Consider the following 144,179-nt stretch of genomic DNA (forward strand, 5'->3'; position numbering starts at 1 on the left):
TCCCCCAACCTTCTCCTGAAGACGAAGTAAGAGAGGAAGGTGAAGATGAAGAAACAATAGCTCGGGAAGAAGATAGTGAGCTGCCAGAGGAGCATGATCGGGGCGAGGGAGAGATCCAAGGTTCCCCTGCCAATACTGTAGGCATGCTGGAGTCCCTAGAGGGTGCGACTGAACCAGCTGCTGGAGAAGACCTTCCCGGGAGTCCTTCAGTGAAAATTGATTAAGTCTTGATGCTGAATACTGTAATCTTTTTTGAATGAATCAAGTTTTTTCTCCATTTTTGTTGTTCATAAGCTACCAAACAATTTCCTCCTGGGGATTATCGAGATAAGCCCGAGTGATTTGTATAAACATACATACGGGAGTGACCTGAGCGAATGGTATCTTTAAGGAAAGATGCAATTTTCCTCAAAAAAGGAATAATTAATCAAACGGGAATTAACCCGAGTGAATAGTATCTTTAAGAAAAGATGTAGTTTCCCTCAAAAAAGGAATTATTAATCAAACGAGAATGAACCCGAGTGAATGGTATCTTTCAGAAAAGATGCAGTTTCCCTCAAAAAAGGAGTAATTAATCAAACGGGAATTAACCCGAGTGAATGGTATCTTTCAGAAAAGATGCAATTTTCCTCAAAAAAGGAGTAATTAATCAAACGGGAATTAACCCGAGTGAATAGTATCTTTAAGAAAAGATGTAGTTTCCCTCAAAAAAGGAATTAATAATCAAACGAGAATGAACCCGAGTGAATGGTATCTTTAAGAAAAGATGCAGTTTCCCTCAAAGAAGGATTTATTAATCAAACGGGAATGAACCCGAGTGAATGGTATCTTTCAGAAAAGATGCAATTTTCCTCAAAAAAGGAGTAATTAATCAAACGGGAATTAACCCGAGTGAATGGTATCTTTAAGAAAAGATGCATGTTCCTTCAACCAGAGTTGATCAAGCGGGAATGAACCCGAATTTATTGTATCTTCCTTAGAAAGATTTGATCTGGTAAAAGGCGAAGTCACAAACGGAATTGACCCGATGTCTATAGTGGTTATTGGTAGAACTTCTTCAAATTTGTGGAATGCCATGAACGATCAATCGGGCTTCCGTCTTCTATTCTCTTCAGTCGATATGATCCCGGCCTTGTTTCTTTTTCTACCAGGTAAGGTCCTTCCCATGTTGGAGCTAGCTTTCCTTGATTTCTTGGGTCTGAAGCCCCTGTTCGTCTTAAAACCAGATCTCCCGATCTATATCTTCGGTTGTTAACCCGAGAGTTGTAGTGTTGTGCCGCTCTCCTTTGATACAATAGATTCTTCTGTTGTGCCTTTGTCCGGGATTCTTGCAAAAGATCTAAATTCTCCCTGAGCCCTTGATCATTTTGTTGTTCGTTAAACGTATCATAACGTAATGATCCAGCCAATACTTCCACGGGAGCTAGGGCTTCAGTCCCATAAGCTAAACAAAAAGGGGTTTCGCCAGTTGGGGTTCGCACCGTAGTTCTGTATGACCAGAGGACACTTGGGAGTTCCTCGACCCACATTGCCCGATTATCTTCCAACCTTTTTTTGATCCCATCGAGAAGTGTCCTGTTGGTAACCTCCACTTGTCCATTGCTCTAGGGGTAGGCAACCGAAGCAAATCGATGTTCTATATGGTACCTTGTACAAAAGGATTTGAACCCGGCGCCTTCAAATTGTTTGCCATTATCCGTCACTAAGATCCGGGGTATCCCGAACCTATATATTATCTTCTCTTCGAAAAATTTTTCCATCTGTTTCACCGTGATGGAAGATAATGGTTCAGCCTCGACCCACTTTGTGAAGTAATCTATTGCAACCACCATATATTCCCGATTCTTAGGAGCTTTTGGTAATTTCCCGACTAGATCCATTCCCCACATCGCAAATGGCGTCGGGTTGGAGACGGATATCATGGGGACCGCTGGTAACTTTGGAACATTAGCGTGTTTCTGGCATCGCTCGCACTTACGGACATAGTCAATCGCGTCCTTACTGTAGGCCAGAATATTCCCGACCTTAATACCTTTTGTGCCAATGCCTTCCCGCCCATGTGTGCCCCACATATGCCTTCGTGGATTTCAGCTAAGGCATAACTTGCTCGGGATGGCCCAACACATCTCAAGAGAGGATTTGTGAAGGACCTCCTATACAGCTGATCCCCAACCATGGTGAACCGGGCGGCTTGATTCCGGATCTCTTTTGCTTCCTTTGGATCGGTCGGGAGAATGTCATCCCGAATATACGCAATCAGAGGCGTGGTCCAGTCTGGTTCGTTACTGATCTCAAAGGTTTCTATTTCCTGGATACTCGGGCTACTTAATTCTTCAATATAAACAGCCGAGTCTAAGTTTTTGTAACTTGCCATTGACAGTCGGGAGAGCTCATCTGCATTTTCATTCTCCTTTCTTGGTATCTGTCGGTATGTTACCCGTTCAAAGAATGTCTGAAACTGTCCAACCTTGACTAAATACTTAGCCATTCTTTCATCCTTTGCTTCATACTCCCCCTTGATTTGGTTGACAACCGGTTGGGAATCGCTTCTTACCTCCGGCTCCCGAACCACGAGGGCTCGGGCCACTCGCAAGCTTTGCTATGACAGCCTCATACTCTGCTTCATTGTTTGAGGCTGGGAATTTAAACCTTATAGCATAGCTAATAGTGAAGTTTTCGGGACTACAGAGGGTCAAGCCTGCCCCCGATCCGGAAACATTGCTCGATCCATCAACATGTAGAATCCACAACTCAGGTATTCCATCCGTTGGCATTTGGTCATTCCTCTCGTGGTATAGTGCTTTCGACAACAAAGTCGGCCAATCACAGGCTTTTATGGCTGTCCTTGGTCTAAACTCAATTTGGTATTCGCTAAGTTCCACGGACCACCCGACCATCCTCCCTGCTACATCAGGTCTTTGTAGTATTTTCTTTAATGGAAAATTAGTCGGGACTATAATCGGGTGTGATTGAAAGTAAGGCCTTAGTTTTCGTGATGCCACGAGAAGCGCCAACGCCTGTTTATCGATGTCCGGGTACCGCTTTTCAGCATCTATAAGCACATGGCTCACATAGTAGATTGGGTTCCGAGCGGTATCACCCCGAACCAAAACCGCACCGACCGCCGAGGCGAAATTGCTAGATAGATCGTAAGGGCCTCCCCAGAGGCAGGTCGGGCCCAAAGCAGTGTTGTCCCGAGATACGTTACAAGTTGATCGAAGGCCTGTTGGCATTCCGGAGTCCAAGTGACTGTTCCCGGGCTTGATGTAGTCTTCAAGGCTTTGAAGAATGTGTTACACTTTTCCCCAGCTCGGGATATGAACCGGTTCAAAGCGGCCACCCTCCCGGTTAAACACTGGATTTCTTTTATTGTAACTGGTGGTGTCATCCCGATCAGTGCTTGAATCTTTTCTGGATTGGCCTCAATTCCTCTTTGGGAAACCATGAACCCAAGAAACTTTCCCGAGGAAACCCCGAAGGCGCATTTTTCCGGGTTCAGGCGCATTCGGTATGTCCTGAGAACATCAAATGTTTCTTCCAAGTCAGCCAAATGTCCTGCCCGAACCAAGCTTTTTACAAGCATGTCGTCTACATATACCTCCATGTTCCGCCCGATTTGCCTTTGAAAAATTCTATTGTGACTCTCTCGATAAGTTGCCCCTGCATTTTTCAACCCGAACGGCATTACCCGGTAGTAATAACTCTCCCGATCAGTCATAAAGGAAGTGTGTTTCTCATCCTCCCGACTCATCAAGATCTGGTTATATCCCGAGTATGCGTCCATGAAACTAAGGACTTCGTGACCAGCAGTGGCATCGATCAGAAGATCAATCCTCGGGAGAGGGTAGCAATCTTTGGGGTAGGCTTTGTTTAAGTCAGTGTAGTCGGTACACATTCTCCATTTCCCATTTGCTTTCTTAACCATAACTACATTAGCAAGCCAGGTCGGGCATTCGATTGGTTCTATGAAACCCGACCTCTCCAATTTTTCAACCTCGACCCTGATTGCCTCATGCTTTTCAATCGCAAAATTTCTTCGTCTTTGGATGATCGGAGTTGCATTCTTTTGTATCCAGAGTTTGTGCTCTGCAACCCGTCTGTCTATCCCGGGCATATCATTTGCTGACCACGCGAAGATATCCGCATTATCACACAAGAACCGGGTAAGTTCCTCCTTGAAATCGTCTGGCTGTTCTGAGCCAATAAACGTTCCTCGGTCAGGAAAGGATTGACTAAGTTGGATCCTTTCCAGCTTCTCCACGGGTTCCGCCCTTTGCATGCTTTCCTCATCACGATCATCCCGAACCTCGACGTTCATGGCCGTTCCCGAACTTTCTGGCTTACGCTTTTCCTTCAAGTAGTTTGTATAACATTGTCGGGAGGCCGATTGATCTGAGCAACACTCCCCGACTCCTGATTCGGTCGGGAACTTTAACTTCATATGTCTGGGGGACACCGCTGCTTCAAGTGCGTTCAATGTTGGTCGTCCCGGAATGACGTTATATGCCGACAGCGACTCCCGGACCACCATGAAGTTCACCCGAACCAAAGTATCTCGGGGTGACATTCCAACTTTGAGATCCAGATGGATCGTTCCTTCTGCTACTGTGGATGATCCTGCGAAACCATACAGTGGCGTTGATGATGGTGTTAACAAATCATCAGCCAACTTTAATCTTCCCGAAGGCATCATACGAGATGAGATCGACGAGAGGATCCTGTGTCCACCAGAACTCGGTGAACCTCCCGGTTTGCTATTTTGACTTTGATGATAATCGCGTCATCATGTGGTGACGTGACACCATCCAAGTCAGCGTCCGTAAAGGTTATAGGCTCGGGACATACTGGATTTTGCCTTTTCTTAGGCAAATGAACAGCCCCCACGAACCGAGCCTTTTGTTTTGCCTTTTTGATTGACTCCACAGTTGGTCCCCCCATAATGACGTACACAGGTGTTTCTTCCCGATCAACCTTCTCTTTTCCTTTGTCCGCTTTTTTGTCAAGCTCTTTTGGACTTGGGGATCGACCTCTTTTCTTTGGCGCCGGTGAATATGCTTGGCTCTTCCCCGACTGCCTTACATATTGACCCAACTTTCCTTGTTGAATCAATTTCTCTATTTCAAACTTCAGATTCCGGCAAGCATCCGTATGGTGGCCGTAATCTTGGTGGAATCGGCAATATTTTGTCATATCCCGATCCTCCTGGAGGTGCACGTATCTTCCGGGCCATTTCAACTCCTTTTTATCCCGAATATTCATCGAGAATCTCGACGGCTTCGAGTTTAAAGGAGTATAGTTTACTTGTTCACGCTTCCAGTTACTTTTTGGCCTCTGATGCTTTTCACTTGGGGATGGTTTTTCCTCACGATATGATCTTCTGTCCCGATTTGATCTTCTGTCCCGATCTGCTTTAACCCGAGCGTCTATCACTTCATAGACACTGGCTTGCTTTTGACACCTGCGTAACAGCATGCCGTACGTTTTTGGCTTGTCTGTCGGCCAAGACTTCCGGAAGCCTTTGGTGAGTAATGCCACTCCAAAGCGCCTTTGTATGCTACTTGATCATCAAGCTCCTCGATCTCGATGGCAACTTCATCAAACCTTTTCAGATAATCCCGAATGGACTCATTTCGGCCTTGTCGTATGCCAAAGAGACTGTCGGACGTCTTTTTACTCCCGATCGCGCTTCGGAACCGAGCTATGAATTTCTGGGCCAACTCCCGGAAATTATTTATTGATGCCGGTCGTAGACTACTAAACCATTTAATAGCCGGGCCCTTAAGTGACGCTGGAAAAGTTCTGCAGAGCAATTCATCCTCCCGACCTAGCACCGTCATTACCGATTTAAAGTAGCTGATATGCTCCTTTGGATTTGTTTTCCCTTCAAAAGGGGTGAAGGTCGGCATGATAAAGTTCCTTGGGAGAGGCATGTTCATGATTTCGTCTGAGAACGGCTCCCGATCTACTACGTCAAGATCCTCGTCATGATCCCGATCTTCCGGTTTTCGCTCGACCTCGGCCACTCGCCTTCGCCGGCCGGTTACGGCCTTGTACCATCCTCATCGGATTCGACACGTTCCTTTTTTGAACGAGGGTTTGTAGTCTCCTTCCTTTGGGATGGTGCCCGAGAGGTCGAAATTCTCGACCTTGAAGGTTGGGGTTGGCTTTCCCCTTCTTCCTCCTTATCTACGATCTCATCGACCTGTTCCCGACTATACCAGGGGGCAAGGACCCTGTTTTAGGCGGCAACGAAATGCGTTCTAAAGCACTGATCCTTGTCCCATTAGGCGTGGTTTGGCGCTTGCTACGATCAGGTTGTATTTCCCTTTGTTCTCGAGTAATTTTTGTTCTCGGGATGCGCCTTGGATGTCGGGCTCCTCGCACCGTCCTGAAGGCTTTCATTAGCCTTCCAGACTGGGTATTACGCCTTGGTCCTTGTTCGACCCCAATTTGATGCACTAAACCACGTAATACCCCTTGCATTTCGAGCATGCCTTTACGTATTTCGTCCATATCTGCCATAATGGCCTGGTCCCGGGGTCCTCGCGATGTCCCTTCTTCATTTGGATCGTCCAGAACCATGTTGTCTGGAAGTACCTCTTGTTCTTCGTGAACCGACGGATTAATCGTTTCTTCGGGAATTACTCGATCATCCCCCGTACTTTCTTGTCGGGAACGTCCATTAGTTTGTCGCACCATGACTTGAAGATTTTGTCGTTCCCACAGACGACGCCAAACTGATGCGGATCAATTATGCTTCTGGATCCGAGTGAGCCTCCTCTCGTATCCGGGACGATGAGTCCTGCAAGAAAGGTTAGATGCGGGCCGGCTTGTGTGCCGGGCAGCCGCCTCCGATGGCAAAGTTAGATGATGAACCGAATGAGGTCTCGTGCAAAAGCTACACAAGATTATGCTCAAAGTGTATTGGTTGCTTACCGGAAGGGTAGATCTATGCATTTATAGTGTGGGTGTTACCTTTTATGTATTTGGTAAGTTAGCCAGACAAGGGCTGATGTTTCTCCTCGGATCATGCTCCCTTGTCGTTGGTCCCATTCAATCAGCTGCTGAGTTGACCTTCTATAACAAGGATGATTGCTATATATGTGGCGTGTGTTACGCTTTTGGTCACGGATGATCGGAATCCTTCCCGATCAACTGTTATGTGGAGCCCCATTCGGTCTGGACCCGATCACATTTCGTCCTGTTAGAACCGGGTGTAACCCGACTAATATGACAATGTGTAATATTCGGGTTATACCCGTTTGGTTCTTATCTTTCCGTATCACCTAGCTCCCAATCCTAGCCCTTGAATGCGTCTACGTTTATCTTTCTTTAATACCTGAGAAAAGATGTCGGTGTCCCAATTATTACTCTCGCCATTACCTTGAGAGGCATCAATTTCTGCTTTCTTTTCCTTGATTTTTTCTTGCAATTAACATATAAAATATACATATCATACATATTTATTATGCTTATTAATTTTATTTGGAAACAAAAAAGTAGCTGACTGGTATTTTAATTCAAAAATAAATAAAAAATAAAGGAAAACATACAGTTGTTTTTTGTGCAATCTCATCAATTGAACGTCCATCTGCATGTTCATGAGTGATTATGTACAAAACAGCACGGTCTAGTTGTACTCCAGTTTCTTTCAACTGTTTTAACATTATAAATATCATAGTTAAATATTTGATACTATAACATTTATAAATATATAAAATGTAAGAGTTCTATAGTTAGCGTTTTCAAATATTACCTTTTCATGGCGAATTCGTGCAAAACTCTTCGACTGCAATATGTGGTGCAATCAGACACATACAAAAACAAGCACGGTACTACTTACCATGACAAATGAAAGAAATGAAAATGAAAAGTGGGTGGAATCAGACACATATACCAATGATTAGAAACAGAAAACATTGAGGATATGTATGGTTGAGACTCCATGAAATGAAACACGAACAAAAAGCAAAACTAAAAAGTGACAATTTTACCTTAAATATCACCGTATTTAAGAAAGTGTGTAAATGCAAATAAATGGTCTTGGAAAGTGAGCAATGTAGTGAATTTTGTCGAGATTCAATGGGATTAAGAACATATTATACATACATCTCCATGTTCTCTCAAAAAAGAATATAATAAAGGCAAAGTAAAGACAGGAAAACAATATTATATTTATACATATTAAAAAAAACCTGTTCCTTTTGTGGGTTTTACCCAAACCTCAGATTAAACCCCCTTTTTGGAACAAGCATGAAGATAAGATTTAAGCAAGAGACACAGACAGAGAGACAGAGACAGAGACAAAGAGAGAGAGAGAGAGAGAGAGGGACTGGAGAGGGCGAGTGTGCAAATTGTGAGACAGAGGAGGGGGAATGAGAGGTTATTCTCTTTCTCTTCTTCGTCTCACTCTCTCACCTTTGGAAGTCACAATCACGACCTCCCCCATTTCCAACCTTGGTAGCTAGAATAATCAGAAAAAAAATCTAGAACACATTGTTTCATTTTAATACATGTAGAGAGGGATCAATTTACCGAAAAAACAATTCAGAAAGAGATCAAAAGAAAGCACCTCAGACTGATCTTGCTGCTCTGTCCACATCAAACCTATGTTTCCCGAACTATTGTTTACTTGTCTCATTGCGCCATTCTATTCACAAAGAGGGAACGGGTTTGCTAGGAAACGTGGGGGTTTTTTTCTTTTTTGTAGGAGGGAAACGTGGGTTTTTGGGTGTGAAAATGTTGATCTTTTTCAAAGAAAACGATTTCTCCCCAAAAATATCGGTTAGAAACTGAATCCAAATATAACTGCTTCCATTTTTATTGGGTAAAAGAATCCAAATATACCTCTTTAAATTCAAAATATTACATAAAATCCAAGTTTTTCTTCTTTCCTTAATGTTTCAATAATTTTTCCTTATAAATACATTTTGTTTCTTTATTATAATTTCTTTCGTACTAGCAAGATTTACGTTTAAATATTTTGGGGGTTTTTGTTAAATAAATTAAATCATCAAATATTTTCATTTTAGGGGAAACATTGTTTCTAGAAAACTATTGTTTATTTTTTTGTTTAATTCGTTTGATGTTTCATGGTTTTCCTCCTTTCATAGGTCATTATAAAAAATTTAATTTAATACAATTCCATAATTCAAAAAAAATAAAAGTTGATGTAGAAAGAAAGGAGACTCTGAATACTTATAAACTCTAATTTTTGAATTTGATTATCATCCATTTTCAGAGAAAAAAAATGTTGTATACTTTACTCTATCCGGATATTATCCAATCGGATAAGCAATTATCCGAATCCGAATCCGGTTGCTTAGCAAACGGACACCGATATTTTTCGGATACAGATACCCTTAAACAAATATGAATGCGATTTCGGCTATCACCCAATGTTTTGAATATTCCTCCATTTCCTTATAAAAATTTTAAAATTTTCCCTTTGACCCTCTTTCCATGTATGAAATATAGGGGTGTCAATAAAGCCCGCTTTACCTGGCCCAGCCCTAACCCCCCCGAGCTCTGGCAGAGTCAACCCGAAGGGCGAGTTAGGGTTAGAAAATAGATTTGTAAATGGATTGGATACACAAGTATCCGAATCCGGTTAGCAAAACCGCTATCCAATCCGAATAATCTGACAGAAATTTAGAGAAGGCATCAGAATTCAAATCCAGAACTTTATCGAATATTCGATAATAATCTGATCCGATAAACTATCCGATTATTGATTGGTGATTGTCTTCTTTTTTATTTTTTTTATTTACAGTTTCCTGTTATCGATTACCAATTTCTGAATCTGATTATCAACCCTTTTTCAGAGAAAATTGCTAAATACTTTACTCTGACAAGATAATTTCGATTTCCGATTATCTGATTACTAATTATCGGTTTCCAAATCCGATTATCATCCATTTTTCGAGAAAAAAGATGTTGAATACTTTATTCTATTTTTTATCCAGATATTATCCGATCCGATAAGCAATTATTCGAATCCGAATCTAGTTGCTTAACGGACGGATATGGATATTTTCCGGTAAGAAAATTTTCAAATACGGACACCCTTAAACGAATATGAATGTGAATTCGATGGAAAAATTTAGCTATCCATTTACAGGTCTATTACAAAATACTTGACCTTGGTAGGGTCTGGTTGGGCTTGGGTTCCACCCTCGAGCCTGCAGTTTTATTCTAGTATAAAGTTAAAAAACTCAATGTTGCTACATTATTAATTACCACAGCAATATGTTTCTCATATTACTAGAATTCCTAATTTTAGTGTTGTTTCTGTAGTTATTATTATTTTTTTATTTAATTGTTGTGGTTTAAATACTATAATCTAAAATATCTTAAATTACAACAATACATAACTTTAATAATATTTCTAAAGTTAGAGGGAATATGTTTACTACCATTTTTAACCGCAGTTGTTTCCGCAACTAAAAAGAAATTGTTACTACATTTTTAAATATTACAGCTATTATATAAATTGTATTACTACAATTCCAAATTGCAGTTCTATTTTAGTAGCCAAAAAAGTTGACATTGTTACACTTTTAATTCCATAGTAATAAGTTCCATATGTTACTACACTTTTTAGTTGTAGTTTTGTTTCTGTCGTTACAGTGTCTTTTTATTACTATGGTTTTGAATATCGTAGTTAAAAATATTTTAAATTATTACAATACATAATTGTAGTTGTATTTTAGTAGCCAAAAAAGTTGACATTGTTACACTTTTAATTCCATAGTAATAAGTTTCATATATTACTACACTTTTTAGTTTTAGTTTTGTTTCAATAGTTATAGTGTCTTTTTATTACTATCGTTTTGAATATCGTAGTTAAAAATATTTTAAATTACTACAATAGATAACTGTAGTTATATTTTTGCAATTAAAGGTAATATATTAATGCGGTTTTGAATACTGTAGTAAAAGGTTGTTCATATTACTACACTTTTTAGTTATAATTTTACAAGCACATCTATAAATATATTTGTTAGTGCAAGTGCTACATGTTGTAGCAATAACTATTTAATATTACTACACATGGAAAAACTGTAGTTAGAAGAGACTAGTAGCTTCGGTTAAAAAAAGTGTAGTTAATTATCTGTAGCTATAAGGGGTTTTTGTTGTAGTGAGCGTGTTGAGACTAACCCTTAACATCAAGTGCACATCTCGTCCCCAATAGGTTTTTTGGTTGCCACCACATGCAGGTTGGGTGAAACTTAATATTGATGGCCATTCTTTGGGTAATCCTAGCAAAGTAGGAGCCAGTGGTTAGGTGCTCCACTAGAGTGATATTTAATTTCAGAATTTTCTTGGGGGTGAGATCCAATTTTGTTGCTGAAATGGAAGCTTTTATTCATGCTCTAGAATGGGCAAAAAGGTTGGAGCTGCAAAAGCTTTGGATCGAGTGTAATTCAATGGTTGTGGTTGTGCTATTACAACAAGGAAAATTAGGTGGATCATACTTCAGCCTTGGAGAGGCCTTCAGACTTTCCTTTCAACCATTGAATGGAATATTACTCATTGCTATAGGGAAATCAATAGGGCTACTGATTTTTTGGCAAATTGTCCAACCAGACAGGGGAATTCTGAGATTAGTTTTCCTTGGACAGCAACTATAAGGGGTGAACTGGATCTAGACGCTTTTGGATGTCATAGGTTTAGATTTTGATGTATTTCTTTGCCTATATGTGAGTAGAAACTAGTGAGGTTGGGTGTATTGGGGGCAACTATTGTTGCAGGTGTGGGCGTTGGTTTTTTATATGATTGATACTGCATAATTCTTTTGCTTTTCAATACACATGAGTCTTTAGCGGAAAAAGAAAAGAAAATGGACTGTTATTTGCTTTTTCTAATTTTGAGATGATTAAATTCTGCTGCAAATCAGTTATTGTTTTGTTGGGAGATACAACAAATCTACGTAACCTACAGATAAACATATTAATGGTTTTGGATTCACTAGCTAAACATAGTAATGTGATCATTCATAAATAATGATGTGTTACTCAAAACTTGAATTAAATGGGAAACTCAAACAAAGTTTGTTAAGGTGCTGAAAATTGACTCAGTCTCACATATTTCTACCCTTCGGAGGACAGTTCAAGTCTCAAGTTATATTGCATTTCTTTCTTTTAGTGTCCTACATGGGTCCCACTATTTGAAAAGATTAGATTTGCTTCCAGCATTGTATAGAAACCTAATGGACTTTCTTCTAAAACGATAAGGAGTGGTCGCACTTGATGTGCAGCAAGTAATTGAGGATATTGGAGCTTTAAAGAATTCTTTATCTTATTGCGTGTTTGTTTGTGCGTCAAAGGAGTAAAACAGTTCCGCTGACCCTTGTTCGTAGGGATCACGTGTTAAACATTTGGGGGTTCAAACCAAGGACCGAAATGTCGCCTGGTGTAGCCGTATCGGTGCCTGGCAACACAGGCAACACGAACGACATTTCGGTCGAATTAATGTGCTGTAAAACACAAGGAGACATGTAATTAATGTGTGATAGGGACAGGTCTTTTACCTTTAATTCATGTAATATAAAGACAAAAAAAGGAGAGAGACTTTAACTTTCACGGGTCTCCAAAATCCAATTTTCCATAAAACATTAAAACCCATGCCCACGCATACCCTAGTCAGCTATTTCAAAAGCACTTCTGCACCTCTGCACTTCATCTTCTTCACTTCTGCTTCATCTCCAAATCATGGAAGTCGTCGAAAGATTTGAAGAAAGGTTTGAATAACTCCAAAGAGCAAGCAAGGTGAAGCGGAATCAGGTCAATGAAGCACCTGCTCGCATGAAAAGGAACTAAGAGGGAGAACCGGAATCTTCTCATTCTAGCGATCAGACAGTTCACGCAGTTCAAATCTTTGTTTCTGCAACTCCTTTTAATTGATTTCTACCTCTAATAATTTGTTTTTGAACCAAACAAAGAGATATCGTGAAGTTTCGGGTGACTTTTGCTGGTTTGTCGGAGAATCAACGACTTTCCGGCAATCTTTCGCCGATGAAATGAATTTATTGTGTCGCTGGGGGGTTTCGTGTCACCCCCCAGCGACACCTCGAAATATTGCCGTGTGTCGGCGATATATCGCCGACACACATTTTACCATGGTTCAAACTCATTTTGCGTTTTTTTGTTTTCTTCGGTTACAGGCACGGTAAAACATATCGGCGAATTTTGCCGAAATTTCGGTGAAATTTGCCAAGTTCGATAGTGGGTGAAATAAAAAAGTGACAAAAAATGATAGTAAAAAATTTCACTAAAAAATCAGCAATTTTTCGGCGAAATACTCCAGATTTTGGCGAAATATTCTATTTTCCAGCGTCAGAGTCGCATGAACACATGTGATATGTTTTACCTTGACTGGACTTGAGGAAGAAAGAAGACAACCAATGAGACTAAAACCAACACAAACGCTGTGAGAGATTGCTTCTTCTGTACCGCCATGGCCTTCACACAAGACATGAATAAAGAAGATCGGGTTTTAGAGAGGTTTTAAGATAGATTTTGGATCCATCGGAGATTGCGGTTACTAAGAACACTAATCTGAGATTCTGAATAAAGTCTTCTTCAGTTTCATGGTTGAAATCTTGCCGGCGAAATCCACGTTAACGGAAGAGGAACTGAAGAAGATGATGATATTTTGTTTTTTCCTTTTATAAAATATGAATTAAAGAGTTAAAGGCATTTAATGCCACTGACACACCACTCAGTAAGTAGTGCAAAATTTGTTTTTTCATAAATTATGTGTTACATGCTTTCACTCACAATTACACATTTAAAGCCACAAACGTAAGCCCTAACACACCCATAAATGAAATTTACATCTTCTCAGCGAAATCTCACCTCCATTTCGCTGGTTGCCGCTGGTTTCGGCAACCAGCGAACCGGCGATTGTCGCCCAAACTTCGCACCTTGGTTACAAGTACAATAGTGGAAAAAAAAAAACCCATAGGAAATGAATGGTCGAGACTTCCATGGCTTGTTTCATCCTCACATCACATCTTAGTACTACACATTAATTATCCAAACTTTGTACGTCAAAAACAATTATAATTTCTCTTTTCCGTTTCCGTGGCAGAACTGAATTCTCTTTGAGATACTTCTAAGAAAAAGTTGAAAAACCAGTATAGTTAGAGACCCGACATGTTTTCAAATTATTCAAACCCAAGACGTCGTGGTTCACATTCCTGTGCAACCTAGAAACAATCCATCTCTGCCTCATCTGATAAGATACAGCGCAAGGCCCACATCAAAGACCTCAAGCCAAACCATCCTCCCGTCACATACTCCATTACAAAGTAGATCTTGGCTCTGGTAGCCATAACGTCTTAGTGTAGGGGTCAATTTTGCCGAACGAAAACGAAGAAGGAGAGAAAACTTGATAAGGAGACGGGTCGTTTGGTTTTGACGATTTGGTTTGATCTCGATTATAATGAACCAACAATGATTAAACCGTAATTAGGCCTGCTAACAATCTAAGGGTTGAAAAAAGAAAAAATGTATGTGAGGCTCATATACTGAGCGCCGCTAGATGAGATGTGAACCCAGACGTCGTACGTTTAAGGGTGGATTTCGTGTATTTCATTTTGTTTTCTTCCTTCAGAGTTCTATGCGTCTTGTTGATGTGTAAAACATGGTTTTGTTCGTAAGAACTAAGAAGGTCCATAAATAATAAATTTAGGCCAACTCATTACAGCATAACAGTAGGCTATTAGAGAAATGGCCCTTCAAGTTCACGCTTGGAACCCTCCCTTCTATTTTGCAAAGTTTCCTACCAGATCGGCTGCCATACTACGAGTTCCACGCAATCTACGATTGAAATCACAAATCAGATGCTTTTCTAATGTTAGCATTCAATCCCAAGCGGAAGACAATATGCCATCAGTTGCCTATCAACCTACCATTTGGGACTATGATTTCATCCAGTCCTTATATAGTGACTATGCTGTAATTAATTATCTTAAGTTGCAGAGGTCAATATCCAGTTTTCGTGTTTTTCTCATGTTGCTTCTTTTGATTTTATGCGTGTAGGATGACACATTCAGATCAAGAGCTGAGGAACTTACAGAAGATGTCAGGGTTACGCTAAATAAGGAGGAAGAACCATTAGCTCAGCTCAAGTTGATTGATGTCTTGCAAAGGCTGGGCTTGGGACACCTCTTCAATGAAGAGATGGACCGAATCTTGCAAGCCATAAACAGTAACAGTAATTCAGAAGAATTTCTCGAGGATGATTTACATTCAACTGCTCTTCATTTCAGGCTTCTTAGGCAACATGGATATCAGGTCTCCCAAGGTACGCATATATATAGTGGTGTTTGGTGAAGTGGTTGGTTTGTGTGCGCTCTTATTCAAATCATAACAGGACTTCCATGCATGATCACAGATGTGTTTAGTAGATTTATGGATGGAAAAGGAAAGTTCCGTGAATACCTCTGTGAAGACAGTATGGGAATGGTGAGCTTGTATGAAGCTTCATACCTGGGTACTGAAGCTGAAAGCATCTTGGATGAAGCAAGAGACTTCACTAAAAGAAATCTTGAAGAGATGATGGAGGATTACAAAGACTCAAATCTCAAGGCCCAACTGAAGCATTCTTTGGAAGTTCCTCTGCACTGGAGGATGCTTAGGGCAGAGACAAGGTGGTTTATTGATGTATACCAGCGACAAGAGGATATGAACCCTATAATTCTTGAATTGGCCAAGCTGGACTTCAACAGGGTGCAAGCAATACATCAGAGAGATCTTCACAATGCATCAAGGTAAGACTAAGACATGGCAATATAATGCTGTCAGTGAATTTCTCTATCCACTATAACTTGCACTAATTAAATAACTTGCTATGCTAGGTGGTGGCAAAATCTTGGTTTGATGACAAAACTAAACTTTGCGAGGGACCGGCTTGTAGAGAGTTTCTTGTCAAGTATGGGCGTTGCCTATGAGCCCCAACATGAGCGTTGTAGAATGTGGCTTACAAAAGTGATGAATTTTATTCTAATAATAGATGACATTTATGATATCTATGGCTCGATTGAAGAACTTGACATTTTCACTAATGCAGTTGAGAGGTCACTAATTTTTTTTATTTTTTGTTTGTATGATTAAAAAATTTAGACGTTGGCATCAACTGAAATTGAAACTTCTATTACATATCTGTTTTTGTTTCAGATGGGAAGTGACAGCAGTGAAAGAACTTCCAGACTACATGAAGATTGCTTTCCTAGCCCTCTTCAACACCACTAACGAAATGGCATATGACATTCTCAAAGAACAGGACTGGGATATCTTACCATACTTGAGGAAAACGGTAGAATGTCTTTAACCGAAAAGTATCATCTTCTGCACATAAAACTTGAAGTCAATTTACTAAAATTTCAGGTTTTGTATGTGTTCTCCACCCATTTGGGTTCAGTGGGTATGTTTCACGAAGGCAATGTTGGTGGAGGCCAAGTGGTACCAAACTAGAACAACCCCATCAACTGAGGAGTACTTGAAGAATGGATGGATTTCATCTTCTGGAGTGGTATCACTTTTCCATGCATTTTTTGCTACAAGACAACATTTTGATCACGAAGTTCTCGAGTACCTTGAGAGCAACCCAGATATAATATTTGGTTCTTCCATGATTTGTAGGCTTTCCAATGATCTTGCCACTTCATGGGTATGTAAATAACTCTTCGCTCTATTTCTCCTCATTTGTTAATAAATCACAGAGCCTAAAAGTATTCTTTCTTGGGGTTTGATGTAGGCTGAGCTAGAGAGAGGAGATGTTTCATCATCAATCCATTGTTACATGCAAGAACATAAAGTTTCTGAGGAGGCTGCCCGTGAACACATTAGAGACAAGATCATAGAGACATGGAAGTTGATGAACAAATCCATAACCAAGTCTCCTTTCTCTAGTCAATTTATCCAATTCTGTCTAAATCTTGCCCGAACGTCACTTTTTGGTTATCAATATGGAGATGGGCTCGGTACCGAGAGTAGGAAAAGCAAGGACCACGTGATGTCCTTAATAGTAAAACCTGTTACGGTTGGAGCTCTGTAACTCATTGAAAGCATGTTGATGATGGTTTAGTTTTTTAGTTTTGTAGGTCTAGATTATGCAACATCAGGTATTATCTTCAGCTACCTAAACTATATTGATGCACAAATTTCCAAAGTAATGTAGATTGCCGACACAGTATAATAAAAAAAACCTATATGCTGGTATTATAAATGCTATGTGTGATCGCAATAACACATGCCCTAACTAGTATTGACCGAATCATGCAAGGGTATATCAAATGGAGAGAGAGATGATGACGGAGTTCGGCAATGACTGCCTACATCTCCGGGATTCAAGTTCGAATCCAATCCACTATATTCAGGAGATTACAGAGAAGGAGAAGAAAGAGAGAGTTTATGATAACACCTGATTCAGGTGTCTATAGGAGCCAATACTTCCATCGAGTGATCTTCTAACATCATTGATCAAAAGCCCCAACCGAGCTCATCAAAGAACCTCAAAGAATCTATCATTGCAGGAGCCTGAAGAAGGCAGCCATGGAAGCTTCACCGAGAACCCCAAATCGCAGAACATAAAACCCAAAAGTGATAAATCGATTTGCATACACATATGACTTGAACCAACCCCAAGCCCCACATATACATAGCACTGAACCGATTGAACCAAACGGTTCAATAGAAACATCACTTAAAAGGAATAGTCCAGATTACCCTCCTAACAATCTCCCCCTTAATCTGTACATCCAAAAATGACTATAGTGAACTGGATTACGACCATCATCATCCAAGTGTACTTGCACACAAAAACAAAGAGACCACAATACAAAGCAAATAACAAATATGCAAAATACCTAGACATGCACTAACTATGCAACACTAAGGACTCCATGCAGATATACCATGCAACAAACTGCACCAGGTAGAGAAACCCTAATCAATAACTCATGATTCACAACTCACTCATATAACTATGAAGAGCACACATGCACACACCAGGCATATATCTCAGAAAAGAGACAAACAGAACAAGAGTCATAAAAAATTTGGGCAGCATCTCCCTTAAAACTGCAACATATGCGAACCTGATAAACAGACAAGACTACAACAAGACACACACCATAATCTAAAAACAAATAATATACAACTCAAAACTACAGAAACATATATACTAAGAGACAACATCACCAATTCCCAACAAATCCCAACAAATCAAGACAATGTAGAAATTTAGAAAGAGGCAATGACTTAGTACCACAGTCTGCAGGATTATGCTCAGTACTTACCTTTTCAATTAAAAGTGAACCATCGGTTATCTTATCCCTGAGAAAGAAGTATTTAATGTCTATATGCTTGGTCATATCATGAAAAACAGGGTTTTTACAAAAGAAGATAGCACTTTGATTATCAATAAAGACAACAGGCTTAATCTTTAAAATATCGAGTTCACACAATAAACCATTCAACCATATACTTTCTTTAACATATTCAGATGCAGCAACAAGCTCACCCTCTGTAGTAGACAAAGCAACTATAGGCTATTGTTGCACCTTCCAACTGATGCAATTACCAGATAACATAAAGAAATAAGAAGATAATGATTTCCTGTTATCTATATTACTAGCATAATCAGAGTCAGTATATCCTTCAAAAATAAGATCATCAGGTGTGGACTTGAACACTAAACCTTTATGAACAGTACCTCTCAAATACCTTAAGAGCCACTTGAGAGCAAGCCAATGTTCTTTACCAGGATTAGACATAAACCTACTCAGTACACTAACAGCATGAGCAATATCAGGTCTGGTACATATCATAAGATACATAAGAGAACCTAAAAGATTAGAATAAGGGATCTTTGACATTTTATTCTTTTCAAAGTTATTCTTAAGACAATGATCATTAGAAAGTTTAAAATGTGCAAAGGAACATTCACATGTTTACAATTTAACATATTAAACTTCTCAAGAACCTTCAACAAGTATAAACTTTGACTAATGAACATAACATCCTCCCCCTATTCCTATAAATCTCAATCCCTAGAATTTTCTTGGCTGTCCCAAGTTCTTTCATCTCAAATTCAGATTTCAGCTTGTCTTTAACATCTTGAATAAGATTAGAATCAACACAAGCAATCAATATATCATCAACATAAAGTATTAGATAAAACACAATAGAACCTGAAATGAGAAAATATAGGCAACTGTCATAAACACTTTTCTTAAAACCTACACTCAACCCAAATGAGTCAAAACGTTTGTTCCATTGCCTAGGAGCTTGTTTTAGTCCATAGAGAGATTTCTTCAACAAGCAAGCTTGTGATCCCTCTCCAGCTGCCGAGATGCCTAAAGGAAGTTGCATATATATCATTTCTTCTAAATTACCATGAAGAAAGGCAGTTTTGACGTCCAATTGCTCTATTGTCATTTTTGTCTGAGCAAACTAGGGACAACAACAATCTTATAGTCTTATACTTGGCAACTGGAGAAAAAATTTCATCATAATCCACCCCTTCTCTTTGAACAAAACCTTTTGCAACAAGTCTAGCCTTATATCTTTTGGAATTATCAACTCCATTATCCTTGATTTTAAATATCCACTTACAAGGTAATAACCTTTGATCCTTGGGCTTCTTAACTAGTTCCCAAACCTGGTTGTTATTTAATGAATCTAATTCATCATTAATGGCTTGAACCCATAAATCTTTATCTTTGGAATCCAAAGCTTCCTCGTAGGAACTAGGTTCATCAGACCCAATCTCAGAAACTGAAATATCAGTCTCAAGAGCAAAGTTGGCTAAATACCTTTTAGGTGGCCTAACCACTCTCTTAACTCTATCTCTTGCCAATTGGTAACCACTCAGATCAGGAACCTCTTCCACCTCTCCAGTGGAAGTCTCAGAAGAGGGCAATGGCCCACTTCCAACATCAGAAACTACAACCTCAGACATTTTATCACTAGAGCTAGGTTGCGGGGAAGTCAAGGGTTCTTCAGGTATACTAGAATCAAGAGTCTAAGTAGGACTTAAGGAAACATCAACCTGCCCTAAATTAAATTGAGTAAAGTCAGTCATTCTTTGATCAAGTGGATTCAAATTAGTATTGTCAATGGAAAGACAAGGGAACACACTCTCCCTAAAGAGAACATCCCTACTAACAAAGGTCTTGACACCAGGCACAGTCCTATCCCACAGCTTATAGCCTTTCACCCCCTCAGGATACCCTAGAAAGATGCTCTTTTTACTCCTGGGTTCTAATTTACCAATGCTCTGGTGAGCAAAGGATTCACAACCAAATACCCTAAGGTAGCCAAGACTGGGGGGTTTCCTCCACCACATTTCCTCAGGGGTTTTAAACCCTAAGGTAACAGAGGGACTCCTATTGATTAGGTGAACAGCTGTTGTAACAGTTTCACCCCAGAAACCTTTGGGAACCCCTAAACTGATGAGCATACATCTAATTTTGTTCAATATTTTTCTATTCATCTTTTCAGCAATACCATTTTGCTGAGGGGTATACTTAACAGTTCTATGCCTTTGAATCCCTTTGTCATTACAAAATCCATTAAACATTTTATTAACAAATTCTAATCCATTGTCAGTTCTTAATGTTTTAACTTTCTTTTCACTCAAGTTTTCTACCAAAGCAACCCAATACTTGAATTTTTCAAAAGTTTCATCCTTGGTCTTCAATAAGAAGATCCACATTTTCCTAGAGTAGTCATCAACAAGAGATAAGAAATAAGAGTTTTTACCATAAGACAAGACTGAAGCAGGTCCCCACAAATCAGCATGTACATATTCTAATATAGCTCCAGATAAGTGAGACCCAGCTCCAAAGCTTAACCTGTGCTGCTCACCTAAGACACAGGACTCACAAAACTCTAAGTTTTCAATTACATCATTGCCAAATAGGCTATGTTTATTTAGAGCTTGCATCCCTTTATTGCTAATGTGTCCTAGCCTAGCATGCCACACACTAGTGATGGTTGACTCACTTGACAAACAACAAATATTGGAGATATCATTTAGGAATGTACTACCCTCAAACACATACAAACCAGACTAAGAAATGCCCTTTAAACATACATGAGATCCCTTAGACACAGAAATACTACCCCCAGAGATACTAGTTTCAAACCCAACACTATCAAGGCTACTAATTGAAATCAAGTTTCTCTTCAAGTCAGGTATGTATCTAACATCATGTAAAGTGAAAATAGATTTATTATGATTAATCAATTTAACAGAACCAATACCAACTACATCACATAAATCATTATTTCCCATCATAACTTTGGCATTCTTTATCTCAGACAAATGTGTAAACCAGTGCATGTGAGGACATATGTGATATGTACATCCTGAATCTAAAATCCATCCTTCTTGCCAATTGCCCTCAGAGATGGTAAGCACCTCACTGATGTCTTCATAGACATTGGCTTGACCATTCTTGGAACCAGGCATATCATAATGGGAAGTCTCCAATTCATTCATTTTTTTTTCATATGCAAAGCAATTTTTCTTAAAATGTCTTACTTTCTTACAATAAAAGCATCTCTTGGGGCTTGCATCAGACTTGTTGTTCCCATTATTATTCTTGTTGTTATTTTCATGATTTTCATATACTTTACCCTTCCCCTTGGGTCTCCCTTGTTTGTAAGAGCCTTTGCCCTTTACAAACAGAAACTGACCTTAGTCTTACCAGAAGCCAATAGTTCTGACTCCTTATTCTTTAAGGCATCAATCAGTTATTCTAGGGAAATGTTTTGACAAGCATATTTAATTGAATTCTTAACAACAAGATAATCATTATGAAGTTAATTCAACAGGATAATTGACAAGTCTTGATTTTCCAATTTGGTCTTCTCCCCTGTGTTGGCTAAGTCTTGAATCAAATTCTTAAACATATCTAGGTTCTTATCAAGGCTGATTGTAGGGTCCATCTTAAACCCATACAATCTCTCCTTTAGATAAATCTTATTTCCTAAATTCTTTTTCTGATAGATTTGTTCAAGCTTATTCCAAACTTTAATAGGGGTATTGTCTTCATCATCAAGACACCTGATAACCCTATCAGTGATGTTTCAGAGCATGCAACCAATTGCATTCTCCATCACTTCAGTCCTCAAGACTGGGTCAATGCTTTCAAAGAAAGCAACTGGGTCATCTATGGATCTTAGGAGCTTCTGCTGAGCCATTAAAGCTCTAACCTTCCTCTTCCAAATCCCAAAGTCCCTTGTCCCATCAAACTTCTCTATATCTACCCTGGAACCCCCCATAGGAGTATCCAAACTTAGGTAACTGGGATTTCCCCCTAGACCTATTGCTCTACTCGAGCCTGTGGTAACCACACTGACCACACTGGGAGGAGTACCCTCCCTTGGTAGACCAAATCCCTTGCTTAGCTCCACTTTGAAGCCAGTACCATACACCAATCAGTATATACAAGAATAAAAATTCACAATACTGATATACAATTCTGAAAAAAGAAGATTATTATAACTAAGGATTAAATAATCAGATATTAATTAACCACAAATTCATAAGCTAACTTTATACAATTTCAGCAGCCTTTATTAAAAAATTGTTAACACAGCAGATCAATACAGACCAAATATTGTATCAAATATTAACAAAAGAATAGGGCAGCAGCTAGTATAATCAGAAATCAAGAAAGTAATGTGATTAATTAATCATTAACCATTTCAAAATCAGCCTTATTCATACTAGATTATCACCCATCAATTTAAAAAACAAATTTATCCAAAAAAGCCAAGAACATATGAATCATATAAACATGGTTTTATCATTAAACCGAATCTTTTAATTGACATATATAATCAAATCATATTATATAAGAGAGCATATATGACATATAACTAACAGACTATGAGAACCGAACCATGATGCATATATTAGAGGCAGCAACGAAAGAAATACAAGAAATCAGAATTTGTAAATTGAAATAATCGTTAACCATATGAGTAATCAATCAAATTAGGATGCAATTAATCAACAAAACCTAATTTGAATTCATAGAAGCATGAACCAAAAGGCTCTGATACCAATATGTGATCGTAATAACACATGCCCTAACTAGTATGGACCGAATCATGCAAGGGTATATCAAATGAGAGAGAGAGATGATGACGGAGTTCGGCAATGACTGCCTACATCTCCGGGATTCAAGTTCGAATCCAATCCACTATATTCAGGAGATTACAGAGAAGGAGAAGAAAGAGAGAGTTTATGATAACACCTGATTCAGGTGTCTATAGGAGCCAATACTTCCATCGAGTGATCTTCTAACATCACTGATCAAAAGCCCCAACCGAGCTCATCAAAGAACCTCCAAGAATCTATCGTTGCAGGAGCTTGAAGAAGGCAGCCATGGAAGCTTCACCGAGAACCCCAAATCGCAGAACATAAAACCCAAAAGTGAAAAATCGATTTGCATACACATATGACTTGAACCAATCCCAAGCCCCACATATACATAGCACTGAACCGATTGAACCAAATGGTTCAATAGAAACATCACTTAAAAGGAATAGTCCTGATAACCCTCCTAACACTATGCAATTATACATGTTGCAATCAAGTAATAAAAAGTGAGTAAGAATATCGTTCCCATGGAGAAAATAATCTTTTTCATTCTCAACATAAAATGGGATAAAAATTGAAGCAAAATTAATGAAGTTGATTGAATTAATAAGCAAATTTAAGGAAAGACAAGTGAAATAAACAAGAGAACATTTTGTTAATTAAAAGGATCAGTTTTATTGAAAGGGAAAAGAAAATTACAAGAAATATAAAGCACTCAAAGCTGCAACAATAGTTGCCCCAAACACCCTTTGCTCACCATTTCCTTATCAAGTGGTAAACTTAGTTGAGAAAGTTTTTCCAATCAAGGCTATCTTTAAGAAAACTGATCTCACACTCATATGTATGAAAAAAAAATATCATTACAAAACAGCAGGACCAAGCTAACTGAATTGAAACCTTGGCTGTTTCATTGCATCCCAACCCATTTCATGTTGCATTTGGACAAGCCATTCGAAGATCTTATCTGACCTCCTATCTTTTGCTTCTAACTTCGCCAAGAGGTCCATTACAGGATTTGTCCCACGATAGCAGCGGGTTATCTTGCACTGTACGGCTTCAAGAAATCCTTGCAACCTCTGCCATTTCTCTAGAACAATCCATGAAATTTTCCGTCCATTCACTGCCAAGACCACCACAACAGAATATGCTTCAATCCAGAGCCTTGAAATACCAAATGCTCTAGCCAGCGCTAACCCCTTTACCAATGGTTCAAATTCAACAACCACATTGGAACACACCTAAATAACAACGAAAATGATCAAGAACGATACCTTCACTTTCTTATCACACCTCCAGCCCTTGCACATCCAAGGTTATCAAGAGAGGAGCCATCTATGTTCAAATTGAACCACAAATCTGGGGTTAACAACCACCGAACCTCAAGAAGTTCTTTCCTATGCTTTATCTAAACATGGATGCCCAAGCGACAAATAATGATGATTGATGAGAACTTGCTGCCTCAAAGTATCTTCAAATTTGACTTAGCCAAACTGCAAATCCGCCATAATCTCTTGAAATACCCAAGCACTTTACCTTCGCTGCCCCTCATGTTTTCTGCTATTCCTCTCCATCCAAACATAGTAGGTAATAAAAGAGAAGCCCTTTAACCAAGGAGAACAAAAATGCTACAAAAGGCATAGGCATAACTAAATTCAAATCAATTATATTGGAAGAAGATGAAAGAAAAGAGAGTTTTATATTATCATTCCAAAGTATAGCAATTCAACCTAACTGGCCAACCGGATCAAAAGAAAAACCATTATGAAATCCAGTTTAGCCTTTTAAATCTCACTAGATTGCTGTTTAGTTTTCAAGAGAACAACAACAGCTAGCCATCAAACTGGATATATCTAAATCTAAGCTTCAGAACTAGAGCTTCTTGGTCAAACAATTGATGGTTTTCTTCCTTATCAGCATTGCATTTATTGAATATGAATCGAATTGATTTTATAGAATTGGGAAAATACAATATATATATATATATATATATATATATATATATATATATATATATATACATATACATATGTTAGGGATAATGGATGCACAACCACGAACAGAGAAGAACACAAGCAAAGCACACAAGAAGGATTTAATGTGGTTTGGCAAAACCCTGCTTACATCCACCAGAGAGAAAAGAAGTTCCACTATTTTAGAAAACTTCACACTACTTTCACACCCACAAAGTGTTACTCTTTGCTTCATTGCCTTCTAGGTTATCCCACAGAGACTATTTATAAGGAAACCTAAAACCCTAATCCTAATATAATTACAAGTTTAACCCAGAACTAGTAATTGAGCCAAACCTTGTTTCAATTACAAATACAACCAAAACTATAATTACATGGACACACATAATACAAGACACCCAAACCAAACAATCTCCACCTTGAAGAAAATCGTTGATGATGTCTCTCTGCAATCACCCATCTTTGTGTATCCACCACACCTTACCGCATGGCCTACATCTCCTCCAAGGATGCTTTTGTTACCTCCATCACTAAACCACCATGGTGCACCCCCCCCCCACCTGGGGTGTCCCGTATAGCTCATCGCCGCTATACGACGTGACGTGGCTCCATCTCTCCTTTTGTCACAGCTAGCTTCGAGAGATCACTGCCACTCACCAAATCCAAAGCGAAAGTCACTCGCTTCTTTCTAGATTTGACCTTGTTTTGTGCCTGAACAACCTGCAAATTTTGTCTACCTGTACCCTTCCCAAAGTGTCAACTGGAGCTCCACTTGTCTCAACACTCCCTGCAAGCCTGTACAACTTACCAATCATCTTTCCCCGCATCACAACCATTGATCCCCTTGAAACCTTGAGAACTCCACCTTCAGATAACCATCTAAAACCTTTAGAATCTAGAGTACTCAATGAAATCAGATTCTTCCTTAGATCTGGCACATGTCTAACCCCAGTCAAAGTTCGCACAATCCCATCAAACATGCGAATCCGCACAGTCCCAACTTCGACAACCCTGCTTTCCACATTATTTGCCATCTTGACTGTACCACCTTCACATGCATGATGTGTAGCAAGCAGATTCCTGATTGAACATATGTGAAAAGAACACCCAGAGTCTAAAATCCAATATGAAGTATTCAAACCTGATGATGAAGTCAGAAGGACATCATCTCCTCCATTATCGCTCAATAAGACAGCAATAGATGATTCATCACTCTCCCCATCCTTCCTTTTCCTATCCTCCTTACGCCTTGGACAATCTTTCTTTATATGATCTTCCTCTTTGCAATAGTAACAAGTTACTTTGCGACCAACAGACTTTAAGTGACCCCTTGACTTGCTAGACCCCTTTATTCTCCTATTTGATCTTCCTCTACTATGACCACCCCTTACAACCAAGTCACTACTTTCATTTGACTCCCTATCACGGCTATTTTTTCGTCGTGTTTCATTCATTAGCAGACCAGTAATAACATCGTCAAGTTTCAAAGTATCATTACCAAAAGGTAATGTGGTCACAATGTGATCAAATGACTGAGACAATGATGCCAACAAGAGTAACGCCTTGTCTTCCTCCTTGATCTCCTCATCAAGAGCCAACAATTCCGTCAAAATCCTGTTGAACTCATCCAAGTGCTTGTCAAAATTTGCTCCCTCTAACAACTGAAGGCCATATAACTATTTCTTTAAAAACAACCGATTTGTCAACGACTTGGACTTGTACCTCCTCTCTAGCTTTGCCCATACTTCCTCTGGATCTGCCACTCCGATGACTTCACGAAAAACATTATTAGCTAGATACAACTGAATCGTACTATTTGCAAGATCCCTCAACTCTTGCCACTCGTCTTCATTCATCGCCTTTGGCTTTTCTGATTTTTTTTAGATCCTTAACAGTCCCTTTCCACATAATGATGTTTTCACCCGTTGTTGCCATAAGGTGAAATTGTTATGACTATTAAAAAGTTCTATGGAGAAATTAGAACTCTTCATCGCCGTCTGATTTGTGCCCTTCATACCCGTCAACAACTTGAAAAACCTGTTCGTTGATCTCCATACAAACTCACAAAATCAATACCATCAGAGCGAAATCTCCTTTATCTGTCACTTCCACAGAGTCTGGAATGCCCAACAACCTTAGGAACACTTAATTCCGTACAAAAAACCTTCACACAAAATCATGTGGAAACAATCTGTACAATACGATCCGATAATACAATAGTGTTTGCCCTCTAAGTTAGAGGCTGGAGGGATCTTATGCCCCTTGCTCAACTTAAATCACCCCTACTTTAACAGGTGATCAAAGATTAATTCTGTCTTGGAGGTATCAAAGGAATAGCATAGGTCTACAGCCTTGGTCGCCTTAGTGTCCTTTCCTTTGTCTATATGGGGAGTCAAGTATATGCAAGTGAAGGAAGCTTCACTTACAAAATTGACTAAGCTAACTTCACGGTCCTGACAATCAACGTAGTAGAAAGGGTTCTAGGTTTGAGACCCTAACATGTCATTGGGTCTCTAGCTTTGATAGTAAGTACCTATGGACAAGGCCTTCTTTTGTTCCTCCTCTCCTAATAGGTATTGGTAACTCATAGCTTGGGACAACAACTATCTCAAGTTCGCAACCCCTAGCCAACAAACCTGTTTCTTATATCTAGGGTCAAACCATCCAAGGCGATTGTTACAAACTTATTTTGGCAATGCCAGAGTGCACCTAGACCTTAGCTCCTTGAAGTGCGAGATGATTCTCTCAACAGTTTCATTAGATGCATGTTGAAGATGGGTTAAGTCACTTATATGAACTGGTGGGGTTCTGCCATGTAGAATTGGGCATGGAACTTATCCTCCATGTCCTACAAACTGAAGACTGAATTGACAGGAAGGTTATAGTACCAAGTGAAGGCCGTGGACATGTTGTCCTCTCTAGAAAACTTGGTAAACTCAAAGACTTTGAAATTTCACCTAGATCTATCTAGCTATAGTATTCTCTAGGTGTGGTTTTTTGTAGACTGCCCTCATCATATGTAGGTCGGATTGATTTGATCTTGTCTTAACCAAGTAACTCCTTCTCGGTCAATAGGACCAGCCTACTACCCCTGTGGAGGCCTAAACTCAGGACAATCTCCTGGGCCCTCAACTGGGACTCCTCTTTGGTCCCCATTTGGTGAAAAAGTGTGAAATCTCCCGGATTTCTACCCCTTTAACCCATGGTTTCAAGACCGAGAACCCGGGCCTTTAGTCGGCAACAACTATGGGCCACTCAAGTAAAGCCCGAAGGATTGGAAATAGAACCAATGTTGGTGGATGACCCTTGTGATGACTCAACAACTCTCCTAAAGTTTAAGTGAAGAGAGAAGATTAATTACGATGGTGTAAAAGGGTGATTTTGGAACGTCGTAGACTGATGATGGAGAATCCGACTGACACTAATAAGGTATCAAATCTAAGATCATCGAAAGACCTTTCCAACAAGTCAAAAATCATTGAATTCGGAGTCCGTTTGGGAGTCCAAAATGGACCGGTCGGTTGGGCCGGTTGGGTGAACTAACCCCCCATTGCATTTTCTGTTTAGGGGCAAAAACGGAATTCTAGGTTTTTAAGCCTTATTTTATGTTTAACTCACCCGTAACCGCATTTCTTTATGCTAGAACGAGGTTGAGGCTGCGGGAAGAGGAGAAAACAAGGAGAAGAGTGGTTCCCATCCTTTCGAAAGTGTTTTGTGATTCGAAACTTCGCAAAAACATTAGGAAATGTTAGTTTTCTTTAATACTTCTTTTAGACACAATTTTGTGAGTATATTCTCTTCTATTCTTTTGTGAGATCTTGAAGAGGAAGAGTGTTTGGTATCTTGGATGCTCATCTTTTCTTGTATTAATGTTTCCCTTGAGTATGAGAGTAATGGTTTGTCCCCTTGCAAAGGATTTTGCATTTTGACTCTCCAGATCACCCACGAGTGATTTAGGAGAGCCAATTTGGGGCTTTTTGATCTAGATTAAATTGGATCAAATTGAATTTACACATAGGATACTTTTACTGCCAATTAGACTTTCCCAAAGTTTCGTTTCAATTAGACTTCGAATTGGTGGCGAATTAGAGACCAATCACTAATGAGGTTGAGAACTACCTTTTTAAACTAGTAGTCAGGATTCTGTTTTCATGTGAGATTTTGGGATATCCTTTGAAACCCAAATAGACTTTAATTTGTGATTATTATTTCTCTTGCATGAATAGGTTTATATATCTTTAGTCACTAACTTGTGGGAGTGGATTTTGGGACTTTGGAGAAAGGATCAAAATGAAAGGTGAGGAATATAGTTAACCTTATATTACATGTATAATGATGTTAGTTAAATTTTATTATTGATATGTTGATTTGCTTTTGTATTATCTTGTGACTATATCTTCTAGTTTTCAATATCTTTTGAATGGTAATATGAGAATGTATGAGATGGATGAGATTGAATGGATTGAGTTTTTCTTTTATTTTTAAATCTTAAATTATTAATATGAAAATATATGGTGATGTTGAATTAAATTACTGCTTTTATTTTATGTTGCTTACTAGGGTTGTGGGTTCACCCATTGCCCTTGTGACCTTATGTGATTTGGGAATGGGGAAAGCCCTTTTGGCATTTCCGTCATTGGACACTAGTAGATGTGGTATGGGACACATTCCTATGGTGCCCTTGGCACTTTTCCTGATTACCGATTGACATACCTAGAGCATGTCTAGAAATGTTTGATTAGGTGACCTCATGAGTACTACTACCCTTTCGGCAGGGGTATTGAAACCGGTTAATCCGTAATGTTAGTGGCTAGGTCCTGTGTGCCAAATAGACCCACTATCATCATAGAGAGGTAGGGTTGCATATAATAGATAAGGGTTCTTGGGCACTCAAGACTGGTAACCAACCCGTGAGAGGACATGGAGAGCATCATGTCCATTATATGTGGATGATTGCTGGGTTAAGGAATGGGATTCAACAGATGCCTGCCGTTGAAGATTCCATTCATAGGTAGAAAAAGATACTGAACCGAGTTGGTTGGTGCCATAGGGGAAGTATCCGGACCAACGAGACCATATGACTTTGTATTGGGCCTAGGATTATCCTTGACATGCGCCAGATCATATACCAATGGTGATAAAAGAGAGTGGTGACCTAATCCCCATCCATGGCTTGGTAGTACTTTACCCAACAACCGTGGAGAACCCAACAAACTTGCTTGAGTGCCGTGAGGGAAGAGTGACTAAGACCGCCCAAAGAAGACTAGTGTATGACTTAATGCGTTTCTATCATAGAGACTTCATGATAGAGTTAGGAGCATAATATCATAATCATTCATATATCATATTATTGTCATTAATTACATTATCGATATTCATGTTATATGTGTGGTGTGAAAATCTTGTTAATGAATGCATGATATGATGTTGAGTTGACCTCACTGAGTTTTGTTGAACTCATTCCTTTTCATATGTCTTTTTTTATTAGATTATACTACAGGTTATCATGACTTCTTCCAAATGGAGGATTCGTTGCAGACATGCCTTCTTGAAAGAGTGACCAAAGAAGAAGTGGATGTGCATGGAGCTTCATGTCTGTGTTAAGACTGTCCTTATGGGATTGGATTCCATTAGAGAATTAATTTAGTTTATTTTTCTCGCTGCAATAAAACTATCCTATTTTCTTTTCAAAACTCTGATACCTTTTGATTTGAAGTAATGAATGATTGTAATCATTATTTCAGATTTGATAACTTTATATGAGAAACTTGATTTATTTTTGTCAGTTTGATTTTATTATATCACATGTTGTATGGAATTATCATTGAACTTAGGTCTTGTGGTATATCACCCCCATGGCTATTCGGGTATGACCGGATCCAGCTGGGTGGGGTGTGACACAAAGGGTCTCTTTCAGGGACGTTTAGGGGGTCTGCCACCTATTTTGAAATGGGTTAAAAGAAGGATAACAATTATAACGGCCTCCAGCACTTTGCAAGTAAGGAACCTAACCTGCCTCTAGAGGAATAGCATTTTCCAGCTTTTATATAATAGTATGATAGTATGAATGTATGATATATATTTAACTATATAATTAATGCTTAAATGACCAATTATCTTTTTTTTTTAAATCCTATATTAACGCAATGATTAAATAACCTGAGGAGCATTTTGGTCCCTTCACGTTTGAAAATTGAATAAACTTAACAGCAGCTAACGGTGTTAATCTGCTTGGGACTAGGGGTGCATGTTTGGCCCTGACGGCCCTGACCCGTTGTAAGCCCGCCCTGAACCCGAACAGGGCTTGGGCTCAAGATTTTGGCCTTGATGACTGGTTAGGGCCAAAATATTCTGGCCTTGACTAGGGCCAAGGGCGGGTCTGGGGTTACTCTTTGGTTCGTCAGGCCTGTTCCTACCTGTTCTTAATTTCTCGCATGACCCTAGCCCTAATCCTTGCCCTAATTTTGTCCATGATGTTTGATCTCAATAAATTAAGAACATAGAAAAGGATAGGGCCAATTAAGGCCAGGGGACAAAGACAGGGCCAATCAAGGCCAAAGATAGGGCCAATTAGGGCGAATGAGCTTGGCTTGGCCCTGTAGGGCTTAGGGTTAGGGACAGTAATCCTTGGACCTGAATTAGGTTCAGGGTGGGAATGAACTTAAATTAGAATGTATAGGGCTGAGCTTGGGATTGCAAAAGCCGGCCCAACCTGACCCTGTTGTAACCCTACTTGAGACTCATATGTAAATATTGCATTAAGGGACTCAACATTAGTTCATGGTACACTAAAACAACCCACACACACAAAACTCTAATTATTATCTGTGGAGAGAGAGAGAGAGAGAGAGAGAGAGAGAGAGAGAGTTTAAACATGGTTCAGCTGAGAAAGAGCTTAACATGCATCCACACAGATCCAATGGAGAAATCAACCTCCATCACAGATTGAATGGCTCCTTTTCATTCAGCCATTCCGAATGGAGTTATTTATAAATAAATGGTAGAGGCTCGCGAGTCCAATATTATTCCAAGGTTACTAGGACTCTTAGCATAAGAACCCTATCAGAATAGGTGGTGGAGTTGATTCTTGTCATAAGGGTTGGTGCAGCTCAAGTGATGAAGTTGTGTCTCAATTGGACATTTATCAGTTTGCCTCTTCTTAGAGTCCTTAGCAAAGCAAGTGACGGCTAGGGTTGGTCTTATAGAATCCTTGCTTGTGTTAGCTTTGTGATTGGTGGCTAAGGGTTGATGTATAGAGTCCTTGCTAATGATGTAAAATAGTTTAGTAATCAGAAATTCTAAGTTTCATAACAATCATTAATACCTTCATAGTTATAGCGTGTCGTATATATATATATATATAATTTCGCAATTACAATTTAGACTTGTATATGTTCAGAATAAAATGTTTATGGCCATAGATTTTTCTCAATGAATTAATAATTTGCTGCTATGAAATTGGTATTACGATTTTATCATAAACTCTACACCTAAAATCCGTAAACCCATATGCAAATTGGATTTTTTTATTGTATGACACAAAATTACATAAATACCCCTAGTAAAATACTTTCATATTAAACCTACCTCCCATTTTAGTTCCAATTTTATATAATATAAATTTCATATTAAATAGATGCTATTTATCCCATTCACACATAAAACTTTTGTGAGTAATGATCTAGGAAAGAATGAGATATTCTTGTCAATGTAGGGTTGGTAGAGTGGTAAGATCCATACTTCTCAGTGGAGAGGTCATGGTTCGACCCTTGCGAATGACAAAGCTCCCCCCTGAGGATGTAATCGAGGTACATGCAAGCTGGCTTGGATGAACCTCAGATACCAAAGAAGGATATATTCTTCAAAAGAATATCCAAATTAAACTAAGATCCTACCATAGATTTACTCTGAATAATTTATACCTAAAATTTGGCAACAATAAATTTGTTATATAAAAAAATTACGATGCAATAGTTTAAGGGTGTCAAAACCTAACTCAAACCGTTAAAATCGGACCAAATCGGCCCATTATAGCCCAAACCGCCCCAAACCAAAGCTTAACGGGCTGTGTTTAGGCTAAACAACCTTAGTCTGCAGTGGTTCAGGTTTGGCCGGGCCTACTCGTGTGTGGCCCGCTAGCCCAAACTATTTGGCTCGAAACTAGCCCGAACTTGAACCAACCCATTAAACCCGTTATAAATTTTCATCTGGACCCCCTGAGGTTTGATCTTTGTCATTTTTAGTCCAAAGAAATGGATACTTTGCATCTGCCTCCCCTGAGGTATCCAATAAAGTTAATTAAAGACAAATTGTGATTTTTATGACCAAAATACCCTTGTATCTATTATACCGTAAGATTGCATCATATCTTCACAATTAAATCCAACAGTGAGAATTAAAAAAAGTATTTATATCTTATAAATTTATCAATTATTAAATCTTTGAATATAAAAATATTTTAAATTTTACATTTTAACGATTTAAACTTTCTTAAATTTTCTTCCCAATCGTTACGTCTTCTTCATCTTCTTCATCTTCTTCATCTCTGTTTCTGCCATGGCCAACAGATCTTTAAACCCTAAATGGGGGAAAGAAAAAAACTCTACGAAAACCAATACACCAACAGAAACCCTATGTCTAATCGGATTTGCACATCGGCTCACCTCTTTCTCAATGAACTTCGTGAAGAATCGTTCCACCCGAACTGTGGAGACATTTAGGCGCAGAGTAAGCATTGATCGCAAATTAACCATACCTACAACTATTTCTTCTACTTTGAATCCCATTGATATCAAGATTCACAAATAGATGAAAGTGTTTTATAAACAAAGTAAAGAAGGAAACGACCTAACATCATTAACTGTCAATCTGGGCAATCCCATTTTCCTTTTATGATATTTCTCCACAGAAAGATAAAGCATTCCAAAGGAGACGAGTGGGTTCTCCAGTGACTCGTTCGTGGGCCAATTGCAATTCCCTTCATCCACCTTCGAATTGGTGAGCCGATGTGAGCCAATGTGCAAATCCGATTAGACCTAGGGTTTCTGTTGGTGTATTGGTTTTCGTAGAGTTTTTTTCTTTCCCCCCATTTAGGGTTTAAAGATCTGTTGGCCATGGCAGAAACAGAGATGAAGAAGATGAAGAAGATGAAGAAGACGTAACGATTGGGAAGAAAATTTAAGAAAGTTTAAATCGTTAAAATGTAAATTTTAAAATATTTTTATATTCAAAGATTTAATAATTGATAAATTTATAAGATATAAATACTTTTTTTAATTCTCACCGTTTTGGATTTAATTGTGAAGATATGATGCAATCTTACGGTATAATAGATACAAGGGTATTTTGGTCATAAAAATCACAATTTGTCTTTAATTAACTTTATTGGCTACCTCAGGGGAGGCAGATGCAAAGTATCAATTTCTTTGGACTAAAAATGACAGAGATCAAACCTCAGGGGGTCCAAATGAAAATTACCCTAAATTTAATTTAAATGTAAAAAACAGAAAAAACCCCCAAGTATCCATTTGTTTTCCTTTATTGTTTTGCTTTAGAATATGCAAACAACAAGCCTGTCAAAGCCTTCGCCATTTGGAAGATGGACTTAGTAAATATTTAGCAAGTGTATTATCATTTGAAAATCTTTTAATGCTTTATTTTGATCCATTTTTACAAGTGTCAAGAAGAGGGAGGAGAATAAGTAGGGACAACCCATAAAAATTCATTAAGATGCCAACTTTCTTTTGTATATTAGTTCTATAATTTGTACTTCTTTGTAGAATTTTGTTTTTTTTTTAACACTCAACACAAGAGACTTGGAGAGAACTTAATGCTTATATGTGTTCACATGCTCTTGATAAATTCCACACATCAACAAGGTACTCAAAACATATCGTTAATAAACCTGAACCCAAACCATTAGTAAACCCAATTCTAAACCGTTAGTCCAAACAGTAACTCAGCCCGAACCCAAATTGCACCGGCCTGAAACCGTTATTTTCTTAATGGGCTGTGTTTGAGCTGAGTGTTTTTCAACCTGTAACCATTAGGCCTAGCTCAAACCATTGACACCCCTACAATAGTTCAACATAGACTATTTACAGTTATAAACATCCGGTAAGTGGTAACTAAAAATCTGTAGTGACTCACATACTATGAAAATTTATACATTTAAATACTTGTGGCAAAAAATTATCCTTTATCTTCAATTTTCTGTTTGCAACTACAGATGGAATTTACAGTTGTGAGCAGATATAAGTAAGAAATCTACAATTATGGGCTATTGCCATGAATTGTTTGATTTACTATTGAAGAAAACAACAATTATTAGCACTTTAATTATGTTTTAGTGTTGCTAGAAATCTTTTCTTTGATTTATACTTGTTTAATTGAAAGTTTTCTTTCGGCCAAAAATTACTTAATTGTTCGGTGGCGTGCATGCTGGAGTCACTACATGGATATCACCTTCATTCGGGCATGCCTCGTTTCGCTGCAAAGGTGGATTTCCGAAAGGCTTATGACTCTGTGCAATGGAGTTTTCTTTTCACATTGCTTCTTCGTATGCAATTTCCTCCTATTTTCATAAATTGGGTGGTTCAGTTGGTAACAAATCCTCAATATGTGGTGTTTTTAAATGGTGCTCAATCCCCCTGCTTTATAGTGAACAGGGGTCTTCGGCAAGGATGCCCTCTTTCCCCAACTTTGTTTAATTTGGTGCTTCAAGTGTTTACTGACTCTCTATCTGTAGCTGCCTGCTCGGGTGAATTCAAGTATCATCAGTTTTGTGAGAAGCCGAAAATTACTACTATATGCTTTGCTGATGATTTATTTATATTTGGTAGATCCTCAGTTGCAAATATGGCATGTCTTGCCAGGGTCTTGAGCGACTTCTCAGCAAAATCGAGTCTTTCAGTGAATAGGGATAAATCAACAATCTATTTCTCCAATACTCCCCAACTGATTCAGGAAGTCTTTCAACAATCACTCAGGTTCCCAATTGGTGTCTTGCCTGTTCGTTATCTTGGTATTCCTCTTACTTTGAAGCATCCTACTCCAGCGGACTTTGCATCTCTTATTGCCAAGGTGGAGGGTAGGCTAAATGCATGGAGGGCAAAATCTTTATCTTATGCGGGGCGGTTGACGTTGATTAAATATGTCCTTTACGGCATTATTGGGTATTGGGTGCAGTGTTTTAAGTTACCTCAGACGGTGGTGCAATCCTTGGAACGATCCATGGCTCGCTTCTTATGGTGGGGTGCTAGAGAAAGTGGGTCAATTAATGTTTCTTGGCAAAAGATCTGCAAACCTTTTAAGGAAGGTGGCTTGGGCATCAAGGATATTTCCAATTGGAATTTGGTAGCCTTGGCGAAGCAAATTTGGCTCATATGCATGAATTCGTCATCTCTGTGGCAAACCTTTGTTCGACATAGATGGTTGAAGAAGAACACTATTTGGTCCCTTCCTCTGCCGAGTCGATGTTCTTTCTCTCTTCGGGCCATATTGAAGGTTAGATCACTGATTATTCATAAGATTCAATACTTAGTGCATGACGGATCCACCATATCAACTTGGTTTGATCCATGGTTGGAATCGGGTCCACTTAATAGCCCTGGGTTGTTGGTGTCTACTGCGGTTGGCAGGGAGCCTCATTCTCGCGTTTCAGACTTGATAGGTGATCATGAAATGTGGAATGGAGAGGTAAATGATCCTGTGATTTGTGAAAAGTGGCCTGAAAGTTCTAAGACTCCCATATTTCGTCGTTTGGAGGGGGACAAGCCAGTGTGGACAGCCAGTTCTTCAGGTGATTTCACTATTAGTTCGGCTTATAGTATGCTTCGTCAAGCAAGTGAAGAAGTGGGTTGATATAATGTGATTTGGTCATCTAAAAACCCAAAACGGTTTGCTTTTGTTGCTTGGCTAGCCTGCCTTGAGCGCCTTCCTACCAAGGACCGATTAATCTCATGGGGTAAGAATATTGATCCAACTTGCTCATTATGCCAATCGATAGAAGAATCGCATGCTCATATCTTTTTCTCCTGTCCTTTCTCGTTTGGTGTTTGGAGCCGTCTCATGATCCTTCATGGGCTTAAGGATCCTGGTCCTCTCCAATGAGCAGACGCCTTACAATGGTGCATTGAGCATTTCAGGGGATCCGATAGCTTGAATGATGTGAGACGATTGAGCTTTGTTACCATGATTTACTTTTTATGGCAGGAAAGGAATAATCGTAACTTTCAGAAGGGCCCTCGGAGTGACCTTGACATCTTTTACTTAGTGGCTAAGATGACTCGATTACGGTTTCAATTTGCAAAGCTAGTGGTGGAGGATTGCCAGAGACAGAGACAATTCTTCTCTAGTTGGGGTATTTCGGTTTCTTTTGCCCAAGTTAAGAGTTCTGTTCATTATTGGTTACCACCGCCATGGGGTTGGATCCTGATCAACTGTGATGGTTCTCTCCGGGGACATATTGGAGGGTATGGTGCTATGGCTCGAAATTGTAGAGGTGATGTTATTTTTGCTTGTTCTGGTGGCTGTGCTAATGTGGGTGTTTTTCATGCTGAGATGCTTGCACTTCGGTGTAGCTTGCAATTTGTGCAGCAATACGGCTGCAATAAGGTTTTGGTGCATTCAGAGACCAAGTGGCAATTAGGACTTTACTGGGTACTTACCGCCCACATTAGGGAATACTAACACATTATTGAGGATATTCATCACTTGAGATATTTGTTTCAGGAGTATATTTTGGTGCATGGTGTTAGGGAGACTAATAGTTGCGCAGATTTTTTAGCCGGATTGGCAACGTCGGACCAAGAAATTTTGTTGGATCCTCTCTCTTTGCCTGCTCAGCTCTCTCAATATGTTGTAGAAGAGTGACAGGGTCGTAGGTTCTTTAGAACCTAATCTTGTATTATTGTTTGTGTTCTATTTATTTATATTAATATAAAGTTTCCTTTTCTCCAAAAAAAAAAAAAAAAAAAAGAAACATGTGGAATCCTTATGTAGTAGGGTGATGAAATAGGAAAAGGAAAAAAAAATGATTTTGTAGAAAATTTTTTGATGGTGGGTCTTACTTTTGTTATATCCCAAACTTTTCCACAAAATATCACCTATTTAATAGGACTTTCAAACTGAATGAGGTGGGAAAAGTAATATAGCACATAGCAAATAAATTTTTCTTAATTTAAGGAAGTTTGTTTGATCACTTTTCCACCCAATTGAACCAAACAAACCACACTTTGAGATTTCATATAAAATTCTACTTTTTCCCTCCCCTTTATTACCCACTCCACTTCAAATTCAGCTAACAAATGGTGCCTTGACACAAATTTTGAAACTGCTAAGGTGGTATTCTGGATTCTCTCCTTGCCCTGAGTTATGAGGGGCTTATACTTAATTTTGTTAAAAAAAAGACTCAAACAAACTTGTGTAATCTTTTTAGAGAAGATTGAAACTAACATGTCTCTTGAAATAACTTTGAAACTCGTAAGATCTTGTGACAGAAGATTGAAACTCCTTTTATTGAATCTAAACTAGAAAAGCTCCAATTTGACCGTGGCTGAAGGGTAACCTACATTTGCAGTGAAGAAGATAGTGTTGTGTTGTTAACATGTGTGTTCCAAATAATACAAGGGACTGGATTTATACTACTTACACTTCCTCCAATTTTGCACTCCCTAATTACCTTACCCAATCTGCAAGAATAACTCCTCAAACTGCAAATTTGATTAGGATCTATATCCCTTGCAGCAATAGGCCTAAGTACTGGGTAAAAACTGACAAGCGCTTTGGTCAACTTAGCCAAGGTGCATCACGCACGATCCTCTAACCAGCTTTGAACAAACGGAGATCAGGGGCCCAAACAATATTTCGACAATAAGTTGCTTTCATCGGGGGAAGAAAAAAAAAAAAAAAAAAAAACAAAGGACCAGTTGGTGTTTTGACACTACGTGAACCATGAAAACAAAAGGTTAAGGGATGCAAGAGATTTCTTCGTCATTGTCAGTAATCACATATTTCAAGCCTTTGGAAGATAACTCAAATCTTAGGCTATTGGCATGTCTTCTTCGTATGTGGTTTCTATCGTTTGACAAGATTAGGTTTATTATGGTGTTAGTTTATTATGGGTTCCATTGTCTGAGCAGATTAGGTTTACTTAATGTTTTCCAGCTTTATATCGATGTGAAATGAAGAAATCTGTCATCCTTAACTTTTTTTTTTGGTAAGAGCTGTCATCCTTAACTTTGCATGCCTAAAAGGCTAAAACGATGTAATTTCTATTCTCCATTTGTGTGGTTAGAAATGAATTCCCCATCCGATATTTTGCTTTAAGAAAATGAAAGTTCACAAGGTAGGTGCACTATGCCAACATAGAGGCTCAACTAGGACCTCAGCAAAATTGTTTACCAAGACATCGTAGGTTAAGATGTACGTGTGTGAACCTCCTCTTCTTAATTGAATTTGTCTTTTTCATTCATTCATGGTTTAGGATTCTCTCCCCTATAATGGAGAGTACAGAGTACTCTTCTATGACTTTCGACCACAGTTGAAGGTGCCTTTCATCGATGAGTTGGGGTTCTCCCCCTAAAAAGGGGGGGGGGGGGGCTCCCTAATAAAAAAAAAAAAAAGAGGGGCAAAAAGGTTCAGGTGATGGGTCATACTTATTAATGACTAAAATGGTCATTCTATATCTCCCGGTCTGAACCAGCAGTTGCACGATCCGACCAGGTTTGATACTTAGTAAAGTTCGACCAGGCGGATCATGGTAGGACCGACCAGAGTGATAAACAGCATCCACCTAACAAGATGAGAAACCTCACAAGGGTAGAGTCCTACCAACCAACAACCACAGAGGAGTTCCAGTTAGGTAAAAGAACTCTTCCAAAGAGTTACTCTCCTATGGCAACTCTCATTAGAGTCATATTCCGAATATAACTCCATCACCATACTCTATATAAACACCTCAGGTAAACACTATGAGGTAGGTATTCATACTTTGTGTGATCAATTACTTGAGTTCTCCATTGAGTAGTTGAGATCATGTTATTGGTACTCACTTGTTCGTCGGAGACGTACCTCGACCCCCCAAGGTCGAGCTTGTATCTTGCAGGTTCATGACAGGGAAGGACGAGCGAGATTGTATCAACAATACTTATTAAATTTTAAATTTTTTTCCCCCACTTGTAAGTTGTAAGCCCAAAGCTGCCCCGCCAGGAAAAATGAGCCACCATCTTCGTTGATGGTGTTCGTTAAGTTAATAATCATCATTCAAGCCTAACTAGTGCACTCACTGTATTTGTCTACTTGAGGGCGCTTTTGATAACGTTCTTAAAAAACGTTTCTGGCGTTTTTCTGTTCTTTGGGAATGGAAAGGAACGGAAGAACGGGTTAGAGGCGTTTGACAAAACGGTTCGTTCTTCGGTTCTTAAAGAACTGACCAGTCAGAAAAGTGTTCTAAAGAACGCTTTTTACAGAACATAAAAAAGATGTTTTTACCAAAGAACAGAAACGGAAGTGATAAAATTGGTTTAAATTGAAGCCTTAAAACAAGTTTATCAAGCACCAACTTATTTTCAACCAAAAAAAGAAAAAAAGAGAAAAAGAAAAAAACACTAACATATTTTATTAGTGTTTTAAAAATATTTTCAGAACGGATTTATCAAATGCCCAATTTCAAGCAAAGAGCGGTCTTTTAGCACAGAAACATTAAAAAACGGTTTTGCATAAGAACTGGTTTCTCAGAACAGAAACGTTACCAAACGCAGACTCAGTTTCTGGAAGTTTCTTTACAGGCGTTCTAGCTTGAATGTTAGTACCGTTTCGTGACGTCTTCGGGAAAAAAAAATCTAAAAATCTATGGTTGTATGGCTATCACAAAGAAGTATATAAAATTGGCAAGCATTTACACCGAAAAAAGAACGAGAAAGAAATGGCCCTTAAACTTCATGCTTTGAACCCTCCCTTCTATTTTCTAGAGTTCCCTACGAGATATACTATACTACGAGATTCATGCAATCTACGATTGAAATCACAAATCAGACCTATTTCTAATGCTACCATTCAACCCCAAGCGGAAGATAGTAAGCCATCAGTTGTCTACCAACCTACCATTTGGGACTATGATTTCCTCGAGTCCTTACATAGTGACTATGAGGTAATTAACTATATATATATATATATTTAGTTGCAGTGCTTTTTTTCATTTTTCATTTTTCTTTCTGTAGTTTCTTCATATTGGTTTTCTTGACTATATATGTAGGATGGCACATTCAGACCAAGAACTGAAGAACTTACAGAAGATGTCAAGGTTATGCTAAACAAAGAGGTGGAACCGTTGGCTCAGCTCAAACTGATCGATGATTTGCAAAGGTTGGGCTTGGGACACCTCTTCTATAAAGAGATAGACCCAATCTTACGAGCCACATACGGTAACAGAAAGATAGAAAAGTTGATCAAGGATAATTTATATTCAACTGCTCTTCATTTCAGGCTTCTTAGGCAACATGGATATCTGGTCTCCCAAGGTACCCCATAGTAGTGGTTAAAGGTTGGTTTTGTGTGTGTTCTTGAAAACATAACAAGACTTCTATGATTGCAGATGTGTTTAGTAGATTTATGGATGGAAAAGGAAAGTTCCATGAGTACCTCTCCGATGACAGTGCGGGAATGTTGAGCTTGTATGAGGCTTCATACCTTGGTACTGAAGATGAAAGCATCTTGGATGAAGCCAGAGACTTCACTAAAAGAAATCTTGAAGAGAAGATGAAGGATTATAAAGACTCAAATCTAAAGGCTCAAGTTAAACATTCTTTGGAAGTTCCTCTGCACTGGAGGATGCCTAGGGCAGAGACAAGGTGGTTTATTGATGTATACCAGCAACAACAGGACATGAATCCTATAATTCTTGAATTGGCCAAGCTGGACTTCAACAGGGTGCAAGCAGTACATCAGAGAGATCTTCGAAATGCATCAAGGTATGACTAAGACATGGCAACATGATGAGTGTATTTCTCAATCCACTATGACTTGTTCTAATTGAATCACTCGCTTTGCTAGGTGGTGGCAAAATCTTGGTTTAACGACAAAATTGAAATTTGCAAGGGGCCGACTTGTGGAGAGTTTCTTGTTTTAGTATTGGCATTACCTATGAGCCCCAATATGAGCGTTGTAGAATGTGGCTTACGAAAGTGATGAATTTTGTTTTAATAGTAGATGACATTTATGATATATATGGTTCGATTGAAGAACTTGAGCTTTTCCCTAGTGCAGTTGAGAGGTTATTATTATTATTTTTTTTAATATTACTCATATGATTGTGTTTTTTTGGGTACTCGTTAAGAAAAGAGGTTATAATTAATTAACTGAAACTGGCTGTTTTTGTTTCAGATGGGAAATGACAGCAGTGAATGAACTTCCAGATTACATGAAGATTGTTTTCTTAGCCCTCTTCAACACCACTAATGAAATGGCATATGACATTCTCAAAGAACAGGACTTGGATATCTTACCATACTTGAGGAAAACGGTAGAATGTCTTTAATCCCAAAATATCATCTTTTGCACATAATACTTGAAGTTAATTTACTAAAATTTCCGGTTTTTTGTGGAAAATTTCTTTTTTTTCTTGACCTGTTTGGGCTCAGTGGGTGTATTTCATTAAGGCAATGTTGGTGGAGGCCAAGTGGTGCCAAAGTAGAACAATCCCTTCCACTGAGGAGTATTTGAAAAATGGATGGGTTTCATCATCTGCGATGGTATTTCTCGTCCACACATTTTTCGCTACAAGACAAGAGATCAATCAGGAGGTACTCCAACATTTGGAGAGCAACCCAAGTATAATATTTGGTCCTTCCATGATTTGTAGGCTTTCCAATGATCTTGCCACTTCATCGGTATGTAAATAAGTCTTCCCTATATTTCTCCTCATTGTTGATAAATCACAGAGCCTAAAAATGTTCCTTTTGGGTCCGATGTAGGCTGAACTACAGTGAGGAGATGTTTCATCCTCAATCCATTGTCACATGCAACTATGCAAGAACATGCAAGAACATAGAGTTCCTGAGAAAGCAGCCCGTGAACACATTAGAGACAAGATCATTGAGATGTGGAAGCTGGTGAATAAATCTATAACCAGGTCTTCTTTCTCTGGACAATTTGTCCAATTTTGTCTAAATTTTGCCCGCACGTCACTCTTTGTTTATGAATATGGAGATGGACTCGGTACCGAAAGTAGCAAAAGCAAGGACCATGTGTTGTCCTTAATAGTAGAACCTATTACAGTTGGAGCTCTGTAACTCGTCTAAAGTATGTTGATGATGGTTTACTTTTTTAGTTTTGTAAGAGTAGATTATGTAACAACGGGTATTGTGTTCAGCTTTGTGAGTCTAGATCAACCTCATCCAGGCTGCCCAGACAGCCGAACACCCATACTCACATGAATGTGAGACCCACACTCACAGTATCGGTGTATAAATGTCCAAGAAAATGTAAATTGTTAACACAATATAATAAAAAAAAAGCTTTATAATTAAAATTACAAATCCTTCCACAACATCACTTTGAACCCAGCAAGTTAACTGTCACTCGAATTTGCTTCCCTCAAATGGTTGTGAAGAACACACCTGACATACAAACATCCCCATATCCCAAATATTCCACATCAAATTAACCATGAACCATGGACGGTGGTGCTTCTACTGCAAGATGGCCACTGCAGTGAAGTGATCGGAGTTTACCTACACTCTCAACCATGCGACAACAAACATAAGTACTTGTCCATTTCCCTCATTTACTCAAACACCATAAACACCTAAGCTATCTTTGACCAAAACCATCACAATGGAGTGATCTCCACGTTGGCAGAGACCGAAACCAGTTAGGGCCCTCGAAACAGGGATTTTGAACTTAACCTTGATCCTCCACCTATGGAAAACAGGATAGAACTGTTCTAACTAGGTTATCCCCTACTGAGTCCCAGTTTTTTTATGATAAAATCTAGCTGGAATACCGTCAATACTGGGAGCTTTTAAACCCCCGATTTGTAATAGGGCATCTTGTATTTTCTTCTGAGAAAATTCTCTAAACAGCTAAGAATTCATAGCATTTTTGATACAACAAGCACTAGATTGATGAGAAATTTGAACCCCCGATTTGTAACTACCATATGATCCCGTCTTAATTTGATCTTGTAGATTTGGATGAAGTTCCTATTTGGTTTCATATTTGCAACTATGGTCTTTATTCCAATTTCAGTATTTGTGATTAGGTGAAGCACAGAGAAGAAAAAGTAGTAAGAAGACCCAGAAGAAGGGAGAAGAGAAAAAAATGAAGAGAAGATGAGATGGTGGGATGAGAGTTATGCATGTCTCTCCCTGATCTTCAAGATAGCTTTAGTTATATAAAAATATTACATAGACCTGGACAGAATATTTTGTCCACTTACCAAAAAATAGAAAGGCTGAAAAATAGTAACTTCTACAGCTCACTTCAAATAGATCAAAATGTAAGTTTTTTGATTTGAAATCTCTGGATTCTTTTTTTTTTGGTAACCCAACATTCATTTAAAGGCAATAGCCGAAGCACCCTGATTACATAGTTCAAGGAGCCAAGGAGTGGAAGATGGCCATGTAGTCCTGCCTCCAAGGGACAAGGCCTTCCTAGCTAGAGAATGAGCAACAAGGTTCACTTCTCTAGAACAATACACAAAAGAACACCGATGAAAGTGGTGTATTACATAGTTGATATCTCTTACAATTGATTGCACCTCAGCAGAACCATTTCCACACCCTCCATTGAGCCAATCTACCAATGTAGCATTATCCGACCTAATATGCACGCTGCCAATTCCTTCTGTCATTGCCCATTGCATGGCAAGTAATATAGCTAAACCCTCCCCAATCAAACTATCCGAAGCTATAATCGGTTCGGATGCAGCATGTAGGATGTTGCTATTGTGATCCATTACAATAAAGCCCGCACCTCCAACATGACCCTTCAAAGGTATAGCCGCATCACACCAAATGGTCGCATCAAGATTATCAATTGCAACACCTTCCTCTTGATCCTCTCTTTGAGTTGGAGGATGATATTGAGTAACACCCTCAAAGTTCCCCATTGCATTCCAATACTCTTGAAATGCACGTTGGGATCTAGCCACAACTTCTTCTGGATCAGGGCCTTTGTACTTGAATGTTGCTTCATTTCGAGCTATCCACAAATTCCAGCATACAAAGGCAAAATGACTTAGAACCATTCTCCCCACCTCTTTACTTGGAAATGTAACTTTCTCCCATGCTTTCAAAGCCTCCGCTAATGAGATTATAGAGCCTCTTGGAATCAAAAAGTGCAATCCACTACCAAACCAAACAGCTTCGGCATATGGACACTGAAATAGTAAGTGAGCTGAAGTTTCTCGACCACCCCCGCACCTACGACACATAGGATCTAATGGTACTCCTTTTTGGGCCAAACTACTAGCTGTTGCGATACCATCTGCACAAACCCTCCAGAGAAAATTCTTGATCTTGGGCAATGTTTTACATGACCACATCCTCTTCCACACCCTCTTAGGAATAGACTCCCACTCATGGCTTCTAGATGTAGTAGGCTGACTTTGCTTCGCATATTCCCTCAGATTTAACAAGACATGATAGGCACTTTTTGTTGAGAAGCATCCATTCCTCGCACCCCCCCAAATTAATGTGTCTTCACTAGGGCATATCGGTATCCTTACCATGAAAATGGCTTCAGTGTCTTGATGAAAAAACCATTGATTAATGATATCCCGATTCCAAGTGCGTGATTGAGGCTCAATCAACTGGGCTACACGAGTGATAGGGCATCGAGAGGGTTTTCGGCCCACTACCTTAAAATCTCTGGATTCATGAATGCAAGATTTATACCCGTTTGGTTGTGAAAATCTCTAGATTCATGAAATCTAGAGATTCATCTTTTTACACTAAAAAAGTGAATCTATAGATTTATGGGTATGGGGTGAAATCCAAAGATTTCATCCCTACTAAAAAAACGCTAAACATTTGCGCATTCACAAAAATCACTGATGAATCCACAGATTTCATTCTACATATTCGGTTAACCAAACAGTTAATTTTATAAATTATGACTCCATAGATTTGAAATCTCTAGATATTTGAAATTTCCAGACTCATGTAACCAAATAGGCCCTAAACTAATTACATAAGAAATCTAAAGATAAATCAGTGCCAAATCTAACCCCCATATATATTTCCTAAACTAACCACAAGACGGCTCACCAAACATAAGATCCACGAATATATTGTCATTTCTTGCTGACCAAGCAATAATATAATGGTTATGGGAAAACATCCTTATAATCATCTTTTGTTGTGCAAAGGAGTGCACTAATATGCCAAATAAGTGGCTGAGAAAACAATGGATCTTGCCAAAAATTGAATTTATTTATTTATTATTATTATTTTTATATTTAAAATCAAGTCTTTAACCACAGCCTTCTTTTTAATAAAATTGCATTGTGTACAACAGAAGATTCTTTTTGTTATTCTAACTCCATCTTTAACAGTCATCCTTTTTTTACCTTCTGATAGAGGGATTTTCTAGGGATGTCATCAGTTCTGATCATGGCATGCCAATGTACTTGACTCTACTATATTTCTAAATGAAATCCCATTGCAAAAGGTTTTATCAATGCTTTGTAAAATCAAATCTTGGCCTTGACGCTTGTTGGATGGTCCTGTTATTGGAGCACCATAAGGAGACATTGATTTTTAAAATTTTTGAATGCTTGCATCTAAGACTAACTTTTGCACCTCCCTTCTTGTTAGGGGTGTAAATGGAAAATCAAAATCCATTCCCGAATTCACATCTGCATCCGTTTAGCAGTATCTGAATCCGTTCGATTACTAATAGGATGCGGATATGGTATACCCCTTTCTTACCATTATTATCTGTCCGATAAAATTATCTGATTAAGTTACTTATTTGGATTTATTTTTCTTGATTTTATAATATTTTAGTTGAGATATGTGACTATTTTTATAGACTTTCTACTAAAATAACTACCAAAGTTGCCAAATTCTTTAATTTCAAACCTAGCCTCACAAATAAAATGGTAAAAATGTCAACAGGTAGTTGAAAACCTATATTCAATCTGTATACATGGTCATTTAGAAGAATCTACTTAAGAAAATAATTATCCGATTATCATCCGAATTTGACTGAATCCGTCCGAAAACTGATAGGATATTATCTGAATTCGTCTGAATACAATAGGATGCGGATATGGTATTACTACTATCCGATCTGTTTACACCCTTAGTCCTTGTTCCTTCATTGTTTAAAATCTCATTAAAGTCCCCAACAACTAGCCAAAGTTTAGAAATTGTTCTTCCCAATTGACCATAGTGAGTTGAAATTCTGCAAAAGGCATATGCACAATTATTAAGATAAATTATATTGAAAGAAGACAAAAGAAAGGAGATTTTTTAAATTATCATCCCAAAATACAACAAGTCCACACCTAACCAGCCAACCAAATCTAAATAAAAGACCATTAGGAAAATCCCAATTTAGCTTTAAATTTTAAAATCCGAGTAGAATGGTGTTTAATTTCCAAGAGAATAACTAAATAGGGCCTGAATGATTTTCAAATTTGTTGTAGATATATTTTCGTCAAGGGTTGGCCAATCTCTTGGCAATGCAATAGATTACATTCATGGCACTTGTGCAGGGTTTGTCCAGGTAGCCTCCCATAGTCTTCAAACTATGCTTATCAAGATATATATGAATTTGAGCTTCTAAAACAAGAACTTCTTGGTCGAAAGATTGGTGGTTTTCTCCCACTTGCTTGAGACTCACTTTTAGGCTTTGGAGGATGCCAATTGAGAGAAGACCTACAACTGAAGGTTTGGCATCTGATGTTGATACTATAAATTTTCATTATTTTCCAGTTCAAAAGCCGTCAGATGAGACCCTTCTTAAGAAACAACTTCAATAGGGAAAAATGGTTGAATGATTTCATATGAGAGAACTTCAAATATATAGGAAGCATACATCCCATGTTGTTAGGTAACTATGAACAATAAAAGAAAGATATAAAACATGGAAATACAATACATGGAAATGTTGTTTGGAAATACAATACGTGGAAATGATTTAATAGAGAAACCAATCAAGCCAAATTAGGATACTGATGAAGTGGAAGGATGAGATGGTATGGAAGGAATTCAAATGAGAGGAGGAAATAATATGGAAAGAATTTATATTAGATACAATTAAGGAAAGGATGAAAAATCATCCTTATCATGCCTAATACTCCCCCTCAAGTTGGAGAGTGAATGTCAAGAACTCCCAACTTGCCTCTATGACTGATAAACAAATATTTTCCATGGGCCTTGGTGAAAATGTCAGCAACTTGGGCAGTACTAGTGGTGGAGGTAGGTTGAATAAGACCATGTCAAACCTGATCGCGAACCACATGACAATCAATCTCGATGTGCTTGGTGCGCTTGTGAAAGATTAGGTTCGCAACAATCTGTAAAGCAGCTTGATTGTCACAAAATAAAGGTATTGGTCGAGGGACCATGAGACCAAGATTATTGAGTAATGTAACTAACCATATAAATTCACAAGTAGTGACAGTCATAGCACGATATTTAATCTCAACAGATGAGCGGGACACAATAGCTTGTTTTTTAAATTTTCAAGATAAAGGGCTAGAACCAAGGAATACACAATATCCAGTGGTAGATCGCCAAGTCATAGGGCAACTTGCCCAATCTAAGTCACAATAAGCACAAAGAGATAACTCATTATTAGTAGATAAAGGAATCCCTTGTCCTAGAGAGCCATGGAGCTAACGTAGTAAATAGTAAACAATTAGCAGCATCCATATGAGGTTTACGAGGCTCATGCATGAATTAAAACAATATTTGGACGAGTAATTGTGAGATAAATAAGTCGGCCCAATAACCGACGGTATGGTGTTGGATCAGGTAAGGGCTCACCATTAGAAGTAGTCAACTTGAGGTGTTGTTCCATTGGAAATTGAGTCGGGTTAGCACATGTGAAACAAACATCAGTTAAGATGTCTAATGTGTATTTTCGTTGGTAAACCAACGAAAATACCTTTTTTAGAACGTGCCACCTCAAGACCAAGGAAATATTTAAGGAAATCAAGATCTTTAATCCGAAAATATTGCCAAAGAAGTGATTTTAAATTGGAAATCACAGTTGTATCAGACCCAGCAATTAAAATGTCATCAACATAAACAAGTACAAAGGTAGATCAAGACTCTGTAAGTAGAGAAAATAGAGAGTAATTTGCCTTAGATTGTGTATATCCAAGATCAATAAGGGCACTAGAAAGCTTGGAAAACCAACTATAGGATGCCTGCTAAAGCCCATATAATGATTTGTGTAAGCGACAAACCAATTTCTTCCCTTTTCGTTAATAACCAGGAGGAAGTGTCATATATACCTCTTCATCAAGATTGCCATGGAGAAAGGCGTTGTTGACATCCAATTGATGCAAGGATCATCCTTTGATGGTAGCAATGGCAAGAAGTGTCCTAATAGTAACCAACTTAGCAAGTGAGGCAAATGTTTCATGGAAATCAACCCCCTCAATTTGAGTATAACCCTTTGCCACCAAACGCGCTTTATAATGCTCAATCGACCCATCTGAATGCCATTTAATTTTGTAAACCCATTTACAACCTATGGGTTTCTTGTTTGGGGATAAAGATACAAGAGACCAAGTCTTGTTAAGGTCAAGAGCTGCAATTTCACTATTGATTGCCTCCTTCCTATCAGGTAAAATAATAGCCTTAGCAAAGCTTGAAGGTTCAGTTATAGCATTCATGGCCTTGAGATACTTGAAATGGGGTAAGGATAATCTATGATAGGATAAAAAATAAATTTCAAGAGTGAGAGTACTTGTGCATGAAGGAGGAGGTTGGACATCCGTAGCGTAACAATGATAGTCTTTAAGATGGGGTGGTGGTCAATGAACTCGAGATGGTCGAGAGATGGTAGTGGATCGGAGGGTGGGTGAAGGAGGTTCTTCAATCGGTTGGGGAGAGGGTGTGGTTGATAAGAATGGATCCAACAAGATGGGTAAACTATCAATATCTGGAGCTGCAATGGGTAAAACAGGCAATAATAGGGATGGCAATTTTGAAAAAGGAAAATAATCTTCAACAAATGTGACATCACGACTACTGTAAACCTTTGTTTGTAAATCATAAATCATATACCCTTTTTGTGCATATGGAGCATGGGCCACATTAAGAAAATGGTGGTATTTGTGTTCAACAACCCCATTTTGTTGAGGTGTATCAACGCAATTATGTTGATGAATAATACCATGGGTTGTAAAAAAAGTCATTTGAATGTTAATTAAAAAACTCACGAGCATTTCAATTCGAAGTTGTTTAATTTGGTATCTAAATTGGGTTTTGATCATAGCAAAAAATTCTCTTAATCGAACAAAGAATCAGATTTATGATTTAACAAAAACACCTGCATCGAGAAAAATCTTTCATAATAGTTAAAAAATATTTTGCACCACAAATTGAGGGAACGAAGTAATGTCTCCATATGTGACAATGTATCAATTCAAAGCAAGAGGTGGTAGAAATTGTACTAGATGGAAAAGGAAGTCGAGTTTGCTTAGCTAAAGGACAAATGGAGCAAACACAATCTTTATGAAAAGAAATATTTGGATCCAAACGTGCAATATAACTAGAAACTTTTAAAGATAGATGACCTAAACGAGAATGCCAAAGGTCCTTGGCAGGTAAAATAGCACCAACAATGGGATAATTTAACTCCAAATAATAAAGTTCATTGTACGCCTTTCCTAGCCCAATCCTCTCCTTTGTGCGTAGGTATGTATCACACAATGATCAAGATAGAAAGTTATGAAACAATGAAGTTGTTCAATAAGTTGGGTAACATACAACAAATTAAAATCAAATGAAGGAACATGCAATACGTCCGTGAGAGGTAAAGTGGGAACGGGGTTGCAATTCCCAATATGTGTAACAAGAGCAAAACCACCATTTAGAAGGCTAATAGATTGGGTGTGAGGAACAAAACTATCCAAATGAAATAAAGATAAGTCTGAAACCATATAAAGACTGGCACCCGAATTAATAACCCATAGAGAAAATACTTTATTTACAGCATTTGCCAATGGTGGAATGTTACCAGATTCCAATAGAGATAGAAGTTTATGATACTGATCTGTGGTGAAAGATGGCATAACAACTGAAGGAACCACAATTGCAGCAAGAGAGTGAACCGTATGAGAGGAATCCAAATCAACAGATTAGTATTAGTAGCCATTGAAGAGGAAGTAGAAGATGAAGAAGAAGAAGACGTGGCTAATTAAGATGTAGAATTGTGTGTTAGGCTGATACCATGTTAAGAAACAACCTCAATAGGGAAAAATGGTTGAATGATTTCATATGAGAGAACTTCAAATAAATAGGCAACATACATCCCATGCTGTTAGGCAACTATGAACAATAAAAGAAAGATATAAAACATGGAAATACAATACATGAAAAATGTTTGTTTGGAAATACAATACATGGAAATGATTTAATAGAGAAACCAATCAAGTCAAATTAGAATACTGATGAAATTGAAGGATGAGATGGTATGGAAAGAATTCAAATGGAAGGAATGATGAATTGAAAGAATTCAAATGCGAGGAAGAAATAATATGGAAATAATTCAAATTAGAGACAATTAGGGAAATGATGAAAAATCATCATTATCACACCTAATATAGCCCCGTAATTAAGAGTTTGATCAAGAGTTGGGTTCGAATTTTTTAAATTTTAAATTAAAAATTCGGTTGATGAGGATAAGGTGCCTTGGACCCACTTTGAGTTGTTTGGGGAACCCAGGAGAGTTGGAAATATAATGGGCTCTCAATTTGAGGGCTTTGAAAGTCAAATTAAAATTCTTTGAATGAGAGTTGAAAATGATGTGGGCTCTCAACATGAAGGATTTAAATTTCAAAATGTTACTTCAGTGGATGGGATATGGTGGAAGGTGGGCGATCCCTAGTGGCTGATGACAATCATCAGTTGGTGGTGGATCTGTCAAATAATTAATCCAAACAAGTGAACATGGTTGGGTCTATTGAGGTTGCTCCTGCACTCTTAAGAGCTGTTGCTCTTCCAAATAGGGCTGAAATGATTAGTTTAGATCCAATGGGGATAATTCCTACATGTCCCTTAGTGGTTAATTTTTAAGATAAGTTGAGTAAGGTTAGTTGTTCGATTTCCAACATCAATTTCTTTTAGAAAACGACATTCTATAATGAATGAATTTCATGAACCTGAAAGCATAATTCAAAGTTGTATTTTGACCCACATTCGATAGAATTGGGATAACTCAACCTCTAAGCACGAAAATGACCTGGTTTTTGCTACAGTTAGACAACTCAAAATTCTAAAATTCTTATGAACACACTTTTAACCCAAGACCTTTGTAAGTTACTCCAAAATAGCCTTGAAGTGAGAGGTCCTGCAACAGAATTATTATTCTTGGATGTTGAATGCAGTTAAAGGTAAGAAAGCTTTGTTAGTTTTGTTTTTCTTGATAGAAAAATCATTTATTCAAGCAGAAAAACCAAGTCTAGGGAGCAAATATCTCTCAGCCAAGGAGCGGAGAGTGGTCAAACAGTTGTGTCTGCAATCAAACGGGCCTTCTAGACTAGAAAATCCACAGTGAAGTTGTGGTTTCTAGTAACAAACTAAAAAGAACATTTAGAAAAGTAGCGGGGTTCTTCACAACAGAAAAATACATTGGGGGGGGGGGGGGGGGCAGTATTGAACCAGATCTAAGCAATCTGTTTTCGAAAATCACTTGTCATAAATCCTCTCGTAATGCATAACATGACCAATCGAAGGGCCAGTGCTTCTCCTTCAAGTGGTGAACCAAAGCAATTCGGTTCTAAGACTTCGAAAGAGATATCCCCAAGAGAGTTCAACGCAATGAAGCCCAAACCACCAACCATATCATCTCTAAGAAGATATGCGTCTAATTTAATCTTCCACACACCCTTCGGCGGATACTCCCATTTAGAATGAGAACTTTGCTGCTATTTAAGCATACTTCAACCTAATTTGAGAGGTATCGCCATTTGAGAAAATTTTGTTGTTGCCAGCTTGGCTATTGATTGTACTAATTCAATGGGCGTCCATTCTCTCCTTTGAAATTAAATAAATTAATTAAAAAAAGCCATTCTTTGCATCCCACAAGTACAAACCAAAGAAGAGACTACCACATCCACCTAGCCAGCAATGAACTCACCCTATTACCTGAAAAATTGATCCACAATCACAAGGTTAGTTTTACCATACAATCACAACGATTCCACATAAGAACATACTCATGAGCAAGAATAAGTAAACAAGTCCATTAAATGAAATAGAAAGTGTCACAAAAGGAATTCCAAAAGTGTATGAAAACTAGGAAAAAAAATATCAACTGGACAAAAAGTTAAACTGAAAAGAGTTTAGATCGTGTATATGTTTTTAAGCAAATGAGAAATATGGAATTCAAAGATTTTTGTCTCTTTAAAAGTCTTAATCTTCCTAAGAAATGGGTTGAGTTTTATATGAACAATCCAGATGTGCACATGTGTCACCGTCGTAATTCAGTATCTCATAAGCATCGGTTGTCGACATCTCATAAGCTTAAAGTGTCGAGATATCCTAATCTGCAACACAATATAAAAACAACTATTCTACCAAGGATGAGTTCCACAAAACTCAGTGGGATCATTAATGTCATATACCATATATTTAAATCATGAGAGAATGAATGAAAAAAATAATGTAATGCTGTGCAAGGATACTCTTATAACTCTAACTATGTCAGTCTCTGACTATGTAGACGTGCATTAAGGGATGCCACTAGCCTCCTCTAGGAAAGTCTCACACAGACTCCAATAGTTTCGACTGAACTGGGTGTCACGACCAAGGTATTGGGGTATGAATCCACTCATCGACCATGGTTGAGGATTAGTGCCACATTCTCTCACCACGACCATTGGTATAAGAACTAGAGCATGTCAGAGAAATACCTAGCCAATGCAAACATCTACTTATTAATCATATCATTCTAGTTTTAGATAACCTCTCGATGACACTGACCAACTCGGTTCGATATCATCGCCTAAAATAGGGAAGGATGTATCTTACGCCACCAACCAACTCGGACTAGGCATCCATAACCCTACTGTTCATCCATATGATGGGGCAGATGCTCTTGTGTCCTCTCATAGATTCCAACCACTCTTGAGTGCCCACTAGCTAGCCCTACCCTACCAATGAATGGCCCCCATAGTACGACTGTGTCCCCTTATAAGTTTCTACCGGTTTTGGGCACCCACTAGCCCAATATCGCAACTACGAGTCACTCAGCCTCAATTCCTACGCTAATAGGGTAAAGGCATGATGGGGAATATTCCTAACCAATGGAACTAGACACTCTAAATATGTAGCATAGTCTACATGACCATTTTAAGGTTTCAGGGGAAATAATCAAACCAAAACCCCAGGTCAAGTCCATGCAAGTAGGTAATAATCCAACATCCAACTTATAGCATCAATATGATCACTATCAGTAGCAACATAGAAATAAACATGATTCTACATGATCCACAGTCTACACATTCATATAAACTAGAGAGAAACATTCAAGAATAGTAAAATAATTATCATGGACATTAGCTAGGAATTCATGCTTTAAATAGATGCACACATGGGTTTGAATCCCTCACTTGATAAGTGGAATATAAAGAAAACCAAAGATATATGGCCTAACATGTCTCCAAATACTATAAATAAATCATAATTTAACTTAGAGAAACATGGGCCAAAGGCCTAGGTTAAAAACCAAGACAACAAGGGGGTAGCTTGGGGTGACCCTCCAATCGACCCCACCCTCTCTGGTTCCCTAGAAGGGGTGTGATCACCCCAACAGGAAGGAGGGGGGGTGTCCGGAGGTGACCCCCTCAGGCAACCCCTCCCCATGTGCATGGAAGGCCACCTGGTGAGGTCTCTATCAACTTCGCTCTTTCACTTTTGATGAGTTCCAGGGTCCATGAGGGTTCCCAAACCTTTTCTCAAACATGGTTTGAAATGACAAACACCCCTAGATCTAAAGTCTAATGACGAATCAAAAAGGTCAGAACTTAGGTCTTCTCATAGATCTTAACTTTGGTCTTCTCACAGATCTTCCCGTGAAGGAAAATTCAACAACTTAGAGTGATTGGGGAATCACTCTTATCGCTAAATCTGATCAAGGTTAAGGTTTCCATGATTGAATCAATCTTCCCACACAGATCTCCTTCATTGAAAATATCAAAAGAAAAAAGATCAAAGGTTGGGAAAGAATCTTACTATCAAACTCGTGGAATAGATTTCAAATCACGATTCGTATAAGTTATGCGACTCTCTTCTTCTCCAAAACGAACTCTCTAACATGTACTAAGCTCAGGAGGATTAATAAAATAATGTGTTTTAGGGTGAAAATGACATTAAATAGGGGCACACAAACCAAAGTTCTACTTTTTCCCTTTCTTACTTGCGGGCACCAGGTGGGGTCGCTAGGGGTGGTCACTCGGGGCAACCCCACCCCTTCGACCCACCCCCCAAACTCTCATAGAGGAGGGGTCTTCTGGTGTGGTTTGTCCATGGCACTTCCCCACCACCTAACACAGCTAAAAGAGGCTCTTACCTAGACTTGAGGACACTTCCAACTCCATATTCCGTGAGCTCTTAATCCATTTTCCTAGTCCATCCAAGTCATGTCAGATCTCCTTCCAAAATAAAAAAAAAAATGTCAGATTCTTCATCAATAGCATCCATATTAATGAATTTTGGTTTGATACAACGGTCTCTACTTGGACGGCCCACAACTGCCTTTCTACGGCATCCCGGTTCTTGGTCCTGCAAGTAAGGTTTTAGGTTAGGATCCTAGGGAATTTCACAAAGACAATGTTTTAAGAACTCAAAGATCTTTGGCAAACTTCCTGAAAGAATTTTTGGAAGGTGGTGTAACCACAAAAGGCTTGAATAGACTCATCTGTAGGTGAAATATAATTTAGGCCACTTGCAAATCATGCCATCTTGGAAAGTGTACAACTAAGAATAATATGTGAGAAATCTTCAGCATCTTCTCCACAGATACTACAACTTGTGTCCAGATTGAAGTGTTGACAGCGAAAGGCCTCCCTTGTGGTGAGCCCTCCAACACAAGTTCTCCAAAGAAATTGTTGATTCTTTGGTAAAACTGAGCTCTTCCAAGTAAAAGACCATATATTTCTGATTGTACCATTGATGTCGAGGAGAGCTAGATGCCACGCAACTAAATTTTATGGTTTAACCTATCATGAATGATGATTATTATTGTCTCATATACTATTCTATAAAAAATGATACTGTGAATGCAATGATGAGTTAATGTTGTCTATTTATACGTGGATTGATTGTATGAGTGATTTACGTTATTTGCATTGATGTTGTATACATAATTGAATTGTATTGAATTGAGATGTGATTATATGAATACTAGCTAGGAATGCAAAATAGAAAATTGAAAATCATATAAAAGGCTTGTGATGATGAACATAATTACCAATACATGACCCGGTACTCAATGACTTAAGAAAATAAGCATTTAGGTTAATGGATTGAGAAAGTGAAGACTAATAAAAAAATGCCAATATACAAACTTGAGAGGTATACCTGTTTTGTGCCAATTAGTGGTACGGACTAAAACCACTTTGGTTGTAAAGACTGAAGGTAAACCTTACTGATGGAATGTTGAGGATAAAGAATGAAATGAAATAAGAAATGATTGAAGTTATGAAAATGATATATGTAGAGGAGGGGGAGAGGGGGGAGAGGGGGGGGGGGGGGGGGGGGAGATCCATTAAAAGATAAGTGACTAATTATGGACATAGTGGACGAGTTGTGTCTTGTGAGTGTTTACAGAGAATATACACACAAAAATCTTAAGTGCTTTTCTAATCATTTTGGCAATAGTAAGTGTAAAAATATAGATTCCAAGACAAAGACACTTCATACAGTATATTATCATGATTATGAATAAACAATAAATTCTTTAGCAATGTCAGATATATTAGTAACATGATTAACAATGTTTTTTATTAATGGGCATCGATTCATTCATTTTTTTTTTTGAATAAAAGGATAAGACTTTATTAAATTTTAAAGAAACAACCTACACACTCAATGGAAGCAAAACACCCAACCCTGCAACAACAATTGCCCCACATACACCCGACCTCACTAACTCAATAAGAAATAAAGCATAAACAGTGCATAGCTTGGTTGAACTTGAACCGTGGGAGTTCCATAGCATCCCACTTCAACCCATCCTGAATACGTTCAGGCCAAACTCCAATTAGGGAAACATCAGCTCATTCATTTATTAGTAGTTTTCATCTTCTTCTTTTTTCCCTTTTTCTCCCAAATGGGACTAAAAAGGACAAAAGCCACAGTATTATCATTGTTGAGGAGACGAAGTAGTGAAACTCTAGTTCATCTTTTGGTGTTTCCTTTTAGTGTTACTAATGAAAATTATTTGTATGAATCATCCTTAAGTTTAGTGCTGATATGGGAAAAGTTGTATCGAACCGGGTCTACCTTTGGTTTGGTCCTTAATCCCGGTCGAATATGGCTCAACCATGGTCAAGTCCATACATCTGGTCAAGTTGTTGATACATAAGAAGGAAGGAATCATGCATTTAAGGGTAAGGCTTTATCCCAAAGATTCCGGGGTGCACGATCGGGTTATAAACGACTACTACTACTATGAGAAGTGGGCAATCGTGTTAAACATGGTAACTACCACTATTACGGGGTGAAGGATCATGCCTTAAAAGGAAACCACCTTCATCTCCGAAAAATGGGTTAAACCCTAAGATCAAACGGCCACCAAGAAGAAGCACAAACAAATCCGACGGTCGGGAATCAAAGGTAAAATCTATATAAACCGAGAACTTGCACAAAGAAAAGGTATCTGAATTGTTTCCCTGATTATCGTATTCAATTCAAGCTCTGTATCTCTTCAGAGCTCTGTGATCAATTCCATTACTGACTTAGCCTTCAGAGGTGGCCTCCCAATCCCACGGTCGAGCCGAGTCTAACAATGTTTTGCAAGACAATCTCTGGGAATCTAGAGGTTGAGCAGATTTTGGACACATCATTTGGCGCCTTCTATGGGAAACGCTTCAAAAAGTCATGGTTACTAGATCAGCTGTTGCGGCTCAAAGGAATCAAGGTACTCATCCTCCTCTAGGGGGTCCCCCTCTAGAAAGAGAGGATCTTCCTGAAGGAAGTCGTGCTCACAATGGAGAAGTTCGTGAAGATGAAGGATTGGTTGGAGGTGAACACCTGAACAACCCAAATAACCTTCAAGAGTAGATGAATCAGATGCAAGATTCAATTTTTGGAGATGCAACAAATGCTCAGTATAGTGGTGAGGCATTTGGGACCCCCTCGGGATCCTAATCCCCATGATCAAGAAGAGGCTTGAAGACGTACGCGAAGGATTGGAATACGAATTTCACTAGTCTGGGGGCATTCTCCTTAGAGAAATAGGCAACAAGCCGAAGGTCAGAATTACAAGCAAGATCCTCGAAGAGGTCATGAAGGTCGATCTAGGGAAAGAAGAGCGGGAAAATTACCTAGAAGAGACGAGCAACATGTTCGGCCGTAGGAGAGTTGGATTGGAACTCTTACCATAATAGAACGAGGGGTCCGCACGCATACACCAACTTCCCAACGTTTGGATCGAGACAGCATCCGAACAATGGAGACTCGGGCAGTGCACATCGATCGAGAACTGGCAGATATCAATAAAAAATTGGGGCAACTCACAAGAGGTAGGATAATTGATGATATTTACTCAATCATTAGAAAAACCCTGTTCATAGATGCCATCGCTAGGTTCAAGTTTCCTCATAATTTCAGACTCCCAACCTTCTCTTCATTTGATGGGTCGGGAGATCCTATTGCCCACATTAGTTATTATTAGCAGACAATGGCCGTTGCTGAAAATTCTGATGCATTCTATGTAGTGTGTTCGGATCTTCACTTACGGGGTTAGCACAAAAGTGGTTTTCAAACCTACCTTCAGGAAGAATTGCTGACTTTGAAGAATTGGCCCAAAATTCATCGATCGTTTCCAAAGCGGAATTCAAACCAAGAAGACAGAAGAGACATTGTTCACCGTCAATCAAGGAAAGAATGAACCTATTTTGGATTACCTGAAAAGGTTCAATAAAGTCACCATGGAGATCGAAAACTTGGATGAACAAGTGGCAAAGATTTCTCCCTTCATGGGCCTTACCAACAGACGACTCTTGGAGTTGTTGCTCCAAGATATGCCAACCACGTACCTCAAATTGGTACAGAGATGTTAGAAGTAGGCTGAAGTGACAGAGATTCTTCATCACGCCAAGGAGAGATCAAAGCCTCAAGCAAAGATCAGAAGGTTACTGGAAAAGGCCAGGGGTCGAAGCCACCCAATAATGATCGGAGTCGGAAACCTCGTTCGGGATGGTGGCAACGTTCGCCTTATCATGCAGAGTATACACCATTGAGTGCCCCATGGTAAAAAATCTTGATGCAAATCAAGAATCAGGATATCCTGAAATGGCCACCAAGGATGATAGCTAAACCCGAAGAGAGGAACATGAAAAAGTATTTCCGTTTCCATAAAGATTATGAATATTACATGAACGAATGCAGACATCTAAAGGCAGATATTGAGAGGCTGATATCCCAGGGGCACTTGTCCAATTTCATAAAAGGACGAGGTAATGATCAAGAGAGAAGGACGACTGTTGAAAAAAGAAGGGAGTGTTTGGGAAGCAAAGATCGTCAAGACGAAGTTCCTCAGTCAAAGAAGGGTAAAGAAGTTATAGAAGCCAGCCGATCTCCGATTCTTACCATATTTGGGGGCCCGGAGCCTGAGTCCGTCAAAAGATTGAAGGCCAAATCCAAGTTCGTTGGTTTGGGAGAGGCACAGAAAAGAAAAAGATCAAATGTTGACGAGAGTATCACATGCAATGAAGAGGATGAACGAGGTATCTGCACACCTCATGATGATGCGATTGTGATCAAAGTCGAGATTGGTCGTCGGGAGGTACACCGAGTGTTGGTTGACATAGGATCATTTGCAGATATCTTATCATATAATGCCTACTAAAAGCTGAAGATGGAGGAAAGATTTGTTGAAGCCATCCTCTACTCATTTATATGGATTTGTTCAATCATCAGCAATTGCAAAAGGATCAATACAACTAGACCTCACAGCGGGATATTTCCCTAAGGAAACCACTATCTAAGTAAACTTTTTAGTTGTTCGGGAGCTACCAGCTTACAATGTCATCCTTGGGAGGTCATCTCTTACAAAGCTGGGAGCGGTAGTTTCGACCAAGCACATGAAGATCAAATTCCCAACTGATAAGGGGATCAGAGAGGTAACCTTCGACTAGAAAACTTCCCAACAATGCTATGTTTCATATTTGAAGGATAAGGCTGGGCCCAGAAAGGCCACAACCTTATCAATAGAAGTTCGTGATGATCGGGATGAGGATGAAATGCAAAGACCCGAAGCTATAGAAAAAATGGAATGAATCCAATTGGACTCTGAGGACGAAAGAAGAACAACTTACATTTGGTCTGAACAGTCAGTAGATTTCAAAGAAGAGTTGAAGAGTTTTCTTTAAGAGAACATTAATGTGTTTGCATGGTCAGCTAATGACATGACTAGCATAGACTGAGCAGTTGCAGAACACAAACTTTGGATAGATCCAAAGGCCAAGCCTTTAATTTAGAGAAGGAGGATTTACAATAGAAAAGCAAGAGGCTATCAAAGGTGAGGTCGAGAAGTTGAAGAGTTCGGGTTTCATCTAACCTATTCAACGTCCAACTTGGCTGGCCAATGTAGTGATCGTCAAGAAATCAAATGGAAAATGGAGGATGTGTACTGATTACATGAACCTCAACAAGGCATGCTCGAAGGACTACTACCCTTTGCCCCGAATAGATCTCCTGATTGATGCAACCGCTGGGTATGAAACTTTGAGTTTCATGGATGCTTATTCAGGCTACAACCAGATCTTGATCAACAAGGAGGATGAAGAATTTACAACTTTTATAACCGATGGCGAAAGCTTCTATTATAAGGTCATGCCATTCGGGTTAAAGAATGCGGGAGTAACTTATCAAAGAGTAGTGAACAAAATCTTTGAAGATCTGATCGGGAAGAACATGGAAGCATATGTAGACAACATGCTGGTGAATAGTCTAAAGCAATCGGGACACATTATTGATTTGGTAGAGGTATTTTCATTCTTAAGAAAATGCCAGATGAAGTTGAACCCGGAGAAATGTGCGTTCGAGGTATCTTCAGGAAATTTCTTAGGATTCATGGTTTCTCAAAGAGGAATAAAGGCTAATCTAGTCAAGATATAGGCTTTGATCGATATGGATCCTCCAAAGACTATTTGGGACGTATAGTGCTTAACAGGTAGAGTTGTAGCCTTGAACCGGTTTATAGCACAATCAGGAGAAAAGTGTCTACCATTCTTCAAAACCTTGAAGAATTTGAAAGGAAACAAAGAGGCACGATGGATGGACAAATGCCAGAGAGCTTTTAAGAATCTAAAACCATGCTCGGGAAACCTCCTCTTCTATCTCGACCAAAAAAAGGTGAGACTTTACAAGTTTACTTGGCAACTTCCCTTTTAGCCGTTAGTGTAGTTCTTGTTCGGAAGAAGGAGAAGAAGCAATGGCCAATCTACTATGTCAGCCATGTACTCTTGGATGTTGAGACCAGATATTCTGAGATCGAGAAACAGGTGTTAGCACTCATGATGGCAGTTAGAAAGCTAAGGCCCTATTTCCAAGCTCATCCAATAGAGGTTAACTACTTTTCCTTTGAAAAAAGTTCTTTACAAACCTAATTTATCCCGAAGAATGGTTGCATGGTCGATAGAGCTTGGAAAATTCTAGGTAGATTTCAAATCACGAAACAACCATAAAAGGCCCAGGCCTTGGCGGATTTTGTGGTAGAAACTACAACTCCAATAGAAGTAATTACCAAACCCTATATCCCGACTATATAGGACATCTATGTAGATGGTTTGAGCAACAAACAGGGAGCTGGAGTAGGAGTCTTTTTAAGAAGTCCAAGAGGCTTTATCATACGCTATGCTTTGAGGTTCGAGTTTGAAGCAAGCAACAACGAGGCAGAATATGAAACCTTCATAGCCGGTCTTCTGTTGGCAAAAGCTTTAGCAATATCTAAGATGACTGTTTACAGTGATTCTCAACTTATTGTTAATCAAGTATAGGGAGAGTATAGGACCAAAGAGCCTAGGTTGCAAAAGTATCAAGAGATGATACAAATCCTGAGAAAAGAATTCAAAGACATCAAAATCTACCAGATCCCAAGAAAGGAGAATACTATGGCAGATGAACTATCAAGGCTAGCTAATGCCAAAGAAAGGACTCTTGAAACTTTGGTGTACATTGAAGAATTGAGTTCCCCAAGCAACCAAGTGAAAGAAATTTCCTACATTGAAGATTAACGATGCTGGATGGATCCAATCATCGAATACATCTAGGACGACAAGCTTCCCAAAGATCCAAAAGAGGCCAGAATCATTTGAGTTCGAGCAACGAGATTCACAATGCAGAATGGAAGACTGTATCGAAGATTTTATGTTGCACCACTGCTTAGAAGTTTGGGTCCTGGAGGATCGAAAACTACCTTAGCGGAAGTACACGAAGGGATCTGTGGAGCACACATGGGCCGTCGGGCATTGGAACACAAAATATTAAGGCTCGGGTTATACTGGCCAAAGGTTCAAGAAGATGCTATGGAGTACGTATGTCACTGCAACAATTGACAAATCCATTCGACCGTGTCGAAAAAGCCTGCAGCAACCCTAATGTCAATTCTTGACCCAATCCCATTTGTGATGCAGGGAATTGACATCATAGGAAAGTTCACCAAATCATCCGGCGGTCAGGAATACCTGATTGTGGCAATCAACTACTTCACCAAATGGGTTGAAGTAATCCCATTGGCAACGATTACTGAGATGAGAGTGGAAAAGTTCATGTTGGAATCAATTATCCACAAGTTTGGGATCCCAAAATTCTTGTCACCAACCATGGAACACAATTTGACAACCCCAAATTTGAGCAATTCTGCAACACCTACATGATCGAGCATCGAATGTCGTTAGTAGCATATCCTCAGAGCAATGGCCAGGTAGAGGTAACCAACCGAACCCTACTAGATGGAATAAAGAAGAGACTTGAATATGACAAAGCTTTATGGGTCGAGAAACTCCCAAATGTCCTTTGGGCTTACCGAACTATAGTTCGCGCAACAATGAGAGAAACTCCATTCAAATTGGCCTATGGATTAGAAGCTTTAGCCCCAGTCGAGGTGATGGTAGGAACTCTCCGAGAAAGGGAATTTGAAGAGAAGGCAAATGAACAGGGACTGTTAAACAGCTTAGATTTGCTAGATGAAGTTTGAACAAAGGCCATTGCCCAAACAAAACATTATCAAAGAAATGTGGCCTCCCATTATAATACCCAAGTAAAGCATCGACAATTTCGATCAAGGGACTTAGTCCTCATAAGCACTCTGACATTAGATCCGCGTCATCAATAGAAATTGGATCCTTTATGGGAAGGGCCATATATGATAATCAAGCCAGTTGGTTCGAAAGCGTATAAACTAAACAACCAAGCTACAGATCGCAAACTTGATCAATCTTGGAATGCAAGACATCTGAAGAAATTCTATCCTTAGTCACTTTCATTTTTTGATGTAGACAATTCACATTTTTTACAATTTATAATTTTAGAAACCAAATCTTTTTTGAATGGGCGCATGACAGGATAGGTAGCACAAATGGCATGATTAATTCAAAAGGCTTCGGTTTCAAACCCGAATGACCTTCAAAAGCCTAGAGGAATTCTAAGGAATTTCCCAGGTATAAGGCTTCGATTTCAAACCCTAGTGAGACCTTCAAAAGCTTAAGAAAATTCTAAAGAAGTCTTTTCTAAGTATGAGGCATCGGTTAAGATAGACTAAATGAGAGCTCTTAAAGCCTGGAGGAATACTAAGGAATTTCCTAGGTATAGGGCTTCGGTTTCAAACCCGAGTGAGACCTTAAAATGCTTAACAAAATTGTAAATTTTCTAAGTATAGGGCATTGGTTAATATAGACCGAATGAGACCTCTTAAACCCTTGAGGAATTCTAAGGAATTTCCTAGGTATAGGGGTTCGGTTTCAAACCCGAGTGAGACCTTTGAAGGCTTAAGAAAATTCTAAATGTTCTTAGTATAGGGCATCAGTTAATACAAACCGAATGAGACCTCTTAAAGCTTGGAGGAATTCTAAGGAATTTCCTAGGTATAAGGCTTCAGTTTCCCACCCGAGTGAGACCTTTGAAAGCTTAAGAAAATTCTAAATTTTCTATGTATAGGGCATTGGTTAAACCCGAATGAGACCCTTAAAAGCTTATGAAAATTCTAAAGGAAATTTTGCTAAGTATAAAACACTTATCATGCTTGAGCAATATTAGTCAGAAAACTCAAAATGACTGAAAAGGAAACTTTAAATTATATGAGGGCCAAAAGGGGCCAACCTTTAAAGAAAAAGGAAAAGAAAAAAAGATTACATAAGAGAATCGAACATGAGCAGCTCATTTTTGAACTTCATGGTTTTCCTGGGCAACTGGAGTCTATATAGAGGCTTGATCTTGATCAGTAACAAAACCTTGATTAGCATTCGGGGCAATCACTCCTTGAATCACTTCACGAGTAGGAGATAAAGGTGGAGAGTCATTGAGGAAAAGCTCGAGATCAGGATCAGCAGCGGGAGGATCTTCTAAACCTTTGGCCCATTTAGGAAGAGGGAGTTGAAGGGCTTCAAAAACCTCAAGATGGTAGACGTTTTGATGAGGAGCCGGGTCAAAGGATGGGTCTCTCCTCATAATTGACTTCGAAACATTGTTCTGTTCATCTCTGTAGGCTTGAGTATTAAAGGGAACCAGTAAATCATTGAAGGGTTTGTTGTTTAAATACTTGAAGACACAAGCCCTCCTAGTCTCAACATGAAACCTGTTTGGGCTTAGTAGGAGCTGCCCGATTTTGAAGCTCTTCTAGCTTCACTTTAGATTTCCTAAACTCCTCCCAAAGCCTCTCTACTTCCCGATCAAGACTGCGAATGCTTCCCTTGGCAATGACAAGATCCTTAGAAACTTTTTCTAGTTACTGACTATATCCTTGAAGGCAAAGAATTTCAGCACCTCTCGCCTTTACTTCACTCTCAAGCTTTTTTGACCAAAGGTTCAGCTACCCAACCCGAAGAATAGCCTCCATTTGCCTATGAAAACTATTTTCTATGACTCTAAAGAATAGCAAGAAGAATGATCAACAACAAAGTTCGGGAATAAGAAATATTTTACAAAAATATACAAAGCAAAGAAACAAGGCTTACTTGACCAAAGCATTCACAAACATTTCATCAGGGACAGAACCGAGGGCTTTAATCTCAGAAGGCATTTGAACGAAGGTGCTCCACTCTAAAGCCTTGTCATAATTGTCCATGACGCGATCGGTTGTCTTCAATTTCCATAAGGGGATGTAAATCTTCCCTTCAGTGCCCAAATGCCTCTTTTTCGAGCTAGCGTCATCTTGAAAATCGTGCCTCCTCTTTATTAGAGGTACATCGTTGTGTGTAGATTCCTCCACATCGACAGGGGCTTTCCCCTTCTCCAAAGGCTCTTTAGAGCCTTGAGGACACCTTTTGGGACTTGGACGCTTTTTGGGTCTTGGGCAACGACTTTGGCAGTAGGAGGAGCATCTTTTTCCTCTTGGTCCAAGCAGATCTCTCTTCAGCAGTGGCTAACCCCTTGGTAGCATTAGCCTAAACAGCCTGAGCATTGTAACGAGGAGGCACTATGAAAAGAAATAAAGGAAGTTAGAAAAACCCATCAAGAATGCATACACAAAGAGCTAGTAAAACAGGATTGATGGGATTCGGGAACTCACCTAAAGCTAGACCCCACGACCGGAGAACAGCCTCGTACTCCATGGCCAAACCATGAATCTCCTGACACACACGAATAGATTTGATCTTCTTTACAACGATTGCTTCATCGGGAGATAGGGCCAAGGGACGATTTGCTTTAGTTTGAGAGTCGGGGCAGCCCCAGGTAATTGGAAAATTGAGGTCCGAGGGTGGAGCTCGGTAGAATAAGTACCGATGATGCCACCCCTTGTGGTTTGAGGGGCAGGTACCTTCGGCCAGGATGGTCCCTAACCACCAAAGTTCAGTTTTATTACGCTTTGAAAAGAAAACCCAGTCGGGGGGACTAAATTTACTAAAGGAGATGAAATGAGAGAAAATGGGAAGTGAAGGAACTATTTCCAGTTGATGGCAGAGACCAAGAAGCCCGATAACCAATCTCCAGTTATTCGGGAGAAGCATACTTGGGCATATTCCCTAGTGGTTAAGAACCTCAGAAAAAAGAGGAGAGAAAAAAGGGAACCGAACTTCACTCTTCAATACATCGGTATAAATCGAGAATTCATCATTGAGAACTAAACTGACTCTTTCGTTCGAGTTCGGGAGGCTAAGAATATAATCAAAAGGAAGAGAATATTGACTAGAAATAGAGGAAACCTCCTCTGGACGAACATGGGATATAAAGAAACTAGGCCCATGAGATGGTCTTTTCGATGATCGGGAGCTAACAGCATGGGTATCTGGTAAAGTTTTTGGCTTACAAGAAGACTGAGAAGAAATAACCTTTTTATTCTTCAGTACATTCCTAGATTGATCTTTTGGGTCTGAGAGGATGAAGGCATACCACTAGTCGGTAACCCTCTCATCCTTATCACCTGATAGCTCTACTAAGGTAGAGGGTCTCATTTGGTTAGCAGAGCCCTCACCATTAGACATACAATCGACAGAGTCGTCATTTGAGGTTCTATCACTAACCATTGTAAAGAGGAAGGAAAATCTAAAGAAAACAAAGGATTGAACAAAAGTAGGGTAAAAAGCTTACTTGTTGAGCTTTTGGTAAGATGAAGCCTCAATCCAGAAACTGAGTACCAGGGAGTCGCAAAGAAGAGCTCTGGAAACTTCAAATACAGGTTGTTCATGAAATGAAGTAGTGAAAGAAAAGAACTAGGGAAAAATGGGTTTAAATAACCTCAAAGGTAAGAATGTAAGGTTGAGATCCACTCCAATCAATGGACGAGGATGAGTGACGGTTTGAGTATTGATCATCAATGAACAAGATTGAATGAAGATCAGTGGCCAACAATCAATGACGGTTCGGATTTGTCAAAGCAATAAGGACAGCTGCAGGAAAAGTCCACGTGGCAATTGGCACAAGGATCAAGGAAGGAAAATGGCTCAAGATGTGAACAGTTACCCACTCGAAGCAATAAATATGATATGACATTTGAATTCCAAAGGATGATCAATTCGAGAACCGAGATCGGGGATGGCAAACAAAGAGATTATTCGATTCACCCAGACATGAATGGGCATCAGTTTACATATACCAAGTGAGTCCTCTAAAAGCTCAAAGGAACTCTTGAGACACTTCTAACTTCTAAAAGAATAACGGGTCGATAAACGTGAATTGAATGAGATACTCAAACGTTAAGCCAACACAAAATCACCCCAACACTCAAGAAGATTATCATTGACACACTCGAATGTTATTCATTCTGAAGACAATAAAGTGAAAAGAAGTTTTCTTTGTTGATAATTAGAATGGTCAGAGGGGGCCAACCCTTACAAAAGAAGAAGAAAAGATTAGTAGAAGAAAATTCCCGAAGGCAATAGGCACAAAAACACTACTATACTCATTTTTGAGCGGGTTCGGGATTAAGCATCATTTGAGGATTAGCAGTTGGAACTTGTTCTTGAGGAACTTGATTGTCCTGAACCACTTCATACTCGGGAGTAAGAGGAGAGGAATCACTGAGATAAAACTCTATATTGGGGTCAGCTGTTGGAAGATTTCTATTGATCGGGCCCAATCAGGAAGAGGCCATCTCAAAGAGTCAAACACTTATGGATGACAAACTTTCTAGAAGGAGTTGGTGTCAAAGGTTGGGTCGATCAACAAAATGGCTTTCCACACATCATTCTGCTCATCTTTGTAAGCCTAAGTGTTGAAAGGAACTAACAACTCATTAAAAGGTTTTCTATTTAGATACTTCTGAATGCAAGCCTTCCTGACTTCCTCAGAAATGTGTTCTGGCTTAGAAGGAACTACCTTATCATGGAGATTTTCCTTCTCCTTAGTCAAAGTATCAATCTTCTTCTCCTCCTCAGACACAACTACTTGGAGGCTTTTTACCTCTCGAGTAAGAGCGCCGATTCTCCCAATAGCCAACTCAAAGTCTCTGCTAATCCAACCCAACTTCATATTTTCCTCTTTGAGCTTGAGATTATCTTCCTTCAATTGAGTAATCTCAGAAACCCTAGATTTCATTTCCTCCTCCAACCATTTTGATCGAGCACTAAGGTGCCCGATCTATAACATGGATTCCATCTGGCGACAAAAATCATCCACAGCCACCTTAAGGAAATCAATGATGACCAAGAGTGAGGTTCGGAAGAATTCACACATTTTTTGAATTTGGTGAAGGAGAACTCAGAAAAATTGCTTACTTGATTGAGAAATTTATGAACTCTCATCACTGAGAGTTTTGAAAACCTTGCTGTCAGCAGGCATTTGGGCAAAGGTGCCCTATTGTAAAGCCTTCTCAAAATCTTGGGTGACCCGATTGGTCACCTTCAACTTCCATTGGGGAACATAGATCTCCCTTGTCTCTTGATTCCTTCGCTAATTTTTTTATGCAGCGTCATCAATCAAATCGTGTCTCCTCTTTGTAGGGACGACATCTTCATGGGCAGATTCCTCCACCTCAATGGGAGCTTTACCCTTCCCCAAACTTTTAGTCAACAACTTTAAGACCCCCTTCGGGGCTTTTGGAGCATATTTTGGGGAAGGGACGGTGACATTTTCGGGTTGTTGTCTTTTTGGCTGAGGGTCCCTCTCCTCTACCGCTGCAACTCCCTTGGCCGCCATTACTTTCACTGCTTTTGAGTCATACTTTGGAGGCACTTCACGAAAAAGAGAAGAGTTAATAAATCCATTGGAACAACAAAATCTAATTGATCAAAGCTATATGTGGATTCGGGAGCTCACCGGGGGCTAGACCCCAATGTTGGAGGGCAGATTCGTACTCCATCTTTGGACCATGGATCTCCGACATGCCTTGATCAACCTAATCTTCTTGGCGGCGCGTTCGTTGTTGGGAGTCAATGGTAGAACATGATTTGCCTTGGTATAAGAATCGACCCGATTCCAGGTAATTGGGAAGTTGAGGTCGAATGATGGCGCCCTTGTGATTAGAAGGGAAGGTACCCTCGGCCAAGATGCTACTCAACCATCCCAATTTGGTCTTGCTATGCTCAAAAAGAAAAACCCAACGTGGAGGATTGGATTTGGTCATAGTGTAGAAATGGGAAATAGATTGATAGAAGGCTGAACATTGAGTTCAAAGCAAAGCCTAAGGAAGCCAACGATATGACACCAGTTGTTCGGGAGAAGCATCCCTGGGCAAATTTCCCAATGATTTAAGACTTCAGAGAATAAATGGGAAAAAAATGGAAACCAAACACCACTTCAAAGAGTGTCCAAATAAAGGGATAACTCCTCAAGAGGGTCTGAATTAGCCCTCTCATTCGGATTGGGAACCCGAAGGAGATGTCTTAAGGCAAGGAATAATGATTTGCAGCAAATTCCAACTCACTATTGGTGAAATGAGAGACAAAATAATTGGGGCCTTGGACAGTTCTTTTGGATGGGTGGGAAGCCTTAGCTGTGGATTTGGAAGATTTTCGTGTTCAAGAGTAGGAAGGCAAGCTAGGTTCCTTAGAGTTTTGTTTTTAGCTCATTGAGGCTAGCCAGCGATCGATAACCCTATCACCTCTGTCAACAAATAATTTAATGGAGGCAGAGGCGGTAGGTTGATCACCAAAATCGTCCCGTCCGGCATTATTACTGACAGAATCATCATCAGAGGTTTTGCCACTACCCATTGCAAAAGAAAAGTTTTTTACTGGTTTAAAAGGGAGAAGCCTAAACCTGAAAGAGTGATTAAAGAAAAACAAGTGAAAGATGCAGTAAGAAGAAGTTTGATGAACTTACTTGTTTGAGTTTACCGAAAGAAAAGGGAAGCTTGAAGATTGAAAGACTTGCGAGAGCGAGGAAGACACTGAAGAATTTCGCAGACAAACAAGTTCGCAAATGAGAAGGTGAAGCTTGAAGCTAAAATTCGAATGAATTTAAATAGACAGAACACCTGGATCGTGTACAATCAAGATACATTTGAATCAATGATCGAGATCGGGCAACGTTTCATGATTTAATATGATGGATAAGATCGATCCAATCCATCGACTACAAAGAGTTGTTGATTCAAACCTGGAGGCAATGATGATTACGGCTGAAAGAGGCCAAGTGGCATCTTTGGCGCAAAATACAGAGAACATAGGGGGCTCTAAAGGTACAGTGATGCAAAGAGTAATCAATGCGACGTTTGATATTCGGGAGAGCATTTGACTCTTAGCATACCCTGTACTAATAATTGAGATTAGCCGAAGGCCAACCAAACCTTCGATAATACCAAATGCTTGGCCTGGGGGGCTCATGATATGGGAAAATTTGTATCCAACCGGGTCTACCTTTGGTTCGGTCCTTAACCCCGGTCAAATACGGCTCAACCATGGTCGGGTCCATACATCCGGTCAAATTTTTTATACATAAGAAGGAATGAATCATACATTTAAGGGTAAGGCTTTATCCCGAAGATTCTAGGGTGCACGATCGATTTATAAACAGCTACTACTACTATGAGAAGTGGGCAATTGTGTTAAACACGGTAACTACCACTATTACAGGGTTAAGGGTCATGCCTTAAAAGGAAACCACCTTCATCTTCGAAAAAAGGGTTAAACCCTAAAATCAAACGGCCACCAAGAAGAAGCACGAACAAATCCAACGGTCAGGAATAAAAGGTAAAATCTATATTAATTGAGAACTTGCGCAAAGAAGAGGTATTTGAATCATTTCTTTGATTATCATATTCAATTCAAACTCTATATCTCTTCAGAGCTCTATGATCAGTTCCATTACTGACTTAGCCTTCGAAGGTGGTCTCACGACCCCACCGTTGGGCCACGTCTAACATTGTTTTGCAGGACAATCGCATGGGAATCTAGAGGCTGAGCAGATTTTGGACGCATCAAGTGTTCTTGAGGTGTGAATTTCTTTTAGCATGCTACCAGTTACTTACATTAAATTTAGTTTGGCTTCCGACATCTCTTAATGTTTAAGTCTAGAATGATTGTTATATTTTCATATGTCTCATATATTAGGTGAATATAGACTGCTCTAGGAAAAGAAGGTATGAACGTACACAACAATTAAGCTTAATTCCTTTTCCCACTACCTGATGCGTCCAAAATCTGCTCAGCCCTTGGATCTCCGAGTGATGTCCTGCAAAACGAAAGCGTCAGATGTGGCCCGACCGCTGGGGTCGGGAGTCCACCTCCGAAGGCTAAGTCAGTTGATGAACTTAATCACAAACGGCTCTGCTAGAAGCGCAGAGCTAAGGAATGAAGAACTGGGAAAGGTGATCTAGATAGCAGATCGCTGATAGTTTAGGTCTATCAGTATGTATCTGAACCTGAGTCTCAGATAGTATTTTTTTCGATCTCCCCTCACCTTGTATGGTAGTGAGGTTTATATAGAGTGTACCTTCGAATCTCCTTCGTTGGATGCACTTGAACCTTCTTCGGGTAGTCATTGGATCTTATCAATGAGATCCGTTGAGCAATAGACTTCTACTTGTTTGGGCTAGTAGAGGACTCCTGAGATAACCTTTAGGTTATCTGATGTTTATCCCTTCGATAATGATTATCCGCAGCCGTCAATTCGAGTCTGCCATCATTAGGGTGATTACCCTAATCCATAAGTAGGATTAGGCACGCTTGCGACCGAATAAGCTTTCTTCTTCAGCAAGCCATCTTCTGGATCCGGTTTGCTCGGGAGCGAATCTGTTCTTTCCGTCTCGACCGGGGTCGAGGGTTGGACCAGGTATGAACCCGGTCTGATCATAATCCCTCCGTATCACGAGCCCCCCGCACAGGCGTTCGGTCGATCCCGAGGGCTTGGTTTTTAACCGGGTTCGTCCCGGATGATAATCTCTACGTGCTTCATTAAATGTCATATCACATTTAATGCGGTGGTCACTTTTCCTCGAGCGTTGTGAGTGTAAGGCCACATATCTCCTTGCAGTTGATCTGTCGTGGTTCACGTCATCCAAGCGAAGGTTTCCGAATGCCTATTTCGGATTCGTGAGTTCAAACTTTCAAAACGTCTTTCAATCTTGATCGCTGATTTTGAATCAATCTCGATCGTTCAAATTCCCGAACACTCGTGCGGGAGTATTAAAAGCGGTTCGTTGTCTTCGTAGGTTTCATTCTTCCTGTCTGGAATTTGAACCTTTGTTGTCCGCCTTCGCGCCTTCCCGCTCTCAAGCTTCCGTCTCACTTGAATCGGTAAGTTTCTTGGTCTTTTTCTTTGTGTAGTTTACTGAAACGAGTAATGGCAGACGATAGGGCTTCTTTAGTACCCAGTGTTGGTAATAGCAGTGATGCTTTTGCTTCTCCTGCTCCCGAACAGTCGGATAGTGATAACAAAACCCCAACTGTCCTCTGGCCCGAGTTCGCTGAAGTTTCTCAAAAAGGTTTGGAAAGAAAAACCGAAACTTCTCCTGTCCTTCTCGAGTTTGGATCTTCCAAGATTGTCGAGTCTTCTAGGCAGCCTCAAACTTCCGGGTCCAATGGTGGACCTGGCTCTGTTCCCTCCAATTACAATGAGGAAACCCTTCTTTCAACTGTCCAAGATTTTGATCTTCCTTCCTCATATCAGGTTAGGGCTCCCCACCCTGATGAGAGGGTTGATTCATCCCTTTCGGGTGAATTTTCTCTGTATATAGATGCACTGGAAAGCGGGGTTCGCTTTCCCTTTTTTAATCCTTTGTTCTCCATGATTCGAATCATTGGAACATTTGTCCCGGAATGCTCCTCCCCAATAGCTGGCGTCTCATCGTCGGCTTCTTGGGTTTGTGTTTTGAGCTTGGCATTACGCCATCTCTTTCTCTCTTTGTACATTTTCATGTTCTTTCTATCTCCCATCCTCCCGGATGGGTTTTTCTGTCCAAACGCAATAAGGCTGAACTTGATTGGAGGGCGCATCCTTGTCAAAGGAACTTGCCCTTCTAACCACAAAAGATGGCGCGAACGATACTTTTTCTGTCGAGCGCCTCCATCAGATCTTAACTTCCCAACCACCTGGAGGAGGTGTACTTCTTCTTCCGAGAGTAACCGAGGCCTTCCCTTATCCAGAGAAGACGAGGCGGCCATCAGGAAGATCAAATCCATTCCGTGGTATCAAGAGATACATGGATTTGAAGTGGAGTATAACTCCATCCTTGATCTTGATCGGGGCTTGGCTCATTGTGAGCTTCTAACCATCATCCTTTAATTTGACTGAAGTGATATGTTTTGAATTCGACTCGTGTCCTTCTTCTTTGCGGTGCCTCCGAGAATGAACCCTGAAAGCCTGCGGGTGAAGGCCGCTAGGGCCGTTGTGACAGCCGAGCAACGATCGCCCAGGGTCTTTGACCGTAGATCAAGAGGCTTCTCTTCCCTCTCCCGATCCCTCTTATAGGGGTATCCGAAATGTCGGCCCGTAGCCGATGCTTCGGGTAAAGGGAAGAAACCGATGGTGGAGAGGTCTAATGTCTCTTCCTCCGCCCGAACCAAGAGGAGGCATGACACAATTGATGCTCCCTCCAACAAAAAATCCAAAGCTTCAACGGATGGTGAGGAAGTCTTCATCCCCCAGTGGACCCTGAAGCTGACCGACGGGGTGACTCGGGATCCCGAGAAAGCTGCGAATGGAGCTCCCTCGGTCTTGCTCCTTCGATCGCCGGGAGTTTGAAGCCCTGGATGACACCTCCCTTGTTAGTCAATCTACAAGGTCCCGGTCTTCTTGCTTAGTTATTTTCTCATAATTCCTTATGACTTCTTTCGATATTTTCCGCCTTCCCGGGGAATCTTGTGTTGAGCTTTTATCAACACATGGAAGCATTGAGCCGGGTTGGTCGCACCAGCTCCTTCTTCGCAAACTCAGTAAAGAGAATTTGGCGAAAGCCAATTCCGAAATAGACCAGCTGACTGCAGCTGCCGTGGAGCTGCGAGAAAAAGCATGAGGAAGAAGTGATCTCCCTCAAGGAGGCCCTCGAAGCGTCGAAGATTCGTGCCGCTGCTGCCGAGCGCGAGGCCGGGGAAGCAAAAAGCAGCTGCCACGTTGTTTGGTGACAGCCTTGAAATCAAAAGTAAGGAGCTCGAAGAACATCTGAAGTTGGCGATCCCTAGCAAGCCCGAGCATATAAAGCCAGAGCTTCGGAAGGAGTGCATTCGGAAATACCTGAACAGCGTACCTTTCTCCGAACTGCTAGGTCTCTACAACCTTCAAGCTTATCACATGGGGCAGAACGACGTTTGGGAGCGCATCCTTGGATTGATCCCTGCCTTCGACACTGCTCCTTTTCGTGAGGTGTGCCACAAAGAGGTCTTCGGGAAAGTTGGTATGGATCTCCCGGACTGGGCTCAGGAAGAAGATGATCCTTTTCCAGCTAACCCTCAATATGAGGCATACCTGACTGACGAGCTGGCACTTCCAGAGGAGAAATCAAAAGCCGAGTCTCAAGTTGCTGTTGTAGAGGACTCAGCCGATGCCATTCTTGAGGAAGGCTCTTCTCATGATCCTGAGAAGAGTCCTCCCGACCAGGGTCCCTCGGGCAACAATGAAGAAAAGGCTTAGGGAGTTATCTTTTTGTACATATGTACCCTTTATTTAATGAATAGACATTTCTTTCTCATGTTGGCCTTTATATTTCCCCGTCTCCTGCCGAAATCTTGCCTTGAATATCAAAGTACTAATGATAAAACTTATCACTTAACTTTTCATTCCTCGCCGAATAATAATCTTGTAGAAAAATTGTGAAGATGCGTTTCGGGAAGATGCATTAATCTTCCCCACTACTTCATTTATTGCAAAGTCCGCACGTTTCCCTTCTGCGAAGTTCAAATGTTTTCCTGCCTTTGTATACCCTTCATTGTTTCCAATGAATCGGAAATACATCCATTATTTTAATGGCGGTGCGACGATTGGAGGTATCTCTGCATCAGGTGCTCGCTTCCACATGTTTCCATGTGGCATCCCTCCGACCGTTGATCTTGCTTTCTGCGGATTTCGAAGCGTCATTTCGATCTAGGTCGTCGGTTGTCCTTAGCCTTCAACCGTCGTCTTAATACCTGAGGCTATTTAAAGCCTTCGTGGGTACTCTCCATCTATCCTGACTTCTGCAAGTTAGATTTGCTAAAGTGCTAAAGCGACCTTTCGTCCTTCGGCCTGCTTCCATATTCCTTGTACTCCAACAACAGCTCTATCAACTTCTGAACAAGTGAGTTTTTTGATTACTCATCTCTTTCCCCACTTCCCCCTTGAGTAAACTGCACAGTAGTTATACTTGGGGTTTAGTTTGTTGTTTTGTCTGAAGTTATAGAAAACTAGGGTTTCGCCCTTGTTGTTGTCGTGAGTTTCTGTACTGATACGGCCTGTTTTTTTTTTTTGCATAGTGGCTCCCAAGATCAACCCGAACTTTATCAGAGCAAAATCTTGCAAGAAAATCGTTCCGTCGGTGGAGGTTGGGGCCAGTGCGGTGGTTTCAGCTAGTGAATCCTCCAAGCGTAAGGCGGCTCGCTGCCGGTGAATGTCGGGGCGGTGGGGGGGGGGGGGGGGGGGGGGGGGGGGGGGGGGGGGGGGGGGGGGGGGGGTCGGCGGGGGGGGGGGGGGGTGGTGGGGGGGGGGGGGGGGGGGGGGGGGGGGGGGCGGCGGGCGCCGGCCGGGGGGGGGGGGGGGGGGGGGGGGGGGGGGGGGGGGGGGGGGGGGGGGGGGGGGGGGGGGGGGGGGGGGACCTAATCCACATCAACGATAATACAATCATGAACAGATAATAATCATAAACTAACAATGAATGATCATGGAATTCAAAAATAAGGTGTCGGACATAATCGAGTGCGGAAATAAATATCAAATCGGATAACTTAAGAAGGCGTTGGGCGGAATCCACTCCTTCACCAAACGGAAGTGAGGTCAAAATTTAGTTAAGTACAAGTCTCAAGTTATGAAGATAAATTAAAGTTATTACAATTCTTCTAAGTTTAATTGTCACAAAAAGAAGTAGTAACTACTCATAAGTCTCCTCCACAATGGATATGTCCTCCTCAAAATTTTTGAGGACCATGGAGATCCAACATGACTGCTCCCATACAACTCCGGGGCTAACCCCAGTACGCCGGGTGATCTTCTTCGGTATGGTCACCGAAGTCTTCGGTGTAGCTAGCCTCCGGATAGTAGTATGAGGTATCCGGGTCCGTCTCGGGGAGGGTACCATCGGAGTAATCACCTGTAGAATAGCCTAACAAAATATTGCAATAGAAAAGGAATGAGTTCAAAAGAACTCAGCAAGGAAGTTATCCCTCCACAAATAAACCACAAGATAATCATAAAATGATGCAGATGATATGAGGCATATAATGCAATATGACTTTATTCTAAGTATGCTGGTCATCTATGGTAGACATGCTTTAAGTCATAGCACCATACTTCTTTAGGTAGTCTCGGTCACTCATCACGGGGTGAATTGGGTCCTGCATCCCTCTCGGACAAATCCATGGTTGGGGGTTTCGGTCACCGCTCTCTCACATCACCGTTTGGTCTAAGTATTGGCGCATGTCGGGGGTATAGCCTAGCCCAATGCAAGTCATCTACTTAATCATATCATGCCAGTTCCGAGATACTTCCATTCCTCCCCTCTCGGGATCCTTTCCGGTATCCTTCACACTAGAGTCACGGATATTACTCACCGGACTCATCAACCCTATTGGTCATCCACAAATGGTAAACGGGAAGCTCTCACGTCCCTCTCACGGATCATTTCACCGGTCTTGAGTGCCCGTGAGCCCAAGTCTGGCCATTTGTAACCCTACCAATAAATGGCCCCTTTCGAGTAACCGTAATGCAATTTATGTCCTCTCACGGAGTGGATACCGGTCTTGAGCGCCCACAAATCCACACTACTACCACGGGTTGTTCGGTCTCAATGCCCTTCCGAATCGGGTCTGATATGATAGGGACATCCTAGCCATACATCTAGACAAATCCTATGCATGTCATTCAATAACCGGGAAAGCGTCAATGGACACCTTCGGAGAACATCCCATACTATTCCCTCCGATGTCCAAGGACAGAAGCACCCGATAGGGTACCCCTCAATCCCAAGTTATACTTAAGCAATCACATGCCCAAGTTCATCATATCGGTTCACAAGATACAACGTCATAATAAACATTCGATTCATGACATTGACATAAGTCATCATATATTGAAATTGATAAACATGATACAACATTGAAGTAATATAATGTAAACACAAAGCTACTGTTAAAATACATATGTAGCAAGTCTAACATGATAAGGATATGAATTAGAAACTATATTTACTAGGATAGGAATACCAAGTCAAGATTTCCATATCCTAGGTAATTACATCGATAACTATCCTTACCTTGAATCGGAGAAGAGAATGGTCCAAGATCACAAGCAGTGGCCCAAATAGTCTTAAAGTCCTAAACAAGCATATATGAAAGGTTAGAGAAGAAATCGGAACAATCGGAGATCAAACGAATCGAAGCTGGGCAAAAGTTGTGACGAGCAACTCTATTGGTCGATACATTTGGTCGATAGTATCGACCAATAGTATCGACCAAATCAATTCCCGAGACAGACAAGGCTGGCTTTTCGGATTCTTGCCCGATTTGGTCTTCCTGGTCTCGGATTGACATGAAACTTGGAGGATAGTCTAAGCACAACATGGGGACACTAATTATCAAGAAACTTTCATAATCCAATGGTCCATTTGGAAATCCCCAAATTGACATATTAAGGTTAAGAGTTGTAGATCATAGCATTGGCTATAACTCAATGCAAATTAGGGGAAAACATGGGGGATTAGGTAGGGAATCGTTTAGAAGTAACATGGAGCACATATGCAAGGTATAGATTAAGTAAATCACGAGCTTCATCTCAGTTTTGGTAAATAAAGCAAGTTGGTAAGCAATAAATCATGGAAATGTGTAGTCAATGATCATGAGGTGAATCAATCATAGTCATATCGGTGAAAACATCATTGTATGGGGTTTAGAAGGTTCATGGCAAGGTGTATGCAAGGTTGCAGCACCTTGACCATGGTCCCAACAGTAAAATAGAGAAAAGATGAGTGAGAAAGTGATTAGGAGAGAGAGTCATACCTTTAAAGTGGAACAAGAAGGTAGGAATAAGTGGTTGGCAATGATTGATGAAGAAGATGCTTCACCACTACCAAGGAGGAGTTCTTGGGAGGCTCTCTCACGTTCCCGGATGTTAAAGACGCGAGGATAGGGCTCCAGTCTCGAGGAATAAATAAATAGAAAAGAATATTCTAAGAATCTTTAAATGCGGGCTCAATGAGACTTGTTGGTCGATACATTTGGTCGATGGTATCGACCAATAGTATCGACCAAAACAAACTCTGCAGAATTTTACAGAATAGTACAGCAACTTTAGGTGCGGACTTGGAGGGCTATACAAGGTCAAATTGCATGGGGTTTTCTCCTACAGTTCACTCAAGAGGTCTAGTTTCAGGGAGTACCTTCGGATTATGCACAGGAGTCCGTTTGCTATTTCAACTGTCTCGCTCTTCATCGGTGCGCAGATTCTAACTTAACACGGTAATGTGCTCAAGGAAGGAGCAGCATCATCAATGTCCATAAAGCTGGAATCCCGACATTACGTCATCAACCAGTAGGGCCCATAAGTCCCTCCTACCACCACTTCGGGTCTTTGGACCTACAAACATAACAATGACCGGGTCGGGTCAAGGTTAGGTAAAAGCTGGATTTTACATTCTTCCCCCCTTAAAAGAATTTCGTCCTCGAAATTGAAAGCGTACCTGTGCTACCAAAAAGATGAGGAAATTTCTCCTTCATTTCTTCTTCCTTTTCCCATGAAGCCTCTTCCGGGGTATGGTTCTTCCACCGAATCTTCACCAAAGGAATGGTGCGATTCCTTGTTGCTTGTCCTTTTTATCTAGGATTTCAGCTGGTCCTTCATCGTAAGAAAGATCAGCACTAAGTCCTTCGGGTGCTTGCTGTAGTATGTGTTCCGGGTTCTCTATGTACTTCCGAAGCATCGAAACGTGGAACACATTGTGAACTCCAGCAAGAGATGGAGGCAAGGCCAAGCGATAAGCAACAGGTCCAACCCTTTCCAAGATTTCAAAAGGTCCGATGAAGCGGGGGCTAAGCTTCCCTCTCACATTGAATCTCATCACACCTTTCATAGGTGATACCTTAAGGAAAACTTTCTCTCCAATAGGAAACTCCAGATCGGTCCTTCTCTTGTCGGCATAGGATTTCTGTCTTGGTGAGCTGAGACTTAATCCTCTCTCTAATCATGTCGACCATAGCACTTGTAGCTTCAATCATTTCCGGGCCTAAGACTTTTCTTTCACTGTCTCGAGTCCAATACGGAGGCGTTCTACAAGTGTTACCGTACAAAGCTTTAAAAGGAGCCATGCCTATTGTTGATTGATAACTGTTGTTATAGGCAAACTCCACTAAAGCTAAGTGATCATCCCAATTTCCACCCATGTCTACCACACAAGATCTAAGCATATCTTCTAAAATTTGAATCGTCCGCTCAGATTGTCCATCAGACTGGGGATGATGAGCTGTACTCAGGTTTAATTGGGTTCCCAGGGCTTTCTGCAATCCATTCCAAAACCTTGAGGTGAACCTAGGATCACGGTCGGACACAATACTCATCGGCACACCGTGTAGGCGAACCACGTTGTCCACATAGAGTCTAGCTAGCTTGTCCAAAGTGTAGGTGATCTTCATAGGTATGAAATGGGCTGATTTAGTCAACCTATCTACAACCACCCATACAGTGTCATTTCCTTTACTTGTCCGCGGCAAGCTAGTCACGAAGTCCATGGATATATCTTCCCACTTCCAACTAGGAACGGGAAGGGGCTGAAGTAATCCGGACGGAGGCTGGCGAACGGCTTTAACACGCTGACAAGTCTCGCACTTGGCAACAAAGTCTTCCACATCCGCCTTCAAGCTATTCCACCAAAAATGTTCCCTTAAGTCTTTATACATTTTGGTACCCCCGGAGTGTATTGTAAAGATCGTTGGTGTGCTTCTTTCAATATTTCCTTCTTGATTTCATCAACAGCAGGCACACAGAGTCTACCTCTAAACAATAAGGCACCATCTAAAGATGTACTAAAAGCAGGGTCCATCTCTGAATTCGTGGCAACCTTCCCAACCTTCTCTCTCAGTTCAGGGTCAGAACTTTGCAAAGCGACGATCCGGTCTCTAAGGGTGGATCTTGCCGTCATGGCAAAAAGAATACAATCCGAACCCTCAGGCACCACTTCTAAGCCAAACCTTTCCATTGACAGCAATAAAGGTCGACTCAAAGCACACAAATTCAAATCCTTCTTCTGACTCTTCCTACTAAGAGCATCTGCAACTACATTTGCTTTACCTAGGTGATATTGGATGTCACAATCATAGTCAGAAACCAACTCCAGCCATCTTCTTTGTCTCATATTCAGCTCTTTCTGGGTGAAGAAGTATTTCAAACTCTTATGATCTGTGAAGATAGCGATTTTCTCACCGTATAGGTAATGTCTCCAAATCTTTAAAGCAAAAACAACGGCGGCAAGCTCTAAGTCGTGAGTGGGATAATTCCGCTCATAGTCTTTCAATTGCCGAGAAGCATAAGCCACAACTTTTCCGTGTTGCATCAACACACAACCCAATCCGATCATGGAAGCATCGGTGTAGGCTGTCATCACCCACCGGAACTATCGGGTATAGTCAAAACCGGGGCACTTGTCAATCTAACCTTCAGCTCTTCAAAATTCCTCTCGCAAGACTCGGTCCAAACGAACTTCTCTTCCTTTCTAGTTAGCTTAGTCATAGGGGCAGCCAACCTAGAAAAATTCTCGATAAATCTCCGATAGTATCCTGCCAATCCAAGGAAACTTCTTATCTCAATCACGGTCTTCGGTCTTTCCCAATCGGTAACGGTTTGCACTTTTTCCGGGTCGACACGAATACCTTCGGCTGAAACAACATGGCCAAGAAACACTACCCTTGAGAGCCAAAAGTCACACTTGCTAAACTTAGCATAAAGTTTCTTTTCTCTCAACCTTTGCAAAGTGAAGTTCGGATGTTCCGCATGCTCTTCTTCATTCTTCGAGTAAATCAAGATGTCATCAATGAATACGATCACAAACTTATCGAGCACATCCTGAAATACCCGGTTCATGAGGTCCATGAACACGGCGGGGGCATTTGTTAAGCCAAAAGGCATAACTTTGAATTCGTAGTGCCCATACCTTGTTCGGAACGCCGTCTTGAAGATATCACTTGACTTCACTTTCAACTGGTGATACCACGATCTTAAGTCAATCTTCGAGAAAACAGACGCACCCTTCAAGCTGGTCAAGCAGGTCGTCAATCCGAGGCAACGGGTATCTGTTCTTGATCGTTAACTTGTTCAACTCTCTGTAGTCAATGCATAGGCGCATACTACCATCTTTCTTTTTAACGAACAAGACCGGAGCTCCCCGGGGTGACACACTTGGCTGCACAAAACCTCTATCCGGGAGTTCATTCAAGCTGAGCTTGCAACTCCTCTAGCTCGGTAGGCGCCATCCTGTAAGGAGCTTTAGACACCGGAGACGCTCCGGGAGTTAAGTCTATGGAAAACTCAACCTCTCTATCGGGGGCAGTCCGATAATTCGTCTGGAAACACATCCGCGAAGTTACAAACTACACTTGATATCTTCGGGTCTCTTCTTTTCCTTAACCTTGCTTCCGGATGAAACATCCTCCACTAGGGAGTGGACTTGCATTAAGGCGGTCAAGGTCTTCTTGCTCACTCTTCCCTTCCTTCCTTGGAACTCCAAAACTGAATTCCCCTCCAATCGGAATTGGATCTTCTTTGAAGAGCACAAGATCACAGCGTTGTAGGATGTCAACCAATCAATTCCCAAGATCACGTCGAAATCTCTCATATCGAACAACACTAACCTTGCCTTCAAGTTCAAACCACAAACACAAACGGGACATTCCTCTAACACTTTATCTAGTTTAACAGCGAGACCCAACGGGGGTACAAATTGATAAATAACTAGACAAACATTTGGGTGTTAGGTTAGTCTTCTGACAAAAGTAGATGAAATGAATGAATGAGATGCACCCGTATCAAATAATACAAATCTTTGGTAAAGAAGCGACTAACAATGTACCTGTAACAACATCATGACAAGCTTCTTGGTCGGTACCGGATATCTTGAAGACTCTGCCGGCGGGGAGGGCGGGGACACTCTTACGAGCAGGGAGCACCGGGCTGAACAGGACTTCTTGGGGCGGAGGCGGGCAAAATGGCCGGGCTGTTTGCAAAAGAAGCAAACATTATCCTTCGGTCCAACGAGAGGTAGCTGCCTTTGGAGGTCTCGAAATGCGGGCACTGGGGTGTACCATTCCCGGGTAGAGAAGGCTGAACAATTCCTGCAGGTCGGGTCCCACTAGTGCGGCCATCTTGGCCTACATGAGCGGCACTGGGACTCGGCCCAACACTCCGGGGCTGATAGGTGGGAGTGGGGTACGGTGCAGGCTTCACAAAACGACGGTCAGCACGATCAACAAATCCAGAAGATCTGGATTGCCAAGGTTTCTGTGCTCGCACATTCTCCTTCTCAGTTTCCTCAATTTTCTTCGCATTCTCCACGGCCTGAGCATAGTCTCCAAGAGGTAAGGCAGTGAGGTGGACTTTGATCGAAGGTCGCAGCCCTTTGAAAAATTTCTTCGCCTTGGCAACATCGGAACTCAAGGAATCAGGGGCGAAGAAAAAGAGTTCTTCAAACTTCTGCTGGTATTCCAGCACAGAAAGGGCACCTTGAACCAATGCCATGAATTCTGCCTCTTTGGCATCCTTCACCGACTCAGGGAAATAGTTCCTACAAAATGCTTCCTTGAACAACTCCCAAGTAACCACACCAGCATGAAGGTTCTCGAGAATAGGCCTGGTGGAGGTCCACCATGCATCAGCTTCATGTTGGAGCTTCTGTTCTGCAAACAACACCTTCTGATTATCTGAACACTGCAGGTGTCTAAATGCCTTTTCCAATTCTCTCAACCATCTATTAGGAAAGAGGGTGTCCTTGGTCATTCCGGTAAAAGATGGCACTTGGAGTTTAAGAAAACTTTCCATCAGCTTGGTATGCGGGATCTCAGTGGACCTCTCCACATACGGAGCTGCACGGCCCGGGGTTTCTTGAACCACTTGCTCGGTTCTCTTCTCGCATAGCCAAAAATCCGGTCATCATTTGATTGAACTGCGCCGCTTGTTGCTGCATCATGTTGGTCATAATGCTAGCAATGTCTCTGAAGCTTCCGATTTCGGGAGCATCGGGGAACTCCATTAGGGGCGGGGTGCTCTCCTTGTCTTTGCTGGTCCGGGGGTCCCAGCAGGCACATCTTCAACTCCGGAATTATCAGAACCAATCAAACGATTCCTCAGAAGCACCATTCTGCAAACATCGGAAATTCACAACATCGAAAATCAACTTGTCAAAATCACTTGATCAATAGAAAGGAATGCCCAAATCATGCTTAAAATCATCAACATAGCAAGATTATAGTCCAACATTGACAAGAAACAAATCACAAATCAGATTTCCACAAAAGCCCAAAAGCAGAAATTTTTCCCCTATTGGTCGATACATTTGGTCGATGGCATCGACCAATAGTATCGACCAAAAAGCATTCTGCGAAAAAAAACAGAATAAATGGCCCACTCGTTTCATTTCCAAAACATTTCCATTTCAAACTTGCCTCTGGGGAAAACTTCTCCTTAAGGTCTCTAAGGGTTTTAGGGGTGATTTGAGACTTCCAACACTCTTGCAAGCTTGCATTGATCAACAACACAAGTAAGTCTCATTCTCTTCTTCTCTCTTCTTGCGTTTTCATTTACCAAGATATGATTTTTCTTCAAAACTGCAAAATGGTTGATGCTAATGGTTAGAATCATGTCTAGGGACGTTTAGAAACATGCTCCCACCATTTTACAAGCCAAACTAAGCATGAAACACAAGATTTCACATCTTAGGATTCAAAAATCACTATTCATCTCAATGTTTCCAACTTTACAAATACTTGCCTCATTTTTAAACCAAAATGAATTTTGACATGAAACCAAGTCCCACATGACTAAATTACCATGGGGAAGGTGTTCCCACATTCGGTTTGCCGAAATTTCAACTTTTGAAAAATCTCAAACATAGCCCAAAGAGGGATTTCTTCCTTTACCTTCTTGCTGAATTTTCACTTCTACACGGCCAAGATGTTAGATTTTCACCAAACGAAACATCCCAGCACGTTTATCCAAGTCTTATACATATGCTAGTATGTTCGAAACGCATTTTCGCAATAATTTCAAATTTTCGAAAGAATTACAAAAATGCCCTTCATCTAACAAATGAACAAGGGAATTAATCAAAATGAAATTTCTTTCTTGTCTCCGCGGAGTTCATCATGCCCGAGAGGAGGAGGACGGAGGGCTGCTGAGAGGTATAGGACATGCTCCACGGCGAGGAGGTGACCGATGAGGACCTCTTCATATCACCTCGGGCGAGTTCTGTTCGAGCACTACTTCTATGACATACCGATCGAGTACGGGCGGTTGGTAGTCTTAGATGAGCTAGAGACCTTTCGCATACGGGAGAGGTTAGAGGCGATGGGATGGTCATCTTTGTACACCACGCCATATTCAGTCTACCCAGAGCTTGTCAGGTACTTTTATAGTAACCTGACCTACCGATTCGAGGATGACCCGCGAGATGGTCCTCGGATTGTCATCTGCTCCGTGGTCGAGGCGTTGAGATCACATTCACTACCGGCGAGTTGGCTGGGATCTTGGGAGTGCCGTCTGTGCCCGGACTTTCGCTTGTGGATTCCTCCTCGCACCGACATTCTGGAGGGTCTCATTCCATACGAGACACACGAGATATGCAAGACTACGTGGGACGACGAGAGCTGCTTCATGCCCGGGAGTGGCACTTCTATGATACCATCTGCCCGAGTCATCGCTCGCTTTGTCGGGCGAAACATTATTCGAAGGCGGGGCCATCACAATAGGGTGACGATTATGGAGGCACTAGTCATCTATTGCATTTACACTTGGCGTGCGAGATAGACTTGGCTCACATCATGCAGCATATCATGATAGACCGAGTTGAGTCTCCCGGGGTCGGGAACTTAGCTTTCGGCCGGGTCTTGACACGCATTTTCCGGTACTTCCAGGTGGATTTAGAGGACACACGACGATTCACTGATATAGAGATAGGTGAGGACCTCTGTGCATGGTCGGTCAAGAAAATGGGGCTTGGTAACGTGGTTGGATCGGACAATGAGGCCGGCATCGATGGGGATGCCGAGGATGACGATGTAGATGAACATGGAGACGATGATGATCGGGGTGATGCTCCGGTTCGGGATGATGATCGGGGGCATCGGGAGATTCCCGCTCCACGATTATCCGAGGATGGAGGTCCATCTCACCAGACTTACGAGGCTCCGGGTGTGACTTCTCATCGGTCTCCGATTTATTCCATACTCGAGAGGATCGAGGCTCGACAGAGATGAGGATGGAGACATACATGCACGCTTTAGGTGAGAGGTTTACACGGTTCGAGGATGAGTTCGGATCGAGGAGGGATCGGACGGATCGTCGGAGTAGATCACCTAGATAGATAGCATTAGGGGTTTTCCTTTTTATGTTTCCCGGATGTACTTTCTTCCGGACTTGTAAAAATTTTCTTATGTGATTAATGAAATCAAGTTGTTTTGCTTATATTATTGTATCTTATTCCATAATCGGTTAAGTTTCATCTATTCGATTACTAATCTCGGTTATCTATTATTCAGCTCTAAGAATAGTTGAGTTACCCTTTTTGATCGGTAACTCGGAATGTTCCATCATCGCTTCCGTGGTTAGGGTCTTACTGAAACACTGGGGCTACGATACCACTCTGTCACATCCACCCAGCCGGTACCCTATCGGCATACCGGGATGTGATCCACACCCCAGCAGATCCATAGTTCGGGGACCACATAATCCACATCAACGATAATACAATCATGAACAGATAATAATCATAAACTAACAATGAATGATCATGGAATTCAAAAATAAGGTGTCGGACATAATCGAGTGCGGAAATAAATATCAAATCGGATAACTTAAGAAGGCGTGGGCGGAATCCACTCCTTCACCAAACGGAAGTGAGGTCAAAATTTAGTTAAGTACAAGTCTCAAGTTATGAAGATAAATTAAAGTTATTACAATTCTTCTAAGTTTAATTGTCACAAAAAGAAGTAGTAACTACTCATAAGTCTCCTCCACAATGGATATGTCCTCCTCAAAAGTGAGGACCATGGAGATCCAACATGATTTGCTCCCATACAACTCCGGGGCTAACCACAGTACGCCGGGTGATCTTCTTCGGTATGGTCACCGAAGTCTTGAGTGTAGCTAGCCTCCGGATAGTAGTATGAGGTATCCGGGTCCGTCTCGGGGAGGGTACCATCGGAGTAATCACCTGTAGAATAGCCTAACAAAATATTGCAACGAGAAAAGGAATGAGTTCAAAAGAACTCGGCAAGGAAGTTATCCCTCCACACATAAACCACAAGATAATCATAAAATGATGCGAGATGATATGAGGCATATAATGCAATATGACTTTATTCTAAGTATGCTGGTCATCTATGGTAGACATGCTTTAAGTCATAGCACCATACTTCTTTAGGTAGTCTCGGTCACTCATCACGGGGTGAATTGGGTCCTGCATCCCTCTCGGACAAATCCATGGTTGGGGGTTTCGGTCACCGCTCTCTCACATCACCGTTTGGTCTAAGTATTGGCGCATGTCAGGGTATAGCCTAGCCCAATGCAAGTCATCTACTTAATCATATCATGCCGGTTCCAGATACTTCCATTCCTCCCCTCTCGGGATCCTTTCCGGTATCCTTCACACTAGAGTCACGGATATTACTCACCGGACTCATCAACCCTATTGGTCATCCACAAATGGTAAACGGGAAGCTCTCACGTCCCTCTCACGGATCATTTCACCGGTCTTGAGTGCCCGTGAGCCCAAGTCTAGCCATTTGTAACCCTACCAATAAATGGCCCCTTTCGGGTAACCGTAATGCAATTTATGTCCTCTCACGGAGTGGATACCGGTCTTGAGCGCCCACAAATCCACACTACTACCACGGGTTGTTCGGTCTCAATGCCCTTCCGAATCGGGTCTGATATGATAGGGACATCCTAGCCATACATCTAGACAAATCCTATGCATGTCATTCAATAACCCGGGAAAGCGTCAATGGACACCTTCGGAGAACATCCCATACTATTCCCTCCGATGTCCAAGGACAGAAGCACCAGTAGGGTACCCCTCAATCCCAAGTTATACTTAAGCAATCACATGCCCAAGTTCATCATATCAGTTCACAAGATACAACGTCATAATAAACATTCGATTCATGACATTGACATAAGTCATCATATATTGAAATTGATAAACATGATACAACATTGAAGTAATATAATGTAAACACAAAGCTACTGTTAAAATACATATGTAGCAAGTCTAACATGATAAGGATATGAATTAGAAACTATATTTACTAGGATAGGAATACCAAGTCAAGATTTCCATATCCTAGGTAATTACATCGATAACTATCCTTACCTTGAATCGGAGAAGAGTATGGTCCAAGATCACAAGCGATGGCCCAAATAGTCTTAAAGTCCTAAACAAGCATATATGAAAGGTTAGAGAAGAAATCGGAACAATCGGAGATCAAACGAATCGGAAGCTGGGCAAAGTTGCTTGACAGCAACTCTATTGGTCGATACATTTGGTCGATAGTATCGACCAATAGTATCGACCAAATCAATTCCGAGGACAGACAAAGTGGCTTTTCGGATTCTTGCCCAGATTTGGTCTTCCTGGTCTCGGATTGACATGAAACTTGGAGGATAGTCTAAGCACAACATGGGGACACTAATTATCAAGAAACTTTCATAATCCAATGGTCCATTTGGAAATCCCCAAATTGACATATTAAGGTTAAGAGTTGTAGATCATAGCATTGGCTATAACTCAATGTAAATTAGGGGAAAACATGGGGGATTAGGTAGGGAATCGTTTAGAAGTAACATGGAGCACATATGCAAGGTATAGATTAAGTAAATCACGAGCTTCATCTCAGTTTTGGTAAATAAAGCAAGTTGGTAAGCAATAAATCATGGAAATGTGTAGTCAATGATCATGAGGTGAATCAATCATAGTCATATCGGTGAAAACATCATTGTATGGGGTTTAGAAGGTTCATGGCAAGGTGTATGCAAGGTTGCAGCACCTTGACCATGGTCCCAACAGTAAAATAGAGAAAAGATGAGTGAGAAAGTGATTAGGAGAGAGAGTCATACCTTTAAAGTGGAACAAGAAGGTAGGAATAAGTGGTTGGCAATGATTGATGAAGAAGATGCTTCACCACTACCAAGGAGGAGTTCTTGGGAGGCTCTCTCACGTTCCCGGAGATGTTAAAGACGCGAGGATAGGGCTCCAGTCTCGAGGAATAAATAAATAGAAAAGAATATTCTAAGAATCTTTAAATGCGGGCTCAGCGAGACTTGTTGGTCGATACATTTGGTCGATGGTATCGACCAATAGTATCGACCAAAACAAACTCTGCAGAATTTTACAGAATAGTACAGCAACTTTAGGTGCGGACTTGGAGGGCTATACAAGGTCAAATTGCATGGGGTTTTCTCCTACAGTTCACTCAAGAGGTCTAGTTTCAGGGAGTACCTTCGGATTATGCACAGGAGTCCGTTTGCTATTTCAACTGTCTCGCTCTTCATCAGTGCGCAGATTCTAACTTAACACTGGTAATGTGCTCAAGGAAGGAGCAGCATCATCAATGTCCATAAAGCGGAATCCCGACAACCTCACCACCCCGGGGGGGCGGGGCCCCCCCCCCCCCCCCCCCCGCCGGGGGGCCGGCCCAACAAAAAAAACAGGGGGGGGGGGGGGGGGGGGGGAAAAGGGGGGCCCCGCCGGGGGGGGGGGGGGGGGGGGCCCGCGGGGGGGGCGGGCGGGGGCGGGGGGAGGGGGTGGGGGGGGGGGGGGGGGGGGGGGCAGCAGGTGCTGCTCCTATTTCTAACTCTAGTGCTTGTTTGGCATCCTCCTCCTCTCCTTCCGAGTTGGAGGATTTTGCCACTAGGAAGCGCCGTCGGGTGACAAGTGATGAAGCTCATCCTTCTCTTGGTGTAGCTCATCCTTCTCATCCTTCGCCTGAATTAGTGTCAAACGAGTTTGATAGAGCGTTGGAATGGTGTCTTGCTGCTCGAGTGACTTCGAGAGCGCAGTTCTTTCCAAACTTCGAGATGAAGTCTTTACGAAGTCACTTGGTGATGTAAGTCTCTCTTCATTATCCTCGATTCTGAAAAATTACTTTTCTGCTCCTTGCTAACTCGGAAGTTGTTTGCAAGAGTCTTCTTTGTAACTTCCACAACCAAGTGGAAGCGGTTTCTAGGCTCGGTAGATTGAGCAATGAAGTTTCTAGGCTTCGGGAAATCTGCGAAGCTAAAGATGTTGAGATTGCTCGCCTTCGGAATCTAACTTGGGAGGTGGTAGGAGAAAAAAATTCGATGATTGGTCGTCTTCGGTCGGACTTGGATGATGCCGGGGAGAAGATCCGGCGGCTGGAACGAACAGTTGGAAAGTCGGGAGCCAAAGGATCTGAAACATTACCCCGAAAGGCAAGCTGTCGTTCCTTTGCCCGAATCCCTTCCAACCGATGTTCGCAAAGCCTGCGTATTCAAGTATTTACACGGTAAGCCTTTTGTTGATATGCTGAATGCTTATAACTTGCGGGCGTCTCGGGATGGTGAGAACGAAGTATGGGAATCAATATTAAGGAAGGATCCTCATTTTGATACGACTCCCTACGGTGTTGTTTGCCATCCTGAAGTATTTACCGACATGGGTATTCCTCCTCCCGATTGGACCAAGGATAAGATTGATCCTCCACCTTCCGATCCAGATATTATGCAATATCCCGGAAGATTCTCCTGTTTATTCTCCCCTGGAAGAAGTCAATTATGACGAGCTTGTATCTGAATGCGAGTTTGGTCGAAGACCATACTTCTCCTGGACAAGCTGGACAAAGAGTATGAAATTGCGGAGGATTTTATGCATACCGAAATATTTTTGTAATCCTCATTTCTTCTCTTCTTTTCCTTGAATCCCCACCAATGGTTGACTCATATGTTTGTTCTAGCAAAGTCGCGTCGATCTTGTATAACTTCTTAACAGTCACTTATGATGACTTTCTTTTTTGATCGAAGATTGTATCCAGCTCTTGTAATTGTTTTGATACTGGCCTCTTTGGATCTTTTGAAGAAATAAGAAATTACTTTATCTTGAACTTTGCTAGCCACTTGAATCGCCGTTGCATTAGGTCTTAGTTGTTTAAAACAATGCCTTTACTTAAGGATTTCTGGAGAAATACAATAAGTCTGAGAAGGAACTCACTCGGGTTTTAAACCGATGCCTTCACTTAAGGATAATTCAAAAATTCAATAAGTCTCGAAGGAACTCACTCGGGTTTCAGACTGACGCCTTGCAAAAGGAACTCACTCGAATTTTCATCCGATGCCTCGACTTAAGAAAGTTCAAAAAATTTCCATAAGTGTTGAAGGACCCACACGAATTTTCATCCGATGCCTTATAGTTGGATCTTGTTCTTGAATGTGGTGTATGATGCCCCCCAATCAAAAGATAGTTTGTTGAAAGCCAAAAGTTGCATTGATTGAGTTGAAAATGATTACATCGCGAACAAAATTGAAATCATCCTCAAGGATAAAACTTTTTGAGATGCCTAGCATTCCACGAACGATCCAACTCTTTACGGGTATTGATGTTCTTCAGCCTGTAAGCTCCTGAACCGACCGGTTTCACAACCATATAAGGTCCTTCCCGGGGAAGGGTCCAATTTTCTTTGGTGACGCGGGTCGGAAGCTAGGGTGTTTCTCAACACCAAATCTCCGGCTAAGTACCGACGATTCTTCACTCGAGTATTATAATGAGATGCTATCCTTCTTTGATAATGTTGAGTTCGTGCTATTGCCTTTGCCCGAACTTCGTCCAACAAATCAAGACTATCAAGCGAGTCCTTGTTCATTTGCTTTTTCCTCGAACTCACGATCCCGTAACGTCCCCGCCATTATCTCCACTTGGTGCCAATGCTTCGGATCCATATGCCAACCTGAATGGAGTTTCTCCTGTGGGTGTTCGAACCGTAGTTCTATAAGCCCACAAGTACATTATGAAGTTCTTCGACCCAAGAAGCTTTGTCGGCTTCGAGTCTTCTCTTTATTCCTTCCAAAGTAGCGTTCGGTTAGTAACCTCTACCTGTCCATTGCTTTGGGGGTATGCCATTGAGGACATACGATGCTCGATCATATATGTTCCACGAGAATTGCTTAAATTGTGGACGATCGAACCGAGTACCATGGTCAAGTGACAATAATCTTTGGAATCCCAAAGCGATATATGATTGATTCAAGCACAAATTTCTCCACTTTTTTCTCGGTAATTGCCGCCGGTGCAATCGGCTTCTACCCATTTTGTGAAGTAATCAATTGCTACTATCGGATATTCCCGTCCGCCTTTGATGCCTTGGTGAATTTGCCCATGATATCAATTCCCCACATTGCAAAGGGAATGGGATTTAGAATTGAAGTCATAGTTTCCCCAGGGCGCTTCAATCTGTAGCATGAATTTGAGAGTTACCACATCGACGAATGTCCTCCATAGCAGCCTCTTGGACCTTAGGTCAATATAACCCAAGTCTTAGAATTTTGTGGGCCGGGGCTCGGCCACCCATGTGAGCTCCACAAATTCCTTCATGAACCTCGACCAAAGCTGATTTTGCTCCTTTGGGGCCTATACATCTCATAAGGGGTCCAGCATAAGATCTTTTGTATAGTCTCCCATTCCGAATGACAAATCTAGCTGATCGAATCTTGATCAACCTTGCCTCTCTTTGGATCCTCGGGTAATTTGTCATCCCTTAGATACTCGATTATTGGATCCATCCAACAACGTTTACCTTCAATATAAGAAATTTCTTTCTCATGATAACTTGGAAAAGATATCTCTTCAATGTAGACCGAAGGGTCTAGATTCTTTTCCTTGGCATTGGCTAGTCGGGATAGCTCATCCGCCACTGAATTTTCATTCCTCGAAATCTGAGATATCTTCAAATTCCGAAATTGGTTTTGAAATGTCTGCACTATCTCTTGATATTTTTGCAAGCGTGGTTCTTTAATGCCATACTCCCCCTGGACTTGGTTGCCTATAAGCTGAGAGTCACTATAAATAGTAACATCTACAATAGATAATGCTTTTGACAACCGAAGTCCTGCTATCGAGCTTCATATTGCGCTCGTTATTACTTGCATCAAATGCGAATCTCAAAACATATCGAATAATAAATCCTGCTGGACTTTTTAATAGAATTCCAGCTCTGCTCCATCTTTATTACTCGATCCATCCACATATACCTCCCAAGTGGTTGGTATAATGGGATCCTCAATGGTGGGTTCCACTTTGCTGCAGTAGTTTCTACTACAAAGTCGGCTAATGCCTGAGCCTTGATTGTAGTTCTGGGCTTAAAGCTCACCTGGAACTCGCTGAACTCAACCGACCAGGACACCATCCTTAGACAAATCAGGTTTGTTAAGAACTTTACTAAGAGGAAAAGTTGTAAATACCTCAATTGGATGAGCACTGAAAATATGGCCTTAGCTTCTGGCGGCCATCATGAGAGCGAGCACTGCTTCTCAATCTGCGAATATCTCGTCTCCGCATCTAGCAACACGTGGCTTACATAGTAAATTGGCCATTGTTTTTTATCTTTTCCCGAACAAGTCTTGCACCGACCGCCGAAAGGGACGTCGCTAGATATAGCTGTAATATTTCCCCCTTCTCAGTGCGGACAGGATCGGTGGTTGTCCAAGTGCTTCTTTTTATTCCTCGAAAGCTTTTACGCCACTCTTCGATCCACTTTGCTTCCTTACTGCCCTTCAAGTCTTTAAGTGCCTTGAAGAAAGGCAAACATTTTTCTCCGGACTTGGAGATAAATCGATTTAAAGCGACAACTCTCCCTGTTAAACATTTGTACATCCCGAACGATTTTGGGAGCCTCCATATCAATCGAGCTTGTATTTTGGCGAGGATTAGCCTCAATTCCCCTCTGTGATACCATGAAGCCCAAAAATTTTCCCAAGGAGACTCCAAAGGCGCATTTTTCGGGTTTAGCTTCATTTGATGTTTCCGCATGATGAGAAAACCTCGATCAAATCTGCAATATGATTTGCTTTTGTAAAGCTTTTCACTAGCATGTCGTCAACATAAGCTTCAACATTCTTTCCTATCAGCTCTTTGAAAATCTTGTTGACGGCCCTCTGATATGTTGCTCCTGCATTCTTCAGGCCAAAAGGCATGACCTTGTAATAATAGCTCTCCCGATCAGTCATGAAAGTCTGTATACTTCTCATCCTCCTTATTCATAAGGATCGATTATACTACTGAGTAGGCATCCATAAAACTTAAAGTTTCATATCCTGTGATCGCATCTATCAAGAGGTCAATCCGAGGCAACGGGTAGCAATCTTTTGGGCAAGCTTTGTTTAGGTCTGTGTAGTCTGTACACATCCTCCACTTCCCATTCGCCTTTTTTACCATTACCACGTTGGCCAACCAAGTTGGGCACTCTATTGGTTCTATGAAACCAGAATTCTTAAGTTTTTCAACTTCGCTTCGAACGGCTTCATACTTTTCAATGGAGAAATTTCTTCTTTTACGTATCACTTGGTTTCGCCTTAGGGTCTATCCGAGTTTGTGCTCTGCAATGGCCCGATCGATTCGGGCATGTCCTTAGCAGACCATGCGAATACATCTTTATTCTGTTGAAGAAATAACTTCAACTCATCTTTAAACTCTTCCATTTGTTCGGACCCGATATAAGTAATCTTTTTCTCATCCTCGGTACACAGCTGGATTTGCTCCAACTTCTCCACTGGTTCGGGTCTTTGCATCTCTGTCTCTTCCCGATCATCTCGAACTTCTATGGGGAGGGTAGTTACCTTCCTCGGGCCCTCCTTGTCTTTTAAATAGGCAACATAACACTGCCGAGAGATCTTTTGGTCAGAGGAGACTTGACCAATTCCCATATCAGTCGGGAATTTTATTTTCAGGTGTTTTGTTGAAACAATAGCACCTATTTGGATAAAGATGGTCGCCCGAGAATCATATTATAGGCTGGTAGTTCCCGAACCACCAAAAAATTGATTCGGACAGTTGTTTCCTTAGGAAAACTTCCAATGGATAAATCCAACTGGATCGATCCTTCCGCCACTCCAGATGACCCTGCAAAGCCATATAGATGTGTGGATGAAGGTTTCATCAAGTCCTGATCCACCTTCAATTTTTGATACACATCGTAGGAAATTAGGTCAGCTGCAAACCCTGTATCAATCAAAACTCTATGCACTTCCCGCCGTGCAATCTCTACCTTGATGACTATAGCATCATCATGAGGTAAACAAACATCTCTTTCGTCTTCCTCGCTAAAGGTGATAGAATCTTCACCATTCAGCTTCTTCCGCTTCTGCGTCTCTCCGGTTCCAACAAATTTGGATTTTGTTTTCAAACTCCGGAGTGATTCGGGCTCTGGTCCCCCGAAGATGGTAAGGATCTGTGACCGAGTAGCTTCAATCACCTCCTTGCCTTTCTTAGACTTCGGGGCCTCCCTTGATCGTTCCGAACTAACCGAACGATCCCTTTTCAGAGCAGCCGCACGTGGCTCACGTGGCTCCTCCCTTCTCCTGCTAACGAAACTGGATAGATGTCCCTGAGATATCAATCTCTCAATATCTGCCTTGAGATGACGACGAGTCATTAGTATAATGACCATAGTCCTTGTGGAATCGGCAATACTTTTCCCGATCCTGCTGCTCTCCGGGTTTCAAAAGAATTTTAGGCGGCCACTTTAAAATATTTTTTCTTTTGAGGATATTCAAAATATCAGCCCGAGGAGCATTCAATGGAGTGTACTCACTTTTACCGGGGGACCTTTGGCGCCAAGGGTGGGATTTTCCAACCCGATCGCGAACATTTTTCTTTGGCTCTCGCATTCGCTCAGGAGCCTTTTGTTCCTTATTGGAGACTTTATTATCTCCTTGGCGCGCATCTAGAATCTCCATGACTTCGAGGCTGCTTCGGCATCTCTGTACCAACTCAAGCATAAGTCGCGGGCATATCCCGTAGTAATAACTCCGGGAGTTTCCGATTAGTGAGTCCCGTGAATAGAGCGATTACGGCTACGTGTTCATCCAAATTTTCTATCTCCATTGTCACTTTGTTGAATCTTTTCGGAAACTCTCGATCGATTCGCTCTTTCCTTGTTTGATGATAAACAAGGTTTCTTCCGTTTTCTTGACTCGTATCCCACTTTGGAATCGCCCTATGAATTGGCGCGCCAATTCATCAAAGTTTACGATCCTTCCGAGGGGAGGTTAGAAAACCACTTTTGTCTTTGCTCGATTAGAGATGTACCAAAACCCCGCATAAAATTTCATCGGAATTAATCGAAACCGCCATGGTCTCGTTGGTAATAGCCGATGTGAGCTGTTGGATCTCCGGAGCCATCAAATGTTGAGAAGGTAGGCAAACGAAAGTTATGGGGAAACCGATATCCCGCAATTGGCTCTGCAAAGGAGTCTTCCGAATGACCGAGTAAATATCCTCGGTTATTCTTCCCTTAGCCAACTGCCCTAATTTCTCATTGATGTTGGCCAATTCTTGACCAATACGGGTCGGGTGATCTTCCACAATATGATCACGACCTCGATTAACACGATCATCCCGTGCTACTCGATCATCACGAACAGCCCGTCCTTCCCGAGCATTCCTCTCGTCGCGAACTGCTCGATCATCACGAACGGTTCTTCTGACAGTGGGTGAGTGAGTTCTTACCCCTGTATCCAACCTTGTGTTTGAATCGGTTGTACTCTCTTGCGGTCCGTCGAACCGATCGTCTCGCCTCGGTTGATCATCGATCCTCCGAAGTCCTCGGTCTCCTTCACGGAAATTCGATCAATATTCCGGTCTTCGACCGATCTCTGGTCACGTGGCAATGCACGTCTCCCCGAATCGCGCGATCGGGCTCTTGTGGTAAAACCACTCGTCCGGTGAGCATGCGGAGTGCTTGGCTCACCTCCAAGAGTTGAATCTTTACCTGATCCAATTGATCTTGGATTGTATCAGGGGGAGGATTACGTCCTCCCTGGCCACCATCCACCTCGATAGGATTTTGGCTTTCCTGGGGAATATCTGGATTATTCACTCCAAGGATCTGAACACCGGAATTGCGTTGTGCAGCGGCTGCTGATCTAGTCACCATGGCTTTTTAAGTCGGTTCCCACAGACGGCGCCAATTGATGCGTCCAAAATCTGCTTAGCCCTTGGATCTCCGGGTGATGTCCTGCAAAACGAAAGCGTCAGATGTGGCCCGACCGCTGGGGTCGGGAGTCCACCTCCGAAGGCTAAGTCAATTGATGAACTTAATCACAAACGGCTCTGCTAGAAGCGTAGAGCTAAGGAATGAAGAACTGGGAAAGGTGATCTAGATAGCAGATCGCTGATAGTTTAGGTCTATCAGTATGTATCTGAACCTGAGTCTCAGATAGTATTCTTTTCGATCTCCCCTCACCTTGTATGGTACTGAGGTTTATATAGAGTGTACCTTCGAATCTCCTTCGTTGGATGCACTTGAGCCTTCTTCGGGTAGTCGTTGGATCTTATCAATGAGATCCGTTGAGCAATAGACTTCTACTTGTTTGGGCTAGTAGAGGACTCCTGAGATAACCTTTAGGTTATCTGATGTTTATCCCTTCGATAATGATTATCCGCAGCCGTCAATTCGAGTCTGCCATCATTAGGGTGATTACCCTAATCCATAAGTAGGATTAGGGCACGCTTGCAGCCGAATAAGCTTTCTTCTTCAGCAAGCCATCTTCGGATCCGGTTTGCTCCGGGAGCGAATCGGTTCTTTCCGTCTCGACTGGGGCCGAGGGTCGGACCAGGTATGAACCCGGTCTGATCATAATCCTTCCGTATCACTACCTAATGTTATCTTTCGATTATATTCAATTTTGATTTGTAATTTTAGTTACAAAGCTTTCTTTATTCATACTGAATTAAAAATTTACATTTCTTTGGACATCTATACACCAATATGGTTTAAGTAGCTCAAGATAATACCTGATGTTACATAATCTACTTTTATGGAACTAAAAAGGTAAACCATCTTCCGCATATTTTCAACAAGTTACAAAGATGCATCCGTTATAGACCTCACTATTATGGACAAAACATGGTCCTTGCTTTTGCACTCTCAGTGCCGAGTCCATCTCCATATTGAAAAACAAAGAGCGACATTCGGGCAAGATTTAGATAGAGTTTGACAAATTGACTAGAGACGACACTTCGTTATATATTTGTTCATCAACTTCCATATATCTATAATCCTCTCTCTTATGTGTTCACGGGCAGCCTCATAAACTTTATGCTCTTTCATGAAACAATGGATCGATGATGAAACATCTTCTCTCTCTAGCCCATTCTACATTGAACCTAAAACAAAAAAAAAAAATTAGGTTCTATGATCTATCAACAATGAAGAGAAACCAATGAAGTAGCAAGATCATTAGAAAGCCTACAAATCATGAAGGGACCAAATATTATATCTGAGTTGCTCTCCAAGTATTTGAGTACTTCCTGATTGGTCTCTTATCTTGTAGCAAAAAATACATGGAAAAGGAATATCACTCTAGTAGATGAAATCCATCCATTCCTCAAAATCCTCTGTTGATGCGGTTGTTCTAGTTTGTTACCACTTGGCCTCCATCAATGTTGGTGTAGAATTCGTTGGGGGTTATGAACCACGAATCGCACCAAACTAACCAAATTTCAATCCACTCTTACCTACAAGGTTGAAGAAGCACAATTAGAACGGAGCCGATCAGCTGGATCGACGCTCTGTCTCCAACGATTAAGTCAGTGAACAATGATGGATTAGGGTTGTAGAGCTCCTGAGAGCTTTAGAAATGTTTGAATGCTTAAAGGCGGGAAGATGCAGATAGTTTTTAAGTGAATTCGAGTGTCTTACCTTTTGTCTACTCCTTAGCCTTATTTATAGATTCCTTTCTAACTCAACCTTCTCTTAGCTGTCGATTGAGCATTGTTGAACTGATGGTTAGTATTAGATCCTTATATGGCTTTCAAGTTAATCCCATATCTGGTTCAAACCATTGGTTAAGTCCGGTAGATCCAATTAAAATTGGGTCTTAGATGATTTATTCACAACACGAGCCCCCAAGCCTCCTGATCAGGATGAAATCAAATTGAAACTCTGGTTAGGAGGTTCAAGTTCTTTCTTTGGCCTTCTTAAAATTGCCTTTGTCTAATCAGCTTCAATTTGTCTCTTCATCTAATATAGGCTGTGAGAATTCTTTAGTATTTGAGCTCATCTTCAGTCAAGAGAAATCATTTAAACGCTGAGTTCATCCTTTAGTTGGAAGAGGTCATCATAAATCCTAAGCTCATCAAAAACTTTTGAGCTCATCCTTTGACCAGCTGATTTCATCAAAAATCCTAAGTTCGTTTATTGAATTATAGAGCTCATTAGGATCCTGATCTCATCATTTGATCAAGGGAGTTATTCAGGTATCGTCAAACCCTTCTCTGAGCTTGAGAGTTCATCAATAAATATTGGATTCAATTAGGGTTATCTTCAGTTATCTTCTCCTTTTGGAGTTAAATGTTCAATCTTGAGCGTTGATTCTCAAATTTGTCATCCACATGGTGAGATTTGGATTCATCAACGTTGAGTTTCCGAAACCACCAGAATTAATTCATGCTTTTTTTTATGAAAATTATCCTCCTATGTTTTACAGGTTTTATTGTGTTGTCAATCTAGAGATTGTGTTTCCCAACCTCTCTGCTCAATCTAGGCATGTCCTGAGCTAACCACACAAACACATCTGCATTCCTTTGTTTGGAGAAACTCTCTCACATGGTTCCTTTCTCAAGATCTTTGAGTTTGTAAAATATCTTTTCTAGTTTTTCTATTGGTTCTCCTCTCTGGATCTTTTCCTCGTCCATGTTATCCATGATTTCAATAGTTAAGGCTAAAGCCTTAACTTGGGCTTTTGATCCTTTAGAAATGTTGTGTAACATTACTTGGAAAACTTCTGATCAGATCGACATTCTCCAACTCCTGACTCAGTTGGAAATTTCATCTTTAGGTGTCTCGTCAAAATGACAGCACCTATTGCGTTCAAGGTCAATCTTCCCAAAATCATATTATATGTCGACGAGTTCCTGATCAGTAAGAACTTTGTCACTGATTCTCCAAAGAAACCAAATAATCTGGTTCCACACGGCTCTATTTTCACAGAATCTAGCTTCAGTCTCAGAAAAGCTTCATATGACATGCTAAGGAACCTATGTCAACCAAAAGTCTATGAACATCACAATTCGCTACCTTAGTTATCACCACAATTGCATCGTCATGAGGTTCTTGAATCCCAAACATTTCTTCTTCCGTGAAGATTATCTCCTTCATTTTCTAATTCACTTTGGGAGTGTATGAGGTTCTATAGAGTGAACGAACCTTGCATGAGCCTTCGACTTTGCAATTGAGTTCAAGTCCATACTCCCCAGTATCGTCATGATTGGCAACAACTTTTGTTGAGGTTTTGGACCTTCGTGATATTCGGGTGGAGAATCAGATTGATAGTCTTTCTTTGCTTTTTCTCCTCTTTCCACCTCCTCGGTTGTTTACCATTTCTTTGTTGTCCTCCATTTCTTCTCTGGACATACCGATCCAAATGTCCTTGATTGATTAGAAAATCATTTTTCAAAACTCCACAGTCGTCTATATCATGTCCATGATCCCTGTGGAATCTACAAAACTTATTTGGATTCTGCTCCTCCGCTCTTGCAATCGTTGGTGCTGACCATCTCAAAAAATTTTATTTTGAATCTACATCAAAATTTCTAATCTCCTCGAGTTCAGAGGTGTGCATTGACCTAGATATAGTTGTGAATCATCTTTCCTGGCCCTGTGATCATTCCTGGAATAATTTCTATTATTCCTTCGGTCTTTCTAATAAGATCGCAACGTTCCACTCTCTTTTCTTTTGCTTCCATTGCCATGAATTTCTTTTCTTGCCTGCAATATTTCTTTCATGTTTGCATACTGATTGCATTACGATGTTAATTCCGCAATGTTTGTTGACTTGTTCATGATTAGAAATTTGAATAAGTAATCATCGTTAAACCTTCTGAACATCGCGTCATAAGCCACTGCTTCATTTAGGTTCTTGATCTGAATTGATTCTTGATTGAATCTCTTCATGTATTTTCGAACTGATTCTCCTGGTCTCTGGAGAATTGCTGCCAAATTATTCGCCGTTTTGCTACTTCTCATACTACTTTGGAAACGTGATAAAAAGATTTTGGTTAAATATTTGAGGTTTCCAATTGAATTTGGCTTTAAACTAAAGAGCTAGGTAGTTGCAAGTCCTTTCAATGAAGAAGGGAATGACCAACATTTCAGAGCCTTTGATTCTCCAGCTAACATCATGACTAAGTTGAATTGAGCTAGGTTCTTTAGAGGATCAACACTCTCATCGTACATTGTGAATATTGGAAGCTTGAAATTGTGAGGTAATGGAGTCTTCATTATCTCCTTCGAAAACGGATTTTGATCTATGGATTTGTCCATTCATTCCTCGTTTACCTTGTTCACTAGTTGTTGAATATGACCGTCATGAATCTGAAATCGTTTACTAATTTCGAATCCACGAACCTCAAAATAGCTACTTGTTGGTTTTTGTAGCTCCTCTTTTCGATCTCTTATGCTTCCAGGAATTCTGGTTTTTCCGCTTTGGCTCAGTCGAATTCTTCTATCTTCTCCACTTGAAATTTTATCTTTAACTCGAAAGGATGGATCGAATTCTAGATCTGAACTTTCTCCAAAGCCTTCCTTGATTAAATCTAAAGTTCTCGGATGTTGTCTCAACTCTTGCTTCCAAGGATTTGGGTTAAAAACCGTATCAACTCAGGAAAGAGGAGTTTTGTGTTTCGTTGGCAGTGTGTATTGGTATTTTGGTTGACTTTGGAATTCCGATTTGCCGAATGTACGATCTCATCAAGTTTTGTGTATCTAGTATCTGGCGTTGCATAATTTCCATTTGAGTTAGGATCTAATGTGGATAGAATCCAGGTTGTGATGTTGTTGCAAGAGTTTCTAAAGGTTGTTTCTCCTGTCAATTGTGAATTTCCAGGAAATGAGGTGAACAATCTCCAAGGACCTTTTACTTTTGACGAGTGAGCATTTCCAGAGTTGGTGGTGGCAATGCTACTTCCTTCGTCTTCCTCTTTGGATTTTTCCCTCTTAACTCTCTCTAACTAGTTTCTGCCATTTTGTATATTGACATCTCCTTCTGTTGCTCAGGTGACTATGTCATAGCTTTTGTTCTGAAAATTTTCCCACAGATGGGGCAACAAATGTTGGTGCAGAATTCACTGGGGGTTACGAACCACAAATCGCACCAAACTAACTAGATCTAGCTCGATCTAGACTTGAATCAACTCTTACCTGCAAGGTTGGAGAAGAACATTTAGAAATGGAGTCAATCAATTGGATTGACACTGTCTCTGACGATTAAGTCAGTGAACATTGATGGATTAGCATTGTAGAGCTCATGAGAGCTTCAAAAATGTTTGAATGTTTAAAGGTGGGAAGATGCAGATAGTTTTTAAGTGAATTCGAGTGTCTAACTATAACACCCACAAGTAAAGCATATGGGTAGTCTTGGCATGTTGTATTGATATTCAAATAATTACCGTTAAAGGCCGAACTGGTATGGAATTAACATAGTTACTAAAAATTATGTGCTAAATTCAATTATAAGTTGAGGATTAGCTAAATGGTTACCAATCACCTTGAATAAAGAAAAAGGTCCAGTGTTCAATGCCTAATAGCTAGATAAATTATATTACACATTTTGATATTGTTTTAATCCCACCCGGATCTAAATTTGAATCTGGGGGATTTCATGCGTGAGAGAAAATATGTAATCAAATAAAAAGAGGAATAAGTAATGGGAATATAAGGAAAAACGTGGGAATTTAGGAGGAGGTGGTTGATGGAATTTATAACTTATCTTGATTATAAATATGTTTTAGATGATGTTCGATTTATATAGTTTTTAGTAATATGATTATTCTTTTGATTTAATAATTTGATTTTGAGTATGAATACATTTTAGATTTTGTCTATCTTGATTTATTAGTATCTTGTTTTTGAGTATATAAATATGTATTCTTTTAGATTATGTTTTATGAAATTATTATGATCTACCAATAATTAATCTCTCCCTTGAATTTATTAATCTTTTCTATAAGCATGAATGTGTCTTTAGATTTGTGTTTTATTGGATTATTTATTATTGTATTATGCATCGATTTTATAATGGACTATATCCAAAATTCATCTTTTTCCATATGATCTTGCATTGTTCGCATATGGATTCATCAAGACATGTCACGATCATATTAGCATTATGTGAGATGTTGAGTTAGTAGATGTTTTGGATGAGAATGTATATTAAGGATGTGTAACGCGCGCAGGCCATGTAACGGCATGGAACATACATTGATTCCAAAACATTTCGGTTAAGGTAGATGGATGTTGGGTTGTGTAACGCACGCAGGCCATATAATGGCATGGGACATCCGATCGACCTTAGACCATGTATGCATGTGAGATGGTAATTTGTGTTTTTGAATGAGAATGTATGTTAAGGTTGTGTAACGCACGCAAGCAGGCATGTAACGGCATGGGGCATCCTATTGACCCTAAACCAGTGAGGGTGTAGTTTATTTATATCTTCTTAACATCATTGAGTCTCATCCATATCATTGGGCATGTCATGACTTTATTTTCTCATTTATACATGTTAGTTAATTTTATTTGTATAAGATTCTATTTAATTAAATATAAAGTATAAAAAGAAAGGAAACTGTTGATATATGTTAGATTGTACTTGCTAAGTTTCTTCTTGAAACTTACCCCTTACTTCTACAGATGATGGATATTGGGAGGATGAAAATCAAGATCATGTCTACTACATCTCTTAGGATAAATAAATATTGAAATTTCCTATTAGTTGTAAATCTTGACATTTAGACCTTTACTTGGATTTCATTAAAATTATGAAACAATTCATAGAAGCATTTTGATTTATATTTGAATATTTTCCACTACGATCATTTATATTTTTGGTGGATTTTATTATTCACATTGTCTGTAGATAACCCTCTTAGTGTATTTTGGTTCACTACCTAAGTAACATCGATCCTTAATCAATGACGACTTTCTCCTTACATGGAGATGGGGGCGTTACACTAACCTTCTATCTATGCCTTAGCCTCATTTATAGATTCCCATTTTGAGTCAACCTTCTCTTAACCATCAATTGAGCATTGTTGAACTAACGGTTAGGATTAGATCCTTATATGACTTTCAGGTTAATCCGATATTTTGTTCGAACCATTGGTTAAGTCCGATCGATCCAGTACGAACTGGGTCTTGGGTGATTTATTCACAACAATCAACATTGCCTTAATGAAATATATCAACTGAGCCCAAATGGGTCAAGAAGAAAAAAGAAACAAAAGTACATAGACAAAACCAGAAATTTTAGTAATTTCACTTCAAGTTCTATATGCAGAAGATGAAACTTTGGATTAATGACATTCTACCGTTTTCCCCAAGTATGGTAAGATATCCAAATCCTGTTCTTTGAGATTTTCATATGCCATTTCCTTCGTGGTGTCAAAGTAAGAAAGCAATATTCATGTAGTTCGGAAGTTCTTCCACTATTGTCATATCCAATATGACACAAGAAAATAGTTCCAATTTCAGTTGATACTAACCACTTTTTTAATCATAAATGAATTAAAATAATAAGAATAAGAATAACCACTCAACTGCATTGTGAAAAGCTCAAGTTCTTCAATTGAGCCATATATATCATAGATGTCATCTATTATTAGAACAACATTCACCATTTTGTAAGCCACATTCTACATTCATCATATTGGGGCTCAGAGGTAATCCCTGTGCTAAACATGAACTCACTAAGATTTTCCCACCAATTAGCAAAGCAAGTGATTCATTTTTTGCAAGTTATAGTGTGAATAGAGAAATATACTCATGGTATAATCTTAATTGCCGTGTCAAGTCATACCTTGGTGCATTTCGAAGGTCTCTCTGATGTACTGCTTGCACCCATCGGCATGCGTTCTAGCCCACATCATTGGCAAAAACATGGTGCCTAAGGGAGGGCACAGGACATGATTTCTTCAATGCAGGCCTTCATGACCTACGCTTTCTACGTAAGCTACTCCATCGACTTGGCCTACATCATTCAAAGGACCTTCATCTATAGGATTGAGGATCCAGGGGTTGCAAACCTTGCGTTAGGATGGCTGTTCAGCCGCATATTTCAGCATGTCAGCTTCGAGGATACGCAGTTGATAACCAGCGAGATGGGAGATGTCGTCGGGAGGAGGCTGATCTCTATGGTAGGCCTCTAGAGAGAGAATTAAGATAAACTTGGATGGAACAAAATATGGAGAGACTTACCTTCAAGATTGATTCTTGATTGAGATACAGCAGAATCCAAGGCCCCAACTATAGCAGGGAAGATCTCCTTCTCCCAAAACTCCCCTTTTCCTCTCTCTTGAACACTCAACCATCTATGGAGTGAATTAACATGGAGATTAGGGTTAATGTAACTAATTAGGGCTTAAGGGTCAAAATATCCTAATTGTCCCGAAAACCCCAAATCAACGGGGTCACCCAAGCGGTCGATTGGGACTAACCGCCCCCCTTGCTTAACCCTACTTGGTAGCTTGGGAGACCAAATACCCATGTTGCCTGAGGATCCTAAAGTGAAGGGCAGTAGAGTATAAATCATCCTTGATAAACTCTTCTGTATCTCACTGTTACTGTATTTCGCTCGCAAGATTCGGTCTATCTCTTCATTGAAGAGGTGTCCCATGCCCAACCTTTGCAAGATATCGATCAGCTTGAGGTTCTTCCTCCTTATTTAGCATAATCCTGACATCTTCTGTGAGTTCCTCAGCTCTTGATCTGAATGTGTCATCCTACTTGCACGAGAAATATATATATATATATATAATAATAAAATAAAAACATGAGAAAACGTCAAAATACTTTGAGATAATTAATTACCACATAGTGACTGTGTAAGGAATGGATGAACCCATAGTCCCAAATGGTAGGTTGATAAACAACTGATGGCTTATTTGTTTCCGCTTGGGATTGAATACTAGCATTAGAAACGCATCTGATTTGTAATTGCGATGGTAAATTGCATGGAGCTCGAATTTGGCAGCTGATCTCATTGGAAACTTTGAAAATTGAAGTGAGGGTTCAAAGAGCGAAGTTGAAGGGCCATTTTTTTAATATCCTCTTGCTATGCTCTAATGGTTTTGCCTAAATTATATATTTATATAGCTTTTAACGATATTGACACAACTACTTCCTTTTCTTTTTTTATTTTTTATTTACATAAGGACATCAATACACAGTCCTACTGTTCGAGTTTAGAATGCCTGAAAAGAAACTGAGAAAACTGGAATTTTTATTTGCAGAGTGGCTGCAGCTTGCTGCTGGCCTTTAGGATTTTTTCATGTATTTAAAATTGAATCGAACGATTGTGAGAGAAACTACAGGATATATATGTAAATATAAAATTTTAGTTTTAAAGTCAAAAGTTTAAAATTTACAAGATTTATTAAACAAAATCCCTAACACTATTCAACTCGATCCCCCAATTTTCCAAACCTTAGGTGCTCCACCGCCATTTTACCTCCACCTTCTCCAGCAATCATTGTCGTTCCATCACCTCCTATAGACTTGAAAGTAGGTCTATAGCCAAATACTGTTAGGAATAATGAATGCACAACCACAAGCAAAGCACACAAGAAGATTTAATATGGTTTGGCAAAACCCTGCCTACATCCACCAGAAAGAAAAGAAGTTTCACTATTTCTAGGAAACCACACACCACTCTCACATCCACAAAATGCTATCATTTGCTTGCCACTCATCATTATCCTCAGGATGGGTTTCTCAATCCCCTATAGGGATTGATTCCCCAATCTCTTACAGAGATTGATGCCTATAAGTTATCCCATAGAAACTATTTATAAGGAAACCTAAAACCCTAATCCCAATATAATTGCAATTTTACCCCAATATTAGTAATTGACCCAAATCCTGTTTCAATTACAAATACAACCAAAACCAGAATTACATGGACCCACAGAATACAAGACACCCAAACCCAACAATCTCCACCTTGGCTTGAATTCTGCAAACTACCTTGAAGAAAATCGTTGATGATATCTCTCTGCAATCACCCATCTTTGTGTATCCACCACACCTTACCGCATGGCCCACATCCCCTCTAGGGATGCTTTTGTTACCGCCATCACTAAACCAGCATGGCGCACACACCCCCCACCTAGGGTGTCCTGTACAGCTCATCGCCGCTATACACGCATGACCCACATCCCCTCTAGGAATGCTTTTGTTACTGCAATCACTAAACCAGCATGGCGCACACCCCCCACTTGGGGCGTCCCGTACAGCTCATCACCGCTATACGACGTGACGTGGCTCCATCTCTCCTGTCGCAGCTGGCTCCGAGAGATCACTGCCACCCACCAAATCAAAAGCAAAAGTCACTCGCTTCTTTCCAAATTTCCCTTGTTTTGCGTATGAACAACCTGCAAATTCTATCTAACTGTACCCCTTGCCAAAGTGTCAATTGGAGTTCTACCTGTTTCAACACTCCTTGCAAGCCTGTACAGTTTATCTGATTTGTAGCTTTCGTACCCATCAATCAACTTAGGAACCTCACCGTTGATCTCAATACGAACTCACAAAATCAATACCAAGTTACCAACAGAGTGAAATCTCCTTGATCCGTCAATTTCACTGAGTCTAGAACACCCAAAAACCTTAGGAACACTTAACTCCATACAAAAAACCTTCACACAAAAACCTGTGGAAAAAACTTGTAATGTATTGATTCGGTAGTACAAACAAAAAAAAAAACCCTTTTTCCGTTTTTTTCCCAACCGAACCACTCTCTCTTTTTTCTTTCCTACGTTCTACTTTTTCCACGCCAAACTCAACTTCTCAACTTTTTTATTTTCTTTTCAAACGAATGTAATAATCATTACATTCAAACCACTTTAAAGAAAAAAAAAAAAAAAAAAAAAACTTCAAAAAATCCACTCCACCGAGCAAACACCTACTATATAAATCGGACCGCCCTCTTCTTTTTTTTTACCACGATCTTAAACAAGATCGCCTTCCTCTTTTTTTTTTTTTTTTTCAACCCTCGAACCGCTCAAATCATAAGAAATAAAAAGAAAAAAAAAAACTTCACGATTCTAGATCTAGAATCGTAACTTCAATCAATCCATCGAAACCTTCTCCGTTCTCCGGGCACCTATCCTCTCCTTTCTGGATCTTCGCACACCTCCGGCGACGAGAACCTCGCTCTGATACCACTTGTTAGGGACAATGGATGCACAACCACGAACAGAGAAGAACACAAGCAAAGCACACAAGAATGATTTAATGTGGTTCGGCAAAACCCTGCCTACGTCCACCAGAGAGAAAAGAAGTTTCACTATTTCCAGGAAACCACACACCACTCTCACATCCACAAAGTGCTACCCTTTGCTTGCCACTCATCCTTATCCTTAGGATGGGTTTCCTAATCCCCTACAGAGATTGATTCCCCAATCTTCTACAAAGATTGATGCCTATAGGTTATCCCACAAAGACTATTTATAGGGAAACCTAAAACCCTAATCCCAATGTAATTACAATTTTACCCTAGTATTAGTAATTGACCCAGACCCTGTTTCAATTACAAATACAACCAAAACCATAATTACATGGACCCACAGAATACAAGACACCCAAACCCAACAAATACATCCTTCATTTCCGTTAGCATCTAAGTTGCTTCCCCAGGAAAACCAGTTTTCCCATACCATTTCATAATCACTATAAAAAAGGCTTATTTGAAAACCAACCATTCTTCCTTCATCTGTTGCAATAATCTATTGATGGTTCTGAACTCCTCTGCAACTCCAAGCTTATTAATAAACAAGTAATAAACATTAAAGGTATGTGAATAACGCTTTTGTGTGCCAGCTCAATCAAAATTGCCATCGACATAGGCACATCGAAATGGAGCTGCAGCCACTTACACAACCGCTCTGGTGTAATTCAATAGCGCAAGAAGGTCAAAAGGCCTCAATAATCTTTTCCATTCATTCTCTTGTTCTGATCCATCCAAGAAAGTACGCTTGCCAACTCTCCTTCCAGAGAGCTCTTACAAAAACATGGGCATTTGTGAAAAGCTGATAGATTTTTTTGGATACACTTTCAATTTGATGTCCCCAACATATAATTCAACAGTGGACGGTTAGAATTTTAACGAGATGCCTTTTATGTTGAATTAGAATACGACTTAATACTGATTTGCAAGCGATTTGGAATTATTCAAGAAATTGAACACTAACCTCTGATGTAATATCCAGCCCTATTCTAACCCTGACCCTAACCCGGATCCACTGTTGTATTTAGGTCCGAAGACCCGAAGAGGTGGTAGAAGAGACTTATGGACCATTCTGATTGATGATCATGATTCGGAGACCGAGCCTATGGACATTGATGATGATACCCCTTGCTTAAATGCATTGTCAGTGTTTAAGGAAAGTCTGTGCATCGGAGAAGATTAATCTAGTCGATGTACCTAATGACCTCCTGTGCACAATCCGAAGGTATTCCCCGAAACTAGACTTCTTGATCGAATTGTGGAAGAAAACCTCACTCAAATTGACCTTGTATAGCCTTTCAAATCCCTACTTGAAGTTGCTGAACTAAACCTGTTTTTCTGCTGAGAAATATTTTGGTCGATCCTTTTGGTCGATGCCATCGACCAAAACCATTGACCAAAGTTTCCCAGTCTGCCAAGTTAATGATTCCATGGAATATTCCCATTCTATTTATTATAACATTGAGCCTTGAGCCCTATTGCAATCATTTTCTCACCTGAAATCGTGGGGAGGGCTTCCCAAAGCAACTCCTTGGCTAATGTGAAGGGCATCTCATCAAAAACTCATTGTTTACTATTGATTCTTGTCTACATCTTCCACACCAAGGTATGAATCACCATTCTACTCTCTATCCTACCATTTTCTATTCTTTTCTATTCCTATCTTGCTGGTGAGACATTGGAAATGGTGCTGCAACCTTGCAACCACCACTCCAAGTGTCTACACATGATTAACCTATGATCTTCTTAGCCATCCATTGATGTTATGCCTCCATCTCATGCCTAGCATATGTATTCCTTAATTTTTCTATTAACATCATGTCATTTTGTACCAAACTGAGTTGTAGGGCATGCTATGTTCATGTTTATCACTACTATATGATTCCAATCGAAATTCTATTAGTTCCCCTAGCTACTACATGCCATTTCCATGTTAATGCAATCAATCCCAACTCGTGCCATGATGTTTGTCACTTGAACTTGTTAGCTCAATTTGGGACTTTTTGTTTGGACCATTGGATTGGGTAAGTTTCTTGACTTATAGTGTCCTACTACTGTTGTTAAGCATTCCTCCAAATTTCAGATTGATCCGAACACCGGAAAACCAATTTCGGATGAAAACCCTCAAAATCCACTATTTTGTCCCGAAGAGATTTTTGGTCGATCCTTTTGGTCGATACCATCGACCAAAGTTGTTGCTGACAGCATCCTTGGCCAGTTGTGATCCAATTAATATCCCATCTTCCCAATTTCTTCTCTAACTTATTATTGATGTTTGTTTAGGGCCTTAACAATTATTTTGAACTATTTCTTGATATTCTCAATTCATCATCAATTCAACCCAAGGTAAGGATGGTTATCTCCATAAACATATAGATCACCAACTTATGATTTATGTTCTTGTTTATGAATAGAATCTCTTGATTACTTTTAAATCTTTATAAGACTGTTATATATGTGTTAGAATAGTAGTGTTGAAATCTTTATACTCTTGTCATGTTACATTACTATTCTTGTTTACTTATGTCTATGATGATTCATTTCAATATCATGATTTAACTTTTATGATAAGATGTATTGGATGCATGAAAGATGATGAACTTGAATATGTGATTTCTTACGTACAACTTGGGATTGGGGAGTGTTCTAGTGATATTTCTATCCTTAAGCATCGGAGGGAATAGTATGGGATGTTCTCCGATGGTGCCTATCGACACTCTCCCGGGTTATTGGATGACATACATAGGATTGTCTAGTTCATTGGCTAGGTTTATCCTTTTCGTGTCAGACCTGAATCTGAAGGGCATTGAGACCAAACAACCGTTTTTAGTGTATGGTTGGATGGGCGCTCTAGGCCGGTAACCAATCCGGTAGGGGACATAAACCATACTACGGATACCCGAAAGGGGCCATTTATTCGTAGGGTTGCAAATGGCTAGACTTGGGCTCACGGGCGCTCAAGACCGGTAACCAATCCGTGAGAGGACGTGAGAGCTTCCCGTTTACTATTTGTGGATGACCAATAGGGTTGATGAGTCCAAAATCCAGGATTTCGCTGACTCTAGTGTGAAGGATACCGAAAAGGATCGCCGGGGGTGAGGAATGGACGTATCTGGATCTGACTTGACCGACTGAGTAGATGACTTGCATTGGGCTAGGCTTTACTGTGACATGCGCCAGTACTTATACCAAACGGTGATGTGAGAGAGCGGTGACCTATTCCCTTACCATGGTTTTTTAGATGACTTTATCGAACTTCCCTGGCAGACCCAAGATATCTTGTATGATTGAGGGGGAGTGACTGACCACCCAAAGAAGTATGTTGCTATGACTTAAAGCATGTCTACCCTAGAGACTAGCATTCATAGAGTTAGAATCATACTGCATCATATGTTCCATATCACATTGCATTATGCATGTTCTGTGTGTGTATGATTTCTAATTATGGAATAACTACCTTGCTGAGTTCTTCGAACTCATTCCTTTTGTACAAATGTGTTTAGATTATCCTATAGGTACCGAAGATTATGATGGCACCCCCTTCGAGATGGACTATGATTCCGCATACTACCCTTCAGGTGGTGGCGTCTGTGAAGATCCGAGTGTTGGTGCCGAGGAGGATTACTATTCGCACCAGGATTAGCCCCACAGTTGTGCAGGAGCGGCAAAGCTGGGTTTACTTCATCCGTACCATTGGGGAGACTATTATGAGAGTAGAGGAAACCCTAGCTTAGTGCCCCATTTCCCTGGTGTATTTTTGGAGTATTGGGACCTGTAATTAACTTGTTTTTGGATTATCTTAAATACTTGGACATGTAATTAACTTTATCACACTTCTTTTCCACTGCTCTGAGAGAGTGGTTATCATACCTTCTCTCACCTTTATGACTATGTTCACACTTTGATATTGTCTATTTTCCGCACTCTAATTTACTTAATCTTACCTTATTCATGATACTTAGTATTAATTGTTTTTACCTTGATTATCATTGTTCATGATTATGTCATTGTGTATGTGGGAGGCATGGACCTACGAATCTTGATCCTTGGACTGTGGATCACATTCCGGGGTATTCCAAATGGGGTACCGGCTGGGTGGATGTGACATCTGAGTCACAAAAATAGGAGAACTTTCCAATGATTTGTATATGTGGGACAACCATATGCATTTGGAGAAGTTCTTGCTATCACTTTGTCCATCAATACGCCCGTGTCACTGCTTGTTACCATTAGCTAGTTGAGTTTGATTTCCAATATTTATTCCACTAAATCTTAGGATTTGGTTTCTGAGATTGACTGCACAAGAAGGGAAACCAAGAAGTGAAATCCAAGAATAAAACAAATTTCCAGTTCCTTCCCTCTTATGTGCTCTTTCTCCAACCAATGACAATGATGGTCGGAATAGGAGGGGGAGTAGGAGGTGGAGTGGAGTGGAACTAGGGTTTGAGAAATTGGGGGATCAAATCGGGATCAAATCGGGTATAGTTAAATACTTGATTTTGTAAATCTTGTAAATTTTAAACCTTTGAACGTAAAATTAAAATTTTATACTTACATATACACTCTCACAGTTTTTCTCACAACCGTCTGATTCAATTTTCTGTATGTGACAAAATCCTAATTGCTAGCAACAAGCTACAACCACTGTTGCAAGTAAAAATCTAGAAAACTGATAGCAACGGGGAGGAATTGAGAAATACAAAATCACTATTACCATGTTTTACACGAGAAGACAAATTAAAATTAAAATTAGGGGACAAAATTCATTCAGAACAACAAATCTTAAGGTACACGCCTTAGGCTTCAATCATTTGGTTACAAAGCAAGCCAAGTAGGGTCTCTATGCTAGTAGAGTACACTTAAACCCTAATCTTTCTTTTTGTTAAAGAAAAATATCGAGGGGGAATTCATCTCTGCCACAAAAATGGAAAAGAAAAATTATAATTGTTTGGGCATGCAAAGTTTAGGATGACAGGTTTCTGTATTTCATATCGAGATAAAGCTAGAAAACGTTATATAAACCTAATCTGTTCAAATAATAGAACCCATGTATAGCAACTTAAAAGAAAAAGACATGCACAATAAATAAGATTTGAATTATTATTCAAAGGGCAGAAATGTGTGATTCTCTACAATGACAATGACAATGACAATGACAATGACAATGACAATGACAAAGAAATTTCTTGCATCTCTTATTAACCTCATGTTCCTCATGGTTCAACTCATGTCAAACCACCAACGAGAGTAAGATGATGACAAAAGAGCATAGGTAATTCTAAATAGAAGGAAGAAGAGACCATTTGGGAGTCTTGTGGTCTTGCAACAACTTCATTGTCTCAATCAGGCACTTACCCTCTAATGAATTCAGCTAATGATGAAGTCACAGCGGCACATTGGTCATGATACGGAAGTTTCCCACCCGACCGGGTCAAACCCGGCTGGGGCTCCACACACTCAGTCGGGATAAGAGCCGACTGGCTTGATCAAGGTGCAATGTACGCTCAACTAATATAGCAACCATTCTCAATGAGGAAAGTCAATTCCATCACAGATTGAGCGGGATCGACGACAGGAAGGCGTGATCTCAAGAGAAACAACAGCCTCCGTCGGGTAGACTTACCAAATGCATAAAAGGTAACATTAACGGTATAAGAAGAGGGGCATACTCCTCCGGTAAGCATCCAATACATTCTGAGCATAGTCTTGTGTAATCCTTGCACGAGATCTTAGATTGTTCACTATTTGACTTAGCCATCGGAGGTGGTTGCTCGGTACTCTAGCCGGCCTGGGTCGAACTCTTTTTGCAGAACTCATAGTCTTCGGCTTGAAGGGGGCTTAGTCAGGTACAGCATCAATATAACTGATACGCATCAGTTTGGCGCCGTCTGTGGGAACGACGATTTTCTAAGTCACGGTGAGCAGTATTCAGGAATGGAAGGCGGGCTTGAGATCCATGTTTTCATTAGAGGAGTGGTTCTCATGGGTTGGGTCAAAGTAAGTATTTTTTTTTTTCTCTCTAGTCTCTACTATTTAATTTAACAAGTTGTTAACTTCTTATACATTTATACTATAAATATCTACTATGTAGTATTTATTACTAACTTAATGTGTTTGTGATAATTCAGTACTAGTAGTGGGTGCACCGCACAGACGACAATCTCGTCTGATGAGTTTTGAAGGAATGTGACAATTGTGCTGGAGACCTTAGATCCCATAATAAAGGTCTTACGTATGGTTGATTCCTCCCTCAGGGGCCCCACTATGCCGCACATCTATGCAGCTCTAGAGCGAATGAAAGTAGCACTCCAAAGAGCTAACCCCAGAGGTTGCGTTGTGTACTTGAACATTGTTGATGCTAGATGGACCATTCATCTAATGCATCCGATGCATAGGGCAGGTAAGTAATTAGTGTGGGTTACTACTTATTATTATTAATTTGTAACTTGTAGTAAATATTAATTCTTTGACTATGAGTTTGTGAATTGTGCAGCCTATTACCTCAGTCCAAAATATCAATACACTGAAAATTTGGGGTTGTGGTCAGACCTGCTCGGTGTCGTTATGGAGGTTTTCACGAAGTTAGAGCCAAACACACTAGTGCAATCAAATTGCCATATGGAGGTTAGAACTTAAAAACTTAAAACTTAGTACTTGCTTTTTATTTGTGAAAGAATTTAGCTAACCATCAATACAAATTATTGTAGATAAAATACTTTAGGGATGCACTAGGGGCCTTTGGTTCAGTTGCCGCTGCACAAAACCAACAAAATTATAATGCAAGTTAGATGCATGATTACACTTTACATATAAGTATATGATTATATAAGTAGGATTTTTATTAAGCATTAAAGTATTAATTTAATTTATTTGTGATAATGCAGCTGAGTGGTGGGTTCTGTATAGGGGAGATGCAGAGAACCTCCGAAAAGTGGCAGTGAGGATCCTCTCCCATACTTGCTCTGCCTTTGGGCGTGAGAGGAATTGGAGTATATTTGGGATGATTCACTCCCAGAGGAGGAATAGGTTGGGAAGTCAACCCTTGAATGACCTCGTGTATTGTCACTACAATATGAGGCTGAAGTTAGAGAATATCCATTTAAAGACTAACATTGAGACAAACAGGGACATCCAGCTCGATGATATCTTCGAGCTCACTGCAGATGACCAACATCCACTCACTGATTGGTTGTTGGACAGGGGCAAGCCAATGTTAGACCAGCCTGGAGGTAGGCCAGACCTAGTCATTGCTCAAGCTGCGGGAGTTGATGTAGATGAGTACATGGCATCTCGAGAGAGGCTGGTACATCAGGCAGCTGCCGCCACGGCGGATGAGGATTGGATGGTGTAGCCTGGCACGCAGGAGGATGATCCAGATGACACCCTTGCTCCCAATCCCAGTCATACTCGGAGGGATGATGATGACGACGACGGTGGTGATGATTGTCTTGGTGGTGGTGGTGGTGGAGGAGGAGGAGTACATGAGCGATATCATGTTCCATTATCAGAGGCACATCATCCCCCCCAGAGATACACTGGAGAGACTCAATACATGCATGCCACCTAGGATGACGATCATGGTGGTGAGCTTTATTGTGGTCGTCCTACGAGCTACAATCGGCCAAGGAGGGGGGTGGCTCATGGGGGGGGGAGCAGCAGCACATGCATGGTTATGGGTCGTATGGCTTTGGTTATAGTGACAATACTCGATCGTATGGCTCATACAGCCATTTCGATCCGATGGACAGGTTGTAGGGAGTGATGGGGTCCATGACCTTGGAGGAGTCTATAGGCTCCACACTTGCTTATGGCTATGGTGTCCCTTCTGCTTATGGACACGATGATACACACCTGTCTTCTAAGAGTTCACACTACCATGGATATAACAATGGATCTTCCATGAGCTTGGGTTCACAGGAAGGTAGCATGTATGGTGGTAATGATGGTTGGGGTTATCATCATCAGGGTGTCCCGCTTATGCCTCCATTTGGCTCGCAGAGAACTGCTATGTTGGAGGCAACATACCGATATTCTTTCGATCATACGATGTCAATTGAAGAGCTCCGTTCACGTTACCCCCTTGAGGGGAGTAGTTTTACAGTCATGGATGATGAAAATTATAGAGGCATGGTTTCTTTGTATGTCAACAACCATCAGCATGACATGTCTTGGAGTGAGTTCAAGAAAATAATGGAGCATAAGTTTAACGTTGTAGCATTTGGGCCTTGTACCCAACTATCAACGGACACAAAGCTGGGGGACATGGATCCACCGAGGCATAGTACTTGGTATTGAGTATTGACTGGTATGTAGTTGTATACTTGTAGTATGATAGATTTTTTTTAATGATTTTTATCACTCTATTATCATTGTGCATATTTATGTTAGTCTAATTGTTTAAAATAATGTTGTAGAATTACAGTTTTACCGGTATACAGTCAAGTATACAATTTTTGGGTGAGATTTTAGGCAAAACCAGCCATTCCATTGTGTTTATTGGCATCAAATTAGGGTAGGCACTAAATTTCAGCTCATTTTGACAAAAAATACCCCCCGAAACTAGGGGGCTAAATTTGCCGAACTAAGGGGCAAAATATTGTCGAGATATCGGCGATATTTTGCCATTTCGCGAACCGAACGAACTTTCGTTCAATGGATAATATTCATTGGTTATTATCCATTCAAAAACCCAGCGAACCGGATGAGATGAACGAACTTTCATTCATTGGTTATTATCCATTCAAAAGCCATTTACTACTTCTCCAAGTGGCTATTTGTGGACCTCTTTAGTTGTTTTTCGCTTGTGTTTCAAGGGTATATTAGTGTTTTTTTGTTGTCTGTCTTATTTTTGGTGAATACCAACACAGTTCGAACAATGGTTTATTAGGTGAACAATGTAGTATTGTTTGTTTTTCCATTTGAATATGTTAAGAAGGTTTTGTGTGGAAGTGATTTTGTATTACCTCTTCATATGTATATATAATACAATCAAGCAAAGAATAAAATAAATGTTGCATACTGTACATAAGGAAAGAAATACAATGGTCATATTATCCAAGATCTCCAACGGTCATATTATCCAAAGATCTCTAACGGTCATATTATCCAAGATCTCCAATGGCCATATTCTCCAAAGATCTCCAACAATCATATTATGGTTAATACAATCACCTTTTCCTTTAAAGAAGATCATTTTTTTTTTGTCTGTTTCATGCTGATCTCCTAGTAGCAAGGTTATTGATGTCTAAAATCATCCTTTCTTTATCTAGATGGACGTGGATAAGTGATCCCATCAGCATTGTGGATATTCTTTCACAAGTATATGCTGATCATTCAACAAATGCACATGAAGTTTTTTCTCGTATACTTGAAAGAGCGCAGCACCTAGCAGCGGCAGCATCATTTGCATCAATTATGTTTGCTCCTCGGGGGCAGCTATCTTTCCAAGAAGCTTTATCTAGGTGGGAGAAAGGAACTTTATTTCGGCGAAGTTCGGCGAAATATCACCGAAATTCACTGGTTTCACCCCCTGGCGAAATGATACCAAGGGGCGAAACAAGATTTTCCACCAGTCGCCAGAAATCGCCAGAAAGTCATCAAACTGGTGATACTTCGACGACATCTCACTCCTCCGGTCATCCCTCACCACACACATAAGCCAATACTGCCTGCAATACACCATGTTTGCCTAGCCTTAGTCGATACAGAGGTGCCGCCACCGCTGGAGGCAGCTCCGCCGCTGCCCTTTGCAGGTGAGGGTGTTGTTGTGGGAGTGCTTACTTGAGTCTTCCATCTTCCCTCCGCCACTCATAGATCCCTGCTGTTTCACTGACTCGCTGCCTGCATCGTCAATGTTAACAGCCATTGGTAAGATGAAATTGAGTGCACAATGGCTAAATCGCCGGAGAAGAAGAAGGCACCGAACCATTTGCTGGATGAAGTGATGAAGAGAAGAGTGCACTCTGCACATTTTGGGAATAGAGAGTGGAGTGGGTTTATGGAAACCCATGAAACCATTTTTGTCTTCACGTGAATGCAGCTGTTACCTTTTACCATGGTTTTAACTTTTAAAGCTTTCATAGTTTCATGACACATAGGCACTGAGCACACTGCTGACTGCACACAATACATTTTAAAAATAATTAATAACAATTCACAAAATTCACAAAAGGTACAAATCACGGTATGGGATATTGGGATTTGCATTGAAGTATAGGAAATTAATCCGAAATCTCGACCAGATTTCGCCGATTCGTTGATTTTGACCACAACCGAAAGGGCGAAGTTCATCGAACTTTCGTTCCTTGGGTGGGAGTTCCAAGAATTTAAATTGCTTCAGTTACATTATTTATGGTCTCGTTGTTTCCTCAAATTAAGAGATTTCCAATGAAATGTTTCAGGTGCCAAATGAATGGTACACCAATTTGTCTCATGTATGGGAAAGAAGATCCATGGGTGAAGCCCATTTGGGGGCTTCAGTTGAAACAGAAAATACATGAAGCTCCATATTTTGAGATTAGCCCTGCTGGTCACTGCCCCATGATGAAGTACCCGAGGTATATTTCCTTTCTTGATTAGTTAAATCAGTAGTTTTAGATGCCAATTCTGTCATAAATATGTATAGAATCACTAGCAGCATGACTGTGACTGGGTCTAGTCGACCCAAGGAGTTGGATGATGCGTGGACCAAGGCGACACCTTGTCCACTCAAACACATGATTTATATGTTTGATGCCTAGCACATATTTTATGTGCAGGGAAAACAAATAGTAGGATCCATTTCATCAGTAACTTTCCCATTTTCAAGAACAGAATATATTTTGATGTGATGATTGTCCTACTGAAATCAGAATTTTGCATTTATTACTTTAGCTTTTATCAAAGTTACAAAATGGTTATTTACACTTTATTTTTCACCTGGATTAGCACTAACTGAAATCTTCTTATCATTGCTAATCAGAATATTCTGAAGTTATTTACATTTCAATTGACGATGAAATCTTGAGTTAATGGGGCTTGGTAATGGGGGAGAAGGGTTTGCGTGGTTCTGTTTAAGATCTATTAATGGCATGATATACAAGGAGATCTGAATTTGTGACTATATCAAATGCTTTTGTAATTTTTAAATTTTAGTTTTTGGTCTGCAGGTTATCAATTACAAAGAAAAATGGTGAAGATCTTTTCATAATGGGTTCATACACCTGTGTTCCTCTCTCTCTCTCTTACTAGTCCCTGGGGAAGATGATCTGCTGCTAGTTTTACTTTCCTAATTCATGTAAAGCAGCAGTGCTACAGAATGAGAGGAGAAAAAGGTAGCAACAGGTAGTACAAGAGCCACAAAATAGAAGAAGGAGATCGATTAACCTAAATTGTTATTTAACCAAGTGTCTAACTGTATATTCCTAAGAGCTTGTCCTGGAGTGCCTGAAGGTCCCATCTTGGAACTTCTTTCTGAAGATTTGTTACTCCAACAAAATCCTCAATTTGGATAACGCTATTCAGAGGTTTTGCCAGCGGGAGTTGCAGGTTGAAATCTGGCGCGACAGCAAAATGGTTCATGGTGACTTGCAAGTGGTTAAAAGGGATGTGGGAGAAGTGAAGCTGATTCTGTAGCAGGGACAGAACGTTGGTGTGGTGGGTTCTTTAAGGAACTTGGGTTTGTTTACCATTCGTGAAATTCCTGATGTTGTTTTGGATTCAAAATACCTCTGGAAGAATTGAAGATTGAATTGTTTAGAAGATTTGACTGTGCTTGATGTGCTCCTGGTGGTTGTGGAAAGAACCTCTTCTTCAGCACTGATGTCGAGAAACATGTTGCAGAGGCTGCTATTTGGCAGTAGAGATTGGGTGATTAATTTGAGTTAAAATAGGGGAAGCAGTGCAGCACTCCCATACATGCTCAGTCAATTGTGTTCATTACTCATTTACTTGCAGCATTTTCTGTAATGAATTTTCATTACTAACATAATTTTACTTGTCCCAGAAGAGGGAAGGGGGGAAGGAATCTTCTGTATCTACCCTGAGTAGATTTTTCATAGATGACTGATCCACTATGAGTATTTTATTTTCATTCAAGAATTAATAGTTGGTTTTACACAGCTTGATGTTTATCCGGATGGGGTGTAAGATCAAATATTGAGAAAGTGGGCCGACTAAACAAGGACCAAGGTTGCTCTTTTCTGACCTACCCAATATCACCAGCCAATCAATTGGAGTTCTCTTTTCTCTTCTATTTTTCTCCTTTCTGTCCTATTGAGTTTATAAATTTTCTTGAGGCCTGAAACTTCGACCTCATCCCGAGTTTCTTTATCATAAAAAACCCCACCCCATCTGCCGTTCCAGCGTCCTAGTGGTTTTCGGGGAGCCATTCCTGTGAAACCCGGCCCTAACCTTAACCCAGATACTCTTTTGTCTGTAGGTCCGAAGACCCGAAGTAGAAGTGAAAGTCAACTATGGGCCATATTGGTAGATGATATAGTGTTCGACTCCGAACATATGGAGATTGAAGATGATGCCCCATACTTGAAGTCAATGTTGGATATAGAGAAGAGACTGCACCTTGATGAAGAGAAGATTAGTTGATGACCTTAGAGCTTGGTGGGATATGATTTAAAGCCATTTTTCCATGCTAGGTATGTTATAGAATATGTGTTTAAAGTTTCGTTTGATTCCGAGTAGTGGAAGACCCTCAAATCCCTATATTTGGCTTTGCTGTCAGCCTGGGTCGAGTGCTTGGTTCGACTGCCCAATGCTACCCAGCCAATCGACCTAGAGATGCTGAACTCGAATAGAATCTTCTGTTTTGAGTATCTTGCTATATATACCCCATGACTTCGTGATTTTAGTATCCCTAGCCTCCATAACACTTAGAGAACGAAGGGAAACCATCTCCAAGCCTCCAAGAGTGAAGAAGAAGACCTAATCTTGCAATTTTGCAAACTCTCTCTCTTGTTCTTCAATTAAAGGTTAGTAATCTATCTTTTATGTTATTGATTTATTCTTTCTAACATCACTCTCATCTCTGAACTGAGATTATGATGAAGATGCTGCAACCTTGTAGTCATATCTTTACAATCTCTTTTCATTCTCTTGTACTATGATCATCTCATTCATTCTTGACATGATTCTTTTGATTTCTTCTTAAACTATGATAATATTTCCTATTTTGATTCATTCTAGCATTATAGATGCTTCTCTATGATTATTCATACCTCTGATCTACTGTGTTCTTGTACTAGAATGAGATCTAATCATCTCTAGTTCATCTCTTTCATTCATAGCATGTTTCCAATGAAACTATGATTTTTACCAAAATAGAAACTATGGTTCTAAATTAGGAAGTAATGTTTTAATGGTGGTTTGATGTCTAAATTATGCTTTCTAGGCTTAGACTACTGTGTTAGACAATCCCTCCAAGTTTCGTCGCATTCCGGTTTGTGTAGCATAGGTTTCGAATCAAGATTCTATTTTTACTTTCGGATTTGCTTTTGGGCAGACTGCCTGGGTCGACTGGCCAATGCTACCCAGCCAATCAACCCTCAACAGCAGAATCTGTTTTCTTCGTCCGATTTGATTCGAATCATGCTTATTCTTTTAGGACTACTTCCTAATGATTGTGTGATGCTATTCTAGGGATTATCTGCTAACTTTGGATTCATCCTCTTGTTCGTCTGGGATACTTTCGAATCTATTTAAGGTAAGGAAAGTTGTTACCATATTAACATAGATTTGCATAGATTTAGTTTCTAATTTGGGAACTACTTAGATTTGCTACTGTTATGTTAGTTGTTATTATGATATGAATGCTGCAAGTACATTAGGATCTTATTTCCTTATTTACTTTATGTACTTGATTATGTGTGAATACTTACTCATGTATGTTTTCTTATTTAATTAATCTTGTCTTATTATACTCTTTCATATGATGTGATATTTGTCGTGGATGATATGACTGAATTATGATCGTGATTGCTTAGGTATGATTTGGGATTGGGGAATGTCCTTTTGACATTTCTGTCCTTGGACCTCATTGGGAGTAGTATGGGATATTTCCAATGTTGCCCTTTGACGCTTTTCCGGATTATTGGTTGTCATATCTAGGACTTGTCTAGCAGTGTTTGGCTAGGTTATACCCCTGTTATATCAGACCCGAATCGGAAGGGTATTGAGACCGAACGACCCGTGGTAGCAATGGGGATTTATGGGCGCTCAAGACCGGTAACCAACCCGTGAGGGGACATGAATCACATTGTGGGGGCCATTTATGGGTAGAGTTGCATATGGATAGACTTGGGCTCATGGGTGTTCAAGACCGGTAACCAACCCGTGAGAAGACATGAGAGCTTCCCGTTTACTATATGTGGATGACCTATAGGGTTGATGAGTCCGTAGTCTGGGACTATGCTGACTCTAGTGTGAAGGATACCGGAAAGGATCGCCAGGGGCGAGGAATGGACGTATCTGGATCTGAGTTGATGTAACTAAGTAGAAGACTTGCATTGGGCTAGGCTTTACCCTGACATGCGCCAATACTTAGACCAAACGGTGATGTGAAAGAGAGGTGACTTAACCCCTAACCAAGGAATGTCCAGGAAGGATGCAAGACCCAACTACCACCGGTAGACCCAAGTTGCCAAGATGGCTGAGGGGGAGTGATTGACCTACCCAAAGAAGTATGGTGCTATGACTTAAAGCATGTCTGCCTATAGAGACCAGCATACATAGAGTTAGACTCATACATACATTGTTGCCTAATATCATATCATCTTATGCTTTGTTTGTGATACTATGTTATTTATGCTATTATGGAATAACTTGCCTTGCTGAGTTTCTTTGAAACTCACTCCTTTTTGTACAATATCTTTTTTTAGACTATTCTACAGGTTTTGATGGCTATGAAGCGCAATATGAGAAAGTGCAAGATGAAGAAGCGTACCATACGCAAAGTGCTGGCGACTACAAAGATTACTTTGAGGATCCCTCGAGTGGTCTCTTTTGTTACCAGGATTAGCCCTATTGTGGAGTGGGAGCGTTTGAGCGTAATCGATGAAGTCTATGTCTATGAGGACATCCTTTATAAAGTAGAAAAGACTCTAGTTTAGTTAGATTATATCTTTCTTTCTTGTCTTTAGAAATGGTTGTAATCCCATTTGATTATCGAACTACATTCCGCTGTACTCATGGAGTGAGATTCCGCCTCACTCTACTTTTGATTTATATATCTATTGGTATCTTTTCCGCACTCTGATGAATATCTCGTTACTTTACCTTGATTCATTTGAATAATATTGTTAACATTGATTTAGTCTTGTTCTTGATTATATTGTTGTGAATGTGGGAGGTTGATTTCTCTAACTACTGGATCTTGTGGACTGTAGATCACACACTCGGGTATGCCAGATAGGGTACCGGCTGGGTGGATGTGACAATTCCTCATAAGCCAGATAGGAAAACCTTTGATCGAGATGCCTTGGCGTTTGTGAAATCCCAGCCTTTAACTCCTTGGCACATCGATTTCGTTCAATCTTCCTCGGGACCTAAGTTTTACCTTTGCTCTCTTTTTTCTGATGACTTAGATAGGTTTAAGTCAAGCTTTGGTATACCCGAGGTGTACAAAGTTATCCTCCCGACTAATGATCAAAGGGTGAATAGTCCCCCAAGGGGCTTCTATCCCCTATATTATGATGCTTTCATTGGGGGCCTGCGTCTTCCTTTGCACTGTCTTTTTGTGGATTTTTTAGAACACTATGAGCTTAGCCCTTCTAGCTTGAGCCCAAACAGTTGGCGCATCATGATCGGTTTTGTTGGTTTTTGTAGAGCCTTAGGAGCTTTCCCGACCTTTGGCATGTTTCATCACTTTTATTCTTTGCACCCTCATACCTAGCGTGGTTGGTTTTTCTTATCAAAGAGGGTGTCATCTTCTTTTCAAGGGAATTTCATCTTGAAGGATTCCCTCCCGTCCATAACCAAGAAGTGGAGGGAATTTTTTTGTTCTTCAAACCTCTTGCTCCCGAGCCTTTCCTTACACAATTTCAGGAGAGATCCAAGGAAGATATTGATCTCTTAAACATCCCTGTCGACTTGGATCCCTACGAAGAAGAAAGGGTCGGGATCATTAACCAAGTGGAAGGGGATGAGTTTGTAGTCCATGGTTATTCCATAGAATATAATTCAGTACTTCAACTGTGGGGCTTCTCCCCGAGTAAACTTTTGTTTCTATTGCCTTTACTTTGTATTCCCTGTTCTAACCTGATTATATCTCTCTGTCTTGCAGTGGCCAAAAACATCTATGATGAGGATCTGATGGCCACAGAAGGAAGCCTGTCACTAAGACGAAGGCCTCAGCTTCCGGGGTTCTAAAGACAAAGACCCCCGCCCCGGGTTCCGTCCTAGTTAAAACTTCTGTGGCCAAAGGTCAGTCTTCTATTGCGGCTGCCTCAATCGGGACTGAAAAGAGTCCAAAGAAGAAAGCGCCTTCTTCGGGAGGTGAGAAAAGAAAAGCGGAGGTGACTCCTCGTCCTCCCCCAAAGAAGGTTCGTATCTACAAACCCGAACAAGATGTTGGGCCTTCAACTTCCACTGGCATTCCCAAGTTTAGCTGAGTTTTTGTTAACTCGGGTCATGCCGAGCAGTGGCTGAGGATTGCCACTGAAGACGCTGATCGGGAGTACTTGAAGAATCTCCCCAACAGAGAATTTTTTGCAGAAGGATACAGGTAATGTTCCTCCTGTTCGATCTTTTTCTTCTTCCTATTTTTGTTACAACTCGTCTAATGTTTCTTCTTCAGGTATGTGGCCGAGGCTGCCCACATCTTTGCCAAGTCTCTGAGTAGAGCTTGGGACTAGTCTGATCAATTGGCGTTGGCCGAGCAGCTGCATCAACAAGTTAACGTTCGGGCTGGTCAAGCGAAGAAAGAACTGGAGGAGGCTCAGGGAAAGTTGGCCAAGCTGAAGAAGGAGAGGGACAACCTTTCCAAGAGCAAAGGAAAATATAAGGGAAAGGTCAATGATCTTGACAAGAAGCTCGGGAAGGCTGCCAAAGACTTGAAGACTTCTTAGACTCTCTTGGCCGAGGAGAGAGAGAACAATATTCAACTATGGAAGGAGCTGGGGAAGTTGAAGGCCTTGGGGGCACAACTTTTCAGGCGAGAGGTGTTGGAGAACCATTTTACCTCCCAGGAGTTCAAAGATTTGGCAGTAGCCATTTCTACTCCCTCCTTCAAAAGAGGGATACGTCAGGCCTTCAAGTTGACCCTTCAGCATACGCAGCTTCCCCATCCCAGAGATTGCAGAAGCTTATGAATCCCACACTATATGATGAACTCCAGCTTCCTCGGCCAGAAGATCTTCCCGAATTTCCTGAAACCCCGTATCCTGAAGTTGTGGACTACATTGATCCTCCTCCTCAGAATCAACCCAAGGAAGAAGTTGAGGAGGAAGATGAAGAAGAAGAAGCAGAGGGTGAAGACGAGGTTGAAGGAGGGTCTGAGGAAGAGGCTGAGGATGATGGCCCAGAGAAGTCATTTGTTGAAGAAGAAACCAGGGGGTCCCCGACTGACACCGTTGTTGACACTAATGTGTCCAATGATGGTTTGGTCGTGCCTTCTGCTGAAGAAAAAGCTTCCCCGAGCCCTTCCTTGAGGATTGACTGAAATGTTCGGGACAGGATGCGTGTGACAATCCAAGATGGGCGTCAGCTAGTTGGTAAGTTCATGGCTTTTGATCGGCACATGAATCTTGCTCTCGGCGACTGTGAAGAGTTCAAAGATGCTTCAGTATATCAATTGTAATGAAGCATCTCTTTGCCGGAGTGATCTTGGTATTTTTCGTGTCCCAAGTCCTGTATCTTTTTGTTCCCTAGTCATGTAACCCAATGTTAGAGTTATCTTTGTAACTAGCATGCATTGTTCAGTTCTTTGTTCCCAAGTCATGTAATCTCTTATCTTGAATGAAATTTGACCAAGTGATTTTCAACTATAGTCTTTTTTGACTTGTACGAGATATAAGTCTTTAGCAAAGGTGCAAAGTATACCGGGAAGGACCCGAATCAATTTAACCTTAAAAAAGGTGTAAGTCCTTAATAAAGATGCAAATGTAGTCGAGAAGGACCCGAGTCAAATTAGTCTTAAAACAATGCAAGTCCTTAACAAGGGTGCAAAGTTGACCATAAAGGTCCCGAATCAATTTAACCTTAAAAAAGGTGCAAGCCCTTAACAAAGGTGCACAAATAACCGGAAAAGACCCGAATTGCTATAGCCTTTAAAAAGTGTGAGTCCTCAATAAAGGTGCAAAATAGTCGGGTAGGACCCGAATTGATATAGCCTTAAGAAAGTGCCAGTACTCAATAAATGTGCAAGATGACCGGGATGGACCCGAATCAATTTTTATTGCCTTAAAAAGTGCAAGTCCTTAATAAAGGTGCAAGATGACCGGGATGAACCCGAATCAGTTTAACCTTAAAAAAGGTGCAAGATGACCTGGAAGGACCCGAATCAATATTTTTCTTTGTTTGAAAAAGTTACAAAACTACTGATAGAATTTTCTCAGGTTGGTGGAGTTCCATGACCGATCAATCGGCTTTCCAGTCTCTGAGTCTTTCAGTTGGTATGCTCCTGGTTTTGTTTCTTTGTCAACCATATAAGGCCCTTCCCATGTTGGAGTTAGTTTTCTTGGTTCTTTGGGTCGGAAGCCCCAGTTCTTCTCAGCACCAGATCTCCGGATCTGTACCTTCGGCTTTTAACCCGGGAGTTTTAATGTCGCGCCATTCTTTTATGATACAATTGATTTCTTTGCTGGGCCTTCTCTCGGGCTTCTTGTAAGAGGTCCAAGTTTTTCCTTAGGCCTTGGTCATTTTGCTTCTCATCGAGTGTGTTGTAATGAAATGACCCAGCCAGTACTTCCACGGGAGCCAGAGTTTCGATTCCATAGGCAAGGCAGAATGGGATTTCTCTAGTCGGAGTTCGAGGAGTTGTCCTATATGACCACAGTACACTCGGGAGTTCCTCGACCCATAGTGCCCAACTGTCCTCCAATCTCTTTTTGATCCCGTCCAATAGTGTCCTATTGGTTACCTCCACTTGTCCATTGCTTTGGGGGTAAGCAGTTGAGGCGAATCGATGCTTAATGTGATATGTTTTGCATAAAGATCCGAATTCTGCCCCTTTCAAATTGTTTTCCATTATCTGTTACGAGGATTCGGGGTATCCCGAACCTATAGATAACTTTTTCTTCAAAGAACTTCTCCATTTGCTTTTCTGTAATGGAAGCTAATGGTTCTGCCTCGACCCATTTTGTAAAGTAGTCTATGGTGATCACAAGATACTCCCGGTTTCTTGAAGCCTTCGGTAATTTTCCGACCAGATCCATACCCCACATTGTGAAAGGGGTCGGGCTAAAGATGGGCATCATGGGGATTGCAGGCACTTTTGGAACATTGGCATGCTTTTGACACTGTTCACATTTGTGAACATATTCAATGACATCTTTTTGCATAGTTGGCCAATATATACCTTAGCGCAATACTTTTTGTGCCAAAGTTTTTCCACCCATGTGTGCGCTGCAAATTCCTTCATGGATTTCTGCTAAAGCATAGCTGGCTCGAGAAGGTCCAACACATCTCAAAAGTGGTTCGGTGAAGGATCTTTCGGATAGCTGGCCATCTATGATGGTGAATCGGGCAGCTTGATTCTTGATCTTCTTGGCTTCCTTGGAATTGGTCGGGAGCCTGCTTTCCTTTAGGTAAGCTACCAAAGGAGTTGTCCAGTCGGGATTGCTAGTGATATAAAAAACTTATGTTTCTTGTGTACTCAGGAAATCTAATTCTTCAATATAGACTGTCGAGTCCAGGTTTCTGTAGTTGGCTATAGATAGCTGAGATAGTTCATCTGCCCGTTCATTCTCTTTTCTGGGTATTTGATGGAATGATACCTGGTCAAAGAGTGTTTGGAGTTGCTCAACATTGGCCAAGTATTTGGCCATTCTTTCATCTTTCACATTATACTCCCCCCCCCCTTATTTGATTCACAATGAGTTGGGAGCCACTTCTCACTTCTAACTCTCGTACTCTAAGTGCTCGAGCAACTCTCAGGCCTATTATGACAGCCTCATACTCGGCCTTGTTATTTGAGGCCGTGAAGTTGAATCTTAATGCATAGTTGACTGTGAAGTTCTCGGGACTTTTGAGTGTCAACCCTGCTCCTGATCCAGAAATGCTACTCGAGCCATCAACATGCATAATCCACAAGTTTGATGACTTGGGAGTTCTTGCTTGGTTTGGCATTTTTGGAAGGCTGCTTTCCACAATAAAATCAGCCAAAACTTGGGCTTTTATAGCTGTTCTCGGTTTGAACTCACTGGTACTCGCTAAGCTCCACTGCCCACCCGACCATCCTTCCAGCTACATCAGATCTTTGGAATATTTTCTTGAGTGGGAAGTGAGTCGGGACTATTATTGGGTGTGCCTGGAATAAGGCCTTAGCTTTCGTGAGGCTACCAAGAGTGCTAAAGCTTGCTTATCAACATCCGGGTACCATGTCTCAGCATCAATAAGTACATGACTCACATAGTAGACCGGGTTCTGGATTGTCTCTCCTATTACCAATACAACACTGACTGCAGTCGGTGAGATGGCGAGATAAACGGTTAGAGGCTCCCCGGTTACTGGTTGGGCTAAGACAGGTGTTGTCCCGAGTGATGTTTTCAATTGTTCAAATGCCTACGGCATTCTTCTTGTCCAAGTGATTCCTTCCGAACTTGGTGTGGCCTTCAATGCTTTGAAAAAAGAGTTGCATTTTTCCCTTGCTAGGGATATGAACCAATTTAGGGCCGCCACCCTTCTTGTCAAACATTGGATTTCCTTTACAATAACGGGCGGTTGCATTCCGATCAGTGCTTGGATCTTCTCCGGGTTAGCTTCGATTCCCCTTTGAGAGACCATAAAATCGAGGAACTTCTCGAAGGAAACTTCGAAAGCACACTTCTTCGAATTCAGATGCATTTGATATGTTCTCAACACGTCAAAGGTTTCTTCAAGGTCTGCCAAGTGTTTGGCCCGAACAAGACTCTTCACAAGCATGTCATCTACATATACTTCCATATTTCTCCCGATTTGGTGTTGGAAAATTTCATTGACAACCCTTTGATAAGTAGCCCCCGCGTTCTTCAACCGAATGGCATTACTCGGTAGTAGTAACTTTCCGGATCGGTCATCAAAGATGTATGTTTTTCATCTTCCCGACTCATCAAGATTTGGTTATACCTTGAGTAGGCATCCATAAAGCTAAGAACTTCATGTCTTGCAGTTGCGTCAATCAAAAGGTCAATCCTCGAGAGAGGGTAACAGTCCTTCAGGCAAGCTTTGTTCAAATCTGTGTAATCGGTACACATTCTCCACTTCCCGTTCGCTTTTTTGACCATTACCACATTGGCCAACCAGGTGGGACATTCAATTGGTTCAATGAAGCCTAATTTCTCAAGTTTTTCAACTTCGATTCTGATTGCCTCATGCTTTTCGATTGCTAAATTTCTTCGCCTTTGGATGACCAGTGTGGCATCTTTCTGGATCAAGAGCTTAGGTTCTGCCACCCGCCTGTCTATCCCGGGCATGTCGCTTTCAGACCACGCAAAGATATCAGCGTTGTCATACAAGAACTTTGTGAGCTCCTTCTTGAATTCATCTGGTTGCTCTGATCCAATGAATGTCCCTCGATCGGGTAGAGACTGGTTGAGTTGAATTCTCTCCAGTTTCTCTACCGGCTCCGCTCGTTGCATGCTTTCTTCATCTTGATCATCACAAACCTCAATAGTCAATGCACTTCCCAAACTTTGTGACCTCCGTTTTTCCTTCAACAAGTAATTGGCATAGCATTGTCGGGAGGTAGATTGATAGGAACAGTATTCCCCAACCTCTGCATCAGTCAGGAACTTTAGTTTCATGTGTTGGGGAGACACAACTGCCTCAAGTGCATTGCTCGTTGGTCGTCCCAGGATCACGTTGTACGTTGACAGATCTTTCACGACCATGAAGTTGACCCAAACCAAAGTGTATCGGGGAGACTTCTCGATCTTTAGATCCAAATGGATCGTTCCTTCAACTATCGCCGAGGATCCTGCAAAACCATACAAGGGAGTTGATGAAGGGGTTAGTAGATCGTCCGCTATTTTGAGTCTTTTGAAAGCCTCATAAGATAGTAGATCAACGGATGATCCTGTATCAATCAGGACTTGGTGGACCTCCCGATTTGCAATTTTGACTTTGATGATGATTGCATCATCATGCGGCGCTATAAATCCGCTTATATCTTCATCTGTGAAGGTTATGGGCTCCGGGCATTGCCGGATTTGGCCTCTTTTTTGGTAGATGCACAGCTCCCACGAACTGTGCTTTTTTCTTTTCCTTCCTGATTGATTCTACGATCGGGCCTCCCATGATCACATAGACTAGTGTCTCCTCTAGATCTTCTTTTTCTTTTCCCTTATCAGCCTTTTTAGCGGCTTCTTTCGGGCTGGGCGACCGGGTTCTCTTTTTCGGTTCAGGTGAACTGTCACGGGGCTTCCCTGATCTCAAACATATTGACCAAGTTTGCCTTCTTGGATCAACTTCTCGATCTCTGATTTCAAGATTTGACAACTATCGGTGTGGTGTCCATAATCTTTATGGAAACGACAATATTTTGTCATGTCCCAATCCTCTGGAAGAGAATGCAGCTTCCCGGGCCACCTTATAGATTTCTTGTCCCGTATGTTCATCAGAATCTCTGATGGCTTTGCATTGAGGGAGTGTAATTTTCCCGTCTTTGATCACGCTTCCATTTATTTCTTGATCCCTGATTTCTGTCGCTCGGAGAATTCTTCTCTGTGTCCCAATCGGATCTTCTGTCTTGATCGGCTTTCACCCGAGTGTTTATTACTTCATAAACGCTGGCTTGCTTTTGGCACTTTCGTAACAGTGTCCCATATGTCTTGGGTTTTTCTGTTAGTAAGACTTCCAAAAGCCTCTGGTGAGTAATACCACTCCAAAGTGCGTTGTACGCCACCTGATCATCAAGATCTTCGATCTCAATGGCCACCTCGTCGAATTGCTTTAGGAAATCCCGAATGGATTCGCTTTTTCCTTGCCTGATAGCAAATAAGCTATCAGACGTCTTCTTGCTCCTGATCGCACTTCTAAATTGGGCTATGAACTTACGAGCAAGTTCTCTGAAATTATTGATGGATCCCGGCTGCAAGCTACTGAACCATTTAATGGCTAGTCCTTTGAGGGAAGCCGGGAATGATTCTGCAAAGTAACTCGTCCTCCCGTCCGAGTACAGTTATTACCGATTTGAAGTAGCTTATATGCTCCTTCGAGTTCGTCTTTCCCTCGAACGGGGTGAAGGTTGGCATGATGAAATTTTGAGGATGGGGCATGTTCATAATTTCATCCGAGAATGGTTCCTAATCAACCACGTCCAGATCCTCGTCCTGATCCCGATCCTCAAGTTTACGCTCCACCTCTACCATCCTCCAACGAAGGCGATTTTGCCTTGCCTCACCTCCATCAAATTCGTCGGTATCTTCCCTTCTTGAGCGCGTTCGGGCGACGGATATCCTCGATCGGGTTGGTTGAGTATGACTTTCTCCCTGGTTCTCTATCTCCTCCCGAAGACTTCTTTGGGGGTAAGGACTTCGTCTTAGATGGTACCAAAATACGATCTAAGGCACTAATCCTAGTCCCGTTTGGCGTTTGCTGACAATTGTTACGTTTGGCATGGATTGGTCTCTGACCCTCGGTTTGTCTGCCTCTTGGAACACCCCTTCTCTGTCGGGATCCTCTAACAGTCTGGAAGGCTTTTAGCAACCTTCCTGCCTAAGTATTGCGTCTTGGTCCTTGTTCGATTCCAATTTGATGGACCAAGTTACGCAACACTCTCTGCATCTCGAGCATGCCCTTTCAAAGTTCATCTACATCCGTTGCAGTAGCGTGCCCTTGGGGACCTTTAGATGTTCCCTCTCCATGTAGATTTTGTGGAATCAGGTTGTCCTCGGGAGGATCTTGTTCCACTCGAGGCGAGCGTTCGACCTCCTCTTCATGACGTGTTTGATCGTCCTGGTGATGGTCATCCCCAATAGTTTCCTGCCGAAGTACGTCCATTGTTTGCTCGAAATTCATGGCGAATCTCATAGGACCGGGTCGCACTAGCTCACCCCCGCATGCTCGCTTTATGATATCCAGAGCAGAAGTATGATTGTAGATGAAATTTCTTACCTGCCTGGCCCTCTCCACTGTGCTTTGGATAATATTGATCTTGCCGATGTCCTTTAACATGAGGTCGATACAATGAGCTGTGCATAGTGTCCAATATAGGTTATATCAAGCTGTATTCATCAGTACCTCACCGGCTTTCTTGAAGTTGGCACGATTGTCGGTGACAATCTGCATCACATTCTCCTTTCCAACTTCATCAATCACATCCTACAGAAGTTCAATAATATACCTATGGTCTTTTGTATGCCTAGTAGCATCCACAGATTTTAGAAACACAGTCTTCCGATCACAATACACCATAAAGTTGATGATAGACTTTCTTGTCGGACTGGTCCATCCATCACACATAATGGTGCATCCATATGTCTCCCAAAATATTCTCAAACTACTGATGTACTGTTGCAGCTCCTCCTTCTCCTCAGTCAAGAAGGTGGTCATCACCTCGTTAGGGGTAGGACCATGATGTCCAGGACCTACCTTTGCATTACTGTCAATCATATTACTGTAATAAGGACCCTATGACGTATGTGCTGGAACCGAACTATAGTACATCCACTTCGACATTGCCTTCTTCACTTTCTTCGCCATCCCTTTCCATGCACCTGTGATCTTGGGTTGTTTGGTCACCTTCTTTTTGAAAATATCAGGATCCTACTCTAGGATAGGATCCAACCTCTGTGGATAGTCACGTGGACGTGGTCCCCGTACATCAGTTGTGAAATCCCCCAGATTTCTACCCCTTTAACCCGTGGTTTTAAGACCGAGAACCTGGGCCTTGATTCGGCGACAATTGTGGACCATTCAATTCGAGCCCGAAGGATTGGAAACTAAACAAATGTTGGTAGATGACCCTTATAATGACTCAAAAACTCTCCTAGAGTTTAAGTGAAGAGAAAAGATTAGTCTCGATAGTGTAAAAAGGGTAATATTGGAATATCTATAGATCAGTGATGGAGAATCCGATTGGCATAAATAAGATATCAAATCGAAGATCGTCGAAAGACCTTTCCAACGAGCCAAAGATCATCAAAATCGGAGTTCGTTTGGGGGTCCAACCACAAGCCAGAAGTTTGAGCCGTTTGGGTGAACCAACCCCCATCCCATTTTCTGTTTAGGGGCAAAATTGGAAATTCGGATTTTTAAACCCTATTTATGTTTTATCTCATCCGTAAACGCATTTTTGGAGGCCAGAAAGAGGCGGAAGCTTTGGAGAAAAGGAGAAACAAAAGAGAGGAGCGATTTCCATTCTTCCGAAGGTGTCTGTGATCCGAATCTTTGCAAAATTGTTAGGAAAGGTTAGTTTTCTTTAATCCTTCTCTTACTCACAATTTTGTGAGTATTTTCTCTCCTTTCCTTTTGAGGAATCTTGAAAGGGAAGGTTATTAGGTATCTTGGATGCTTTCCTTTATTATTTTAATGTCCCTTCGTAGTTTGTGGAAATAATATCTTTTCTCTTCTATTGAGGGATCGGATCTATGAAAGGGAATAATGATAGGTACCCTAGATGCTTATATTTTCTTATATTAATGTTTCCCTTGAGTTTGAGAGTATTGGTTTATCTCCTTGCAAAAGATTTTAGAATTTGACTCCCGGGTCACACACGGGTGATTTATGAGAGTCAAATTTGGGGCTTTTTGAGATGGGTCAAATTTAATAAAATTGAAGGTACCCGTAGGATTCTTTTGTTTCCAATTAGATTTTCCCAAAGTTTTGCTTCATTATAAACTTCGAGTTGGTGGCGAATTAAAGACCATTCACTAGTAAGGTTGAGAACTACCCATTTTAACCTAGTTTTCAGATTTGGGTTTTTGTGGGAAGATTTTAAGATATCATTTGAAACCCAAATTGGCTCTAATTTGTGATAATTATTTCTTTTGCATGAATAAGTTAATATATCTTTAGTCACTAATTTGTGAGAAGGAATTATTGATCATTGGAGGAAGAATAAAGTAAAAGGTGAGGAATATACTTAACTTTATATTACATGTGTAATGATGTTAGTTACTTTTCATTATTGATATCTTGTATTGCTTTAGTATTATCTTGTGATTATTTTGTCTTTTATTAAATATGAATTGCTATAATTTATGTTTATTATTACTTCCGATGTTGCTCCTTGCTTTGAAATCTATTATTGTTGTTATGAAATGGAATGTGATTGTATGAGATGAGAAATATTATTATTTCTTCTACCTTGTATTTTCTACTAGGGTTGTGGGTTCATCCATTGCCCTAGTGACATTATATGATTGCTTATATTGTGGTTGGGAATGGGGAATGTCCTTTGGCATTTTTGTCATAGGATACGAGAGGAGGCGGATGGGACGCATCCATGGTGCCCTTGGCTCTTTCCCGATTACGATTTACATATTTAGGGCATGTCTAGAAGTGTTTGATTAGGTGACCTCATGAGTACTACTACCCTTTCGGCAGGGGTATTGAAGCCGGTTAACCCGTGATATTAGTGGCTGGGTCCAGAGGCCCACTATCATCATAGAGTGGTACGGTTGCATATAATAGATAAGGGCTCATGGACGCTCAAGACCGGTGAAATGACCCGTGAGAGGACATGGAGATCATCCTATCCATTATATGTGGATGACCACTGGGTTAATGAATGGGGTCCAACAGATGCCTCCATTGAGGATTCCATTCATAGGTGGGAAGGTATTGAACCAACAGAGCACTAGGCGTGAGGGGAAATATCCGGACCATATGTAGTACGAGACCATATGACTTTGAATTGGGCCTAAGATTATCCTTGACACGCGCCAGATCTTATACCAATGGTGATGTGAGAGAGTGGTGACCTAATTCCCAACCATGGCTTGACAGGACTTTACACAACAACCGCGGAGAACCCAATAGACGTGCATCAGAGCCGTGAGGGAAGAGTGATGAGACCGCCCAAAGAAGACTGGTGTGTGACTTAATGGGCCTAAGATTATCCTTGCCATCGCCCATCTAACGTCCCTCTCCTCCTACTCTCTGAAATCAATGAGATCAACCTCCTGATAGAATTTGAATAAACTTTGTAAGATGATGGTGCCCGCACCGCCTCATCCATGCATAATTTATCCTTGTACTCTTCTGTTTCTTCTTCCCCTTGTCTTTCTCCATCTCTCTAACTGCCTTCATGATATCCATATTCGCCTCAGTGCAGGTGGCCACGTCCTTTGAACTACCAATGATGTGAGCCTTAAATCTACTTATGCCACCTGAGTTCAACTCCTTACCATAGAAGTTAAATTTTGTTTTACTTTTATTGCCATCAATAGCAACACAATACTGTCATGCAAGATCAACCCTCCCCCTCCCTACAGGCCCCGCTCCCTGTGTCTGTCCTTGTACCCGGCTCTGTGAACCTACTCCTCTCCCACTGCTAGACATGATAACTGTTGCAACAAAAATGTTTTCATAAACAATTAAACAATACCAATATAATATTTTAAACAATATTTAAATTTTTTTCGACAAAAGAAAAGGCTACCATATCAAAACCAACAATGAAACCACATGAGAAGCACTTGAAAATAATTATATAGGTATTCCATAATTTTCTCTAATTTTCAAAATCATTTCCCTTATTTATTCCTAATTTTTTCTCTTTTTTCATAATTATTTATTTTTTATATTCATATTCATATTTTAATAAATTTCAAAAAATAAATAATTATTGGGTCGAAAAATATTCTGACTTCGTGAGTCTGTAGCTCAACCATGGAGATCCACATATATTTTTTCAATTACAATACAGCACATATATCATACAAAAAGTAAGCATTTAAATTGTAGAAAAATACAATTTTTGACGTCCGAAAATAAATAAATAAATTATTCATCAAAAAAAATTCTGACTTCGTGAGTTTGTAGATCAGCCTACTGTATTCAACATATATTAATTTTATACCCATCCAACAACATTATGGCATGCATTTAAAAAAAAAAAAAAAGGTTTAGAGAACAACATTTTACCTCTCAGATGAAAAACACCCAGATCTGTGTGAAATCTTGCTTGATCATCGCAAATAATGCTATACCCATCAATAATGAAGTGAGAACTACGGTTTTATATCAAAGATCGGACGAAAATATGGCCAAAACACCTAAAACTAGGAGAGAGAAGCTCTGGATGGTTTGGGTGAGGAGAGAGAAAATCATAATAATTAATGAGATAATTCCCAAAAATTTCCAGCGAACCCCTTGCAAATTTCAGCGAGAAATCGGTAATTATCGCCAAACTGGCGATATATCGCCGATTTTCTTGGCGATATCTAGTTGATCTCGTTTCGCCCCTTGATTTTGATTTGCTGGGGCGAAATCACCGAAATTCGGCAAAAAATTGTTCCATGATAATAACATCAAATGCTATGCTCATCACTTATTAAACACAGAATACTCGAATCAACAAGATATAATTGCAAGCAGAATGATAATGCATGATTGACAAAAACACTCAAGGATGAAGCGTAAGGACATTCTATCTATGAAACTTGAACCTAAAGATAATGTTTCAACTAGAGAAAAATCAAAACCAAGAATAGGGATTAAGCAAGGATATTGAAAGTAAGAACCATACTCACCTCAAGTACATCATTCTTGCATTAGGAACTCTATGTCAGCCTTGAGCGAAGAGTAGCCAGCCTCGAGTGAAGATATCTTTTCAGCCTGACTAGCTATCTCTTCAGTCAAGACCGATGTTGTTGCCTCTAATCTGTGTATCTTAGCCCACAATTGTGTATTTTCTTTAACATATAACTTGTTGAGCTATCTTGCTGTCCCATGTACTTGTGTTGGAGTTATTCCAACTCCACACATCTTGCTGTCCCATTTAATCTCCTTGGCATGCTAGGGCAAGGAGAAAATCCAGATGACCACATGAACAACTTAAGAACTTGAGTCACGTAGTAACTTTGGCATGCTTGCACAACCAAGCATATAAGTGTTTTTTTGGAACAAAAGAAACTTTTAGGAAAACAAGTATAAATCAAGGAAGAGAGTTTTAGCAGCACTTAAAAATAAAGTGCATGCTTATAATTGTCATTTCTCGATTAATAAATCGCAAAAGCATGGCAAGATACCGTAATTATGGAAATTTTACTATTCTTGCTCACAACTATAAATGCCATTACTAAAATTAGGGGTGTCAATTTATAGCCCAAACCGTTAAAACCGAACTGCACCGGCCCGTTATAGCCCGAACCGAACCTTAATGGGCCGTAATTGGGCTGAGGGTTGTGAAGCCCGCACCAACCCGAAACCGAACCACAACCCGTTATTATCCGTTTACAACCCGTTTTGTAATTTTAAATTAAATAATATGTGAATCATTATATTACCATTAGGTAGTTGGTATAGACAACTAAAAAAATTAAGCATGAATTCAAAGATCAGATAGTCATTTTACTACTTAATATCTAGGTTGTTGATTTCTATAGAATGGGTGGGTTTTTTTTAATGGAAATTGACCAATAGCAACTTTGCTTTCCATATAATTTTCGCTTTTGTTGTAGGATGTTCAATTGTTTCTTCTTAATTTTTTTTCTTACACACCATAAAACCATTAGTCAACCTGAATCTAAAGCATTAGCTCAAACCGTTAGTTAGCCCGAACTCAAACCGCACCAAATCGAAACCGGCCCGAAACAATTATTTTGCTAATGGGCTGTGTTTGGATTAGGTGTTTTTCAGTCTGAAACCGTTAGGCCCAGCTCGAAACCTCTCGAAACCACATCGTTGACACCCCTAACTAAAATCTATAGTTGCAAATAGAAAACTCAAGATAAAGAAACTTTTTCGCCATGAATATTTAGATGTATAATTTTTCATTGTACGTCAATCACTAATGATTTTTAATTGTAATTATTTTTAAAGATGAGTTTTAATTGTATATTTCTTAGTTATAGATGTTTCCACGACAATCTATATCATGAAGTTGTTACGGAACCATAGCACATCAAATGCAATTGAACGTTTTTCACATATTTAGTCTTTACAGTCTCTTTCACAGAAAAAACAGATCACTAATTTAGTCACCATCAGACACGAGATTGGCTAGAAAAAACGCATCATTTTAAAGTTGAAATTATGATAATTATGGCAAGAAGAATTACGTTAAGCCCCTAACCATCACAAATTCATCATGAACTAGATAAGACTAGCCAACGAACAAATTCTAGAAATGCCGACAATGACAACAATGCTCATAACCCTTAACACTAGCAAAAGATACAAATCCACTGTAGACTTGTGGGCTAAGAAAGAGTCGCGGCCATACCTTCTAAGAGCATGACCTCCCAAAAGCTTGTGGCAAAGAGATTCAGCTTGGATAATGGCATAATAGTTCAGATCCTCTCCACCTGTGAAACCTACTATCAGAGAATTCTCTCATCCATTTTATCATTATTTAGAGATGAGTCCCAATGATGAGTCTCTTCTTCTTTTTCTTTTCTTTTTTCTTCTTTCTTTCATTTTTCTTTTTTTAATTAATTTATATCCTTTTAATTAAATAGAGTCATGAATACGTGGCAAAACCAGGTTACCACAAAAAAAATTAAATAATAATAATAATAATAAATAAATAGTATCCTTCCTTCTCATGAAAACCAAGAAATTGTTTAAGTGTGAACAATCGAGATAAAAATCTCGACCGTCTATTTTCACATTATTTTCAACCACGGTGATTGAGATTTCGACTTCGACGCATGCTAATGTGCATTAATGACTAATACCAAAGTCAAACTCCATGAGTGGGCCTTTACTTTTAATTGCAAATAAGTGATTTGTTTTCAGATCCGACAAAACTTAAGTATAGCACAAAAATTAAAAAAGAAAAAAGGAAAAGAAAGAAAAAGAAAAAAGAAGAAGAAGGTTAAGTGATGCATGCCAATAGCCAAGGAACGACTTTTCGTTTTTCATTGGCGCGAACAAGGAACATAAATATCGCCGAAATTTCGGCGATATTTCGCCCCCCCATATAGAAATTTCGCCCCCAAATTTTTTTGAATATTTTAACCAATAATTTTGATAAATTTGATACTTATCCTAATCTGATGTAAATATGTGGTAAATTTGAATTATTTCTAAAAATTATTCCATTTAAATTCTCTTACCTAGTCACATTTAATATATTACCTTATGAGGCCTACATCATTAGGACATAATTGGAACGATTATCAAATCACTCTTAAGATTCTTTTATAAGATTCATTAATAATTTAAATTGTTTCCATAAATTATTTCATGTATACACTCTTCCCTAATCACATTTGGCATGTTGACTTTGATAATTTAAATTATTTCTTAATAAATATTTCCATTTAAATCTCCTGCCTAGCCACATTTAATGTGTTACATTCTCAGGCCTAAATCATTCAGGCATTGTTGGAAAGATTAACCGACGATTCTATTACAAAATATCTTCATAATGTAAATTGTTTCATAAATTATTTCATGTATATATTCTCCCTAACCCCATTGGCATGTTAACTTGAGAACTAGATCACTAGAATATAGTTGGAAGATTGCTATTAATCTTGATGATTTTGTTATAAAAGTTTTCATTATAAGTATTCTATATAGATTTCTCAAATTACATTAATACATAATATTGAGTCTTGAATCATGGATAAAATTGGAAGATGAACAAAGAAAACGCCAAAAAGGAAGAAATAGTAAAATTATAAAAACACACAAAAAAAAAAAAAAATTTCGAAATACAAATCGAATACGGAATCGCGAAATGGAACGGACGGATATCTGGTAAAGATCGTTCCCGGTTTGTTTAGGAAGGTGGCCGATGGAAGAAAATTTTTTCAATGCCAATAGCCATTCTTCGTCATTGCTCTAGAGAATTCGGTGGCCTATGGAAGAAAATTCAAACATTAAACCATGAGGCACTCCTTCATCGTTTATTTCATGTGGGTTTTGTTAAAAGGAACGAGGATAATATTTTTTTTTTTTTTTTTTTTTTGGTAGAACAAGGTACAATATTAGTTACGTGGAGAGATGAAAAAAAAAAAAAAAAAAAGACCAGAGACTGGAAGAGTAGTGAGCAACTATATAAAAAAAGCATTGGGCACAACGACTACAGCATAAGAGAAGAATATTAAGGAAATGGCTCTTCTACTTCATGCTTCGAACCCTCCCTTCGTTTCGAAGTTTCCTACTCGATCAATCGTATTAAGAGCTCCATGCAATGTAAGACGGAATTTGCAGATCAAACCTACTGCTAATGCTAGTATCCAATCCCAAGCAGATAGCAAGCCATCAATTGTCTACCAACCTACCATTTGGGACCATGATTTTGTGGAGTCCTTACGTAGTGGTTACGAGGTAATTGATTATCTATAATTGCAGAAGACATTATTCAGTTCTCGTAGTTTGTTCATGTTGGTTTTTCTTGATTTTATTTGTGTAGGATGACTCCTTCAGTCCAAGATACAAGGAACTTACAGAAGATGTCAAGGTTATGCTCGATAAGGAGGTTGAACCATTGGCTCAGCTCAAGCTGATCGATGTCTTGCAAAGGCTGGGCTTGGGACACCTTTTCAATGAAGAGATAGACCGAATCTTGCGAGCCATATACAATAACAGTAATACAGAAGAGTTTATCAAGGATGATTTATACTCAACAGCCCTTCAATTTAGGCTCCTCAGGCAACATGGGTATTTGGTCTCCCAAGGTACCTAGTAGTGTCAAGGGTTGGTTTGTGTGTTCTTGATTAATTGGATCATATGTAACCAGACTTCATGATTGCAGATGTGTTTGGTAGATTCGTGGATGGAAAAGGAAAATTTCATGAGTACCTTTGTGATGACAGTATGGGAATGCTGAGCCTTTATGAAGCTTCATACCTGGGTACTGAAGATGAGGGCATCTTGGATGAAGCTAGAGACTTCACCAGAAGACATCTTGAAGAGATAAAGGATTACAAAGACTCAAATCTAGAGGCCCAAGTGAAGCATTCCTTGGAAGTTCCACTGCACTGGAGGATGCTTAGGGCAGAGACAAGGTGGTATATTGATGAATACCAGGGACAAGAGGACATGAATCCAATTATTGTTGAATTGGCCAAGCTGGATTTCAACAGGGTGCAAGCAGTACATCAGAGAGATCTTGGAATTGCATCAAGGTATGAGGAAGACAAGGCAGTATAATATTTTGAATAAAATTTTACTAAATTTTATTGTCTATTTTCATTCACTAATAGGACATCCACTAATTGAATCATTTGCTATTTAGATGGTGGCAAAATCTTGGTCTAAGGACAAAATTGAACTTCGCAAGGGACCGGCTTGTGGAGAGTTTCTTGTTTAGCATAGGGATTACCTACGAGCCTCAATATGAGCGTTGCAGAAACTGGCTTACGAAAGTCATGAATTTTGTTTTAATAATTGATGATATATATGATGCCTATGGCTCCATCAAAGAACTTGAACTCTTCACTAATGCAGTTGAGAGGCTAGTATCTATTTTTCAAAATTTTCTATTTATGAGTAACAAACATTTTGGAGTGAATTGCAACTAATGCTGATAGTTTCTATTTATTTTGTCTCAGGTGGGATATAACAGCAATGAAAGAACTTCCAAACTACATGAAGATTTCTTTCTTGGCTCTCTACAATACCACTAATGAAATGGCCTATGAAATTCTCAAAGAAAAGGATTGTGATATCCTACCATACTTGAAGAAAACGGTACATATATATATTATGTCATTGTTAAACCAAAACTAACCTTCAACCCAAAACTTGTAGTCATCAATTTACTAAATTTCAGCTTTTTTCTTTCCTTATGTCTCAGTGGGCAGATTTCATTAAGGCAATGTTGGTTGAGGCCAAGTGGTACCAGACTAGAAGAACCCCATCGACTGAAGAGTACTTGAAGAATGGATGGGTTTCATCTTCTGGAGCAGTATTTCTTGTCCATGCATTTTTTGCTTCAAGACAAGAGATTAATCCAGAAGTTCTTGAGTACCTAGGGAGTAATCCAGACCTAATATTTGGTCCTTCCATGATCTGTAGGCTTTCCAATGATCTTGCCACTTCATCGGTAAGCAGCTAACTCTTCCTTGTATTTCTTTTCTTTGTTGACACATCACTGAACCTTAAACGGAAAATTTTCAATGCAGGCTGAGCTAGAGAGAGGAGATGTTTCATCTTCAATCCATTGTTACATGCATGAACATAAGGTTACTGAGAAGGTTGCCCATGAATACATTAGAGACAAGATCATGAAGATATGGAAATTGATGAACAAATCTATCAGCAGCTCTCCTGTCTCCAATCAGTTTGTTCAATTCTGTCTAAATCTTGCACGAGCATCGCTCTGTGTATACCAGTATGGAGATGGACTTGGCATTGAGAGTAGCAAAAGCAAAGATAATATATTGTCCTTAATAGTAAAATCCATTGCAATTGGAGCATTTTAAATCACTAAAATCATGTTGATGATGGTTTACTTTTAGTTTTGTATGAATTGAATATGTAACATTGTTTTCTATTCTTGATATCTAAACCATATTCATGGATGTATGTTTACCAACATATGTAATACATTAAACTAGTGTTTCGAGAGAAAAAAACAAAAAGCTTTTTATACAAATCTGAAATCAACCACGAATACATAGGCGATGACATCAAATTTAAGAGTTTGACTCAAGGGGTTGACTCAACTGGTGAAAACCAACACCTATGAGCAAGACGTCAAGAGTTCGAATCTCCTAGGGGCGAAGGATTTCAATCCTTTATTAGATAAAAGCTTCCTTCTCGATTATTTTTCCTACTCCGGCCTTGAAATGAATGTGTGAAGGATCCATATTAGGGCTAGAATGAGAAGGGGCAACAACCACATTAGCCATAGGGGAAGTAATTTGAACAAAAGATGTTGTATAATTCAAATTCAGAATTCTACATGTAATCTATGACACATAAGCGTAGTAACTTTGTAAAAGAGGACTCATGTGATGACAAACTCAAGAGTCCTAGTTGTTAATTAAAAATTAGTGCAACGATGAGCTGAAGATCATATAACTCAAAGATCTTGGATGCAATGGATTTAGACACAGGAGGTTCCTCTTTTCGTTCTCGTTCCTTTGCATTCCCGTTCTCAGGTTATTTCAATGCTTTTAAATTGGCGAACCACAGTGATGGAGGTTCAGGATTAACTTCTTTCAAAAATAAATCACAGAGAGAGCAAAGGAGAGTATACGAATTTTCTCAGTCTTTAGTTTCGTATTCCATCCCTCTATTTATAATATTTTCCCTCAATTTTAATTCCTTAATAAGAGTTTCTATGAAATCCCACCAAATCCTTGTCTGAAAATCCATAGTATAGATCCGAAGACCTTGATTGTTTTGGAAGAAGAGGAGACTTGAATGAAGTTGACTTGGAAGTTGGACCTTGAGTATAGTGTTGATATTTTTGGAAGGTCCAAGAAAGTTTGGGAAGACCCTTCCTTAAGTTGGTTGAGGACCCAAGTGTTGTTTTTTGCCTTTGAGA

At 40.4% G+C, this 144,179-nt stretch overlaps 3 protein-coding genes and 2 pseudogenes across 3 annotated transcripts; 3 read left to right on the top strand and 2 right to left on the bottom strand.

The window, feature by feature from the left end:
• Positions 1 to 2,504: 2,504 nt before the first annotated feature.
• Positions 2,505 to 3,233, bottom strand: LOC149004933 (uncharacterized). Its single transcript, XM_089135744.1, has one exon. It carries the CDS (start codon positions 3,231 to 3,233, stop codon positions 2,505 to 2,507), a length of 729 nt encoding a protein of 242 aa, XP_088991870.1.
• An 11,502-nt stretch (positions 3,234 to 14,735) lies between these two features.
• LOC149004934 (terpene synthase 10-like) lies at positions 14,736 to 17,102 on the top strand (annotated as a pseudogene).
• Positions 17,103 to 41,022: 23,920 nt separating this feature from the next.
• LOC149004935 (terpene synthase 10-like) lies at positions 41,023 to 43,425 on the top strand (annotated as a pseudogene).
• A 1,224-nt stretch (positions 43,426 to 44,649) lies between these two features.
• Positions 44,650 to 45,642, bottom strand: LOC149004936 (uncharacterized). The gene has a single exon (XM_089135745.1). The coding sequence runs from the start codon at positions 45,640 to 45,642 to the stop codon at positions 44,650 to 44,652; it is 993 nt and encodes a 330-aa protein (XP_088991871.1).
• A 95,149-nt stretch (positions 45,643 to 140,791) lies between these two features.
• Positions 140,792 to 143,201, top strand: LOC149004937 (alpha-terpineol synthase, chloroplastic-like). The gene is made up of 7 exons (XM_089135746.1): positions 140,792 to 141,010; positions 141,096 to 141,360; positions 141,438 to 141,810; positions 141,921 to 142,139; positions 142,237 to 142,375; positions 142,482 to 142,730; positions 142,810 to 143,201. The coding sequence occupies exons 1-7, from the start codon at positions 140,792 to 140,794 to the stop codon at positions 143,107 to 143,109; spliced, it is 1,764 nt and encodes a 587-aa protein (XP_088991872.1). The 3' UTR covers positions 143,110 to 143,201.
• The last annotated feature ends 978 nt before the right edge of the window (positions 143,202 to 144,179 follow it).

The sequence above is a fragment of the Hakea prostrata genome, chromosome 9 (assembly GCF_041222555.1).
Source record: "Hakea prostrata isolate BN-2017 chromosome 9, UWA_Hpros_2, whole genome shotgun sequence".
Classification (NCBI taxonomy): Eukaryota; Viridiplantae; Streptophyta; class Magnoliopsida; order Proteales; family Proteaceae; genus Hakea; species Hakea prostrata.

Bases quoted from the DNA above. Each gene is read 5' to 3' on its own strand.
- LOC149004933 (XM_089135744.1), bottom strand. From the start codon at position 3,233: ATGCCAACAGGCCTTCGATCAACTTGTAACGTATCTCGGGACAACACT.
- LOC149004936 (XM_089135745.1), bottom strand. From the start codon at position 45,642: ATGTGGTCATGTAAAACATTGCCCAAGATCAAGAATTTTCTCTGGAGG.
- LOC149004937 (XM_089135746.1), top strand. From the start codon at position 140,792: ATGGCTCTTCTACTTCATGCTTCGAACCCTCCCTTCGTTTCGAAGTTT. The intron at 141,361-141,437 runs GTACCTAGTAGT...TCATGATTGCAG, and splicing joins TGGGTATTTGGTCTCCCAAG to ATGTGTTTGGTAGATTCGTG. The intron at 142,376-142,481 runs GTACATATATAT...CTTATGTCTCAG, and splicing joins TACCATACTTGAAGAAAACG to TGGGCAGATTTCATTAAGGC.